The 119340-nt window shown below is 40.9% G+C and overlaps 11 protein-coding genes and 1 long non-coding RNA gene across 13 annotated transcripts; 5 read left to right on the top strand and 7 right to left on the bottom strand.

Annotated features, from left to right (window-relative positions):
* Positions 1-10429: 10429 nt before the first annotated feature.
* LOC5518093 (synembryn-A) lies at positions 10430-20418 on the bottom strand. Its single transcript, XM_032362554.2, has 5 exons — positions 19554-20418; positions 17905-18262; positions 17246-17497; positions 16538-16748; positions 10430-13288 (listed from the first exon to the last, which is right to left on the bottom strand). Exons 1-5 carry the CDS (start codon positions 20360-20362, stop codon positions 13095-13097), a joined length of 1824 nt encoding a protein of 607 aa, XP_032218445.1. The 5' UTR covers positions 20363-20418; the 3' UTR covers positions 10430-13094.
* Positions 20419-20645: 227 nt separating this feature from the next.
* LOC5518041 (N6-adenosine-methyltransferase subunit METTL3) lies at positions 20646-44440 on the top strand. 2 transcript variants are annotated; one of them, XM_048720714.1, is made up of 21 exons: positions 20646-20965; positions 21729-21910; positions 22321-22394; positions 23747-23813; positions 24880-24913; positions 25327-25363; positions 25690-25759; positions 25832-25867; positions 26367-26420; positions 27239-27395; positions 29313-29368; positions 29871-29951; positions 30300-30350; positions 31127-31219; positions 31397-31491; positions 32046-32084; positions 32425-32533; positions 35072-35137; positions 40058-40133; positions 43107-43143; positions 43403-44440. In XM_048720714.1, the coding sequence occupies exons 1-21, from the start codon at positions 20851-20853 to the stop codon at positions 43512-43514; spliced, it is 1641 nt and encodes a 546-aa protein (XP_048576671.1). In that variant the 5' UTR covers positions 20646-20850; the 3' UTR covers positions 43515-44440. The 2 variants fall into 2 exon arrangements, with proteins under 2 accessions (XP_048576671.1, XP_048576672.1); XM_048720715.1 differs by having other exon boundaries at positions 20646-20969.
* Positions 44441-50640: 6200 nt separating this feature from the next.
* LOC116601124 lies at positions 50641-52367 on the bottom strand. The gene is made up of 3 exons (XM_032368076.2): positions 52264-52367; positions 51938-51999; positions 50641-50881 (listed from the first exon to the last, which is right to left on the bottom strand). The coding sequence occupies exons 1-3, from the start codon at positions 52365-52367 to the stop codon at positions 50721-50723; spliced, it is 327 nt and encodes a 108-aa protein (XP_032223967.1). The 3' UTR covers positions 50641-50720.
* LOC5518042 lies at positions 52352-55852 on the bottom strand (the record flags this gene model as incomplete). The annotated part of the gene is made up of 2 exons (XM_032362619.2): positions 52352-52620; positions 53501-55852. Coding segments are annotated over 2 exons (2520 nt in total), but the record flags the coding sequence as incomplete, so codon positions are not given.
* An 8076-nt stretch (positions 55853-63928) lies between these two features.
* Positions 63929-68645, top strand: LOC5518094 (U6 snRNA phosphodiesterase 1). The gene is made up of 9 exons (XM_048720558.1): positions 63929-64346; positions 64442-64491; positions 65030-65119; positions 65589-65781; positions 65983-66036; positions 67292-67331; positions 67443-67508; positions 67731-67814; positions 68081-68645. Exons 1-9 carry the CDS (start codon positions 64129-64131, stop codon positions 68192-68194), a joined length of 909 nt encoding a protein of 302 aa, XP_048576515.1. The 5' UTR covers positions 63929-64128; the 3' UTR covers positions 68195-68645.
* On the bottom strand, positions 68637-73485 carry LOC5518043 (leukocyte receptor cluster member 1 homolog). Its single transcript, XM_001638026.3, has 8 exons — positions 73321-73485; positions 73060-73159; positions 71662-71805; positions 70794-70908; positions 70550-70619; positions 69291-69423; positions 68868-69028; positions 68637-68790 (listed from the first exon to the last, which is right to left on the bottom strand). Exons 1-8 carry the CDS (start codon positions 73341-73343, stop codon positions 68721-68723), a joined length of 816 nt encoding a protein of 271 aa, XP_001638076.1. The 5' UTR covers positions 73344-73485; the 3' UTR covers positions 68637-68720.
* A 78-nt stretch (positions 73486-73563) lies between these two features.
* Positions 73564-80327, top strand: LOC5518095. The gene is made up of 2 exons (XM_001637972.3): positions 73564-73801; positions 79366-80327. Exons 1-2 carry the CDS (start codon positions 73564-73566, stop codon positions 79710-79712), a joined length of 585 nt encoding a protein of 194 aa, XP_001638022.1. The 3' UTR covers positions 79713-80327.
* On the bottom strand, positions 77396-79369 carry LOC116601577. The gene is made up of 2 exons (XR_004290086.2): positions 78689-79369; positions 77396-77654 (listed from the first exon to the last, which is right to left on the bottom strand). It is a non-coding gene; the product is annotated as an uncharacterized LOC116601577 (long non-coding RNA).
* On the bottom strand, positions 80290-86302 carry LOC5518096 (cysteine and histidine-rich protein 1-A). Its single transcript, XM_001638027.3, has 4 exons — positions 85995-86302; positions 84708-84946; positions 81354-81565; positions 80290-80745 (listed from the first exon to the last, which is right to left on the bottom strand). The coding sequence occupies exons 1-4, from the start codon at positions 86175-86177 to the stop codon at positions 80372-80374; spliced, it is 1008 nt and encodes a 335-aa protein (XP_001638077.2). The 5' UTR covers positions 86178-86302; the 3' UTR covers positions 80290-80371.
* A 788-nt stretch (positions 86303-87090) lies between these two features.
* LOC5518044 (translocon-associated protein subunit alpha) lies at positions 87091-91957 on the bottom strand. Its single transcript, XM_032362579.2, has 10 exons — positions 91767-91957; positions 91234-91331; positions 90618-90762; positions 90081-90174; positions 89649-89682; positions 89363-89494; positions 89209-89288; positions 88992-89070; positions 88189-88291; positions 87091-87826 (listed from the first exon to the last, which is right to left on the bottom strand). The coding sequence occupies exons 1-10, from the start codon at positions 91840-91842 to the stop codon at positions 87759-87761; spliced, it is 909 nt and encodes a 302-aa protein (XP_032218470.1). The 5' UTR covers positions 91843-91957; the 3' UTR covers positions 87091-87758.
* A 408-nt stretch (positions 91958-92365) lies between these two features.
* Positions 92366-95421, top strand: LOC116601618 (NEDD8). The gene is made up of 6 exons (XM_048720591.1): positions 92366-92486; positions 92591-92608; positions 92705-92734; positions 94180-94238; positions 94449-94472; positions 94692-95421. The coding sequence occupies exons 1-6, from the start codon at positions 92469-92471 to the stop codon at positions 94777-94779; spliced, it is 237 nt and encodes a 78-aa protein (XP_048576548.1). The 5' UTR covers positions 92366-92468; the 3' UTR covers positions 94780-95421.
* Positions 95422-95727: 306 nt separating this feature from the next.
* Positions 95728-119038, top strand: LOC5518097 (peroxisomal sarcosine oxidase). The gene is made up of 10 exons (XM_032362576.2): positions 95728-96230; positions 103548-103660; positions 103794-103945; positions 104621-104834; positions 109344-109476; positions 109577-109629; positions 109723-109869; positions 114048-114224; positions 114587-114662; positions 118442-119038. Exons 2-10 carry the CDS (start codon positions 103550-103552, stop codon positions 118579-118581), a joined length of 1203 nt encoding a protein of 400 aa, XP_032218467.1. The 5' UTR covers positions 95728-96230; positions 103548-103549; the 3' UTR covers positions 118582-119038.
* Positions 119039-119340: the final 302 nt, after the last annotated feature.

Raw genomic sequence — 119340 nt, 5'->3', positions numbered from 1 at the left:
CCGGAATGTCCCAGTGGTGAAGGAGAGAGTATAAAACTAGAAGACTTCAGACAAGCTGTAGAAAAACCAGTTGGTTGGTGTTTATGCGTTGTGTTAACAGGAAAATTTATCAACCCAAGTTTAGAGTCGTATGATGTTTCATTGTTCCTCTCTGAAAATAGACTAGTTTTAGCGAAAAGCTTTTGTTCGAAATGTTAGCGAAACTACTTCGGCTCTTTCGTCTTCATACATAGTACCACCTCTACCATTCCAACGAAAACATGCATGTGAAGATAGATTTAATAAGACAAAGAGTGACCCAGCCTCTAAATAGATGGTTTTGAGTGGGTGGGAGAACAGAGACTGAGAAGTAACTCCCCCTCTCTAAAAGCCGCATTGTCACCAGTTTACTTCCGGAGGTCCGACGGAAACCTCAACCGTTAAAAGACAAAAGAATCACCACAGTGAAGCTGGCAGGCAACTCGGTGAAGTTAGCAGGCAACTCAAATGTGATGATTTGTGTAATATCTCGGCAGGTATTTGGCTGATTGTCACGAAATTTTGACACGATTGTACAAAAAGTACAACAAACATATTCATGTACGTATGATATCAAATATTATTAATCACGTGACTGTGTGACGTTGAACGTTCCAGCAGGCAAGTCGTTACATCACAATTATGGCAATATCTACGTCCCATTTTCACCGATAATCATCAAACTTTAACATAAGTGTACAAATGTAATAACGAAAACAACGCCGCATTAAATATTCACATGACGTCATCAATCACGTGACCGTGGGAAAAACATTTTCTCGAGTTCCTATTGAGAAAACATTACGAAACTTTCGAAATATGACAAATAGCACATGGGATTTTACAATTATGAACTTTTAAAATATGACATCATCAATCACGTGACCGTGGGAAAAATGTCGACATCTAGAGTTCTGAGTGAAATAACAGTGCGAAACTTTCGAAATATCACAAATAGCACATGGGATTTTACAATTATGAACTTTTAAAATATGACGTCATCAATCACGTAACCGTGGGAAAAAGTCGATATCTAGAGTTCTAAGTGAATTAACAGTACGAAACTTTCGAAATACGACAAATTATGTATGTCGTTATTAAAGCTTCACTTTTTTGGAATTTGTTCGTGATTTACTTTAATAAAAACATATAGCAGGCAACTCGACAGTACAGCAGTTAACTCGTTATGCGCTGGCAATATCGTATTCAACGTTGTTAAAGCTTTACTTTTTTGGCATTTGTAAGTGATTTACTCGAATAAAAACATATAGCAGGCAACTCGACAGTACCGCAGGTAACTCGTTATGCGCTGGAAATATCATATTCCACGTTGTCAAATGTTCACTTTTTGGCATTTGTACGTGTTTATCTTTATTAAAAACATATAGCAGGCAACTCACTAATCCTACAACCAGCGTTCCTTCCAACACCAGACCCTACATACAGCCCAACCCCCCCCCCCCCTCCCACCACATACACATCTACCCCTCCACACATAGCCTACTACATACACACCATAGCATCCTACGACTCTATCAACCAACCCACAACACACCAACCAGCCACACCCTACACTAGACACTTCCCCACAACCAACATCCCCTTCAAACACCCTACATACAGCCCCCTCCCCCATTATACAAACATTTACCCCACAGTACAAAACCCAACTACAAACGACCACACCCTATGACCCACCCTACCTACCCACAAACCAACACGACCTACAACACTCACACACACCTTCTCCCCCCCCCTCACCACCACAAACAGCACACAACACAACACAATCACAATACAATAACAATACCCCTACACAACACATAACAGCCCTCTACCAACCATCCCTCCCCCCCCAATACACACACAACTCGCCTACTTCATACGCGCCGCAACTTTCACTACGTCACGCCACCCCCTCCTCCCCCACCATACACATACATTTTATAATAACTACCCTACCTACCCACAAACCAACACGACCTACAACACTCACACACACCTTCTCCCCCCCCTCACCACCACAAACAGCACACAACACAATCACAATACAATAACAATACCCCTACACCACACATAACAGCCCTCTACCAACCATCCCTCCCCCCAATACACATACAACTCGCCTACTTCATACGCGCCGCAACTCTCACTACGTCACGCCACCCCCTCCTCCCCCACCATACATATACATTTTATAAAATAACACAATCTTGTAACATCGTAATCTGATCACATCCGATACATGCCATTATTACGTTAGTCGTACCCTTCTTATCACAAGCTCAAGCTATGAAAATGCGGACTTTAGTGAAGCAAAAATCCGACGTAAGGTAAGCCTCACACACAAACACATATTGCCGTAGAAAACCACTCCCAAGAAGCTCGCCGTTATTGCCTTGTGTATAAAGAATATTATTTTCAACTTCGAAATTATCAATGTTAATCTACGGCTATGCTTTCTCGATATTTACGGAGCTCTGCACTTGACGTGGACTAGCGAGAATGACGACTTGGACCAGGTCCGCGCCTTTTATACCGCGGGTCCTTGTTTAACATCCTTCTCTCCGAACTGAGAAAGCAGTACACACCTTTCTCTCGAGGGAGGCCAGGGAGAGACAGAGATCCACCCCCTCAAGAGGGCTCCTTAGAGGTAAGGGTTGGGAGACCAAGAACAGAGAGAAGTACATATCTTTCTCTGTAGCAATGGCAGGCAGAGGTGAACAAACCCCCACCCCATCCCCCACCAGTTAGAAGGCTACAGGGGATGGGGTGGGTGGAGAAAACACCAAGAGCAGACAGAAGGCAGAGAGGTGAACAAACCCCCACCCCCATCCCCCACCTGTTAGAAGGCTACAGGGGATGGGGTGGGTGGGGAAGACACTAAGAGCAGACAGAAGGCAGAGACAGGGGTGAACAAACCCCCACCCCCATTCCCCACCTGTTAGAAGGCTACAGGGGATGGGGTGGGTGGGGAAGACACTAAGAGCAGACAGAAGGCAGAGACAGGGGTGAACAAACCCCCACCCCCATCCCCCACCTGTTAGAAGGCTACAGGGGATGGGGTGGGTGGAGAAGACACCAAGAGTAGACAGGAGTAAACGCCCTATATTGTCCTAAGCCTGTCCAGCTATCTCTCTACTCTAGACAGTAGTAGAATAGAGCTCACAGTTGGGTATTTTTACTATGTGAACTGTAATTGTAGGACAGGTCACCTTGTCTGCAGCCGAAATGTCATCTTCACATGCGCTGTCTGAACCGCAAATGACGTTATCGTATGTGGGTTCTGAACCAGAAATGATATTACATTCTGCGAGTTCTCCACCGGAAACAATATGACATGTTTTTGTTCGATCTTTAACAATATGAAATGAGCAATCTGAAGCGGTACTAAAATCTTGACGTGCTCCAACTGGACCGGCACTAACGCCACGGGCTGTACATTTGGAAGTAGAAATGACGTCACAGCAGGCTTGACATTTGGGACTACAGTAAACATTCGCTATTCCAGTGGAGAGAGAAACATCTCTGTATAAGCGCCCCTCGTCTGCACAACAGGAAGTGCTGCTCACTGCGCTTATAAATAGACTCCTGGGTCTTTGGAAATAGGAAGAGTTTGTACAGGAACCGGAAGTTATAATGGGTTCAGTGCAAACGGCAAGCATTTTGAACTCGACGTCACCGCTTGACGAGTACTGGTTAATGTCGGGCCGAATGACCCACTGGGGTGTGCTACGCGCGCACGTGGTAAGCACGTGAACCAAAGCTTTCCTAAACTCCTTCATTCTCATGAAGTACACTACGGGATTGACAAAAGAATTCGCGAACCGGCCAGAGAACGCGATTTTGGCCAGGGTGGTGTTGTTTCCTGAGCCCGCAGTCCAGACAGCGTTGGGTAACCATGTGATGACTGACAGGATTGTAACTATGAGGAGGGTCTTGGCGAGGTCGCGTTCTCTTTGCTGGTACGACCGCGGTGCGTTGAACGAGACAGGTCTTTTTTGGTGTGACACTGCGCTAAGTGTCACCACAGAGAACACGCAGATCAAAAACAATGACAGAAAGGTCAGAACAGTCGAGGCAAAGAAGAAATAAAACCGAGAAATTAGATAGAAAGCCACTGCAGCGGTAGATACGCCCCAAGGGGTAGCCAGGGCGATGAAATACACGCGTGGGGTGAGCCCGCGATGCTTGAAGGGTGCCAGCGTTGCGTACATCCGCTCTACGGAGACTAGTACCAGTCCATTCAGAGAGGCTGAAGCGCATGAGATATCCAGGAGTTCAGCAGGCTTAAAGACGTCGCTTAGCAACGTATGTTGGTAGACTTCCTGTGATTGTAACATAGTGATGGCGTACGCTACTGCGCATGTCAGCTAATGAAAGGTTCAGTAGAAGATAGACACTGCGCCTGCGTACATGGGGGTTAACCGCGAAGGTTAGCAATGTCAGTGTGTTAAGAAGAATCGCTACCAGGCCTTCTAGTAGATAGAGTACTGACCACACTAGCGTAACTACGTGGTCATGTGACTCGTTTTCATGAGATACGTTGGTGGACATCTGTGAGAAATAATCTGTGAAATTAAGGGCAACAAATGATCAAACACAACAAACAACACTTAACAAGAATAATAAGAAAATACATTTTTATCCAATTTCAACGGATGTGCTCACAAGAAGCTTTTCTGGATTCGGTTCTTAAGAACAGCAACTGATTTTTTTTAAACCCTTTTTGCGTCACAACTGAAAAAAACTACCTTTTACACTCGCTTCCATTCACACGGGCACCCTGTGCCTTTCCTTTACGAGTCACCAATACTTCTGGTGTACGTCAATCATCACTTTTGAATTCTTCATGTATCTACAGCTTTAGATCGATCACAACTAAAACAACATCGCCTTCGTGGATCGCCTTCTTAGTTTCTGTTCCCGAAATATAGATCTTTGTGATCTTTGTAATATTTCTTTGTCGAGGGTAGCATATTTAACCGAATATACAGTGTTCTAATATATGGCCCTCGGTTAGTAAGCACTGTCACTGGGGGTGGTCACTGCCATATATGATAGTGCAGCTTGAAGAGACGGGACCTCCGGTTTAGTGTCCTTATCCGAGAAGACTGGAAACACGGAAGAATAACTTCAACTCACGTGTGGCACAAATTCGAATCAAGGCAGGAACCCGGAAAAATCCCCAGTTCAAGCCAGGATTTCGACCTGGGTTACAGCGGTGAGAGGCCGACACGCTAACACACTAGGCCACACGAAAACACGAAGTCAGCATTAGAATAAAGTTCGAATTGTTCATTAAATTTGTGTTGATTTTGATATTTATTGTGAGTACGTGCGCCTGGTATCTCTTGTGTGCCTTCTTCTTGACGCATTGGTGCTTTTCGGTGCTCTCTCATTGGTCCAACGGCCGCTGCAGCTGCGAAATGGCTTCTGTCACGAAAAAACAAGAAGCGACTCGGAAACGAAAAACACAAGGCGCACATGTGACTGAAAACGAGTTTATTAGTAAAAACTGCATTATTTTTCGACTCAAAATGAAGTCTATGGCTACCTCAGGGCCTGGATGGGGTGTCAAGGTATCAGTCACTAGCTAAAATTAAGCAATATTCTAAGCATTCTCAGCTTTTTCAGTATTTCACTGTCTAGAATATGTGCAAAAACCTTATAACTTATATTATTTCAAATTGATTTTTATTTCTATGCTACTCATAACCTTGAGCCCAGAATATCGGGTACAACAGTCAGCAACAAAATGAATGGGAAAAGCTGAGAAAAGCTTGCCCTTAATAAGGTGGGTAGGAATGGGCGTATGCAATTCACGTTTTTATAGGTGTCGTTGCCTATATGCACTTACCTTTCTATGTATGTCTTTCGAATGATACTTTTACGCAACAACACCTTTTCCTTCGTTTTTTTTTTTTTTTTATTTTAGTACAGCTTCAACTTAAATGTTTCCTTAGCCTTTATACCATTCTTTCATTTAAAACATAATTTTTTCCGGTGTTTGGAGAAAAGGGATCCGGTTCACCCACAACTAATGTTTTGTTCCACGAAAAATTTAAAGAGCTATAATGTAAGCAATTAAAAAACCCTTGGGCCTATTTATATAAAAATATAAAATAGTTTTTAATCACCCATTCTGACTTTAAGACTCTTTGTGGGAGTTAAACATTTACGTAAATTGCTGGAGCCACAAGGCGATTTTAAATGTGTAGTTCCAGAAGATATCCATACGCCCCCCTCCCCCTCTGGAATTTCCCCTGCCATCTGGAAATTCCTGGGCGTTTGCCCCCCTCCCCCCCCCCTACCTCTCCGGAATTTTTCAATCCCCTCAATCGGGGTATATAAATATTCTTGATCTACACGATGAATATGGAAGTAAAAAGACTCTTCCATTTAAATACAACCAAGAGGCTATTATTTTAGATATTCTCTTTCAATACAACATTAGAGAAAGAAGAAAGCATGTATTTAGGGACTGTATAGAGCACCTAGAGGTTGAGCTTCCTTGATGAGTAGCCGCTTAAACACGAGGATCCGCTATAAAAAGGGAAACCTCCCTTTTAAACACGAGGTTCCGCTATAAAAAGGGAAACCTCCCCTTTAAACACGAGGTTCCGCTATAAAAGGGAAACCTCCCCTTTAAACACGAGGTTCCGCTATAAAAAGGGAAACCTCCCCTTTAAACACGAGGTTCCGCTATAAAAAGGAAACCTCCCCTTTAAACACGAGGTTCCGCTATAAAAAGGGAAACCTCCCCTTTAAACACGAGGTTCCGCTATAAAAGGGAAACCTCCCCTTTAAACACGAGGTTCCGCTATAAAAGGGAAACCTCTCCTTTAAACACGAGGGTCCGCTATAAAAGGGAAACCTCCCCTTTAAACACGAGGTTCCGCTATAAAAAGGGAAACCTCCCCTTTAAACACGAGGTTCCGCTATAAAAGGGAAACCTCCCCTTTAAACACGAGGTTCCGCTATAAAAGGGGAAACCTCCCCTTTAAACACGAGGATCCGCTATAAAAAGGGAGACCTCCCCTTTAAACACGAGGTTCCGCTATAAAAGGGAAACCTCCCCTTTTAAACACGAGGTTCCGCTATAAAAAGGGAAACCTCCTCTTTAAACACGAGGTTCCGCTATAAAAAGGGAAACCTCCCCTTTAAACACGAGGTTTCGCTATAAAAGGGAAACCTCCCCTTTAAACACGAGGTTCCGCTATAAAAAGGGAAACCTCCCCTATAAACACGAGGTTCCGCTATAAAAAGGGAAACCTCCCCTTTAAACACGAGGTTCCGCTATAAAAGGGAAACATCCCCTTTAAACACGAGGTTCCGCTATAAAAAGGGAAACCTCCCCTTTAAACACGAGGTTCCGCTATAAAAGGGAAACCTCCCCTTTAAACACGAGGTTCCGCTATAAAAAGGGAAACCTCCCCTTTAAACACGAGGTTCCGCTATAAAAGGGAAACATCCCCTTTAAACACGAGGTACCGCTATAAAAAGGGAAACCTCCCCTTTAAACACGAGGTTCCGCTATAAAAAGGGAAACCTCCCCTTTAAACACGAGGATCCGCTATAAAAGGGAAACCTCCCCTTTAAACACGAGGTTCCGCTATAAAAAGGGAAACCTCCCCTTTAAACACGAGGTTCCGCTATAAAAGGGAAACATCCCCTTTAAACACGAGGTACCGCTATAAAAAGGGAAACCTCCCCTTTAAACACGAGGTTCCGCTATAAAAAGGGAAACCTCCCCTTTAAACACGAGGATCCGCTATAAAAGGGAAACCTCCCCTTTAAACACGAGGTTCCGCTATAAAAAGGGAAACCTCCTCTTTAAACACGAGGTTCCGCTATAAAAAGGGAAACCTCCCCTTTAAACACGAGGTTCCGCTATAAAAGGGAAACCTCCCCTTTAAACACGAGGTTCCGCTATAAAAAGGGAAACCTCCCCTTTAAACACGAAGTTCCGCTATAAAAAGGGAAACCTCCCCTTTAAACACGAGGATCCGCTATAAAAAGGGAGACCTCCCCTTTAAACACGAGGTTCCGCTATAAAAGGGAAACCTCCCCTTTAAACACGAGGTTCCGCTATAAAAGGGGAAACCTCCCCTTTAAACACGAGGATCCGCTATAAAAGGGAAACCTCCCCTTTAAACACGAGGTTCCGCTATAAAAGGGGAAACCTCTCCTTTAAACACGAGGTTCCGCTATAAAAGGGAAACCTCCCCTTTAAACACGAGGTTCCGCTATAAAAGGGAAACCTCCTCCCACCCCCGGGCTCAAGAACAATCAGTTATCAATGAGCCGTCAATAAGTGAACATGGCAGAACAGTCTGAGCGCTAAATTCAAATTGCATATTCTAAACCAAATCAAATAAAATTCCTAGACTTGTCCGCCTAAATGTCTCTATTTAATAAAAAAAATAATGTTCGCCAAGCTGTGTGCGCTCTAAAATATGAACATTTTCATCAAAGCTCGGGAATAATTTATACAGATGCGCAAAATTCACAATTTTGCACCGAAAACGGGCCATTTGTTAGAAAACCTCCACGGTTAAAATGTAACCCTCCAAAAATAAAGAATATTGTATTGTATTGTAAACGTGAATGCACAACAAATCACATATCAATCTTTTAACACAACTGAGGCTTCAGAGATAGCATTATTACATCAGACTTTGTGACTGTTGGTTCTCACAAGGACGTAAGCGCAAAGCACGTAATTTTCCGATCCGTAATTTTCCTGCTGTAACAATCCCCATCCTTATTGCCCCGGCGTATGGTACAATACTTTCAAGATTTCCTACCGCAACGACTTCTGCTAGTGCAACTCAAACCAAAATTGTTGAAATATCCTGCAACGCTTCAAGACTCAATGACAAAGACATCCCACGACGTATAAAACAAATCGTCAAAAATGTCGGAAACTGATGTAAGGTGTTACTGGCCCGGCTAAAAATTCCCGCGAATTTTACTGTAACCGCCCCCTCCCTGGAGACATGCAGCTGTACAAAAGCGTTCTTCCACGGCAATGCCCCGTTACTCCCCCTGTCCCGGTTGGGGGGAAGGGGGGGTTCACTTCACTAGTGCATTATAGTTTGACTCACGGAGTAGTCTCGCGGAATGAAAAAACGCGACGTTTCGATTCTTGTGAACTGCTGGAGATAAAGATTATTGTGGATATAGGGATTGCCCTTTGATTCAAATGAGTCAGCTCTTTTTTACGATTCCCGAAATGCTAAAATAGCTCCTCAATTCCGTCCATCAAGTTTTGATTTTTAACGCACCCCTTTTCGTACGTACCCTTTGATTGGACAACGCATTGCAGTCAGATGGCTTGGTTGGAAGCCATCGAAGTGTAGGCCAATAAATACAGGCTTTTGACTGAAGGAGGACGCTAAAACATTTTGTTTCAGCTTTCCAAAATCGAGCCACAATTTAGAAATATCGCCCCTATGACACCACTATAATGTACAATGAGGCCGTCTTAATCTTTTAGCTAGTGTGATTGTAATTTAGTCCTAATGATGCGAGCAGACTCCTTTATTGAGGAGACACCCTTCATCCGCGTGGGTATATCCTGCACGGCGGTGCTTTGAGCAAGTATTTGTTTCTGTTGCTGCTATATTTAATTGCTTTATTGCTGACAGACACTTGTTATTCAGTCTATTGGCTGCAATAAGTGCTAATAAACTATATTACTATAGACTATATTATTATTACTATTATCATTATTATTATTATTATTATTATTTTTATATTATCATCATCATTATTAATATTTTTATTATTATTATGCTGTAAAGACGACAGTGACAGAAAGAACAACCTAAAAAGCTGACCGGCTCAGTACAATAAAAAAACTAAAACAAGTGAAAATAAGCCTTTCTTTCTATTCGAACAAGAATAGTCCAGCCGCACAAACACACCCGTCCTCGGAAGACCGTTTTGGCACCGAAGTCAGGGGCGTAGCTAGCAAGGGGTGTTGCCCAGTACCCCCTTCTGGTCCAATAAAGCTGTTACGTCCTATTCGTTTCGTCTCAGCTGGAAAGGAATGTGCTTGAGAAATCACTTTCCCCCTCCTCCATCCTCGAGGAGAAATCCTTGCTACGCCCCTGGGAGCTCGGTGAGATGCAATCTATCTGCATCCGTCTAACGATTACTTTCCAATGTATAGAAAGAGAAGGGTTGAGGGGAGTGCTGTGGGAAAAACTCCTTTAAGCTCTTAAGTTCGCCCCACCTTCCAAAAAGTACACACGCCAAAGATACATTGAATTTCATGTCCCGTCTTTAACGTTATTTTAAATACTCCTCTTGGCCTATGAATGTTTTCAGTCCCCCCCACTTTTCTCACCTAGCCCTCCCTTGTTTTAAATAACCAATAAACGGTCCATTGGCGACCACTTTATACCAGTCTTTCCTCTTTTTTATTATTAGGTGAATAATATAACCTATATAATTTATACATATATATCACGACACCGCCCATGTGCCATGTGTATCCCGCAAGCCCCGCCAGCGCTAGTAGCTGTAAAATGTAGACCTCTTACATCTAGATCGATTGACAGCCCCAACCCCCACCACCCCCCTCTCCAACACTACCACCACGATCACACGTAACGCATGTCACATGTCATGTCGGTACAGGACCCTGCAGGGGGGGGGGGGGGGACGGGGAATCTGAACCCCTTTTTCGAAGTCTCACAAACCCCTTTCCGTCCTGAAATCTAAATCCCGTTCCCAATAACCCAGGTGGCGAATTCCCGTTTTACCCGTTCAGGACCATAATGTATCCATAAACACTTTTAAACCTCTCTATATATAGTATACGTCATACACAACTATGTTAAAAGGGTCATTAATTCGACCCAAAATGCATCGCTTCAGACGTGGTCACATATTATACCCAACAATTCATACCCGCATTAAAAGAGCAGAAAAATCGATAACGATGAGCGTTTTATGGCGTAAACAACTAGCACTGCAATGCATTGTGGGTAGTGTAATGTGGCCACTCTAATTTGGATAGCTTCACGTTCAAGTCCCCCCAGTCCTACTCCGCCTCCTGTGTTAGCTAGATAACACTGTCTTCCTGTGTCTAGACCCGGCACAGGTAGCCCAATCTCACAGTGCTTATTTCTATTCAACAAGTAGTAAAACGCAAAGGTTGACTTTTACAAAACTAAACAGAGGTATTTAAATTCACATAACATTCACCTGCCCTGCCGTTAATATTGATAACTTACGAATCGCAAAAACCACGAACTGTGAGCTTGGGCTCCCTGTGGATCCACATGTAAGCGCTTGACCTTAGGGGCCGTCCACACTAACACGGATTCGTTTGAATCCGTAGACTTTTTGATACGTTTAGGCCTCCCGTCCACACTAACACGGATTCAATTGGATCCGTATACTTTTTGATACGTTTAGGCGTTCCGTCCACACTAACACGGATTCGTTTGAGTATACTTTTTGATACGTTTAGGCCTTCCGTCCACACTAACACGCGCGCTGGATCCAGCGAATCCAGTGAATCAAAATGAATCCGTATACTTTAGGCCGTAGTGTGGACGGTCGAATCCGTATCAAAATGAAAACGATGGCGTAAAATCGCAGGCGCGCGATGCTTTAAGCATTCGCATAGTATAACAATGACGTCACCTTGTATCTTTCAAAGTTTTCAAAGGTTTGAATCCGTGTTAGTGTGGACGGCTGGATCCGGGCGAACACGATGCGAAAACGATAGTGTGGACGCGAATCAAGTGATGCGTTTTCGGCGAAACGAATCCGGATACTTTTGAATCCGTGTTAGTGTGGACGACCCCTTAGACAGTCGCTTCTGTTAACATTTCTGTGTTTGGGTGTATAACTAAGGCGAGCTTCTATGAAAACTGCCAAAAGTTAGCAAGGGCAGGAGGAACATAATTCGTTAGGCTATATGGTATCATCTATCTATATATGCTCTCTACATTGGCTGAAATTTGCCCTGTTTTTTTGACGCGCTCTAGAAAATCGGTCAAATTACGTTGCGTAATCTGATTGCTACCACGTAGCACGCGAACAGACTCCGATGCGTTAACCGAATCAGAGTGCCGAAACGAACCCTACAAATACAAGTATTTTTTTGCTGGCCTACCGGTTATCCCCAGTAACGCACTTGAAAAAACTCAAAAGCGCGCATTAGCTATAAGGCTACAACGATTTAAGTATCGCGAGGCACTGATAAAGATCGTTTTCACCACCTTAGCTGTTAGAAGGGCGGACGTTTGCAGTATTCATTACGCTCATGCATAGCTTAAATCCAAGCAACCCTCTTGTCATTATGCAGGGGGGATGATTTACTAGACAAGCAAAGCTTATAGTCTCAGACCACGCCCTTACAGAAAATACCAATGAATACCTTCAGAATTGGGATCTTTGTAACATATATGTATTTGGATTGTTTGTAGTTATGGTTTTTTTTTTGTTCTATATTGTGGTTATTTGTATTGCGCAAAGGTTCTGTTATCCAGCCTCTGCTTTAAATGACCTCCATAAACATTTGTTATTATCATTATCATCATTATTATTAAATGTTATTCTACTATTCTACAAATTCTCCTGCCCTTGCGTTAGTCCATAAGGTAAACTTGCATCAATAGGTCGGGTACATGAATACCAACATTTAAAAAGCTGCGACCGTTTCTTAGAGTACTAATACTTGTAATAAAATGAGGTTTGCGCCTCGCAAAAAAGGGCTATCATCGTCCAACATCGCCAGCGTTGACCTCACGTCAAAGAAAATGCTAGCGAACTACCTCGTAGCATCGTGTAACATTGTATACAAACAGCTCAACAATGCTGGCGATGTTAAACGAGGCTTTATCAAGACGGTGCATTGTACGCTAGGATAAAAACAAGGCCACTAGTTGGCTAAGAAGTGTAAGGTCCAACTACATGTAAACTTAAGAATACCCTGTCACATTTTTCGCATACTAATGCCTCCATATTTTGAAATTAAAGTGTGAAGATTTTTGTAGAAGAATTGCGGCCGGATATTCCGGGGTTGCTTCCTGACTTGTGCTAGCCGAACTCTAGTTGGTACCTCCATTCTGGCTTGTTGGCGGAGGGAATTCCCGCGGTCTGCCGTCAGGGCCGATCTCTGCGGTCTGGATTACACCCATCTTGTTGAGGTGTTCAATCATCTCGCCCAGCTTCATTGCTTCTTCTTCTTTCTCTTCGTCCGTCATGCCATCAAGTGGGTTGGGCCTATCCGGAGGGATGGCGCCTAGCGTGCAGATAAGCATCAGTTAAACGGACAATAAATAAATAAAATTAATAAATAAATAAAATTAATAAATAAATAAAATTTATTAGAAACAATAAGTAAACAATCACAAATCAGATGAAACAAAGAGCAGTGCGTGCGCAGATAATAAAAAATCGCGTATGAACAATCAGAATTGGGATGGAACAAAAAGCAGTGCGCGTAGATAATGAAGGGACGCGCGTGAACAATCAGAATTATGATAAAACAAAGACTAGTACGCGTAGATAATAAAGAAACGAGCGTGAACAATCAGAATTATAATGGAACAAAGAGCAGTAAGCGTAGATAATAAAGAGACGGGCGTGGAAAATCAAAATTATGAAAAAACAAAGAGCAGTACGCGTATATAATAAAGAAACGAGCGTGAACAATCAGAATATAATGGATAGGCTGGCTACCATGTACCATGCGTACCTATAATGGATAGGCTGGCTACCATGTACCATGCGCACCTATAATGGATAGGCTGGCTACCATGTACCATGCGTACCTATAATGGATAGGCTGGCTACCATGTACCATGCGCACCTATAATGGATAGGCTGGCTACCATGTACCATGCGTACCTATAATAGATAGGCTGGCTACCATGTACCATGCGTACCTATAATGGATAGGCTGGCTACCATGTACCATGCGTACCTATAATGGATAGGCTGGCTACCCTGTACCATGCGTACCTATAATGGATAGGCTGGCTACCATGTACCATATAATGGATAGGCTGGCTACCATGTACCATGCGCACCTATAATGGATAGGCTGGCTACCATGTACCATATAATGGATAGGCTGGCTACCATGTACCATGCGTACCTATAATGGATAGGCTGGCTACCATGTACCATGCGTACCTATAATGGATAGGCTGGCTACCATGTACCATGCGTACCTATAATGGATAGGCTGGCTATCATCTACCATGCGTACCTATAATGGATAGGCTGGCTACCATGTACCATGCGTACCTATAATGGATAGGCTGGCTACCATGTACCATGCGCACCTATAATGGATAGGCTGGCTACCATGTACCATGCGCACCTATAATGGATAGGCTGGCTACCATGTACCATGCGTACCTATAATGGATAGGCTGGCTACCATGTACCATGCGCACCTATAATGGATAGGCTGGCTACCATTTACTATGCGTACCTATAAAGGATAGGCTGGCTACCATGTACCATGCGCACCTATAATGGATAGGCTGGCTACCATGTACCATGCGCACCTATAATGGATAGGCTGGCTACCATGTACCATGCGCACCTATAATGGATAGGCTGGCTACCATGTACCATGCGTACCTATAATGGATAGGCTGGCTACCATGTACCATGCGTACCTATAAAGGATAGGCTGGCTATCATGTACCATGCGCACCTATAATGGATAGGCTGGCTACCATGTACCATGCGTACCTATAATGGATAGGCTGGCTACCATGAACCATGCGCACCTATAATGGATAGGCTGGCTACCATGTACCATGCGCACCTATAATGGATAGGCTGGCTACCATGTACCATGCGCACCTATAATGGATAGGCTGGCTACCATGTACCATGCGTACCTATAAAGGATAGGCTGGCTACCATGTACCATGCGTACCTATAATGGATAGGCTGGCTACCATGTACCATGCGTACCTATAATGGATAGGCTGGCTACCCTGTACCATGCGTACCTATAATGGATAGGCTGGCTACCATGTACCATATAATGGATAGGCTGGCTACCATGTACCATGCGCACCTATAATGGATAGGCTGGCTACCATGTACCATATAATGGATAGGCTGGCTACCATGTACCATGCGTACCTATAATGGATAGGCTGGCTACCATGTACCATGCGTACCTATAATGGATAGGCTGGCTACCATGTACCATGCGTACCTATAATGGATAGGCTGGCTACCATGTACCATGCGTACCTATAATGGATAGGCTGGCTACCATGTGTACCTATAATGGATAGGCTGGCTACCATGTACCATGTGTACCTATAATGGATAGGCTGGCTACCATGTACCATGCGTACCTATAATGGATAGGCTGGCTACCATGTGTACCTATAATGGATAGGCTGGCTACCATGCTCACCTATAATGGATAGGCTGGCTACCATGTACCATGCGTACCTATAATGGATAGGCTGGCTACCATGTACCATGCGCACCTATAATGGATAGGCTGGCTACCATGTACCATGCGCACCTATAATGGATAGGCTGGCTACCATGTACCATGCGTACCTATAATGGATAGGCTGGCTACCATGTACCATGCGCACCTATAATGGATAGGCTGGATACCATGTACCATGCGTACCTATAATGGATAGGCTGGATACCATGTACCATGCGCACCTATAATGGATAGGCTGGCTACCATGTACCATGCGTACCTATAATGGATAGGCTGGCTACCATGTACCATGCGCACCTATAATGGATAGGCTGGCTACCATGAACCATGCGTACCTATAATGGATAGGCTGGCTACCATGTACCATGCGTACCTATAATGGATAGGCTGGCTACCATGTACCATGCGTACCTATAATGGATAGGCTGGCTACCATCTGTACCTATAATGGATAGGCTGGCTACCATGTACCATGCGTACCTATAATGGATAGGCTGGCTACCATGTACCATGCGTACCTATAATGGATAGGCTGGCTACCATGTGTACCTATAATGGATAGGCTGGCTACCATGTACCATGCGCACCTATAATGGATAGGCTGGCTACCATGTACCATGCGTACCTATAATGGATAGGCTGGCTACCATGAACCATGCGCACCTATAATGGATAGGCTGGCTACCATGTACCATGCGTACCTATAATGGATAGGCTGGCTACCATGTACCATGCGCACCTATAATGGATAGGCTGGCTACCATGTGTACCTATAATGGATAGGCTGGCTACCATGTACCATGCGCACCTATAATGGATAGGCTGGCTACCATGTACCATGCGTACCTATAATGGATAGGCTGGCTACCATGTGTACCTATAATGGATAGGCTGGCTACCATGTGTACCTATAATGGATAGGCTGGCTACCATGTGTACCTATAATGGATAGGCTGGCTATCATCTACCATGCGTACCTATAATGGATAGGCTGGCTACCATGTACCATGCGTACCTATAATGGATAGACTGGCTACCATGTACCATGCGTACCTATAATGGGGTCGATCTGGTTCTTGACCTGTACATATTCATCAGTATCTGAGTTCTCTTCATCTGAGGAGTATTCACCACCATTCCCCTGCCCTCCCGCCATCAGCCCTTTGCGGGCGAGTAGCCCGGCCGCATTGCCATAACCCGTGTACTTGATGAGGCGATCTGTATTCTCTTTACACAAGATAAATAGGAAGTCAGCTACCATGTCCTACAAAACAGATAAAATGACAAGACATGAGTTTGTCTGTCTCTCTGTATTCTCTTTACACAAGATAAATAGGAAGTCAGCTACCATGTCCTACAAAACAGATAAAATGACAAGACATGAGTTTGTCTGTCTCTCTGTTCTGTTTGATCTGGTTATCTGTTGGCCATTATGTCTGTAGATGTGTTTGGCTGTTGATCTGTCTGCCTGTTACCTATTCTGATTTATCTGCCATCTGTGAAGCACATTGATTGAATGATTTATTTACTGATTGATTTATTGATTGATTGTCCATCAGCCTGGCCATCTGTTTGTTACTTTGTCATCATCCGTCTGTTTATCTTTTCATCTGTTGCCTATTTATCTGTTCATCTATCACCCTGCTTGTACTTCTGTTTGTTTTTCAACAGTCTGTTCATACGTCTATCCATTTATCTGCTAATTCATTTGTCTATTTGGTTTGTTCACTATCCGTCTGTGTGTCCATCGTTCTATCATACCCTTATATCCCCTGGCGCTGTCATCATCTTAATCAACTTGTTCTTAATAGCACTACCCTCCTCAGGTCTTGTATGGCTCACTGCTTGTAATGGTGGCAGAATCTCAAGTCTCAAGTACTTGCGGATTATGCTGTCTCCCTTGGCCAAGCAACAGAGAGCGCTTATCTCTGGGACAAGGCTGTCTGCATTGCTGGAATCTATCCTGCTTTCAATGTGTTTTAGCAGTGACATGATGGCAGCCATGTTGTTTGTCTAAGAAAGATAATAGAAAATGTATCACTCAGTTAAAAAGCCTACCAATTAAAGTTGATCAGAAATCAATGCTAACAAAAAGAACAAAACAAAAAAACAAGCTCATTACTTAGAAAGAATAATACAGACTATCTTTTGGTAAAGTACACAAACTGGGGGATTTTTTCTTCAAATTACTAAGGCAGAAGTTACTACATCTATTTCCCTAGAAAAAAGAAAGTAACTGCTCTTGTAAGTAACCAGCTCAAATAAGGAGTTCCCATAGATGATAAGCTCCATTAACAACCCTATTTTTTTAGGTTTCAAGTGGTCGCTTACAAGAGCTTCGACTGTATGTACCAAATAATACTATTATTTTATTAATTACTCTAGTACTGTATAACACAAATAATGGAGAGCATATTTACCAGGTAAAAGCTTCTGTATCTGAGCTCTTTTTTGTTTATCTCAAAGTCTGCTACAAAGGCCTTTCCCACTGACTTAGGGAATCCCCAGTAAAGAAAGTGCATGGCCTCTTTTGGCATACTGTTTATAGCATTCATGGCATGGTTATGGACATTTTCTGCCCCGTCTGGTAATGCTTTCACATGTGTGAACAGGGTGCTGGTGATCAAAGCTATCCTCTCGTAATGCTCTTGGGTTTCATGTGTGAGCTCTTTAGGCATTGCCATGGTTACATTGAATATGACTTTTAGGATTTCTGCTGACATTCGAGCCTGGTCTTTCGTCATCTGGTAAGTCTTTGGAAATTTCTCAAGTTTAAACCTTAAAAAGAAAAGGTTGATAGAAAAGTTAGGTGGAACCTCTAAAGATGACCTCTCTACTCTGCAATACATGGGCATACTCTTTTGCATAATAAGAGACACTTTAAATTTTAAGGTGGAATTAATATGTAACAGGTAACTGAATTATTAATAAGCAATATTTATTGCAGCTTAGAATTTGCATGCATTTGCACGCTATTTTTTAATTCTTAACTACATCGCCTTGAAGCAAAATCGAGTCCCTTTGAAATCGAACATCACCTTCCTCGAATGGAAATATCGCTCTGTTGTCTTCGTAGTGCTGTTAAAGTTCTGTGACAACGTCTTGGTTGCCTTTTGATGCCAAATTATTAGTCAAACTCAAGTAAAATGTAATTTAGCAGACACCTCTAACAGGTACTGTAACTCAGTTTAGTCCTGAGGGTCCATTATAGAGGTTCCAACATAATATAAACATGCCTTCACATCAAGATTTCATTCTCTATTTTACACCAATACAAAATTAATTAACAATTAAAATATACATTTTTTCTAATTCTTTGCATTTTCAAATGGATGAAACCTAAATCCTAGCAACTGGATGACAGAATTGTGAAAGGACCCATCAATCTCTATAATGGACATTTAATGAATCTCCACATGTCATGTTGTTATTCTGCATAAATATTCTACTAGATTTTAAAAGTCCCCATCTATAATCCACTGCAAAAATACACAAAACATTAAAATTAGATTTTCAAATCTTTGATAACTGATAATTGATAACAACAGATATCCGTTTTTTTTTTCAGAATATGTCATATCTCTCCAAAACTTGTGTTAAAGAACATGATTTGGACAAAATATAAACCTTAGATGTATTTGTACTCCCTTTGTCCGAGTACTGTAGCTTGGCAGGAATTTTAATTTGTAGATTAAAATCTACACTTGTTTACCATAATACCACTTATCAAGTGACAAAACTAATTAATTTGTAATATGTGACATATTTTCTTGCCACCTTATTTTCCATTTTTCTCTATCCATAAAAAAATGTCTCTCTATACTTCATTTAATACAAAGACAGTGCCCTTCATACACCTTTATATCTAACTCATTTGAGAAATTCATTAACAAATAAATTACTCAAATAAGTTATGAGCGTACAGGTTTGAGTAACTGAGAGATTGACCTCTAAAAGTGTTGATGGAGGGGGAGCCAAATCTGCCATGTTTTCTGATTACAGAATAACAGCTGAGTGGTATAAACCAAACGATTTCTTGATGAAGGAAAAACACATATGTTATCCTTACCTCTCTGCAACATTCAACTTGTGGAGTTCTTTAGATTCGATCTCACCACATCCATCTTTCCCATTTGAACTATGGGTTCGATCTCTGTCGTCCTTGCCCGGAACTTGCGAATCTAGGGCATGTGTAAGAATACACAATCCCTTATTCTCGAAAGCTGTTTTTCTAATCGCCCCCTCAAAAGCGGTTAGCAGGAACATCAGCCTCAAATCAAAATAGAATACATCTTGAGGGACGCTTTTATCGGCCCAGTTTTTGAGTCGGTGTAGAAGGGATAATGTCACGTCGAATTTTATGCAATGTTCCCTTGCAGGCGCACTGTGGTACATTATATTACACAAGCATTTCAATGATTCGATGATCGTCCCACTCGTTTTGACGCATCCATCGTAGTTCATCATTCTAAGATAAACGGTGTCCACCTCTGTTGGACCTATACAGGTCAAAGCTTTCGCTCCCTTTTTTCCTCCATTCTCTTCCGAACCCTTGCTCCCAGGGACTCTATCCTCTTCAGAGTATAATCCAGAGAGAATGAATAAAGTCTTACAGGATTTCTCTGATGTGAGAAGCCCCAAGCCATTTTTATCGCGACTTAGAATTCGCAGTGCATTTAATGCGCTCTTTTCGAATTCTTCGCCGCGTCGTCTTGATGCAAGCTCTTCCAAAATCGCATCGATAAAATCCCTTCGAAGGCCCATATCACCTTCCTCGAACGCAAATGTCTGGCTGTTATCTTCACAGAACTGTTTAAGTTCTGTGACAGCGTCTTGGTCGCCTTTTGACGCCTTGAGAATGTTTAGAACAGCCTCCATTTCTTTTTCTGGCCAAAACAGAACGAATGATCGGAACAAGTGAGCGAACGTCGATCAATAATCAGTCGGATCAGCTTCGGAACTCAGGCATCTCTTCGGAAGTCCCATTTTCTTGATTCGTAGAAAATCGGTGTAAATTGCAAAAAAGTGCTTTAAACAAAATAATAATAATATAATTATCTAAACCCACTCAGATACAGTACGTAGTTTTAACTTTACAAACTGAGTTGTTCACGTTTTAAGATTCAACTTTTTTTGGGTAGCCTGTGTGTTGCATAATAATCGATGATCATTCGGCTGGTTTGACGTGCATTGGTGAACATGTCACTTGCAAATATTCAGAAAATCATACAAAATGCAGCAAATATCTCACTGAAATAGGAGAAATATCTTACACAAATAGTCCAGCTTACTTACCAGGTGCACTTTCTTGTAGTAAAAAGCAAACGTCTTAGCGAAGTTTGTGGTTTTGCCCTCCTCAAGGCGCCATGTCTGACACATGGTCTGATATTCAAGAACACAAACGAAAACAGGAGAGTTTGCGCGAGAGATTACAGAAACGGCGAAGGGAAAGACAAGGGATAGGGCTTAGTGAAACAGATGGCAAGTAATGTGCAATAGGGATGTGCCTTGAGGTCTTATTAGATCAAGCAAAGTGTGTGTGTTTGGGAGGGGTGGGGGGGGGTAGTCTTTTTGTATATCTCTTGTCAGGAGCCGTAACACAGGGGCGGTAAGGGTTAGGGTTTTTGTGACCCGTGAACTGCCTTTTTTGTTTATTGTGAATCGTGAAAAGGACAAATTGAAAACCATGATCCGTGATTGCTACCTTCGCTGTGATTCGCGAATGGCGAAATTTGATTAGCGTAAATCGTGATCTATGCTCTTTAAAAATCGTGAATCATGATTTCCTAGTAAAGATTGTTTTTTTTTTCGTCAGTTAACTTGAAACATAATTTCCGATTTTTGAAACGCAAGAAATGTCAGGGACCCCATTGAATTCAGAGTATCCCTTATCTTCTTATGCATATTTGCTTGTGAGAAAAGACAAATGGTATTGTCCTGTCAGTCAAAGCATTTCCCATCCATCTCCTGTCAGGCTGTCTATCTGTTCGTCTGTCTTCTTGTTTGATGTCTATCTCTCTCACTATCCCTTAGTGAGTCCAAAGATCTTTGTTTCTATCAATTTTGAAGTTGTCTGTTCTATGCACAAAAGGGACAAAACAAATCCTAGACTCCTTTGTCCTTATTGCTAAGGTTCGTTGTTGATGCACTTTTTTGTTGCTCATCTAATAGCAGCTGTATCTGTTTTACTTTAAGGTGCCACAACACCCCAACTTTCACCTGAATCCATTTCTATTTTCTCAAGGTTCATCAACACCTCCACCTTCGTCACCTCAATCCATAGAAGACAGCAGCAGCGGGAAAAAACAACCAGAATTTGTGAAAGTTGACCCTCAGCTGGAAAATAGTCTCATCGCATGTTTATGGGACTCCACCTTTATTTTTCCTGTGGATTCAGTCGTTATCACCAACCACTTAAAAAATCAGGTATAACTTGAATAAAAAAGGCGCAAAAGGATACCCCAAAATTCAGATATCTGTGATAGATATGATAAGACTATGCCACATGCGACATAAAGCATAATATTGCATATGCTTGGGTTTAATGAGTCATGTTTGAAGGGATGTTTTAACATTATTTTGAAAGGTCAAATTCAGTGGAAATGCAGAAATAATGCATTCAATCTTTCAGCCACAAATGATATTGAAATGGATTGAGAATTATACTGTATGTTCAAATCTTGGAATTGCATATACTATAGATTAAACTAACTACATCTTTTGCTTTTTATGAAACATTTATTGGGAAATTCATTCCTCTCTGTTTATTATATTTGGGTGAAGGTAAGAGGACGATTTTACATTGCTTTGTTATACAATCCAATTTTTTTTTTCAGGAAAATGCTGTCAACCCTACCAGAGAAGCAATACAAAACTTACTAGAGAAGCTTGCTATCCAGGATTTTATCTGGTGATTAAATTTCTTTCTTTATTTTTTTTTGTGATGTAAAAGTTTATTAGTGGTGCAGGGTTCAATCCTGGGTCAGATCAGCTTGAGATTTTTTAGAGGTGTAAAAACCCAAATTTCTTCATCACTGTAAATTGCTCATTTTCTCGAAGAAGGATGTTAATTCAAGAGGTCTTTGACAGCTCATCATTACCCTGTACCCTGTGGTGTAAAAGAGCCATCTTACCATTTTTATTGACATTGCTTATACGCTAAAGAGTACTGTAACTCACACTTCTAATTCTTTGCATTTTCAAATGGATGAAACCTGAATCCTAGCAACTGGATGACAGAATTGTGAAAGTACCTATCAATTTCTATAATGGACATTTAATGAATCTCCACATGTCATGTTGTTATTCAGCATAAATATTCTACTAGATTTTAAGTCCCCATCTATAATCCACTGCAAAAATACACAAATCATAAAATAAAATATCCATTTTTTTCCAGAATATGTCATATCTCTCCAAAACTTGTGTTAAAGAACATGATTTGGACAAAATATAAACCTTAGATGTATTTGTACTCCCTTTGTCCGAGTACTGTAGCTTGGCAGGAATTAATCTACACCTGTTTACCATAATACCACTTATCAAGTGACAAAACTAATTAATTTGTAATATGTGACATATTTTCTTGCCACCTTATTTTCCATTTGAAGAATTCATTTGAAGAATTCATTAACAAATAAATTACTCAAGTTATGAGCGTACAGGTTTGAGTAACTGAGAGATTGACCTGTAAAAGTGTTGATGGAGGGGGAGCCAAATCTGCCATGTTTTCTGATTACAGAATAACAGCTGAGTGGTATAAACCAAACGATTTCTTGATGAAGGAAAAATACAGTTGTTGTCCTTACCTCTCTGCCACATTCAACTTGTGGAGTTCTTTAGATTTGATTTCACCACACCCATCTTTCCCATTTGAACTATGGGTTCGATCTCTGTCGTCCTTGCCCTGAACTTGCGAATCTAGGGCATGTGTAAGAATACACAATCCCTTATTCTCGAAAGCTGTTTTTCTAATCGCCCCCTCAAAAGCGGTTAGCAGGAACATCAGCCTCAAATCAAAATAAAATACATCTTGAGGGACGCTTTTATCGGCCCAGTTTTTTGAGTCTGTACTTTTATCGGCCTAGTACTGTAACTCACACTTATTGTGATTGTAAACCATGCGGAGCAGTCTGTTTACTAACAGTACAAATCAACAAGTAAAGCTAGTCACATGTGAAATTCATTTGATTATGTCTTGCAATGTTCGTTTGCTGTACAAATAACTATATTTTGTCTATGTTCATATCTTTCGCTTTTCAGTATAAAGCCAGGGACTGCTCAAGATGGTAGGCCCTGTGTGATTGTGACAGAAAAAGACCATTCTAAGGTATGAACTGCAGATATCTGTGCTCAGTCTACATGTGTCAAAGCTTTAAAGGAGATTGTTATTTGTCCTTTTGAATCTTTAAAAGGGAGAGTGTTACAGGTTTTGTATGCCATTCAAGTCTAACCAAAGGTGTGGTTGTTTGTTTTCTATTCAAGTCTGACTAAAGGTGGGGTTCTTTGTTTTCTATTCAAGTCTGACTAAAGGTGGGGTTCTTTGTTTTCTATTCAAGTCTTACTAAAGGTGGGGTTCTTTGTTTTTTATTCAAGTCTGACTAAGGGTGGGGTTCTTTGTTTTCTATTCAAGTCTGACTAAAGGTCGGGTTGTTTGTTTTCTATTCAAGTCTGACTAAGGGTCGGGTTGTTTGTTTTCTATTCAAGTCTGACTAAGGGTGGGGTTCTTTGTTTTCTATTCAAGTCTGACTAAAGGTGGGGTTCTTTGTTTTCTATTCAAGTCTGACTAAGGGTGGGGTTCTTTGTTTTCTATTCAAGTCTGACTAAGGGTGGGGTTCTTTGTTTTCTATTCAAGTCTGACTAAGGGTGGGGTTGTTTGTTTTCTATTCAAGTCTGACTAAAGGTGGGGTTCTTTGTTTTCTATTCAAGTCTGACTAAAGGTGGGGTTCTTTGTTTTCTATTCAAGTCTGACTAAAGGTGGGGTTCTTTGTTTTTCATTCAAGTCTGACTAAGGGTGGGGTTCTTTGTTTTCTATTCAAGTCTGACTAAAGGTCGGGTTGTTTGTTTTCTATTCAAGTCTGACTAAGGGTCGGGTTGTTTGTTTTCTATTCAAGTCTGACTAAGGGTGGGGTTCTTTGTTTTCTATTCAAGTCTGACTAAAGGTGGGGTTCTTTGTTTTCTATTCAAGTCTGACTAAGGGTGGGGTTCTTTGTTTTCTATTCAAGTCTGACTAAGGGTGGGAGGGTGGTGACAGGGTTTGTTTGCCAATCATGTCTGGCTTTAGATGAGGAATTATTTAAGAGGGTTTATCTCTTAACCTAATTTTGTGTCACTCCTTGCACTCCCTACCTGGCTACATATCTCAAAATTTTCAATCTTTCTTCTGATTTCCATAGTTAGATGCTGTGGCCCAGGAGCTAAACCTAGCAGGTATGGGTGTGGTCATGATCATGGGTGTAGACTTGTATGGGTCATGCGTATGGTGAAAAACATTAGAACATGAATTAATTCACATAAATTGGTGCATCTAAAAATTTTAACATACATCAGTACATACATTGGTACATAATACCAGAATGTGGGGAAGTTAATTACCCCTCTTATGAGCTCTGGTATGGGTGTGGTCATTTGTTTTGGTTTGGTCATGTGTATAGGCGTGGTGATGTATGCATGTAATGTACTGTACATTAAACCAGGTGTCATGGACTCCAACTTGTTACTTTATACAGACAGTTATCATGGAGAGTAAATATTTCTGCACGATGACTGTCCCATCTCAAATATTCTGAACTGAAGATTGTATTCAGTTTTTGAAATATGAAATGGTGATGTTTTTTACACAGACAAAACAGCTAATACGAGAAAGAGAAAGCGAGAAAGGTACAGTTGAAAAAACTTGTATTGTATTTTAACATTGCACTCATTTGCAGAGCTTTTATAACTAAGTATTAAACTTTTATTGCTTGAATCAATTGAAATCGTTGTGCTTGTTATTGTCTGGCTCTAGGTAATTGTTCTATCTTGACAAATTGTATACAGTGTTTTTTATTTTATAACTCATAGAGAATTTAGTTCCTAACTTTATCTTTACTATTTTTATGTTTTTTTAATGGATGCTGTTTAGCATGTACAGTATACATAGTTTTGATTTTATGCACATTATTGAGCTTTAGTTTTTATTTTATCTTTGCTGCTTGAATGGTTAGTGAGTCGTCTGATGCTGTTAAGGATGTTGTGCCGGCCAAAGTCAAGGAAGAAACCCAAGATGACCTACAGGTGAACATTCAGTGCATCACTATTTACTGCATTTCTGTAATTTATTAAGTGTTATTTTTTATTTATTACCAGAAACTTCTCTCCCAGCCTACAATGAAGGAACAAGAGGTAAAATTCTGTTAATTTTTTGTTGACTTCCATGATCTTTCTTGAATATCTGACCCAAAGCTAGTGGGGGTGGGAAGGTTCACTCAAATGAACAAATATCAAGTAGCACTACATTGAGCTGAATATGTAGAGACAACAGTACAGAATTGTTAGAGATTCCCTCAATCTTTCACTCTTTTTTGCTTGTATTCTTTCCTGTTATTATTTACAGAACATAATCCTCTCATTCTAGGGTACTGGGTAAGCATTTAGGCTTACATTAGCATCAATCCCTAAGTTCTACATAGTTCTTTGCTGATTTTAACACAGAAAAAAATACTTGGCAATATATTATAAGTTTTGTATTCTTTTTTTTTTCGAAAAAGTACAGTATGATATGTAGAGCAATAAATATTGGATATTTTATGAGAAAGTATTCTCTGTTAACTGTTGTTTGACAATTGGGGCAGTGCTTCATATACTTATAATTATAATCAGGAGTTTTTTCCTTTGATTGCAGAGCAAAAAAGTTGGCCTAGACATCTTGGATCTGTTGAATGTGCCATCTCACAAGGTGAGTTAACACAGACAGGAGGAGTAAAGAGGGGTAATTATAATTATTTTTTCTTATTCTTTTGAAGATGTCTTCAAATCAAGAATTTATGTTTTGTATTGAAAATTAAAATATCTTGCCATTTTGGCAAATTTTCCGGGTATTATTTTATGCTTTATTTCCCTACTGTAATATGCATCTAACTTGCATAGATTTTTTATGTACTGTACTGTTTTATAAAACAGCTATAATTAGGTTTTCTTGGGTTTTAAGGTCACTGTGGTATGGGGATGAAAGTTCATGACAGAAAAAACATGACTTAACATTTCCAAATAAGCTCATTTCACATCAAACAAGGCAGTAAAATTTTCTTTTTCTTTTTGAGTAATATCCAGCAAAATATAAAATGCAAGAATTTATTTTAAATTTATGCAACGTTTTGTAAAGTGTAATTGAAATTAGAGCTTTTCTATCCTGAGCTCATACATAGCGAAGGATGACCAAGGAAATATTCTATTAAAAACCCAAAATCTGGGTATGTGCATTTCAGTCTCACATTATTTGTGTTTTGAAAAGGGAAAACCAGTCCGAAATACAAGGGACTAATGGCCATTGTAAGAATTTGTACCCCCTTTCTCCATCTCTTCAAAGTGTGCATGTTCAGGGTTTTTCTGTCATGTCTATAGAAGCCCATCCTCATGTTATATTCATCTGATTGGTGAAATGGCTATTGAATAATTTATTGATTGTTTTTAATGTTCCACTAAAACATATGTCACCAAAGTCGAATACATGTTGTTTTAGTAAATCACACTTTCCCACTTTCCATTGTATTTAAGGAGCAAGGCATAGCCCAAAAGTTCAAGTCGCAGGGCGGGGCTTTTGTCCATGAGTTCTGTGAACATGGGACACATGAAGACTGCCGTAAGAATAAAAAACATGGGCAGCCATGTAAGAAAGTCCACTTCAGGAAGATCCTACAGAAACACACTGATGGTAAGTCCACTTCAGGAAGATCCTACAGAAACACACTGATGGTAAGTCCTCTTCAGGAAGATCATACAGAAACACACTTATGGTAAGTCCACTTCAGGAAGATAATAAAGAAACACACTGATGGTAAGTCCACTTCAGGAAGATCATACTGAAACACACTGATGGTAAGTCTTCTTCAGGAAGATCCTACAGTAACACACTGATGGTGAGTCTACTTCAGGAAGATCCTACAGAAACACACTGATGGTAAGTCCACTTCAGGAAGATCATACAGAAACACACTTATGTTAAGTTCACTTCAGGAAGATAATAAAGAAACACACTGGTAAGTCCACTTCAGTAAGATCCTACAGAAACACACTGATGGTAAGTCTTCTTCAGGAAGATCCTACAGAAAGACACTAATGGTGAGTCCACTTCAGGAAGATCATACAGAAACACACTTATGGTAAGTCCACTTCAGGAAGATCCTACAGAAACACACTGATGGTAAGTCCACTTCAGGGAGATCATACAGAAACACACTTATGGTAAGTCCACTTCAGGAAGATAATAAAGAAACACACTGATGGTAAGTCCACTTCAGGAAGATCATACTGAAACACACTGATGGTAAGTCTTCTTCAGGAAGATCCTACAGAAACACACTGATGGAAAGTCCACTTCAGGAAGATCCTACAGAAACACACTGATGGTAAGTCCACTTCAGGAAGATCCTACAGAAACACACTGATGGTAAGTCCGCTTCAGGAAGATCCTTCAGAAACACACTGATGGTAAGTCCACTTCAGGAAGATCATACAGAAACACACTTATGGTAAGTCCACTTCAGGAAGATAATAAAGAAACACACTGATGGTAAGTCCACTTCAGTAAGATCCTACAGAAACACACTGATGGTAAGTCTTCTTCAGGAAGATCCTACAGAAAGACACTAATGGTGAGTCCACTTCAGGAAGATCCTACAGAAACACACTGATGGTAAGTCCACTTCAGGGAGATCATACAGAAACACACTTATGGTAAGTCCACTTCAGGAAGATAATAAAGAAACACACTGATGGTAAGTCCACTTCAGGAAGATCATACTGAAACACACTGATGGTAAGTCTTCTTCAGGAAGATCCTACAGAAACACACTGTGGAAAGTCCACTTCAGGAAGATCCTACAGAAACACACTGATGGTAAGTCCACTTCAGGAAGATCCTACAGAAACACACTGATGGTAAGTCCGCTTCAGGAAGATCCTTCAGAAACACACTGATGGTAAGTCCACTTCAGGAAGATCATACAGAAACACACTTATGGTAAGTCCACTTCAGGAAGATAATAAAGAAACACACTGATGGTAAGTCCACTTCAGTAAGATCCTACAGAAACACACTGATGGTAAGTCTTCTTCAGGAAGATCCTACAGAAAGACACTAATGGTGAGTCCACTTCAGGAAGATCATACAGAAACACACTTATGGTAAGTCCACTTCAGGGAAATCCTACAGAAACACACTGATGGTAAGTCCACTTCAGGAAGATCATACAGAAACACACTTATGGTAAGTCCACTTCAGGAAGATAATAAAGAAACACACTGATGGTAAGTCCACTTCAGGAAGATCATATAGAAACACACTGATGGCAAGTCCACTTCCGGAAGATCTCACAGAAACACACTGATGGTAAGTCCACTTCAGGAAGATCATATAGAAACACTGATGGTAAGTCCACTTCAGGAAGATCATATAGAAACACACTGATGGTAAGTCCACTTAAGGAAGATCATATAGAAACACACTGATGGTAAGACCACTTCAGGGAGATCCTACAGAAACACACTGACGGTAAGAAGGCAGGTCAGATGACCTGTGTTAAGTGTTGTCTACTGTATACTGAGATGTGTTTCTGTTGTTTTGTATCAGAGACTCTTGGAGACTGCTCATTTCTTAACACATGCTTTCATATGGACACATGCAAGGTATGTAAATTACTTGCACAAATATACAGAAGAAACCTTTAGTTGCCATGCAGAGTTGAGGGGGGTACAGGGTGTTACCCAAGGGCTGGGGGTGGGGGGCTCAAAGAGTTTTCCAGGGGGTACACAAAGAGTTTTTCAGGAGAGAAGGGTACAGAGAGTTTTTAGGAGGGACACAGCAACCCTCCCAAGGGGACTTAGCTATAAACATTTTGGGGGAGGTCAGACAAAGCGCAAAATTACATCCCTCAACATGCCCACACCCAGGTATCCCCCCAAAAGGATTATTTGGTGAGTTTTTTTTAAAGCTTTAATCAAGAAATATTTTCATTTTTAGTTTTGTGTATGGTTAGGTGGCAGTTCATGGCTGATAGTTTTTATTCTGACTTGGATGAGAGATCTTCTTTCTTTTTCTTTAGTAAATTTTAAAGGAAAACAAATTGCATGTCATTCTAACAAAAATTAGCTAAACCTGTAATAACCATTATTTTACCTGTTTTTATAGTATGTACATTATGAGGTAGATTATAATGACATGGCAATGAAGAGGAAAGAAGAAATGGAGAAAGACAAGCTAAAAGATGAGGTAATTGGTAGGCTTTTTTGCAAATAATCTTTTAAGATCTCTTTTAAAATCACCAATAGACTTATTTATTTTGTAAAAAAATCACAATGTCAAATTAAATGCAAGTTTAATTATGCTCTTGAAATTTCACATTTGGGTCACAACATTTCAATTGACCATAACATGTAAAAAACACAATTGTTTTCCTTCTGTATCAGGAACTTGGCGGTACATTATATGTTTTTTGTCAATCATAAAAGATTTACAAATGCAACCCACTTCATTATAAACTCTAATTCTTTAGCTATAAAATTGTATTTGGCACAGCATTTTATCATGAACTGAGACCTTTTAATTGTCTTTTTATAGGTCTCATCATCAAAGGAAGATTCTGGGAAAATTATTCTCTATCCTCCACAGGTAGGTGGTTGATATAATTATTATAATTATTGATATAATAATTAATTATCTTCATAGGTTGAATACTGTAAAAATCTAACTTATTACCCTCCATAAATTGTGGGTCACATGTCAATTGCAAAATCTATGTCTTTTAAATCTACATATAGCTGTTTAGTGGCGTAAACAACATTGTGTATATCTGTTCTAAAACCTGAGAACTGAATCTTATTATATATGTTCATCATTCACTTCAGATGCTCATTTTTGCACCCAGCTTCCAATAAGACCCCTTTGAATGAATTATGTTTATTTCACTCAATATGTTTCTGATTCAACCCTTGATTTGTGGGCGAAGCGACTCCTATAGACATGTGCAAGACAGCCTTGTAGGCGAAATAACCGGAGTACCTTTGATAGCCCACCACCAAGGCTAAAATTATGTTTACGGTATTTGCAACCATGAAGTAATGCAATGAGACATGATTGAATAGGTTTATTCATATATAATCTCAAAAACACAGTTAGTAACAGTTAAATTATTTAATCAGGGGAAAATCTCTTGATGGGAAAGGGGGGGCGGGGTTGCACTAACACATAAAACATACAGTATGCCAGGAGGTAAATCTGGGGAATTTTGTACACCCCACACATTTCTTTTAAAATTTTTATCTGAGCAGGTGCTAATCCCACATGGATCCACCACGGTCAATTCCAGGTGCTAAAAATTCAGATACAAAAAGGATAAGAATATCAGTTCCTCAGCAGCTTGCCACACCCTTTCATTACTGTTTTAGTGGATATCTTGCGATGTGCGCTCACTTCAGATGGACGTTCTTGGGAAGTTTTCCGTTATCATGGCCGACCCTCCTTGGGACATCCACATGGAGGTAACTGAGAAATTTCACATTTGTCTTTTTTTTATGATATTTCATCCGACAAACATAGAAATATACATTCTTGGCTTAGGTCTGAAGTCCTGCGATTACTCAGTCCAGCCCTTGCCATAGGTTTAAAGATGTCCTCTTTTTTATCATATTCTTATTGCCTCGTAATCTTGTTGGTAGCTGCCTTATGGGACAATGTCTGATGATGAGATGAGGAACCTTAGCGTCCCCTCTCTTCAGGACAATGGCTATATCTTTCTGTGGGTTACTGGCAGGTATGAATCATCCCACTTTAATGTGATATGTTTATATCAATTTCAAATAAGGTTGCTCTTAAAGATCCATGTATTGCAACCCGCATTGGTACATGGGTACAAATAAATGGCTATATACTGGTCTTTGAAGTCAATTTGAAAATGTTAATTTTAAAATATACTTCCCACATGCAAACACAATAAAGATTTGAAAAAATAATAATAATGAGCTCTATAACGCACCCATCTTCCCACCTTCTTGCTTTTTCTTTACATCTTGCACTCTAACAGGGCCAGAGTTTATCAAATGTTTTTTTTTTCTTCTATCCACATAGCACCAAAGGGAATCCTGTAGGTACTCTGTTTCGGCCATCCTTTTAGCGTTTGCGTGTGGGGTGACAACCCATGGGTATGTGATCTAAATCCCAACATTTCATTCAATAAATATTGCATGAATATTGCAAAAATAAACAAGGAATACCTTTCATATACAGTAAAGAAATGCTCGGAACTATGGCAGAGACACTGGTGTTGCTTAATTACAATCATGAATAATTTTTTAATTTGTTTAACAGAGCTATGGAGCTTGGTCGAGAATGCCTTGAAATTTGGGGGTAAGTTTATTGTTTCACTTACAAAGCAACTCATAAAGTATTGGACATAATTGTTCATTGTAGCCTACATTTGATGATCGATTAAAGTGTATATAATAGGAAAATATTAATAATTATTTGCCTATCACTTAATAACATCATGATGTTTCGGCAATGCTGGCTTTATCAGGAATAACTTTATAAATCTGTTTTTCCGGATGAAGGTAGCATTACCAAAACGTTGTGAAATTATGCTTAGTGATATAAAATAGTTACTGATTTATCCCTAGCATCTAATAATCACTGTGCAGCAAGTTATCTAAGTTGCTATTGATGATTGCATTTGGTGTTTGAATCACAGCTATGAACGGTGTGATGAGTTGATCTGGGTGAAGACCAACCAATTACAACGACTAATTAGGACAGGACGGACCGGACACTGGATCAACCATGGAAAAGAGCATTGCTTGGTAAGCCATCAGGAGAATTGCATGATGGGATATCAGGACAGATGCATGATGGGATAACAGGAGATGTATGATAGTATATCAGGAGAAAAGAATAATGGGATATCAGGGGACATGCATGATGGGATATCAAAAGAGATGTATATTGGGATATAAGGACAGATGTATGATGGGATATATGGACAGATGTATGATGGGATATCAGGACAGATGCATGATGGGATATCAGGACAGATGTTTGATGGAATATCAGGACAGATGTTTGATGGAATATCAGGACAGATGTTTGATGGAATATCAGGACAGATGTATAATGGGATATCAGGACAGATGCATGATGGGATATCAGGACAGATGTTTGATGGAATATCAGGACAGATGTTTGATGGAATATCAGGACAGATGTATAATGGGATATCAGGACAAATGTACAGTTGTGTAATATTGCCAACAGCCACACCCGCCGCAATTGTGAATAAATCTGCTTTGATGCCTAGTCCTTTGTGGGAGATTGTGGCTCTGACTTAAAAGTCTATAAGCGGTTTTCTTCTTTCTATAAGACTATAGGTTCATTAAAGATTCTAGCCGTATGAGGCTGAGATCCGTGATAAGGTGCCAGTTTTATAAGAATCTTTAGAAGATTCTGTTTAGCCTGGTGGAACCTCTTGACAATTTTTAAGATTCGTTTATTAGATGCCACGTTTGCCTTTAAGCACATTTTGCCTGTCTGTGAATTCAACACTCGCTGTTATGTGTGTTATGAAATTGCGTTACCGTATCTAGAATGAGTTGCGGATTTCGGCTTAGAAGGTGGCAAGTGAGGAATTTGTTCTCAACGGGCGAAGGCCATCTCTCTAGATACAAACCCTTCTTAACTGGTGGCAAGAGGAGAGAATGCGTGTACTGAAAAGTTTCAGTAAGCTATGGACATCAAGGATATTTAAATCCATGAATCTTTCGCCCTTATAGACTTCTGATGAAGTACCTAAAGTGCGTAGTGTCTTAGAGATAACACCTTTGCTTGAGCGTTATATGCCGCAGAAATGGATCTACAGAGGACGATATACGCTAGACGTGGTTTATGAGGTGACAAAAACCTTAGGTGACATATATGTCTTTGTGGTGGAATTTGTCTTTCTTTAATGTTTCACGTCTATGGGAGGGGGGGGGGTGAATAGGGGTATGTAAATCCACCGATCTGCTACATTTTCGGGGCAAATCCGTGGATCCGCAGATATTTTTAGATCCGCATGGTTTGACAGATAAACAATAGCATAGATTGAAATTCATTTAAAATCCGAAATTCGACCATCAAAGCAGTCAAAATCCGAAATCTGTGCCCAAATTGTCAGCAGATCCGTGATCCGCCGTATTTCCAAAATCTGCCAATCCGCTGAAATAATCATCAAAATCCGTAATCCGTGAGCATTTCAGGGCTGAATCCGCTGATCCGCGAACCTATTCACCCCCCTCCCCCCTGGGAGCGTTGCTCGACCTGACATAAGCGCTTTCTTTGTGCATGTAAAGTTTCTAAGAGTTATTTAGGACAAATCTGCAGTACAGCTCACTCCTGTTTTAATAGATTTCTTAAAATCAAACAGGAAGATTTGAGGCTGCCAAGAATCGCCACTGTAACTCGTAAAATATAAAGTGCACTTTGGCTAAATCTGGCTAAATCTTGGCTAAAAGAGGGCTCGCTCATCTCGTCTAAGGTGCCTGCCGATGTCATCGTTTGATGGAAAATCGGCGGGCAGTTATAGCGTTTACAAGACCGGTTTCGGACTCTTAATGAAGAGACCTTCGTCAGTTGTTTTTCACTAGCTTGCTAATGAGGACTTCGTAAAGTATGCACGATTACCGGATTGTAACAGGAAGTCACGGGCCCGGTCAAATTAGCATTTTACACTATTTCGATCCGTGTCAGTTTAAGGTAGGCTATGTTTTCGAAAACAAAATGCCCATTGTCAGTGACACGGTCGCGTGGTAGCGCTATTGTTAAGCCGTAGGAAGCAAAAAAGACAGATATTTCTATCAGGAAGATTGAAGAATTGTCAACAGGTTCCACCCGGCTAAACAGAATCTTCTAAAGATTATCACCTTATCACGGATCTCAGCCTGACGTATGGCTAGAATCTTTAATGAACCTATAGTCTCTTATAGAAAAGAGAAACCGCTTATAGACTTTTAAGTCAGAGCCACAATCTCCCACAAAGGACTAGGCATAAAAGCAGATTTATTCACAATTGTGGCGGGTGTGGCTGTTGGCAATATTACACAACTGTACATTTGTCCTGATATCCCATCATGCATCTGTCCTGATATCCCATTATACATCTGTCCTGATATCCCATCATGCATCTGTCCTGATATCCTATCATACATCTGTCCTTATATCCCATCATACATCTGTCCTTATATCCCATTATACATCTCTTTTGATATCCCATCATGCATGTCCCCTGTATGATGGGGTTAGAGGACAGATGTATGTTGGGGTATATAATTTTAATGGTGTAATGGACAATGTATGATTATGATTAGATTGGAGTTAAAGGCGATACCACTGGGTTCAATCGGGGCATGGACTGTGATGTTCTCGTTGCTGAGGTAGGTGATCTCTCTTGTCTGCTTCTTCTTTTCTTAATGTTTCCTATGTACCTTTAAAGATGAAAAACAAAATAAACCGAGCATGCATGAACATGTTTGTTTGAACCATTTTATCATCTAAGTGAAATAAAAAAATTCAAATAAATTAATGATCGATTGAGTATCGTAAAATAAGGTGTTCATGGTTTAGGTGGCTTCATTATAACAGGTCATGTAAAATGACATGTTCAGCACTAGACTCCCCCACAGACAGCTTTAGCACAGAAAGCACTAGAAAAGAAACAAGCTGCTTGGGGACCCTGTGGTTTGCATCTGGCATTGTGGCATCCCCTACGGGAATTTGTTAACCACAGAAAGCCCAGGCACTATATTCGAATGGATTCCTATTTATTAATAGTTTTCTGACATTTTGAGATGCCTGTGCAGGACTCTTGTACCATTTGGTATTTCTTAGTAAATGAGTATTTTACTAGCGAGTATTGGTATTTCCTAGTGAATGAGTATTTTACTAGCGAGTATTGGTATTTCTTAGTAAATGAGTATTTTACTAGCGAGTATTGGTATTTCCTAGTGAATGAGTGTGTTACTAGCGAGTATTGGTATTTCCTAGTGAATGAGTATGTTACTAGCGAGTATTGGTATTTCCTAGTGAATGAGTATGTTACAAGCGAGTATTGGTATTTCCTAGTGAATGAGTGTGTTACTAGCGAGTATTGGTATTTCTTAGTGAATGAGTATGTTACTAGCGAGTATTGGTATTTCCTAGTGAATGAGTATGTTACTAGCGAGTATTGGTATTTCCTAGTGAATGAGTGTGTTACTAGCGAGTATTGGTATTTCTTAGTGAATGAGTATGTTACTAGCGAGTATTGGTATTTCCTAGTGAATGAGTATGTTACTAGCGAGTATTGGTATTTCCTAGTGAATGAGTATGTTACTAGCAAGTATTGGTATTTCCTAGTGAATGAGTATGTTACTAGCGAGTATTGGTATTTCCTAGTGAATGAGTATGTTACTAGCGAGTATTGGTATTTCATAGTGAATGAGTGTGTTACTAGCGAGTATTGGTATTTCCTAGTGTATGAGTATGTTACTAGCGAGTATTGGTATTTCCTAGTGAATGAGTATGTTACTAGCGGGTATTGGTATTTCCTAGTGAATGAGTGTGTTACCAGCGAGTATTGGTATTTCCTAGTGAATGAGTATGTTACTAGCGAGTATTGGTATTTCCTAGTGAATGAGTATGTTACTAGCGAGTTTTGGTATTTCCTAGTGAATAAGTATGTTACTAGCGAGTATTGGTATTTCCTAGTGAATGAGTATGTTACTAGCGAGTATTGGTATTTCCTAGTGAATGAGTGTGTTACTAGCGAGTATTGGTATTTCCTAGTGAATGAGTGTGTTACTAGCGAGTATTGGTATTTCCTAGTGTATGAGTATGTTACTAGCGAGTATTGGTATTTCCTAGTGAATGAGTGTGTTACTAGCGAGTATTGGTATTTCCTAGTGAATGAGTATGTTACTAGCGAGTATTGGTATTTCCTAGTGAATGAGTGTGTTACTAGCGAGTATTGGTATTTCCTAGTGAATGAGTATGTTACTAGCGAGTATTGGTATTTCCTAGTGAATGAGTATGTTACTAGCGAGTATTAGTATTTCCTAGTGAAGGAGTATGTTAATGGCGAGTATTGGTATTTCCTAGTGAATGAGTATGTTACTAGCGAGTATCGGTATTTCCTAGTGAATGAGTATGTTACTAGCGAGTATTTGTATTTCCTAGTGAATGAGTGTGTTACTAGCGAGTATTGGTATTTCCTAGTGAATGAGTATGTTACTAGCGAGTATTGGTATTTCCTAGTGAATGAGTATGTTACTAGCGAGTATTGGTATTTCCTAGTGAATGAGTATGTTACTAGCGAGTATTGGTATTTCCTAGTGAATGAGTATGTTACTAGCGAGTATTGGTATTTCCTAGTGAATGAGTATGTTACTAGCGAGTATTTGTATTTCCTAGTGAATGAGTGTGTTACTAGCGAGTATTGGTATTTCCTAGTGAATGAGTATGTTACTAGCGAGTATTGGTATTTCCTAGTGAATGAGTATGTTACTAGCGAGTATTGGTATTTCCTAGTGAATGAGTATGTTACTAGCGAGTATTTGTATTTCCTAGTGAATGAGTGTGTTACTAGCGAGTATTGGTATTTCCTAGTGAATGAGTATGTTACTAGCGAGTATTGGTATTTCCTAGTGAATGAGTATGTTACTAGCGAGTATTGGTATTTCCTAGTGAATGAGTATGTTACTAGCGAGTATTGGTATTTCCTAGTGAATGAGTATGTTACTAGCGAGTATTGGTATTTCCTAGTGAATGAGTATGTTACTAGCGAGTATTTGTATTTCCTAGTGAATGAGTGTGTTACTAGCGAGTATTGGTATTTCCTAGTGAATGAGTATGTTACTAGCGAGTATTGGTATTTCCTAGTGAATGAGTATGTTACTAGCGAGTATTGGTTTTTCCTAGTGAATGAGTATGTTACTAGCGAGTATTGGTATTTCCTAGTGAATGAGTATGTTACTAGCGAGTATTGGTATTTCCTAGTGAATGAGTATGTTACTAGCGAGTATTGGTATTTCCTAGTGAATGAGTATGTTACTAGCGAGTATTGGTATTTCCTAGTGAATGAGTATGTTACTAGCGAGTATTGGTATTTTCTAGTGAATGAGTATGTTACTAGCGAGTATTGGTATTTCCTAGTGAATGAGTATGTTACTAGCGAGTATTGGTATTTCCTAGTGAATGAGTGTGTTACTAGCGAGTATTGGTATTTCCTAGTGAATGAGTATGTTACTAGCGAGTATTAGTATTTCCTAGTGAATGAGTATGTTACTAGCGAGTATTGGTATTTCTTAGTGAATGAGTATGTTACTAGCGAGTATTGGTATTTCCTAGTGAATAAGTGTGTTACTAGCGAGTATTAGTATTTCCTAGTGAATGAGTGTGTTACTAGTGAGTATTGGTATTTCCTAGTGAATGAGTATGTTACTAGCGAGTATTGGGATTTCCTAGTGAATGAGTATGTTACTAGGGAGTATTGGTATTTCCTAGTAAATGAGTGTGTTACTAGCGAGTATTGGTATTTCCTAGTGAATGAGTATGTTACTAGCGGGTATTGGTATTTCCTAGTGAATGAGTATGTTACTAGCGAGTATTGGTATTTCCTAGTGAATGAGTATGTTACTAGCGAGTATTGGTATTTCCTAGTGAATGAGTATTTTACTAGCGAGTATTGGTATTTCCTAGTGTATGAGTATGTTACTAGCGAGTATTGGTATTTCCTAGTGAATGAGTGTGTTACTAGCGAGTATTGGTATTTCCTAGTGAATGAGTATGTTACTAGCGAGTATTGGTATTTCCTTGTGAATGAGTATGTTACTAGGGAGTATTGGTATTTCCTAGTAAATGAGTGTGTTACTAGCGAGTATTGGTATTTCCTAGTGAATGAGTATGTTACTAGCGGGTATTGGTATTTCCTAGTGAATGAGTATGTTACTAGCGAGTATTGGTATTTCCTAGTGAATGAGTATGTTACTAGCGAGTATTGGTATTTCCTAGTGAATGAGTATTTTACTAGCGAGTATTGGTATTTCCTAGTGTATGAGTATGTTACTAGCGAGTATTGGTATTTCCTAGTGAATGAGTGTGTTACTAGCGAGTATTGGTATTTCCTAGTGAATGAGTATGTTACTAGCGAGTATTGGTATTTCCTAGTGAATGAGTATGTTACTAGCGAGTATTAGTATTTCCTAGTGAAGGAGTATGTTAATGGCGAGTATTGGTATTTCCTAGTGAATGAGTATGTTACTAGCGAGTATTGGTATTTCCTAGTGAATGAGTATGTTACTAGCGAGTATTGGTATTTCTTAGTGAATGAGTATGTTACTAGCGAGTATTGGTATTTCTTAGTGAATGAGTATGTTACTAGCGAGTATTGGTATTTCCTAGTGAATGAGTGTGTTACTAGCGAGTATTGGTATTTCCTAGTGAATGAGTATGTTACTAGCGAGTATTGGTATTTCCTTGTGAATGAGTATGTTACTAGGGAGTATTGGTATTTCCTAGTAAATGAGTGTGTTACTAGCGAGTATTGGTATTTCCTAGTGAATGAGTATGTTACTAGCGGGTATTGGTATTTCCTAGTGAATGAGTATGTTACTAGCGAGTATTGGTATTTCCTAGTGAATGAGTATGTTACTAGCGAGTATTGGTATTTCCTAGTGAATGAGTATTTTACTAGCGAGTATTGGTATTTCCTAGTGTATGAGTATGTTACTAGCGAGTATTGGTATTTCCTAGTGAATGAGTGTGTTACTAGCGAGTATTGGTATTTCCTAGTGAATGAGTATGTTACTAGCGAGTATTGGTATTTCCTAGTGAATGAGTATGTTACTAGCGAGTATTAGTATTTCCTAGTGAAGGAGTATGTTAATGGCGAGTATTGGTATTTCCTAGTGAATGAGTATGTTACTAGCGAGTATCGGTATTTCCTAGTGAATGAGTATGTTACTAGCGAGTATTGGTATTTCTTAGTGAATGAGTATGTTACTAGCGAGTATTGGTATTTCTTAGTGAATGAGTATGTTACTAGCGAGTATTGGTATTTCTTAGTGAATGAGTGTGTTACTAGCGAGTATTGGTATTTCTTAGTGAATGAGTATGTTACTAGCGAGTATTGGTATTTCTTAGTGAATGAGTATGTTGCTAACGAGTATTGGTATTTCCTAGTAAATGAGTATGTTACTAGCGAGTATTGGTATTTCCTAGTGAATGAGTATGTTACTAGCGAGCATTGGTATTTCTTAGTGAATGAGTCTGTTACTAGCGAGTATTGGTGTTTTTTGGTAAATGAGTATCTTCTTCAGGTCCGTGAGACAAGTCACAAGCCTGACGAGATTTATGGACTGATAGAACGTCTTTCACCAGGAACAAGGAAGATAGGTTTGTATGGAGTTCTGTTACATAGTTCTGTGTTGAGTGATGTGGTCTGTGTTGAGCGATGTGGTCTGTGTTGAGCGATGTGGTCTGTCTGGAGTGATGTGAGATATGTCTCTATCAGGTGCGTACCCAGTATGGGGGGTTTCCATTGAGGAGGAAGGGGGGTGTGCAGTCATAGTTATTTAATGATTTATTTAAAGATTCCTTAATAAGAAATGATGCACTGCCTGTGCACCCCCCTGTGTACGGGCCTGTGTATGGAGTGACGTGAGAGGTCTGTATGGAGTGATGTAAGAGGTCTGTATGGAGTGATGTGAGAGGTCTGTATGGAGTGATGTGAGAGGTCTGTATGGAGTGATGTGAGAGGTCTGTATGGAGTGATGTGATAGGTCTGTATGGAGTGATGTGAGAGGTCTGTATGGAGTGATGTGAGAGGTCTGTATGGAGTGATGTGAGAGGTCTGTATGGAGTGATGTGAGAGGTCTGTATGGGGTGATGTGAGAGGTCTGTATGGAGTGATGTGAGAGGTCTGTATGGAGTGATGTGATAGGTCTGTATGGAGTGATGTGAGAGGTCTGTGTTGAGTGATGTGGTCTGTTTGGAGTGATGTGAGAGGTCTGTATGGAGTGATGTGGTCTGTATGGAGTGATGTGAGAGGTCTGTTTGGAGTGATGTGAGAGGTCTGTATGGAGGGATGTGGTCTGTATGGAGTGATGTGAGAGGTCTGTTTGGAGTGATGTGAGAGGTCTGTATGGACTTATGTGAGAAGTCTGTATGGAGTGATGTGAGAGGTCTGTATGGAGTGATGTGAGAGGTCTGTATGGAGTGATGTGAGAGGTCTGTATGGAGTGATGTGAGAGGTCTGTATGGAGTGATGTGAGAGGTCTGTATGGAGTGATGTGAGAGGTCTGTATGGGGTGATGTGAGAGGTCTGTATGGAGTGATGTGAGAGGTCTGTATGGAGTGATGTGAGAGGTCTGTATGGGGTGATGTGAGAGGTCTGTATGGAGTAATATTAGATAGGTCTGTCTGGAGTGATGTGAGAGGTCGGTATGGAGTAATGTGATAGGTCTGTATGGAGTAATATTAGATAGGTCTGTATTGAGTGATGTGAAAGGTCTGTCTGGAGTGATGTGAGATATGTCTCTATCAGGTGCGTACCCAGTATGGGGGGTTTCCATTGAGGAGGAAGGGGGGTGTGCAGTCATAGTTATTTAATGATTTATTTAAAGATTCCTTAATAAGAAATGACGCACTGCCTGTGCACCCCCCTGTGTACGGGCCTGTGTATGGAGTGACGTGAGAGGTCTGTATGGAGTGATGTAAGAGGTCTGTATGGAGTGACGTGAGAGGTCTGTATGGAGTGATGTAAGAGGTCTGTATGGAGTGATGTGAGAGGTCTGTATGGAGTGATGTGAGAGGTCTGTATGGAGTGATGTGAGAGGTCTGTATGGAGTGATGTGATAGGTCTGTATGGAGTGATGTGAGAGGTCTGTATGGAGTGATGTGAGAGGTCTGTATGGAGTGATGTGAGAGGTCTGTATGGAGTGATGTGAGAGGTCTGTATGGGGTGATGTGAGAGGTCTGTATGGAGTGATGTGAGAGGTCTGTATGGAGTGATGTGATAGGTCTGTATGGAGTGATGTGAGAGGTCTGTGTTGAGTGATGTGGTCTGTTTGGAGTGATGTGAGAGGTCTGTATGGAGTGATGTGAGAGGTCTGTATGGGGTGATGTGAGAGGTCTGTATGGAGTGATGTGAGAGGTCTGTATGGAGTGATGTGGTCTGTATGGAGTGATGTGAGAGGTCTGTTTGGAGTGATGTGAGAGGTCTGTATGGAGGGATGTGGTCTGTATGGAGTGATGTGAGAGGTCTGTTTGGAGTGATGTGAGAGGTCTGTTTGGAGTGATGTGGTCTGTTTGGAGTGATGTGAGAGGTCTGTATGGAGTGATGTGAGAGGTCTGTATGGAGTGATGTGGTCTGTTTGGAGTGATGTGAGAGGTCTGTATGGAGTGACGTGAGAGGTCTGTATGGAGTGATGTGGTCTGTATGGAGTGATGTGAGAGGTATGTATGGAGTGATATGAGAGGTCTGTATGGAGTGATGTGAGAGGTCTGTATGGAGTGATGTGATAGGTCTGTATGGAGTGATGTGAGAGGTCTGTTTGGAGTGATGTGAGAGGTGTGTATGGAGTGATGTGAGAGGTCTGTATGGAGTGATGTGAGAGGTCTGTATGGAGTGATGTAAGAGGTCTGTATGGAGTGATGTGAGAGGTCTGTATGGATTGACGTGAGAGGTCTGTATGGAGTGATGTGAGAGGTCTGTATGGAGTGATGTGAGAGGTCTGCATGGAGTGATGTGAGAGGTCTGTATGGAGTGATGTGAGAGGTCTGTATTGAGTGATGTGAGAGGTATGTATGGAGTGATGTGATAGGTCTGTATGGAGTGATGTGAGAGGTCTGTATGGAGTGATGTGATAGGTCTGTATGGAGTGATGTGAGAGGTCTGTGTTGAGTGATGTGGTCTGTTTGGAGTGATGTGAGAGGTCTGTATGGAGTGATGTGAGAGGTCTGTATGGAGTGATGTGGTCTGTATGGAGTGATGGGAGAGGTCTGTTTGGAGTGATGTGAGAGGTCTGTATGGAGTGATGTGAGAGGTCTGTATGGAGTGATGTGAGAGGTCTGTATGGAGTGATGTGAAAGGTCTGTATGGAGTGATGTGAAAGGTCTGTATGGAGTGATGTGAGAGGTCTGTATGGATTGATGTGAAAGGTCTGTATGGAGTGATGTGAAAGGTCTGTATGGGGTGATGTGAGAGGTCTGTATGGAGTGATGTGAGAGGTCTGTATGGAGTGATGTGAGAGGTATGTATGGGGTGATGTGAGAGGTCTGTATGGAGTGATGTGAGATAGGTCTGTGAGGTGATGCAGACTATTTGCACACAGTCTCTTTATAATTCCAATCTTTTCTTTCTTACAGAACTGTTTGGTCGCCAGCATAATGTCCAGCCCAATTGGTGAGTTCCAATGGAATGAGAGGTCGTTTTATAAGACTCCCATTACCGTCCAAATATATACTGTAGTCAGTAGAAGCCTCGTTTCCGCTTAGTCCGCACCCCTCCCCCGCCAGCCTACGGGCCCAAGTATTCGTGATTGAGTTCCTATTTGTTTTTTACTTGCTTGTTTGACCTTGTTTGCGTAACATTGTTTGCGTGACCGTACTTCAGTTTCTTTACCTGTTTGCGTGACCCTACTTTTTAAACTGCTTTGCTTCAGGATTACCCTGGGGAACCAACTGGACGGAGTGCGGTTGCTTGATCCGGAGGTTGTCGCTCGCTTCAAAAAACGCTACCCCGACGGCAACCCCATGACAAAGAAGCCAAGCTGATGTCGAGAGAAGCCATGTGACTGATTTTAACAGAAAGCCATGTCAGTGCTGATGTCACAGTTTTATCGGAACTGGTACTGATGACGAGAAAGACATTGACTGATTAGGGAAAGGTCTAACAGGAAGATATACCAGTTGATGTTAGTCGTATATATCGGAACCCATGTCAGTGCTGATTTCAACGGGGAGCCATGTGACTGCTACTGCCGAAATCAATTTATACCGAAAACTAAGTCACTACTAATGGTACAGTTATGCTATATAACTGCTATTAAATGTGGGAGCTATCAAGCGTCGTATTATCCATGAGCCGTATCCAATGCAAATGCAAGCATTTAAAATTTATTTTATTTTTATTTTATTAGCTTTGCCACAATAGGCGGGGTAGTCGCAACAGCATGGCCATTTACTGCGGACTCTTTAAAAACTACATAATTACAACAGATAATAGAAGATGTAAAAAGACTATTTACAACAAGTTACAGGACGAGCTAGACTACGGCATGAATTACAATTAATACAGACAGTTTTGTACGTACGCGGATCTTCTGCGTCGTAGAAATCTAAGGCGGCAAAGAAGTAGTCTAGAATGGCTGATTTGAAAGAGCTTAAAGAAGAGTAGTTAATCAAGTTTAGTTCACTGGAGAGTTCCATATCCTAGTTGTACGGACAAAAAAAGATTTCTGATATGTTGTAGTTTCACACTTAGGTTCAGTGTACTTTACACAGTTTAGGGAGGATCTTGTTTGCCTTGTGCGACGTATAGTAGGGAGAAGTGACGGATTTAGGTTTAGAAGTTCATTGGTCATTTTAAAAAAGAATACTAAGTCCAGGTACTCGTGCCAGTAGGTTAAAGGGAAAAGATGCAGAAATCTGAGCCTAGAGCTGTATGATATTTATGTAAAAAATGAAAGTTCCAGTATGTACTTAGTGGCACGACTCTGAATTCTCTCCATATTTTGTATAAGGCCTATTGCCTGAGGGGCCCACACCTGGGTGGAGTACCCCAAGAGCGGTCTTACTAAGGTAATGTATAGGAGGCGCCTAACATTTGTGTTTTTTAAGAATCTAGTTATCCTTCTTATGTAGCCCATCAGTCTATTTTCGCGAGATGTTTGGTTTAGGACGTGATTGTTCCATGTTGAGTCGTCTGACACGAGCACCCCCAGATCACGCTCTGTCTTCACTTCCTCGACTACTGTGGTCTTTATAGTATAGTTCGTCACGACCGGCTTCATCTTCCTTGTAAACCTTTGAGCTTTACACTTGGTCTCGTTGAAGACAAGTCCAGCGTCGGTTGCCCAGGCGTCCATACGGTCTAGGTCTGACTGAATACATGCAGCGTCAGCAGGTGTCTTGATCTGCTTGTAGATCTTTGCGTCGTCCGCAAACATGGCTATGTGGCTACTCTTGACTACGTCTGGTAGGTCATTCACGTAGATTAGGAAGAGAGCCGGCCCTAAGATGGAACTCTGTGGGACGCCGGAGCAGATGGGCAGAGGTTTGGATATATCACCTGGAACAGTTACGTGCTGTTGGCGACCTGTCAGATAAGAAGCGAACCACTGGAGCAGGTTGCCACCGAATCCAAAGTCACGCAACTTTTGCAATAGACTTGTGTGACAAACTTTGTCAAATGCCTTTGACATGTCCATATATACCATGTCAACCTGCCCCCCATTGTCCAACTGAGACCCTAAGAAGTCTAGGACTTCCAGGAGGAGTCACATGGTCACTACCCTTGGTAGTGACTTGCAAAGCACTAATTGTGTGAGTTATTGCGGCATGTTTGATACATTGGATAGGAGATCCATTGGCCTCCCTTAGCATGAGGTAAATGTATTTATTTGTATATGGAAAGATACCTTTGTAAAACTTTTTTTGTGTAGAAATAAAAGATGTTGTGGGTAAAGTCCCCTAAGGAATAGAAGAACCTTTGACCACTCCCACCAGTTGGTAATAAATATATACCCCCAACACCGCTATCTCGCGAACTGTGCCATACAAAGTTACCCGAGACACACACGCAGAGGCAATAAGCAGGTTCCTAGCCACGTACAGGTTGAGATGTCGTGTGAAAATAAGAGGTCTACTTTAGGACGCCTTGGGTCTCTTGGAACGTGAGATCCTAGCTGCAGAATTAAGCAAAAATCCCCTGACCCTTACTCTACGCCCTTGCAGTGGCTGGCGGGAAAAAAATCTCAGGGATTCTGCGATATTTAACCAGCGGTAACACACTCAAATCAAGGGTAAGTACTTTAAGTACGCATCCTGAAGTGTATCATACACAGCTATCAACACGATACACAGCTATCTACACCATACACAGCTATCCACACCATACACAGCTATCTACACCATACACAGTTATCCACGCCATACACAGCTATCCACACCATACACAGCTATCCACGCCATACACAGCTATCCACACCATACACAACCATCCACACCATACACAGCCATACACAGCTATCCACACCATCCACAACCATCCACATCTATCCACACTATACACAGCTATCCACACCATACACAGCTATCCACACCATACACAGCCATCCACAGCTATCCACACCATCCACAGCTATCCACACCATACACAGCCATCCACACCATACACAGCCATACACAGCTATCCACACCATCCACAGCCATACACAGCTAGCTACACCATACACAGCTATCCACACCATACACAGCTATCCACACCATACACAGCCATACACACCATACACAGCCATACACAGCTATCCACACCATCCACAACCATCCACATCTATCCACACTATACACAGCCATACACACCATACACAGCTATCCACACCATCCACAGCTATCCACACCATACACAGCTATCCACGCCATACACAGCTATCCACACCATACACAACCATCCACACCATACACAGCCATACACAGCTATCCACACCATCCACAACCATCCACATCTATCCACACTATACACAGCCATACACACCATACACAGCTATCCACACCATCCACAGCTATCCACATTACCCACAGCTATCCACACCATCCACAGCTATCCACACTATACACGGCCATACACAGCTATCCACACTATCCACAACCATCCACACCATGCACGGCCATACTCAGCTATCCACACCATCCACAGCTATCCACACCATACACAGCTATCCACACCATACACAGCTATCCACACCATCCACAACCATCCACATCTATCCACACTATACACAGCCATACACACCATACACAGCTATCCACACCATCCACAGCTATCCACACCATACACAGCTATCCACGCCATACACAGCTATCCACACCATACACAACCATCCACACCATACACAGCCATACACAGCTATCCACACCATCCACAACCATCCACATCTATCCACACTATACACAGCCATACACACCATACACAGCTATCCACACCATCCACAGCTATCCACATTACCCACAGCTATCCACACCATCCACAGCTATCCACACTATACACGGCCATACACAGCTATCCACACTATCCACAACCATCCACACCATGCACGGCCATACTCAGCTATCCACACCATCCACAGCTATCCACACCATACACAGCTATCCACACCATACACAGCTATCCACACCATACACAGCCATACACAGCTATCTACACCATACACAGCCATCCACAGCTATCCACACCATCCACACCATCCACAGCTATCCACACCATCCACAGCTATCCACACCATCCACAGCTATCCACACCATTCACAGCTATCCACACCATACACAGCTATCCACACCATACACAGCCATACACACCATACACAGCTATCTACACCATACACAGCCATCCACAGCTATCCACACCATACACAGCTATCTACACCATACACAACTATCCACACCATACACAGCTATCCACACCATACACAGCTATCCACGCCATACACAGCTATCCACACCATACACAGCTATCCACACCATACACAGCTATCCACACCATCCACAGCTATCCACACCATCCACAGCTATCCACACCATCCACAGCTATCCACACCATCCACAGCTATCCACACCATACACAGCCATACACACCATACACAGCCATACACACCATACACAGCTATCTACACCATACACAGCTATCCACACCATACACAGCTATCTACACCATACACAACTATCCACACCATACACAGCTATCCACACCATACACAGCTATCCACGCCATACACAGCTATCCACACCATCCACAGCCATCCACAGCTATCCACACCATCCACACCATCCACAGCTATCCACACCATCCACAGCTATCCACACCATACACAGCTATCCACACCATACACAGCCATACACACCATACACAGCTATCCACACCATCCACAGCTATCCACACCATACACAGCTATCCACACCATACACAGCCATACACACCATACACAGCTATCTACACCATACACAGCCATCCACAGCTATCCACACCATACACAGCTATGCACACCATCCACAACAATCTACACCATCCACAATTATCTACACCGTACACACCTATCCACACCATCCACAGCTATCCACACCATCCATAGCTATCCACACCTATCTACACCATCCACAGCTATCCACACCATACATAACTATCTTCACCATACACAGCTATCCACACCATACACAGCTATCCACACCATACACAACCATCCACAACCATCCACATCTATCCACACTATACACAGCTATCCACACCATACACAGCTATCCACACCATACACAGCTATCCACACCATACACAACCATCCACACCATACACAGCCATACACAGCTATCCACACCATCCACACCATCCACAGCTATCCACACCATACACAGCCATACACAGCTATCCACAGCTATCCACACCATACACATCTATCCACACCATACACAACCATCCACACCATACACAGCCATACACACCATCCACAGCCATCCACAGCTATCCACACCATCCACAGCTATCCACACCATCCACAGCTATCCACACCATCCACAGCTATCCACACCATACACAGCTATCTACACCATACACAGCCATCCACAGCTATCCACACCATCCACAGCTATCTACACCATACACAGCTATCCACACCATACACAGCTATCTACACCGTACACAGCTATCCACGCCATACACAGCTATCCACACCATACACAGCTATCCACACCATACACAGCTATCCACACCATACACAGCTATCCACACTATACACAGCCATACACACCATACACAGCTATCCACACCATACACAGCTATCCACACCATCCACAGCTATCCACACCATCCACAGCTATCCACACCATCCACAGCTATCCACACCATCCACAGCTATCCACACCATACACAGCCATACACACCATACACAGCCATACACACCATACACAGCTATCTACACCATACACAGCTATCCACACCATCCACACCATCCACAGCTATCCACACCATCCACAGCTATCTCCACCATCCACAGCTATGCACACCATCCACAACAATCTACACCATCCACAATTATCTACACCGTGAACACCTATCCACACCATCAACAGCTATCCACACCATCCATAGCTATCCACACCTATCTACACCATCCACAGCTATCCACACCATACATAACTATCTACACCATACACAGCTATCCACACTATACACAGCAATCCAAAGCTTTAACCGAACTGATAGGGATGCTCGTCGTATTTTTCATCTCTGAAAATTCACTGATCTCAAAATGGCCTCGGTCAGCACCTATTCAGAACCTCGGTCACAATTTAACTATACGGACCTTCAAGCCGGTAAATAACCAACTTTAGGTATTCCCCAAACCAGTAGATAGCTTTGATTTGCTCCTTTATCTTGGGATATCCGAGTAACTCGAAATTCGCGTCGCGCGCAAGATTCAATGCCAATCTAAGACATTTTTCGGTAATATTAAAAACAAATTCTTATTTAATCTAACTGAGTTGGGGAATACTAAAACAATTATTCCCCTCAGGCTAAGTTTAAACGTCGTATTATGAGTGAGCCGTATTAAATGCAAATGCATGTAAATGAATCGAATCGATTGTTTCATCTTCATGCATTTGCATTTAATACGGCTCATGGATAATACGACGTTTGAACTTAGCCTCAGGGTAGATGAACAGCGGCAGGATATATCCACCATTAGTTTCCCCCAAACCAGTGGATAGCGATTTTTGCGCGCTCTGATTGGCTCTTGTATCTCGGAATTTTCGTGGATATTCATCTTCCCTTTGGGGAATAATTGTTCAATATTCATCTCCCCTTTTGGGAATGATTGTTCGATATTTCTAACCTTTCTCAAAACTACTCCTGGACCCAGTTTAATAATATTGTTGCAGGGCGAGAATATTTATTATATAAATTTCATAAGGCTTTTCCGTGCAAGATTTTTTTTAGATAGTTTGTTGTTTACAGTAGTTTTCCGGTCAATATTTAGAGAAACCTTTTTCAATTAGTGGTAGGTCAAACCAATGAATGGCGTCAATGACTGACCTAAAAAAAAAACAATGTAAAAAAGAACCCAGGATAATGCAGTGTCAGCTTGCTCGATTTTTTTCGCCACCAACCTTGCCCTCGTCCCGAATGGTGAACAAAATGGCCCTGCAGATTGGTATCCGTGAAAGAGATGTGCAGGGACGAGAAGGACCATTTTATGTTTCATGGGGAGTGTGAATATTTTGGGGGCGCGATAGTTTGTTTTCACTGGGATCTAGGTGGCTGTGTCGTTTTTTTTCCCGACATCTTTTTCACATTTCAACTCCACAGTCTGGGTAGCCTGAATTTCAGGCGCCTTTTCCCCGACTACTACTCAGACTACTGTCTGAGTTGATATGAGGGAAATTTTCGATGAGCCGTTAGCATCAATCAGTTGTTTTCAAAACCTTTTCTTTCCACAAAAAATCAGGAACCGGTAGCACTGTTTAAAAATCATATCCCTTTCCTTAAACAAGGTTTATCCCGACCAAGGGAATCCCGACCTTCCCCTAAAACTGCGTTGAAAAAAATTACGAACCACCCCCAAAACATAGCAGCCCACGACGTGGCAACAAAATATGTGAACTGAAATATGTAACAAAATAGGGATAAGAATGGTGTCATCTGGAAAATTTTTTATTTCATTTTCTAGAGCAAGTATTTTTCTATCTGTAACTCAAGAAGACAGTGTATAAGAATCAGTTGTTACAAAAGACGCAGCGCCAGTTGGATGTGTAGTCAGAGAGACTTATTTTCGCGCAGCCTCTATGCTGCCATTGCTGGCACGATGGACACAAAACCATGTTGGATTGTGTTCTCCTATTACACAGGTTGCACAGATTCTTGGATGTTTTGATTCCTGAAAGGAAATACGAAGAGTATTTAGTGATAATTCACAAAAAATAAAAGAATATTTATTCAACCTGTAGAGGATAAATGATATCAAGTTGCCAAAAAACGGAATGACATTTCAGTTTCATTTTAGAATTTGCGAAAAAGGCGAGGGAATATTTACAAACACCGTCATTTATGGGCCGGGTGTACTTCTTTTTCAATTACGACCCATCAATATCGACCCGTAATTTGCTGGGAAAGTGTTTTTCGAGCTATCTGCTGGAAAAAGGAACAGATAAATCTTTCCCAGCAACTTTTGGCATCAGAACACATAGAAACGACGGAATATGACGTTCCAGCGGAGGAGAGTGTCGTTTTGTGCTCGTGAATATGAGGATATTAATTGGGGCATCACACACACACAAAAAAAAATTGTGCTTATCACAGCTTACGCAAAAGGCTGATTTCCATATAATCGCAAGGATAAACTAATTTAAGCTAGCTAAAAAAAGGTAAACTGTAAGAAGTGAAATAATTTCAAACAATGGTTTTCGCATTAACCGTAACCGTAAAAACGTCTATATTTTTCATTGAAAACGCCCCGGGGTAATGACTCGAGAGATTTGTTACACGACCGACCGCCATCTTGTTTTTTTTGTTTATAAATAGAATAGAAACGAGGCCAAGCAGAAACCTGGAAATGAGAATATGTCGGATGACGAAGAGGTTTGTCGCAAAAGTTTTACATATGATTATAAATTACGAGCTCCAGTGGCGGATCCAGAATTTCAAAATGGGGGGTGGATAAAGGCAGAAGTCGGCTGATAACTGATCCAGTGTTTTTTGGTAAGTCACATAGATCTAAAGATACTTCAAGCTGAATTGGATTTGTCGCGTCAGCAAAGTCAAGCATGGCGAAGGCACATGGACAGTACCTCCCGTCCCTCAAACAAAGTGACTTTTCTTAATTTTTCTTATAAAGAGGGGTGGATATCCACCCAATCCACCCCCCTGTATCCGCCCCTGAGCTCTATTAACGTTTTAAACACGCCATGCTTCTTGCGAAGATAAGAAAGCTTACCTGTAACTTGAGAAAATGACTTAAATCCAATGGGCAGAGCCAGCTCCCTGGTTACTTTTGAGCTAGCAATAAAGTTGTAAAGGTCAGCGATGCTGTTAGGGTTTAATGGCTTGCTTGACTCGAGCAACTCTAATACTAACAATAAAACTACACTCTCTAGTTGAGTCCAAGGGCCGGACTTTATCTCAAAACCCTTTTCTGCTAGGAATTCAGCGCCCTTCTTTCTTTTGTATTCCTCGGGCTTGATTCTCGACCTATTTCCGCCTTGACGAGAAAATCGGGACTCGCAGAGGAATTGTCAGAATTCCCACAATTGAGACACTTACAGCCAACTGAGCAGTATGCATTTTTTCCCAAACAGGGGCACCTGGACTTTCGTGCCGCGTCTACGCATGATGAACCTTTTCCTTCTCCTTTTCCACACGTGCATGTAGTTGAATAAAGTGTTGTTCTGACCTGTACTGTCTGATTCTCACAATTTCTACAACGGCATGCCCGCGTGCATGTCTTCCCTTCTACAACACAAGAACATTTTGACACAGTGCTTGGAATGCAACAAGCACCGGTACAGGTCTTCCTCCTATGCTTTGACATGACCCCACAGTTGCATCCCTGTTTCCCAGTCTGGGATGACAAATTGTCATACCGCTCAGGGTCTTCGTCTTCATCTGCTTGTGCGCACTCTGGAATGTAAAAAATGATCCACACATTGAAATTTTATTTTTGCACTCCGAATCAAAAACTACACGTAAAATGTTACTATGGCAAGTCCAACCGAGTTCATTTTCTTTGCGCTTACGTGTTCAAATCTTACCCGATTCGTACGTATACGCTTCAAATTCTGTAATCGCATCCAAACATTCTCGTTTAAAAGGATCAATCAAAGGATAAATAGGCATCGCTTTACTTTAGGCTGGTTTCCATATAATCAACAAATTCGCTGAAAAACAGTCACCAGCGATCGTAACTATCATATGAAAATAGTGATCGTAGCGACTGTAGCGATCGTGATCGCTGGGTTAGAAAACAGAGAACGTGCGGGGTGGTTTCATTTAGTCGCCAGGATCGTAACGATCGCAAGGATTACTGATGGAAGTGTAATGGTATATATAAATCGCTCATCTTGTCGCGCAAAATGTTGCGCGACAAGATGAGCGATTTTGTACCTCTATTTCCCCGCCTTTAGGTGCAACAGTGCGGTACAAATGTAGAATTCATCTAAAATTTAGCTCATGATTAATTTTTTCCCTATTGCTTACTCGCGTGGTTGCTCTTGGTCGAGAAAGAAAGCATAAAGGCTGTACTGGGCTTAACAAGGACACATGTAGCACGCAACATTTAGTTTGTGTCCTGCATGTTTCCTCGAGTAGCTAAACTAGGATAAACAATTTTTTGTGATCAAACCACAAACATTTGCTGTGCGCAACAATGTTTCCTGGGTGGCTAAACCAGGACGAAGGAAACATGTATCCGGCTACAATGTTGCGCGCTACATGTGTCCTAGTTAAGCCCCCCACCAAAGGATTAAATGGTCGAACCCCTTAGGTAACATCTAATACTCACCACGAGTAGAATCATAATGACCAAGGATGGACCAACGTATAAAACTCGGGTACTTCGGATTTCTGTCGGTATAAAGGGTAAGTACGGGCATCGCGGCTGTGCTGTTATGATAAAAATCGGTGCTTTCAATAGATTGCTACATGCGAGCACGCACAAATCACCCATGCTACCTCTAAACCAACCCGATGTGGAAAACTTCAACACTCCTGTGTCTATATCGAAGTCAACACAAGGTGCATACTTTGCACTGTTTCCTCTGATCTCGTTGCAGAATAAATATCGCAGCTGCATGACATCCTTCTTTATATCACCCACAAATCCTAGTGACCTCAAAAAGTCACAATATTCCTCGTCATTAGATTCGAAGCATCTGTAGATCTGTTTCATGATGCTGGTAAAGCAGCAATCGCCATCGCCGGGTACTGCGTCAATTTCTAAACCGAAAGAGGCCAAATGCCTGTTCAGACATTCCCTGTTCATGTCAATTTGGATGTTGGGCGTTTTATCGTCCGGCTGAATAGACGCGATCATTGTTTTCAGGTCCGAAAATGGAAAATCAAATACATCGAAGTCTCTTGAAATACACTGCGTATCGACTGAGGACAGGATCTCAACCAGGTGTAGAGCTCTGCTAATTACATAATTTATCACGGTCTCGTTTTTTAGAGCGGAAACTTGACCAGGAGGAATGCCGCGATACCCATTTGGCACATCACATTCAGATCCAACTGTGGCAGTTGAAACGTTCATTTGTTCCGCTGATACTGCGGCAGGAATCTCCTTCGGAATATTATCACATTTAAATTTCGGGTGGTCTCGCAGAGAAGAAACTGTACTAAATAAATTTTGGATATTGCTCTCCACAGGAACTATTGGTACCACTCTGCTATTTGAAACATGCTTTTTGGCGCTTGGGGACCTTTTTTGGCTCCAAACATAAAACACCATCGTAAAGATAGCCACTGCAAGCTCTGGAGAAATAGTATTAGCTCCTCCAAGAAGTGATCGCTTAAGGTACTTATGAAGTCGCTCATTTTTTTGCGTGCCAACTCCGGGAGGAATTCCAGAACAACAACCTTTTTTTATATGCTTGCGTATATTTTTACACGCATCGGCGCTTGCAAGGGCTAAACGAGATTCCCATTTACTAATAAACATTTGCATGTTACTTTCAATGATGTCCGGTTCAGGCGTCACTTGTTTTCTTTGGTCGCCAGTATCTCCATCCGACCGAAAAATAAGCCCGAACTCCTTAGCCATTTTTTGTGAAAAAGGGGAGCCTTTTGGGAGCGTTTTGATAAACCGCTGACAAGCGTGGTATAGATCTAAATAGACTGGCACATTTTGGAAAATTCTGTGATACGATTGTCTGACTGAACAACAGTCATCAACAATTATCATTTTCAAATCTTGTCCTTTTGCGTCAAGTTGATCTTTGAAATTTCTTAACAGGTCTTCAATTTCTTTAAAAGCAGTACTCCGTGTCAATCTCCAAGTAACAACTTGCCCATTATCATTGAGCCATATAAAAATGTTTTCGAATTGGTTGACAAACATTTGATCCGTTATCCGTATCACTCCGATGTGTTTGCTGACCTTGAACGTGTGGTCACACGACAGAATAGAGCATGGAAGATGGTTCATTTCTACTTGAAACAAATTTTCCTTACTTGCAAAGTACGCCAGGAACATGTACATTAAATGATCATTACTTGGGAATGAATAAACCTCGCTGTTGTGAAATGATCCTACACTGCCGTTCGCGCCATCCTTCAACTGTGTATAAGATCGAAAGTTCATCGAAGAAATGTCCTCGGTTAGCTCCAAGAATGTTTGCCCTCGACCAATGTGCACGATTATGTAATCAAGCAAGGCTTGGGAACATGCAGATCGGTAAAATAGTTTAATTGGGAATTTTACTGTAACATCCCTTGGTAGACATTTTAAAATCGTTTCTGAGGCAGACAAATACCTGTGTCCGGATGATTTTCTGTTCTCGAGACTGTGAGGGCACTTGTAAATGGCCTGGACAAGTATGATATTACCGAACAAGTCATAAACCAGCCTTGGTTCTTCGAAGTTTCTTGTCTTGGTTTTCGATGTCCAAGCATGGAATCTCATCCTACACTTGTGATCGGGGCACAATATAACAGCCCCGAAATGATGCATTGGGCACCAAATAAACATCTTGGGTACCAATATGGCGTCTTCAAAGGACGGTTGGATACAAAAGTAGTATCTTGGATGTCTTGGATTCTTCTCGAATTCGTCCAAACCTTTCTCGATAATTTCATTTTCCGCATCTCCAAGAACTACGAAATTCGCTCTTGTAATTACGATCAGCAAAACAGCTCAGAAATCAGTCGTTATATCGGCCATCCACACGATACAAAAAATACTAAAGCTATCCACACCATCCACAGCTCTAATTAACGTTCTAATTAATTAAGAAAATATGGCTAGAATAAGCATTTTTGTATAGGATAGTATAGCTATCAACTTCATCCACATCTATCCACACCATACACATCTATCTACACGATACGCAGCTATCCACATAATACACAGCATCCACACCATACACAGCTATCCACACCATACACAGCTATCCACACCATCCACAGCTATCCACACCATCCACAGCTATCCACACCATCCACAGCTATACACACCATACACAGCTATACACACCATACACAGCTATCTACACCATACACAGCTATCCACACCATACACAGCCAAACACAGCTATCCACACCATACACAGCTATCCACATAATACACAGCATCCACACCATACACAGCTGTCCACAGCTATCCACGTCTATCTACACCATACACAGCTATCTACACCACACACACAGCTATCCACACCATACGCAGCTATCCACATAATACACAGCATCCACACCATACACAGCCATACACACCATACACAGCTATCCACACCATACACAGCTATCCACACCATACACAGCCATCCACATAATACACAGCATCCACACCATACACAGCTATCCACACCATACACAACCATCCACATAATACACAGCATCCACACCATACACAGCTATCCACAGCTATCCACGTCTATCTACACCATACACAGCTATCCACACCATACAGCTGTCATTGGAATATTGCTCTCAGATAAAGGTTTAATATTTTTGGTGCCCCATTCAATGTCAAATATGCCGGGATTATTAATTAAAATAAAATTTACTTGAGACTACGTTACTACGTTTTTTGCCAACAACAAAGAATCCTGGGCAAAAGTTAGAAAGATGAACGCTAAATGATTTTTTGGTTGATAGGAAATATTCTCAAAGTACATTAAATTTGAATCTGACCGCTAACCTAGTTCTCTTGTATTCTTAATCTGACCGCTAATCTAATTTTCGTGAATTCTGATTATCAAAGTATATGTAAAATGATTGAGGTTAGGTTAAGCGAATAAATAAAAATGTGGGCGAAAATGGCACATAGAAAGACTAATTGCAATCGTACAATAGCTTCAATTTAGTTTTCATATGTTTGCCATGTCCTGTCAAGTTAGGCCTTGGCCCACCAACGCCGTATATATACTATATTGCTTACCATTTTGAGTTGAAGTCATTCAACAAGAAAGTCTAACGACAAGACTGTCCACGTGGTGATGATCGGACTATGCGCGTGCGCAAATTTACTCTCGTTCCCAAGTCATTCTGTGTATGGTGTGGATAGCTGTGGATAGCTGTGTATAGCGTGGATAGTTGTGTATGGTGTGGATAGCTGTGGATGGTGTGGATAGCTGTGGATGGTGTGTATGGCTGTGTATGGTGTGCATGGCTGTGTATGGTGTGGATAGCTGTGTATGGTGTGGATAGCTGTGTATGGTGTGGATAGCTGTGTATAGTGTGGATAGCTGTGTATGGCTGTGTATGGTGTGGATAGCTGTGGATGGTGTGGATAGCTGTGTATAGCTGTGGATAGCTGTGTATGGCTGTGTATGGTGTGGATGGTTGTGGATGGTGTGGATAGCTGTGGATGGTGTGAATAGCTGTGTATGGTGTGAATAGCTGTGTATGGCGTGGATAGCTGTGGATGGTGTGGATAGCTGTGGATGGCTGTGTATGGCGTGGATAGCTGTGGATGGTGTGGATAGCTGTGGATGGCTGTGTATGGTGTGGATAGCTGTGTATAGTGTGGATGGCTGTGTATAGCTGTGTATGGTGTGTATAGCTGTGTATGGCTGTGTATGGTGTGGATGGTTGTGGATGGTGTGGATAGCTGTGGATGGTGTGAATAGCTGTGTATGGTGTGAATAGCTGTGTATGGCGTGGATAGCTGTGGATGGTGTGGATAGCTGTGGATGGCTGTGTATGGCGTGGATAGCTGTGTATGGCGTGGATAGCTGTGTATAGCTGTGTATGGTGTGTATAGCTGTGGATAGCTGTGTATGGCTGTGTATGGTGTGGATAGCTGTGGATGGTGTGGATAGCTGTGTATGGTGTGGATAGCTGTGTATGGTGTAGATAGCTGTGTATGGTGTGGATAGCTGTGTATGGTGTGTATTGTTGTGTATAGTGTGGATAGATGTGGATGGTGTGGATAGCTGTGTATGGTGTGGATAGCTGTGGATGGCTGTGGATGGTGTGGATGGTTGTGGATGGTGTGGATAGCTGTGTATGGCCGTGTATGGCCGTGTATAGTGTGGATAGCTGTGGATGGTGTGGATAGCTGTGGATGGTGTGGATAGCTGTGTATGGTGTGGATAGCTGTGTATGGTGTGGATAGCTGTGTATGGTGTGGATAGCTGTGGATGGTGTGGATAGCTGTGGATGGTGTGGATAGCTGTGGATGGTGTGGATAGCTGTGTATGGTGTAGATAGCTGTGTATGGCTGTGGATGGTCTGGATAGCTGTGTATGGTGTGGATAGCTGTGTATGGTGTAGATAGCTGTGTATGGTGCGGATAGCTGTGTATGGTGTGGATGGTTGTGTATGGTGTGGATAGCTGTGTATGGTGTGGATAGCTGTGGATGGCTGTGTATGGTGTAGATAGCTGTGTATGGTGTGGATAGCTGTGTATGGTGTGGATAGCTGTGGATGGTGTGGATAGCTGTTGATGGTGTGGATAGCTGTGGATGGTGTGGATGGTGTGGATAGCTGTGGATGGTGTGGATGGTGTGGATAGCTGTGGATGGCTGTGGATGGTGTGGATAGCTGTGTATGGTGTGGATAGCTGTGGATGGTGTGGATAGCTGTGTATGGTGTGGATAGCTGTGTATGGTGTGGATAGTTGTGTATGGCGTGGATAGCTGTGTATGGTGTGGATAGCTGTGTATGGTGTGGATAGCTGTGTATGGTGTGGATAGCTGTGTATGGTGTAGATAGCTGTGTATGGTGTGGATAGCTGTGGATGGCTGTGTATGGTGTAGATAGCTGTGTATGGTGTGTATGGCTGTGTATGGTGTGGATAGCTGTGGATGGTGTGGATAGCTGTGGATGGTGTGGATAGCTGTGGATGGTGTGGATGGTGTGGATAGCTGTGGATGGCTGTGTATGGTGTAGATAGCTGTGTATGGTGTGTATGGCTGTGTATGGTGTGGATAGCTGTGTATGGTGTGGATAGCTGTGTATGGTGTGGATAGCTGTGGATGGTGTGGATAGCTGTGTATGGTGTAGATAGCTGTGTATGGTGTGGATAGCTGTGTATGGTGTGGATGGTTGTGTATGGAGTGGATAGCTGTGTATGGTGTGGATAGCTGTGGATGGTGTGGATAGCTGTGGATGGTGTGGATAGCTGTGGATGGTGTGGATAGCTGTGGATGGTGTGGATAGCTGTGTATGGTGTGGATAGCTGTGTATGGTGTAGATAGCTGTGTATGGTGTGGATAGCTGTGTATGGTGTGTATGGTTGTGTATAGTGTGGATAGATGTGGATGGTGTGGATAGCTGTGTATGGTGTGTATGGTTGTGTATAGTGTGGATAGATGTGGATGGTGTGGATAGCTGTGGATGGTGTGGATGGTGTGGATAGCTGTGGATGGCTGTGTATGGTGTAGATAGCTGTGTATGGTGTGTATGGCTGTGTATGGTGTGGATAGCTGTGTATGGTGTGGATAGCTGTGTATGGTGTGGATAGCTGTGGATGGTGTGGATAGCTGTGTATGGTGTAGATAGCTGTGTATGGTGTGGATAGCTGTGTATGGTGTGGATGGTTGTGTATGGAGTGGATAGCTGTGTATGGTGTGGATAGCTGTGGATGGTGTGGATAGCTGTGGATGGTGTGGATAGCTGTGGATGGTGTGGATAGCTGTGGATGGTGTGGATAGCTGTGTATGGTGTGGATAGCTGTGTATGGTGTAGATAGCTGTGTATGGTGTGGATAGCTGTGTATGGTGTGTATGGTTGTGTATAGTGTGGATAGATGTGGATGGTGTGGATAGCTGTGTATGGTGTGTATGGTTGTGTATAGTGTGGATAGATGTGGATGGTGTGGATAGCTGTGGATGGCTGTGTATGGTGTGGATAGCTGTGTATGGTGTGGATAGCTGTGGATGGTGTGGATGGTGTGGATAGCTGTGTATGGTGTGGATAGCTGTGGATGGTGTGGATAGCTGTGGATGGTGTGGATAGCTGTGGATGGTGTGGATGGTGTGGATAGCTGTGGATGGCTGTGTATGGTGTAGATAGCTGTGTATGGTGTGGATGGCTGTGTATGGTGTAGATAGCTGTGGATAGCTGTGTATAGCATGGATAGCTGTGTATGGCGTGGATAGCTGTGTATGGTGTGGATAGCTGTGTATGGTGTGTATGGTTGTGTATAGTGTGGATAGATGTGGATGATGTGGATAGCTGTGTATGGTGTGGATAGCTGTGGATGGCTGTGTATGGTGTAGATAGCTGTGTATGGTGTAGATAGGTGTGTATGGTGTGGATAGCTGTGTATAGTGTGGATAGCTGTGTATGGCTGTGTATGGTGTGGATAGCTGTGGATGGTGTGGATAGCTGTGTATAGCTGTGGATAGCTGTGTATGGCTGTGTATGGTGTGGATGGTTGTGGATGGTGTGGATAGCTGTGGATGGTGTGAATAGCTGTGTATGGTGTGAATAGCTGTGTATGGCGTGGATAGCTGTGGATGGTGTGGATAGCTGTGGATGGCTGTGTATGGCGTGGATAGCTGTGGATGGTGTGGATAGCTGTGGATGGCTGTGTATGGTGTGGATAGCTGTGTATAGTGTGGATGGCTGTGTATAGCTGTGTATGGTGTGTATAGCTGTGTATGGCTGTGTATGGTGTGGATGGTTGTGGATGGTGTGGATAGCTGTGGATGGTGTGAATAGCTGTGTATGGTGTGAATAGCTGTGTATGGCGTGGATAGCTGTGGATGGTGTGGATAGCTGTGGATGGCTGTGTATGGCGTGGATAGCTGTGTATGGCGTGGATAGCTGTGTATAGCTGTGTATGGTGTGTATAGCTGTGGATAGCTGTGTATGGCTGTGTATGGTGTGGATAGCTGTGGATGGTGTGGATAGCTGTGTATGGTGTGGATAGCTGTGTATGGTGTAGATAGCTGTGTATGGTGTGGATAGCTGTGTATGGTGTGTATTGTTGTGTATAGTGTGGATAGATGTGGATGGTGTGGATAGCTGTGTATGGTGTGGATAGCTGTGGATGGCTGTGGATGGTGTGGATGGTTGTGGATGGTGTGGATAGCTGTGTATGGCCGTGTATGGCCGTGTATAGTGTGGATAGCTGTGGATGGTGTGGATAGCTGTGGATGGTGTGGATAGCTGTGTATGGTGTGGATAGCTGTGTATGGTGTGGATAGCTGTGTATGGTGTGGATAGCTGTGGATGGTGTGGATAGCTGTGGATGGTGTGGATAGCTGTGGATGGTGTGGATAGCTGTGTATGGTGTAGATAGCTGTGTATGGCTGTGGATGGTCTGGATAGCTGTGTATGGTGTGGATAGCTGTGTATGGTGTAGATAGCTGTGTATGGTGCGGATAGCTGTGTATGGTGTGGATGGTTGTGTATGGTGTGGATAGCTGTGTATGGTGTGGATAGCTGTGGATGGCTGTGTATGGTGTAGATAGCTGTGTATGGTGTGGATAGCTGTGTATGGTGTGGATAGCTGTGGATGGTGTGGATAGCTGTTGATGGTGTGGATAGCTGTGGATGGTGTGGATGGTGTGGATAGCTGTGGATGGTGTGGATGGTGTGGATAGCTGTGGATGGCTGTGGATGGTGTGGATAGCTGTGTATGGTGTGGATAGCTGTGGATGGTGTGGATAGCTGTGTATGGTGTGGATAGCTGTGTATGGTGTGGATAGTTGTGTATGGCGTGGATAGCTGTGTATGGTGTGGATAGCTGTGTATGGTGTGGATAGCTGTGTATGGTGTGGATAGCTGTGTATGGTGTAGATAGCTGTGTATGGTGTGGATAGCTGTGGATGGCTGTGTATGGTGTAGATAGCTGTGTATGGTGTGTATGGCTGTGTATGGTGTGGATAGCTGTGGATGCTGTGGATAGCTGTGGATGGTGTGGATAGCTGTGGATGGTGTGGATGGTGTGGATAGCTGTGGATGGCTGTGTATGGTGTAGATAGCTGTGTATGGTGTGTATGGCTGTGTATGGTGTGGATAGCTGTGTATGGTGTGGATAGCTGTGTATGGTGTGGATAGCTGTGGATGGTGTGGATAGCTGTGTATGGTGTAGATAGCTGTGTATGGTGTGGATAGCTGTGTATGGTGTGGATGGTTGTGTATGGAGTGGATAGCTGTGTATGGTGTGGATAGCTGTGGATGGTGTGGATAGCTGTGGATGGTGTGGATAGCTGTGGATGGTGTGGATAGCTGTGGATGGTGTGGATAGCTGTGTATGGTGTGGATAGCTGTGTATGGTGTAGATAGCTGTGTATGGTGTGGATAGCTGTGTATGGTGTGTATGGTTGTGTATAGTGTGGATAGATGTGGATGGTGTGGATAGCTGTGTATGGTGTGTATGGTTGTGTATAGTGTGGATAGATGTGGATGGTGTGGATAGCTGTGGATGGTGTGGATGGTGTGGATAGCTGTGGATGGCTGTGTATGGTGTAGATAGCTGTGTATGGTGTGTATGGCTGTGTATGGTGTGGATAGCTGTGTATGGTGTGGATAGCTGTGTATGGTGTGGATAGCTGTGGATGGTGTGGATAGCTGTGTATGGTGTAGATAGCTGTGTATGGTGTGGATAGCTGTGTATGGTGTGGATGGTTGTGTATGGAGTGGATAGCTGTGTATGGTGTGGATAGCTGTGGATGGTGTGGATAGCTGTGGATGGTGTGGATAGCTGTGGATGGTGTGGATAGCTGTGGATGGTGTGGATAGCTGTGTATGGTGTGGATAGCTGTGTATGGTGTAGATAGCTGTGTATGGTGTGGATAGCTGTGTATGGTGTGTATGGTTGTGTATAGTGTGGATAGATGTGGATGGTGTGGATAGCTGTGTATGGTGTGTATGGTTGTGTATAGTGTGGATAGATGTGGATGGTGTGGATAGCTGTGGATGGCTGTGTATGGTGTGGATAGCTGTGTATGGTGTGGATAGCTGTGGATGGTGTGGATGGTGTGGATAGCTGTGTATGGTGTGGATAGCTGTGGATGGTGTGGATAGCTGTGGATGGTGTGGATAGCTGTGGATGGTGTGGATGGTGTGGATAGCTGTGGATGGCTGTGTATGGTGTAGATAGCTGTGTGTGGTGTGGATGGCTGTGTATGGTGTAGATAGCTGTGGATAGCTGTGTATAGCATGGATAGCTGTGTATGGCGTGGATAGCTGTGGATGGTGTGGATGGTGTGGATAGCTGTGGATGGCTGTGTATGGTGTAGATAGCTGTGTGTGGTGTGGATGGCTGTGTATGGTGTAGATAGCTGTGGATAGCTGTGTATAGCATGGATAGCTGTGTATGGCGTGGATAGCTGTGTATGGTGTGGATAGCTGTGTATGGTGTGTATGGTTGTGTATAGTGTGGATAGATGTGGATGATGTGGATAGCTGTGTATAGCATGGATAGCTGTGGATGGTGTGGATGGTGTGGATAGCTGTGTATGGTGTGGATAGCTGTGGATGGTGTGGATAGCTGTGGATGGTGTGGATAGCTGTGGATGGTGTGGATGGTGTGGATAGCTGTGGATGGCTGTGTATGGTGTAGATAGCTGTGTGTGGTGTAGATAGCTGTGGATAGCTGTGTATAGCATGGATAGCTGTGTATGGCGTGGATAGCTGTGTATGGTGTGGATAGCTGTGTATGGTGTGTATGGTTGTGTATAGTGTGGATAGATGTGGATGATGTGGATAGCTGTGTATGGTGTGGATAGCTGTGGATGGCTGTGTATGGTGTAGATAGCTGTGTATGGTGTAGATAGGTGTGTATGGTTTGGATGGCTGTGTATGGTGTAGATAGCTGTGGATGGTGTGTATCGTGTGTACGTATGGTGTGGTATACACTATCTGATGATACACTTCAGGATGCGTACTTAAAGTAGTTACCAAATCAAGATGGCGGCGCGCGTTATTCGAATCCGTACGTGAGTTGCTCTGGCTTTCACCCTTATTTCTGCATGCAGCTAAACAGTATGATAATATAATGACCTCAAAGTAATGTCAGACCAAGGAAGCAGCGGTCTGTCGCTTTTAATGAGCTCTTACGATGAAGATGAGGGCTCAGAGTGTAGCGAAGATGACCCATTCGAGAAAGTGTCTAAGAGTGGAGAGTGTTTACATGGAAACAAGCGAACTTTCATAGACGAGCAAACCTCGTACGGAGCAACCAAAAAGGCGAGGAAAGTGGGATCTGTTGAGAAAGAGCAACAACAACAGTACGTAACTAAAGAGTAGTCATTTTGCGTAGTTATAAATAATAAGTACTTAAAACTAGTAACATGTTCGTAATCATCGTTTGTTGATTTTCAAGAACCCCGCTTCCGATACCTGAAGGAATCTTAGACATGTTCAGGAAGAAAGGTACTCAAATCGTTTATAAATTTGGTGATTGAATAAGAAAATGTTTTATAGTTGAGCACAGAGTCTCATACCTGTCAACCTCCGAAAATCTCAAGGCTTGAAAAAAATTCATTTTTGGGGGGGGAGGGGTGGGTTGCAGGTGTTTGCCGCATAGAAAGCTCTCCCTAACAAATCCACTTATAGATCTCACAAGGGTGTAAGATAAATTGTGCTACACAAGGGAATTACTGTTTCAAATAGAAAAATAGAAAATAGGCAAAATGACAATTTTCTTTATAATATTTTTTTGGAAGCGATAAAAATCGCTAAAAAGTGGGAGATTTTGTGCTCAATGCAGGAGATTGGGGGAAGGGCTCCAAAATCTTGAGACTCCTGGCTTATGCGGGAGAGTTGACAGGTATGGAGTCTATGGATAGGACAGGGATTTCTCACAATAACGGGGCTAACATTTTCAAGTCACCCCTGGTTTTTGCTAACATCAGTGAGAACAGTAGAAAAATACCATTTTATAATGATTGTTTCTGTTTGTGTGTTTCAGACTCCCAGGAGTCCTTAGAAGACCATCAAGGAAGAGTTCGGACATTTGAGCATTTTCCAGGAAACTGGGCTCTTCATGTCTATATCCCAAGTATGTCTTAGACCTCCTTCCTGGAGGGTGAGCTTTGACATGACAGTATGAACCACTTGCATACTGATCTATGCATAACACACTGCCCCACACAAGCTGTACCTAGGGACCACCTGCACAGTGAGCCATGCACTAACACACTGCGCCACACAAGCTGTATCTAGGGACCACCTGCACAATGAGCCATGCACTAACACACTGCACCACACAAGCTGTACCTAGGGACCACCTGCACAGTGAGCCATGCACTAACACTGCACCACACAAGCTGTACCTAGGGACCACCTGCACAGTGAGCCATGCACTAACACACTGCACCCCACAAGCTGTACCTAGGGACCACCTGCACAATGAGCCATGCACTAACACACTGCACCCCACAAGCTGTACCAAGGACCACTTACGGGAAGTTATGTGTCAGTACACTCATAATACAAAACTTGTCTTAAATATTTGTTTCTATGTGCAGTGTTTGGTCCCAGTGACCTTGCATCCCTGATTGAATCTTTCGTTATGTCACTGCCGTCTGACCTGGTACCCAAAATGCATCTCTTCCCCTGCAATGAGCTTCACTTGAGTCTATCTCGCACTGTTCCTATTCGTCATTACTGGATCAACAGCATTGTGGATCAGTTAAAATCTGCATTTGCTTTAAAACACAGGTACAAAATCTTCTGTCAATTTTTTTATTCTCATAAAAAATATTATTAATTGTTATGTGGTCTGTGTTTGTTGACAAGAACAGCTGGTGGAAGTCTTGATAAACCCAGTGTAGCCGTGTCACATGTCTAGACAGTAGACAGACAGAAGTTGCCATTGAAGCCATTGTGTCCCATTTAAACTATCTTTTAATTACCTTTCAGTTTTCACTGTATTTTAGGATCTCCAGAATTTTACACAAATGATGACAAAACAAGGTATATCCACCACCAGGCAACCTACATCACCTGACACCTGTAGCCTTCACCATGGGCATCTTCTACTATTAATTTCTTTTAAGACGTTGGGCTACTTGTGTTGACACACCCTACGGCCAGACACACCCAACAGACATACCCTACAGCCAGACACACCCCACAGACATACCCTATAGCCAGACACACCAAACAGACACACCCTACAGCCAGACACACCCCACAGACATACCCTATAGCCAGACACACCCAACAGACATACCCTATAGCCAGACACACCCCACAGACATACCCTACAGCCAGACACACCCAACAGACATACCCTACAGCCAGATACACCCAACAGACATACCCTACAGCCAGACACACCCAACAGACATACCTTATAGCCAGACACACCCCACAGACACACCCAACAGACATACCCGATAGCCAGACACACCCAACAGACATACCCTACAGCCAGCCAGACACACCCAACAGACATACCCTATAGCCAGACACACCCAACAGACATACCCTACAGCCAGCCAGACACACCCAACAGACATACCCGATAGCCAGACACACCCAAAAGACATACCCTACAGCCAGACACACCCCACAGACATACCCTATAGCCAGACACACCCCACAGACACACCCAACAGACATACCCTATAGCCAGACACACCCAACAGACATACCCTATAGCCAGACACACCCCACAGACATACCCTATAGCCAGACACACCCCACAGACACACCCAACAGACATACCCTATAGCCAGACACACCCAACAGACATACCCTATAGCCAGACACACCTAACAGACATACCCAGACACACCCCACAGACATACCCTATAGCCAGACACACCCAATAGACATACCCTATAGCCAGACACACCCCACAGACATACCCAGTAGCCAGACACACCCAACAGACATACCCTATAGCCAGACACACCCAACAGTTCACCCAATCCCAATAGACATACCCTATAGCCAGACACACCCCACAGACATACCCAATAGCCATACACACCCCACAGACATACCCTATAGCCAGACACACCCCACAGATACACCCAACAGACATACCCTTTATCCAGACACACCCTATAGCCAGACACACCCCACAGATACACCCTACAGCCAGACACACCCCACAGACATACACTATAGCCAGACATACCCCACAGACATAAGCCAAACACACCCCACCAACTTTCTCTTAACTTGTTTTGATTGAGCTTTCTTTCTTTTTCTTTTATAGGTCATTTATTGGACTCAAAATTCTATCAGGGCATAAAAAGGTATAGTTGGAGACTTGTTTCAATGATTACTTAATAATTATTATTATTCCGAATAATTATTGGAAAATATTATTCTGAATAATCATTACCAATTTCTGCTAAATCTTCTAGTTGTCATCACTTGTTTGTAATGTGGATGAGGTACTAGAAGAGTTTGCACTGCCTACATTCTACCAGGTAAAGTACCTATTACTTATGTCCAGAATCATTTGTCAAATACTATTGAAAAACTAGTCATCATGTACTGTACAAGCTAACCAAATAAATTGATTACAGTAAATCTTAAGGATTTGTTCAGGCTTTGTAAAGTTTGAGTACATTATCCATTAAGGGACCTCTTCTTTGTACTTGAAATTATTTATAAAACTCTGTGTACAAGTTGTGATGTATTATTTCTAGGATCCATCATTTCATGTGAGCATCGCATGGTGTCTTGGGGATATTCACGAACATTTGATGGAAAAACACATCAAACAGATCCAGGTGATTACAGTTTATTTGTCTGTTGTCTGAAATGTATATACACCAGAATATGTTGAGATTGAAGGGACTCTTGCCTTTTGAAGATTTCTCTCAGCTTGTCACCACCTTCATGGAGTCCAAGAAAAATCAGACTTTTTGAGACTTTTTTTTTTCCTTTCAAGGCCTTAGAAATGTAAAAAAAGGTTTTAGAGTCTGCAAAACCATGATAATTTTACAGTGGTGATATATACAGTGTATGTTTCCTATAGCCCTTTTGTCTCTCCTAGGATGCATTTGATAGTTTAGTGATGGAGATGTCTGCAGCAGACTGTCTGGCTTTTACTCCAAACCAAGTGCATTGCCGCATTGGCAACAAGCTCTTTAACTTTCCATTCAGCTAGTGGCATAAGTAATAAACTTAGATCAGGTATTAATAAATAACTCTTTCTATTCTGCCAAAACAATCACAAAGCCTTCCAGTGTAGTAATAATGAGTCCAAGTGAATATTTATTGAGCAGTACAGTAGAACCCAACTTTAGACACCTTGTAGGACAATTGTAAAATTCATGATAAAAGATAGCTCCATTAATTTTCTATAAATGTGTACCTTGCAAATAGGTTTCCACTATATATTGTACACAATATCAAAAGGTATAATTTGGAGCAAGGGAAATATGGGTATAGAGCTGGAAATATTGATATCAGTATACAGACATGTATATAAATGTTAGTGAATGAAATTGTTTTTTAGCTAAAACTATTTCAACATTTTCTATAATCCATTGTGCATATATACTTTACCACCACCATATAATACATAGTTAAAAAAAGAAATAAATTACTGTGATGAAGTTTTTGTATTTAATTCTTTCCACCTATGTGTACATTATATACAACTATTCAAGATGCTAAATAACATGTATTTTCTAATATGGGCTGTATCTAGGGTGGTTTCTTGGCTTGCGAACTAAGTCTGGATTGAACTGTGAGTTGTACCTAAGAACACAAGTTAAAGTCAGTAAATTCTAATCAAAAAGTACTCTAGCAGCAACACTACTTGGTCGGTGACTCGCCTGTATGGATTATCTTCTATAGCTGGCTCTGCCTTCTTTGACTCTCCCCTTGACGAGGAGAGTAGCTCCAGTCCCCTTGCGCGCTCAGCTCTCTCACGCTTTAGTCTCTCAGCTCTCAGCTGTTCTAGGCTCTTTTTGGATTTTTCTGTGCTTGACTTGTCCTGTGGGACATAGCTTTTGAAATAAATCATTGGCTTGTTTTGGGATCTAATAATTTCCAGCTAACAAAAACTGCTCTGCTTGGAATTACCCCCCTAAGGTGCAAAATATTTGTCAAATGGCACCCTCCCCCACCCCACCCCCCCAAAATGCAGTTATTATAGTATACTTGAAATAAAGACATGGCAGTTATATGGTGCTTTTCCTGTCTTTCTTTGCCCCCCTCAAACTATTCTTAATTTTCCTGCTAGATCATGACACAACCTTTTTGCTGTGTTTGTGATGGTGCTTTTCCTGTCTTTCTTTGCCCTCCTTGCCCTTCTCCTTCCTGGCCTCCAGGTATTTGGTCATGCTTTTCAAAGGGTCCATTGCATCTTTACGTTTGGCATCTCTCAGACTAATAATAAGGGAGAAAATCATTACAGGGTATTAAGGGACATCTATTCACAAATGCCTTAATTTCTTGAATAAACTGCCACTACATTTTATCATTAAAACCTGTTTAATTATGGTTCTTGTAGGTTATTTTGCTCCTTTGGGTTGTCCTTAAAATAAGTGCCTCCCCTTGTGCCACCAACAATTACATAAAAACCAATCAACACTCGTGTGAGCGTTGCCCTAAGGCGCTGAGCGTGGACCTGAGCTTTGACCTGCTGAGTGTTGCCCTAGGGGCGTTGACCTGAGCTTTTCCTTTGCTCCCTCTCTAGACTCCAGAAGTCATTCTTTCCCAGATTTTGACATCGCATTTATCTGCCGAGGCAATAAATGGCGCACGCTAGGACAACACTCAAGGCAACCCTCAGAAGGTCAACGCTCAGAGCAACGCTCAGCAGGTCAAAGCCCAGAGCAACCTTCAGCAGGTCAACGCTCAGGTCAACCCTCAGGGCAATGCTCAGGTCAACGCTAAGGGCAACGTTAGGGTGAAAATGAGAATAGCATGTTGACATTTCAGTTTATTGCTCAATTTTTTTTAACCTTATACAATTACAAGTCGCCTTCGAGCTATTCGTATAGGGATATCAAAGTACACCTCATGTGCACTCTATCTGCTAAGTATAAAGGCTTATAAGGTTTTACTTTGTTGGCTTCTTTGCAGTTTACTTTCAGGTACTTTTTTCTTGGGTGAAAAATGGACATTTAGTCATCATCACATAATTGTATTTTTTTTAAATCATTCTTGAATAGGCGCGAGCCACAACAAGAAACTATGATCCTTGTGCATTGAGGCAGTATGGATTTTGGTACATAATATAGCTTATTTTGGAAGATAAAAGATTAAATTGTTTACTAACTTGGAAAATGTTACGCGGAAATTTTCTATTTTCTCACGTTGTATGTTTGGCAACTCGGAAACAAGTATTGCAAAACTGAAGTTACACTAATTTCTTCGTCAAAGGCCTATCTACATGCCAAATTTTAGCCAAAAAGAATGTCTTGTTATTTTATAACAGACAAAATAGTTGTTTTTCCGTGCACATAGCCAGTTGTCTTTCCAAAATAAAAAAATATAATTTGAAACTTACTCATGATCTTCATCACTTTTGGGTTGACTGGTGGATTTGGAGCCAGATTTAAGGTACCATGGTCTCTCTGCTGAAACACAGAACCATATAATGTTGTGCTTTTTACAAAAAAATGTAAAGAAATCTCCTGTTCGGCCTATCTTGTTAAGTTCATGCAAAACTTCCCTTTACACGTATGTGTAGTGGGCGTGAGTAGAGATGGTTGAAAGCAAAAAATGAACTGAAGAGGGATTCACCAGCTTACAATGCTTTTCAGAGGCACTTTGTCCAAGATATGTCAAGAGGCCAATGGCTTTCTCCTGCTTTTCCTGCTCGGCCTCACGCTCAGCCTCATACTCAGCATTAGAACCCTGCTTCAGCTGCCGAGAGAGCAAAACACATGGTAAGCCATGTGTATCAACTTCAAGTACATAAAACAAAAAATGACTAAGTACAACCAACAAGGAATGAGTACAAGAAGTTATCATTTCAGTGTCTTTAAGAAGTTTAAAATGTGGGTTTTCGTGTACAGTACTGTCATTGTCAAAAGTAATTTGTTTACTTCATAATCAGCGTCAAAAAGAGTTTGTGTTTTAATAGATTTGTCATTGTAAGAAGCTCAGGTTTCTGTAGATGTGTGTCTGGGTCTACATGATCTTATCATTTCATGGGAAGATCCAGGGGAGGTGGATTGGGTGGCTATCCATCCACCATTTGGATGATTTTTTGTACATTTTCTGTATTATCTACCCCATTTCACAATAACTTTCAAGTCTGTATGGGGTTTGCAAACCCCCATTAATAGAGTCTGGATCCTTGACGATGCATTTAAAAAAAAAAACTCATAACCCATCCTCATTGCCCTGGAGAAAGTTAATGTGTCTGGTTGATCATATGGGTGTTCTACCCCATCCTTGATGCCGGTCTATCATGTGGGTGTTCTACCCCATCCTTGATGCCGGTCTATCATGTGGGTGTTCTACCCCATCCTTGATGCCGGTCTATCATGTGGGTGTTTTACCTCATTCTCCATGCCTTGGAAAAGTTAAAGTATATAATCATGTGAGTGTTTTACCTAATCCTCAATGTCCACAAAAAGTTTAAGTGTCTTGTCTATCACGTTAGTGTTTTACCCCATCCTCGATGTCCTGAAAAAAGTTCAAATGCCTGGGCTTTTCACTGCTAGCTTTCACAAGTGCTGTGGAACCATCTTCTTTTTGGTTGCCAGCACCACTGCGAGATTTAGCACGTAAGGATGCAGTTCTTGCTTCTTGTTCCTAGTAGGAGAAAAGTAGTAGACTTCAAAATGGGGGGTGAATGATGGCCAGATAGACGGCTTACAACTGATCCAGTGATCCTTTGTAGGTCACTACATAGATCTTAAAATACTTCATGCTAAATTGGATTTGTCGCGTCAGCAAAGTCGAGCAGGCAAAGGTATTTATTCCCCTGTATCCGCCCCTGATATCATAGATATGCAAATCTAAGAAAGTTTGTAAAAGCTATTTTTTTGTGCCGTTGTCTTCCTAGAGCTGTCAGACAATTTCCCTGCTAGCAGAGGCCTCTTTTCGCTATATTTCACTTGGCTGGCATTCACGAGGAAAAGAGACCTCTGCCATGGGTTAAAACTGTTTTCGTTGCACATGCGTGAGCGTTCCTAAGCGACCGCATGACATGCCTAAACCCGTACCATCGCGGGAAAGCTTTCAAAATGCTTTGCATAGGTTTTGTGGCAAATCACGAATCAAACTCAGGTTGGTTCTCCTCTTCGAAAAAAGAAAACAACTACTCAATTTCAATCACCTAAAACGTCACTAAACAGATTGAACGCAAATGCAGCAAAGACGAGTTTTGTCTTGTTTGTGGGATAAATTTCAAGACATCTAAGCAGGCAAGTCTCTTCAATGTAAATATTGTTGGACTCGAAGAAAACGTTACCAAACTTTTTGGTAAACTTAGATCAGCTTATTCCAGGAGAATATGCAAAAGCTGTAAATGGAAGATTGACTCTGTAGTCAAAAAATTCTGAGTGAAGATAAGGCATTAAATGGCTTCTTTTATAATTCGTTGTGTGATATTACGGAGGACACCGTTTAGAATGCGAGCTTATTATCCCGCTGCGGATATATGCTTCACGCATGTGCTAGTCATTGTGGGCTCAAATAGTGGCCAGTAAATAATGAACGGAGCATGTGCCCCGATCAACCATCATGGACGGCAATTTGATCAAACAAAGTTTCGACCCATGGCAGAAGTCGCTTTTCCTTGCGAACGCCAGTCCAGCGAAATACAGAGAAAAGAGGCCTCTGCTAGCAGGGAGTCAAACAATAAAATTATGCTTACTCGGTTTTGAAGGGTTAAATTCTTAACCTGGCAAAACTTATGAATAGAAATATCATTTATTTATAAATACTTATTTTTAATAAAGAAAATACCGATTACAGTCAAATCCAATCTCCAAATCTATTTGATGGCGTTTTTCAAACCTTCTGAGTGGCTCCCCAGAACTAAAGGAAACTCCTAACACTTACAGCAAGAGCGGCCCTTTTTGCTTTCTTTTCCTCTTCTAATCTTGCATTTTCTTCATCCCTTCTAACACGTTCAACGTTATCCTTGTTACGAACATGCCAGCTACATAAGATTAAAAGAAAAAAGGTAGATAAGGATTACGGTAAAAGACATGTGTAACAAAAATACATTATGATAACAAGACATTGCAAAAAGGTGTTCTAATTTCAACACATCAACTGAATAGCATATGTATAATTCCGAGAAGAATTACAACTCGGTACCTTTTCTTTGGTAAGATATTCATCGTTTTTCTTCAGCCATCTTCAAAACAGTCTTCATCTTCAAGCCTGGGAACTAGTTATCAGGCGCAGAGCGCATGCGCGTTTATATATTGGTGCTGACCAGACTGAAGTACCGAGGGCGTTTATGTCTTTCTGCACTTGTCCTTAGCTTTTGTTTTGATCCTCGGAAAAATATACGATAGAGCTTCGAAAGGTTCAGTCTACTGCGTTTACTCAAAGAACATGACTATGCAAGGTGCCAGGCAATACTCAATCGCATTTTCAGACTTGGTTCTCGCCATATCGGCGTTCTATAGTGCGTCGAAGTTGCAGTTCGCATCCCCCTACTCCGCCCTGGGGTTTTGTCTAGTGGGTTCTGCCGCCCTGCTAGGCGTCCTAAGGTTTGGTGTGGCGATTCCTCGGTACCATTATAACGTCTGTCAGTGGCACAGCTTCATGTCCCAATTTGCCACCATTGTTGGTAAGTCTCAAATAGTTTCAAATAGTCAAGTTCTATTTTAAATTCGATAAGTTAATAGAGACCAGGCTGGATTTGTGTTAGTGGGGTGCGTTAAATTAAAGGGGCAGTATGACGAGGTTCTTAAAATACGTCCTCTCGCGCGGAAATGTAAAGATCAAGCGTTCAACTATCAGGTTCCAAACGCTCCAAGTGAAATATCGAGTTGAAGTATGTTTTGTTTAAACCTGAAATACAGCAATTTTTGGCCGCCATTATTCAGTTGGAATCGAACGCTGTAATGTCCCCAAAATCAAGCTATGGGATGGAATGCCTCGCTCTGAGTCGCAAAAAAATCACAGCACGCACAGAGAGTGGGGTGAGGATTTAGCCAGAGAATTCAGCGCATTACGATTTACTCAATAAAAGTACCCCCAGGTTAGATAGGCTAGAGGTCTGTCGTGCTGAAACGTTAAATAAGCAAGCTAAAAAGTGGAAGGAGAAAGCCCTGAAACAGAAAGACTAAAGCCAAGTAACAACCGTCTCGACTTTGTGAATTACCCAAAACAAGCTGCATGATGGAGAGTTAAGATGGGAGCCCAAATAATGTATATCTCAGTTGTGTGACACCATATGAAGAAAAGTGCAATGTCCGGTAAAAAAATAATAAAAACTTTACGGGAAAAAGTTAGTTGTTTCCTTCATGTTTGTACAGCGCCTTTTACGAGCCCGTGCCATTTTGGTTTTTAAAAGGCACCCCTTTTAACCCATTGACTCCTGGCTATTTTTGAGCTGAATTTACAAAAAACAGACTGAAAACAGATACCTCCCCCCATATTCTGAGTTTTATACAGCCCGTCAAAGTCAAACACAGCTGCACCTAGTCAGCGGTATCCAAGCTTTCCAACAGTGCTTTGCGGTCCCCACTTTTAATCCCTCGTCGTTGTGCTGAAGCCAGCACAAGTTGATGATTGCTTGTATTTTCCATCAAAAATACAGCTATGAGCATATTAGGAGGGTGTCTCAGGACATCATGAAGTCTTTTGGGGCATAATTGAGGGCTTTGCTTATGGATATTTGCAAGCAAAGGTGGATTCATGATGATTTTTTCTTGTTTGGCTTTGCCTGGATGAGAAAATAATTTTCTAATGAATCACCACAGCTCTCCTAAATGCTGTCTTTTCTGAAACCAAATTGATTGCAAAATTGTTTACACTGCTATTCTGGGTCTGTATGAGCTGGAATTGATTTGTTTGGCTTCGGGGCGAAAAGACTGTCTAAAAAACCATCTGACTTTGGGGAGAGGAGTGTTGACTGGCCCTCCCCTCGTGAATTTTCCCCTGGATCTCCCAGAATGCTTTGCAATACGTAAAGACATCTTCGTCGTTGTACAAGCCTTCAAGGAGTGGACATTGTGTTTTGAGGCCATGGAAATGTACCTGGAGGATCAAAATAAAGGCATCTATTTGTGTCTTGAGCTGTGTTTGCTGATCTGTCTCCCTTGTGTGGTATTTTGAGCGTTTTATTGAGAGGGGTGATTCTGCTTTTCTCTCCTTGTTCGATTTGAGATTTGTCAAAGAACCTGTGCTATTATTTGGCTTAAGAGTAGATGCCAACACCTTGGTTGGATGCATACCTGCAAGACCATTTATCCCTTAGACTGATGCCTGAGTATCTTCATCTTGTTGTGTTTATTTTGCATTTATGAATTTTTTGGGTTGTGGGTACTTTCCAAAGCCGGTACAGGCCGGTTGAAGGGTCAATGTGATTAATGAAAGCCCGAAAATGAAAGTACAGCTCCGCAAGGCATAGCGGAAAAAACGTATTGCGCATGCGCGAGTTATCAGAACCATTGGAATCCAAGATGGCGGACGAGAACGGGGAAATTTGCAGCAACTTTTGCTGCTTCGTACACCTAAATGGAGAGAGCGATTGCCCATGCAATTCATGGGCAGTTGTATAGTGTACATCTGAAGATACTGACATGGATCTGCTGTTAGTAATTCACCTTATATTGGTACAAATTGAAGATATTGTCAACGATCGCCGGAGTGTATGGTATTTTCAAGTTTTCCCGTATGGTTTTAGAAAATATTGAAAAATAAGGACGTTGGACGAACTTGAACAACTTGCGGAGTCGTTCAATAGTGGCTTGCTAAGGAGCACAGACGATGAATGTGATGACGAGGACGACGGGGAGGGCGACGATGATGACGGCCAGGACGAGACGGTCCCCGAAACGAGGGAGTACCACGATGTAACCAGGTTTCGAGCTGAGCTCGAAAATCGTTTTCGCGAGAGAATATCGGAGCAGTAAGGTCCGTTTTAAGCTCTGAATTGACTATTACGATGGAAACAGAAATAAATGCAAACATCCTGCCTGACAGAATGGTATTTTTCACGGCAAACTTGTCTGTTTTCTTTTCGGATCTGTGTCAAATCTTGAATGAAAACCGATAATTTTAACGCAAATCTCTCGTAAAATCAGCTTGAATCTCGAAATGCACATAAAAAGTAGACCATGAATGCTGTACTATCTTCTCCTACGAGGATAAATCTGTTTTAAGTCTTAACCCGATGATTTACAAGCGAAAAGCGTTTTGAAAGACTAAAGCACATGGCGGTTTCGCTCCTCTCCGGCCGCCATCTTGAATGAAATGCCCCAAAAGTCACGCGCATGCGCAATACGTTTTTCCGCTATGCCGCTCCGCAATACTTTTACGGACTATAATTGACAAATTGGTTGTTTTTGATTTCTTGCACTTATGTCCTAAAACTAGCCTTGCCACACCTAAATTTAGAACAAAAGAAATAGCTGGACTTGAAAGAATTCATTCATAACAAAGCAGCTTTGTGGATTCAAATATTCAGGAAGTTATATTACTTATTCACCATGTGTGATTATATAACATTTAAACTAATGACATCACATACTCTCCATATTTGTGAGTGTGGAAATAGTTTTGACTCAAAATCAACCACGATCAAAACTTTACAACAATTTATTGTCAATTCACAATTGAATTAAGTTAAGTTAGTCTATGTTACTTGACTAAAAAAATCCAAGGTAATAGCTATTAATTACAGCATCACTATTTGCTCACTTACCCGGTACGTAGAATCTGGAGAAACTTCCATTCATATTAGTTCAGACATATTTGTATATGAGCATATTTTCATGAAATTGACATTAATCAAAAAATAGTTCAAGACATCCTCCCAAAATAGCAATCACAGGGATTCTTCATAAGTTCAACTACTCCTCCAGAGATTGGTAAATAATGATAGTAGGAGTTAATAGAATCTAAAACCAATAACCAACAACAAAGTTTGAAATAATAACAGCAGTATAAGTCTTTGTTTTGGTGTTGATCAAATACTGGATGCTGGACCATCACCAGACTGTAAGGAAACTGATCTTGGGTACAGTAGTGGTGCAAGCCAAAGCCACACTGAAAAGCTTGAATATCATTTTGTTCCCCAGCAGAATTTTCATTATCATGCATTTGGCCATTATATTTGGCGATTCTTTGAGTGGGATCCCTGTACTATTTTATTATAGCCTATCTAACACACTTCACAAAAAGCCACGAATAATAACAAAATCATCAGAACAAATAGATTAGTTCCATATTTTATTTTATTTCCCATGCATTAGAATATTTTGTGACAGTCTTCAAGCTAACTATTTTTAGATAGTTTAAAAGGGAGCTTATTCCAAAATAAAAAAATTAAAAAAGACCAAACTTTTGCTGCAAACTGTAAACTGTATTAGGCAGTGAGGGATTAGAGGGAATGAGCATAGTTGTGCCAACACACTTTTGACACTACAGTAACTCAAGAACAATCTGAAAGATATCTTGTTAGGAGTCGTACCCTGAAATAGAACAAACAAAATAATTAGAATCTTCTAAGGTAGTGGCTAAATCATAATCTATTGAAGAAATTCAAAGACTTTCAAGAAAATACATCAGGACAGCAGAGGTTCAATTTTTAAACAAAGACTTCAAACTTCATATTCATGCTAATGAAATGAAACTAGAAAGTAACTTATAATTTAAACCTGTTGCCAGTTTCTTCAACTTTAACATTTCTAATTCTTTGGGAGATGCAATTTTGTTTGTTTGTAATAACAAAATGAGTATTTAACATCCCTGTTGGGCTGTCCCTGTTACTCAAATGTATCATTAAGTCATTTTCTTCTTTGCATACTTATAGTTTTCAGTCTTGGTAAATAACAAAATAAACAACATAGACAACAAGACGTCTGGTAGACTATTTGCTAGGATATCCACCAGAAATAGAGAAATAACTTAAATAAAAATTGTAAGTGCGGATATTAGTACAAATGCAGTGAGCTGTTTAGTAAGTTACTTATAAGTTTTACTTTTATGGTGTATAACTCATACCTAACCTAGTAGAATCTTAACCAAAAACTTCATATAGAGGCATATAAAGGCTTAAATAGCAGTGTTGATGAACAAATAATAAATAGAAGAAATTTATCAATAAAGCGTGCGGTACAAAACCATTTGTAATTCACAATAAGAAAACACTTCTTACTCGATCAAAATTCAAGCATATCCAAGCCATCCTAGCTATCGTCTATTCCATAATAATCAATCGTCCTCTCAATCATGGAGCTTTATTAATTCCAATTATTCTTGATTCTAAGTTTTTTGGATTAAAATGATAGAATATTTTTGGAAAGTTTGTCATGGCTGGTGTAGAGGAGTCTGCCGCCATTTTGTTTATCGAGTCATCTCTTCTTGTTGTGTGTTGTACGGTTACTTATCTTTGTTTTGTGACGCTCATTCGATAATTGAACAAAGAGCAAGAACTAGAATTGAGTTCTATGTTTGAAATAGCATCATTGATTCAAATGCAGCATGGACCCGGTCGAAAACTCACCTTGTAGAGGTGGATTTGTGATTCCTTTCGTGTTGAAATTACGCACGTGGTCGACAGATGATCGCTTTTTATAGCAGACGCTCGTAATTCAAGGCAGTTTTCTTCGGCTACCAGGGGTTTAGAATGCGAAAGGTTTCTTCTGGATCTCGGTCAGATAATCAAATTTAAAAACAGGCCCGTCTTTCTTCCCATAACCGCTTCATATTGATGTTTGGAGACCAGACACCAAGTATACCCTTCTATTTGGCAATGGTTCTGAATGTAATGAGCCGACTTGTTGGGGACAAGTGACGTCATAAGTGCCCTCCAAATCAAGCTAGCTCAAGCAATGGCCGCCGATTTTCGAACGTTTTATACGGGCTTTATTTTCACTTTTTACAACTTTGCTGTTGGAGTTTTGGGCTACTTTTTTCACCAAGAGTATTTCAAACGATGCTCTTTCTAATGAATGTAGCGAGGTGTAATATTGATGTGAATTTACGTCATACGGCCCCTTTAAGGTTCCCCATACCTGATCCCTAGACACACCTCGGCAGGAGCATCGATTATCGGAAACCCACTTCATTATTCGATATCAATCGATTTAATTATCTAATTGGTATCGATTGTCATCGGTCAGTCGGTGGTGTAGTCTGAATTTTAGCTATCTTTTAACTCTCTATGTATATTCCCTACAGGAATCCCCCTTATAACAGCAGGCATGTGTGTTCACCATCACCACCATGACTACGCCCAGATCTGCCTGGTAGGTTGTGCTGCAGGATTCATAGTCTCAATTGTCTTGCCCAACCTACAGGAGACCATGGCCCAAGCCTGTAGCACATTTGCAGTACTTGGGCTGATCTACATTACCTTTGTGAACAAGAATGCTTTTGCGTTGGGTGGTGGAGCTGCTTATGCTGTCTCAGGACTGTTAAAGGGGCAGTATAGTGTGTTGGGCATTAGAGGTATCAACATGTTTCACTACATGCTAGCTGCAGGCAGTCTGTTAATTATGTATGGTCTGCTGCACTCGAGAAATTAGAGGTGCTTTCATTAGTTAGTGGCTACTCGAGTAGTTGGACATTTTTAATAGTGTACCACACAGCATTGCTTTATATACACAGTGAAAAAAATGAGATTGATAAGTAATAAAATTTAAACCTTAACACAGAAAAACATTTCCAGTGCTATGTTACTGGAAGCTTTCATAATTTGGAGATGTACAAAGAATAATTTTAGATAAATATAGGTTATATTATCTTGTAGCTATGTTTTTATATATAATTTTTATCATAATTGAGTGGCTAAAAGGCTTATATTGTAAAGTAATGTAAAACAGAGTGATAAAAGATAGAAATACCAAGGAAATAAGATTGGTGAAGAAAGAGACAATTAATAGATTAGACACTTTTTCCCAGGTCCACTTCCATTATCATATCATACTATCCTTGAAGAAGCAGCATCTTAACCTTTAAAATGTTATTAAATAATTACTACACCAAATGGTGAGGGTGACAACTTAATTCAAATTAATCAACAACAAAAAATGTTAATACTTATCAAAAAGTTTAGAACGGACAAAGAGTTAGACTACTGAATTTAAATTTATCGACACCATCTTTTTATGTTGGTATTTAATTAAAATGTTCCGACCAAACAATTAGTGTGACTAATCAATTTAAATTTATCAACACTATCTTTTTATGTTGGCATTTGGAACATCATGAGTCTGAGGTGGATCATCTTGGATGCTAGCATCTTATTACACTCAACACTGTCTAGGAGCTGGACCTCATGGAAATCACTCTCCTGCTTGTCTGTCATGAACTCATGGTGGTGTAGTGACGGCTTGATTGTCAGATCCCCAAATGGACTCTGTAACATCATAAACTTGATGTTTATTGGACCTTTGGTTTTCTGTGCCAGCTGAAACATCAAGCCTCTCTTTAAGCTTTTCTCGTTCCCGTTCACTTTTGTCTTTACCACCCACTGCTGTCCAAGAGCATTGAACCTGCTTGTTTCATAGTAAAGCTGCGGGATGAAGTCATCTGTACGATATGGTCGCAGTTGCAAGTCTGTTTAAGTATCAGAACAACAAAATTACATTTAAAAACTCAATCCCAGTGCCCTGGCCCTTTGAGACAGCAGGCCACAAAGATTGCAGGCTCTGGGAAGCATGAGTATCATGATAATAGATTGATAATCAACGCCCCTCTTGTTCTGTATTCTGGCAACACATTTAAGAAATCCACTTAGTTTCCTAAATTCTTATCAAATTTAACAGCATTCCAAATTAAAGTGTCTTTGTTTAACTTGTCATGTTAGAAGTCACTTTAAAAATCAATAAATTATTATATTCATTAAATTGTTAATAATGTTATCAATCCCTTGTTGTGAAAAAAGGTTACTACCATCAGGTTCATCATCCTGTCTTGCTAGAAAACAGAAACAAAAGGATGAAAACTTTTAAGTTGAAAAAATAGAATTTGTACTTACCAGAGCTCACATAACAAACCCTAAAACAAACTAAGAGTAAAATATGTGTAAAAGAGTTAATTAAACTAATCTTAATTTAATCCTCAGATTATTTTAACCCAGAGAGAAGCAATAGGTCATACAATAGGTGAGTAGCACATTATACACCAGTATGAATTAAATGTCTAATAATCAAATATATATTAACCATTTATGGCTATCTTTTCAAATGATAGCAGGCCCACAATGGTTCCCAGCGTCTGCAATTCCATTTCATTTTTCTCATCAATGGCATTTAAAGCCTCCATCAGCTCAAGCCCTGTTTTACCGGGATGTGGACACGCCCCTTCATGCAGTGCTAACTCATGATGGGGGCCCTGCCACGGACAGCCCAGGCGCTTGTACTTGCAGCGAACCAACCTGTTTTAGATGCAAGATTGGAAATATATGCATAAGGCTTAATAAAAATGCCACAACTATACTGTATTTATCAATCACAGAGTAAAAGCATATGCAAAATAATGCTTGTGAAAAATGATCATCACAATTGGGCTGGGATATAAACCATTAGAAATAAACCATTGATAGATAAAAAGCAAAGAATGAATTAGGAAACAATGCTGTGAAAACAGAGAAAAAATGAAAAGTTAGTAAATATCAAGAAAGCAGTGTGCTCATCACCTGGCAAAAACAGAAGTAAGCTATTAGTAAGGTCCTTACTCCTTCTCTGCCCTCCCCCACTAAAAAAGACCATAATCTAGATGCATAATTCACCCTATTGCCAGAGCAATTAGTTGAGATCCTAGCTGCCCCCCTCTACTCTTAGAATGCTAATGATAAGGGCCCTAGTCCCCTCCCTTACACTCATACACTCGGATGGAAATTTAATCCCTCCTATTACCAGAATTTAAAAATGGTATGTTGCTTCCCAAACCCCTAGCCCTACACCAAGAGGAAAGTACAATTCCTTTTGCTAGAGTAGTTATTAGAAAAATCCCTATCCCCTGTTCTCCTCTCCCCCTCACAAATCCTAGGTCTGACATCGACCCTGTTAGTTTTATTTATCTTCACAAATCAAGTATGGATTATTAATCTAGTCCGGTGATTACATGCATTTGTGATGTAGCTGTTATATTGCCCTACGGCTGATATTAACCAGTTAATTTACTTTATGCATACATCCCCCTAACAATTTACATTACATTCTAAAGTGCCCACCCTGAAACATGCCTGTTAGATTTATCTTAGTTATTACATTATCTTAGTTATTAGGTGGTTTTATAGGTTTTTTATTAATTGTGTTTTAGTTTAGCAGTTTAGTGGTAAAAATAAATGCCATGCACCATTAACATGATAATAGCCTGCAATGCAGGTGTTTGCGTTTTTATAGCCGCCATCTTGGCTCAAAATCCAAGATGGCAGCTTCGAATCACTCGAGGCTGGTTTTACGCTATAAAAACACTGGGTACACGCCTGCATTGCAGGCTAACATTATAACTAAATTGTCCAATTTCTGAACATGGATGTAAATTCTAAGGTGTAACAAATGCTTTTTGTGCTATTGGAAAATTAGGTAAACCTTGAAAGCACAAAATTAAATATCGTTTGAAAATTACTTGTTTACAGTATAAATTTACTTGTTTACAGTATATACAAATACCTGAAGTCATCACATGAAGCAAAAGTCAGACCCATTAAAATCTAATAAAACCGGCCATTGCAACTTTCTTTGTTTAATAAGATGTCTCGAAATATTGCAAATTAAGTGCCCTAAAACAAGCAAATCGCAAGGGGGGATGGGATTATTTGTTGTCTTTTTTCAAAATTCAGACATCACCTCTTATAGAATAACTGTCATTTGTTTATTTCAAGAATAACTGCTGTTGTCTTCATTCTGCAACCACACACCAACAAATTCAGATAGCTAAAATGCCTTCTTCTCCATCATTCAAAATATTTTGAACATTTTTTATTGGCCATCACTGAAATCATGCCACCTCTCCGCAAGGTGCTAACCAATATGAAAGCACCAAATGTAATTTCACTAGAGATTGACTAATGCAAGACAGACAGCAGTTCAGCAGCTGGAAATTACAGTATTACCAAGAGTTTGCAGAATATTGACTATTGCAGCAATTTTAACAAATTTCAGCACAGGTGGCCCATAAGCTCTGTCAATGAGAAATTTGAACCGACAGGCTCATTGACCATTAATAGATGGAAACATATGGAGTTGTTACTATATGCTAGTATTCTTCTATAAAAATGTAAAAAAAATTTGATCCAACGTGATGTAGTACTTGTAGCCGTCTATTATTTCCATGTTTAAGAGATTTAGAGCGCATTTGGGGCCGTTTAGCGATGTTTGGTGAAATTTTGAATAGTGGTAGTGATAGAGGGAATTCTAAATTTCACCAAACATCACAAAAATGGCTACATTTTTTATGGAAGAATACTTGCACATAGTAACAACTCCATATGTTTCCATCTATTAATGGCCAATGAGCCGATTGGTCCAAATTACTCACTGACAGAGCCTGGGCTACCTGTGATTTCAGCTGAATATTTGAATAAGAAATTGAAATTGATCCTAACTCCATCCAAAAGTATGGTATGCACTTATCTTGTTGTTTTATAAAAAGATGAATGTGTGTGGGGGGAGGGGGGCGTGTGTGGGGGGTAAAACACTTTCATTTGGTTAAACTTATATCTTTTTTTTTTGTTGGGGAGAGACTTATTCAAAGACAGCGCTTATTTAGGTGCCTTATGTGAAGAGCTTTTTGGAAGCTGGACACTTAAACAAGCATTTACAGTATGATGTACATCTGCCAACAGGTTTTTCTTGTACTCTTTTGGCAGGCGAAAATGTGGCATAAAAGTGAAGGTCTTTTTCCTTTTTTTTTATTTTTGATTCCAACAAAACAAGAAACACCAGCGATTTGAGTCATTCAACTTGTTTCCAGTTCTGCTATGTTGGGATACCCTTAACAAGGATGTATAATCCTATCAAAACACGAACAAATTCAGTAAACACAAAAACATGACAAGATAATATCCACTGGTATTTGTTTTATTAAATCCTCATAACTGTTAGAGTTTTACTGGTTTACACTAGATACAAGTGTATTTTTAGAGGGATTTTCATCAGGTGGAAGACTTGAAAGTTAGATACCCTGATTAAAATTCTTCTACTACCCATAAAATGTGAACATGATATCTTGAAAACAAACTGTTCTTTATTATCAATTTCATTACAGTACATATAATATAGTTTAAATTAATATTTAGAGTTCAGGTGCTTTTTGCAATACAAGCACTTCTTAACTGCTAGATGGCTTTCTATATTAACTATATACTAACCTCACTCAATACTTTCACTAGCACTACTATAACGGGGATGGGATGGGATGGTATTCAACAAACCCCAATTCCTTTTTTTTTTTTCAAATCAACCACAAAGACACCACTTTAATAAATGATATTTTATTATCTGCACAACACAGCAATGATCATAAAAACAGAAATGAAACAAACACAATAACACAACAACAACAAGACTTACCTGTCGGAACATTCTTCACGCTCGTGAATAGAGGCTATGCTTCGCGGGAACTCGTTATCACAAAACTGACATGCTGTTGGGAGTTCTGACACTGCCTTCTCCACAGCAAGATTACGAGAGCAGTTGTTGCGACTGATGTCTATACGACAGCTTGGACAAGTCGCCTGCTCGTCTTTTAACCTTGCATCTGCAAGAAGGTGTGTGAAGCACCCTGAGCACATGAGGTGGCCGTTTGGACACTAGAAATAGAGAGAAAGGTCCAAAATTAGTAATATTTAAAAATAATAAAACAAAATGTTCATGTGTCGCCCCAAAACCCTTGGAGGGAAACTTGTAGGCAAAAAGACTCTACACCCCCTCCCCTTTGCCAAACAATCCTGCCCCTCATGTCACACCAAAACCAGTGTGAAACATATAATGTGAAAGTTCTCGGTAAAATATGTTGAGAAAAAAATGTTCCCAAAAATAAATTTAGAGGACCTCCCCCACCCCCAAAGCAACCCGCCCCCACCTTAATCGACACCCAAATCATGGGTGTGACGTGTTATGAATAAGGTCTAGGCACATTAGTTCAGGATACAATACACCTGGCTGATTGACCCAATGATTGGTCCAGATGGACGATTAATTCAGCAATCCCCACATGTTTGGGTATACCAAATAGAGCCAAGGTTTCACCACGAGCCATTAAAATAGATGTGTTCACTCACGCTTGTAACAGCAAGACTTTTATGTCCATTTTCGCAGACAGTTTTGATTGCAGATATCAATTCGCGAGAAAGTATACATATAATAAATAAGTAAGGTACGTTTACTTAGAATAAAATCGAACCAAAACAGACGCGACCATTTACAAGTATAAAAAAGGTCGGCAGAAAACGAAGTTCTACATAAAAACAGTTAAATAACCAGGAAAGTTCTTATTCGCGTCAAGTGATAAACCAGAGAAATACTAGAGAAGATAATCCTAGAAATTCGAACGGCATTTGTTGATAATAATATACAATTCTATTGTGTTAAATTTTTGAATTCTTGAATTTCTGATAGGGAAAATACAAGATGTCACAAAAGATTAGACTAGGGTTTACAAGGAAAATGTAAAATACATTGGAAAATACAGGATAATGGATATGGGAAAGTCGAGTTTCGGTAACAGGTAGCAAGACCCGACAGTGTTGGATTTATCCCTTATTTCCGTTATTGTTAATTATAAAAAAAAGTACAGCGCTCCCAACCTTGCAAAAAACAGTGTAAGGTCAAGACTACAAAACAGCAAGGTTTACTTGCCTGGAATACAGCTTTACATGGTAGAGAAAGACAGACGTTGCAACTCAAAATATCGTTCAGTCGCGTCTCCAAATTCTCCACTTTCTTCGCTTCCGTGCGGAGCTTTTTCGCTGGCGGCTCTAGATTTTCCTTCTCTGAAGTATCCTCCACTTGTATCGTGCCCTCTTCGCCTCCAGTAGTCATGTTTACGCGGTGATCAGCTGTTATCAAAGTATTTTCTGGGCATACAGGGACAGCGCTCCATATGACCCCGATGAGTTCGAGTTGTTGTTTATGTGATGTAATGTTTACGTTTTTTAGAAGACGAAAATCGCTTCACAACGCATGCGCATACGACGTCACAATGCGATTCTACCTTATTTGGAGATTAACCCAATATGCTTTGCGAGAGAATGGATTGGGTTTCCTTTGGTAAGAAAACGTACTTTGGACTTTGCGCCACGACACAACCAAAGAAGGAGACGGAGTGACTTTTTAAAGGGGGGGGGGGGGGGGTAGGAGGGGGAGGGCAGCCAGCAATATGATCATTTTCAGTCGGAGTGGATTATGTTCTTGGAATTGTATATCCTCAGTGGAAATACTTTTTTTTAATTTTGGAACCTGCTGACGGAAACCAAGCAATATCGGCGATGTAAGGCTAGCCTGATTTATCAGACGGCACGTGATCGTTCGTTTCACTTCCTCTGCGAACGATCACGTGCCGTCTGATAAGTCAGGCTAATGTAAGCGGTGCAATAAATGAGCATCGTAGTTTATGCGTACCCTCCTATGCAGTGCTTTCGGTGAAACTCGTTTCCTTTGCTTGTTGAGCAAAATGCATGGGCATTATTTTTTAAATAATGCCTAGTGCACACTAGCAACATGTCGTTATGTCACTAGTGTGCACTAGGAATGAGCACTGTCACTGAGGGCGGCCACTACCAGAGGGAATATTACATTTCCAGTAGTTCTTTTGTCCCTTTGATCTAGGTGAGTGAAGTGCAGATTGAAGAGACAGAACATCTGTCCTTATCCGATCCAAGGACACCCAGGAGAAATAACTCCAACTCACTTGTGACAAATCCGAATCAATGCATGATTCTTGAACAGGCATGTATTCATATGAAGAAGTTTTTAATAATTTACAGTAGTATTTTTTTAAGTAGCAACATTGATTTGTGTTTAGTACAACAAAAGCTCCAAGGTGCATGGGAAAACAATGGCTTTACATTAAATTCCTTTGACTGTTCTAATATAATTGATTTTAAATTCAGAACATTGTTGACCTACCATGTACGGCTTACAGCATCTTGGCTCCTGGCATTATACAATATGATAAAATGAACCTTGAGATGATTCACTATGTATGCATTCCAATTTACGCCAAAAAACATCACTCTTATAAACATACCGTAACATATAGATCAATGAAGCTTCTCTCGAAGCCTTTCAAAAACAAATTGCACCATGCTCTGAGACCGAGCAGTCTTTGCAACTGTCTAAAATTTTCCAGCGATGGATATTGGTTTAAAGCACTATCATTGATCACAGATTGCACCATTCAATGCCAACATGTTTTCTTTGAATGTATGTTGACACTGTGAAGTTGGGAGAGGGCTGTTTTAAGAAAGCATTGATGAAATCAAAGAAAAATCTGTTGGAATATTGACCGGATTTCTCCTCTGCCCAGCAGATGACCTGGACTGATCCAGTCCTTAGATTTTCTATTTTTCTATGCTTGTAACACATTTATTAATAAAAGATTCACTAATGCTGATAGTGCCACTATTCGTCGCCTGTATTGCGCTTCTGTCTTCTGTTTCGTGGTGAACGCCTGGGTGAGTTCTTGGAAGCTGCAGAAGGCAAATAAGAGTGTAAGTGACTACAAAAGTGCAGAAATACATGATTAAAAACAATGGACTTCAAGTAGCAACAAAATGACACTAGTATTTTTTACACTATTATAACAAATTTTTGACAATCTTTACAAAACTTTAAGACTCCATTCCTTCCTATAGCGCAACTATTAAAACATTCAACATCCAGAAATGTGTGGAATGTTGGCTGTCCTCTGATTAAGGAGAATCAACAATGATTGACTGTTTGAATCTTGCATAGCATTCACAGAACAATTATTCCATACATATTTGCACTACTACTACTACACAAATTAAAATTTATTTAGCATCATAGTGTAGATGTGTTGATCCCTTACCAAATTCAGTAGTTGTCTCTTTAGGTAGCCATTCGTAATCAATGTCACCATCTTGCTGAGTGCCCATCTCAATAGGGGCCTTGGAAGAGGATTTCTTGAAAGCCTACAGACACAGAAAGCTTGTCAGTAAAGGGAGGTCAAACCTACAGACACAGCAAGCTTGTCAGTACAGGGAGGTCAAACCTACATACACAGAAAGCTTGTCAGTAAAGGGAGATCAAACCTACAGAGACAGCAAGCTTGTCAGTACAGGGAGGTCTAGCTTACAGACACAGCAAGCTTGTCAGTACAGGGAGGTCAAGCTTACAGACACAGCAAGCTTGTCAGTACAGGGAGGTCTAGCCTACATACACAGCAAGCTTGTCAGTACAGGGAGGTCTAGCTTACAGACACAGCAAGCTTGTCAGTACAGGGAGGTCTAGCTTACAGACACAGCAAGCTTGTCAGTACAGGGAGGTCAAGCCTTCAGACACAGCAAGCTTGTCAGTACAGGGAGGTCAAGCCTTCAGACACAGCAAGCTTGTCAGTACAGGGAGGTCAAGCCTACATACACAGCAAGTTTGTCAGTACAGGGAGGTCTAGCTTACAGACACAGCAAGCCCATCAGTACAGGGAGGTCAAGCCTACATACACAGCAAGCTTGTCAGTACAGGGAGGTCTAGCTTACAGACACAGCAAGCCCGTCAATAAAGGTAGGTTCACACAGGATAGTGCCTATGTAGTATACATATGGTAACACAATGAATTCTACACATGATGGTACAGTATGTACTATACATAACAGAGCTTCAATTGAACAATACCTTTATAGAGGTGAGACCATAATGTGCAGCCATAACAAGGAGAAGAGCAATTGCGGCAATGAACAGGTACAGGAAAAACCTAAAATATAAATCAGGGTTATTGAATGTAGTTACATTCTATTTTCATTACTTCATTATTTGATTTTGAAAAAAGAAAACATGTAATAAACTATGATCTCTCGTCTCCACAATGCTATCTTCTTCTCCTGTTACTTACGTTTCTCCATCCATTCCTTCGTCACTTTCCACCAGCTGAACGGTTTCATTGAACACAGCATCACGATACATCTTGCCATCCTAAACACCAAAAACAGTCATTACAATCTCACCTTATAACCTTAATTTCCAGTTTTGTATTTGTTTCTACTTACAGTATCCTTGTAGAGAAGGTTGATTGACAGGCCAAAGGGACGTCCTCCAAAGGATTCGTGTGGTCTAAAAGCATATTCAAAGCTGGCTTGATGACCAGGTTTCACCACTGTGTTGTACTGGAATGCCGTAAACTGGAAATGGAGAATTAAAATTCCATTTCAGCAAACATTAACAGCATAATAATTTGGCTTTTGTAATAACGTGAAAGATATTCTTCAACTAGGCATAAAATCAACAGAAGGTAAATAATGATTATTTTACTACTAGAACAGAGGGGGTTCTTACATTTTGAATGTAGTAACTATAATCTTGAGGATATCTGAAAAGAAGAAAGAAAAAAATTATACACACATTGTGGGGGTCAGTATACAAAACAAATACAGGTCTCGGAAACTCCTACATGTCATAAGGAAAAACTTTAATTAAAATGTATTTTATTTTATTTCTATCATGTGCAGCTATGAACTTGGTAATTGAAATGTTGGGTGATTTAGTAGGTTTACATAGAATTGCGGTTCTGATATTTCATAGGGGTGTTAATGTTTTTTTATTGGTGGGGGAGGAGGGGGTGAAATTATAAACAATCTCTTGTGATCTTGCCCCTGTCATATCTAGCCTGTTTTGTATCCCTATCTCAATCCCTATGGTCAAATCAACAATCAACAAACCGCTATTTACTTGCAGTGTATATAAAGGGCAAATTTTTGTTTAAATTACCTGAGAGAGGCTTCCATCATATCAACCATAAAGTCATTCCTGCCATTATTGCTGAAGCTCACAAGACACTTGGACACAAGGCCAGCAGAGAATTCTACAGGGAAAACAAATATTATAAGTCATACCCGGACAGGGAGTAATCATTTCAGGCTTAAGTTTAAAGTTGTATTATCCAGGAGCTATATTAAATACACTTTTTTGTAAATGAAGACAAAATCTTTGGCTCAGATTTTTAGAATTCATTTGCAATAAAAACAATTAATTGATAATATAATGTTGGCACTTCAAAATCTCAAGTCTTTGCTCTAGTTGCAAACCACAACATATGTAAAAAGAGTTTCAATTCAGGTTTTTGGCAATAACATCCCTGACAAAACAATAACCGATAAAAACTTCGACCATTAAAATTATTTGAACCATTAAAATTAAATAACTTCCACCCCCTACTTATCAACTCCCACCACCTACTCTGAAACTAAATAAAACCCCTGAGCGACCATTAGAAACATATGGTGATGCTTGAAAGAGTAAACTTACGTTGCTCAGTGTTTTTGGTAAAAAGGATGACTGTGTCAGCGTCAGGCGATGGTTTCAAGGCATCCTCTTTCTCCTCTTCCTCTTCCACCTCACTTTTCTGGGACTCTTTGGCAGCTGTATCAGCTGTAGCCTCTTCCTCTTCACCCTAAAGAAGGGACATCAATCAATTGAGAATTGATATGCAATATTGTATAAATAAAGAACTATTGAAATATTGATCAATACAATGATCAAGTATAAGCTGATCTACTTTTATCACCATGACAAGTCTTAATTGTGACAACAGTTTATTTCCAGTTTGGTTTAGTACAAAAAAAAGAATAATTTTTGTGAAAGAATGTAACCAGGCAACAAACAAAAAGTTTAGTTGAAAGGAGTATAATTTATTTACACATGTTGGAATTTTTAACAGAAATAAACCATATTAAGAAAATCAATAAAACTAGTGAAAAAATACCGATTGACCAAAAAATAGCGACAAAACATACATGATTCTTATGGCTAATGTTAACATTGTTCGTCACGCTTCAAAGTAACGCAACATAGACAAAGATATAAAAAAATCAGTTTGCAATTACGGAAAGTTCTACCAAATCGATAACGCCGTTATCTATACCTTACTGTCCTCCTCTTCTGGTCCAGAATCAGCATCATCTGAGGTGGCCTGTGTGTTTTCGGATTCTTCATCCACGGGATCTTCTTGACCGTATGCAACTGTACGCCGAATGGTGGAACGCCACGTACACAAAGACAAAACAGAACGAAAATAAGACTAGAGCGGAAATGGCGAGATATAACATATCAAATAAGAGTTGTGTTTGCTACGTTAATAGTAACCCTGCTAATGTGTCCTCAGATTATTTTAAAATTGTAATCAACGGACCGGGTCAAGCTACAAACAATGTGTTCCGATTCCAAAGAATTTAGAACGTTGAAATACTAGCTAGGAAAGTACTCTAACTTCACGAAGCAAAACGCTTCCTTCAGAGAGAGATATTGAAGCAAGATATTCCAGCATTGCCGTAGCAAGACCTGAAGCATCAGTCCAAATGCCTGAGACATCATAGGACAACGAAAAGAACAAATTCTAATAGCAACTGTTTGATACAACTATTGACTAAAAACAGTCACGCAAAAATAAACGCCTACCGTTCCCACATAGCAGCAAGGTCGCCGGTAAAACCAATAGGGATAACAAGATAAACTTATCTAGAAGCCGAAACATCTTGGTTAGATCAAATAAGCCTTTATCCGACCACGATGGAAACGGATTTCTGATTGCGCTCTACCGGCAATCAGAACAAAATGGCTTCAAGAACAAAGAGGGAAAGGAGAATGGAGACTGCGAGCAACACGTAGTGTTGGCCAGCGGTTTGATGTATTAGTTACCAGGCTTTTCGCATTTTCAATAATAATCGGAAAAAATATGGAAGAATGCAAATAGATCGTCGCTTGATTTCCTCATAAAGTTAATGCACTTTGGGCTGTTCGATCAGCTGTAATACTTAAAGTTATATTGATGTCTGTCTTTATTAATGAAAATGTAATTCACTGTCTTTCTCCGTTATTCATTCAAGAATGGATTATTCATTAAAACGATGATACTACAGTTACTATGCAAACAAATAAATAAGCCAAATGTACATATTCTTCTTCTTCCTTATTGTTCCTCGATGGACTATCTCCTTGGCTTCTTTTTCGAATTCTTATCTGAGCCTGCTGTAAATATGAAAGAAGGACAGCGGACATAAATGCTAGTTACCAGTCTCTTATCGCCGGCCGAGCACCTAATCTAACAAATTCAATCGAGATCTCTCTCTTTTTTTGAGTCGGGAATTATACTTTTACACTATGTTAATCAAAGTAAAGGTAAGTGTGTGCTTTCGTGACATCGAAAGAGTCTACTAATTTACAGTTTTCTTTAGGTTTTGTGATATTGACTCGTTATTTTCCATATCCCTCATCGCTTCAAGACTTTGACAGGAAAGGAGGTAAGATCTCATTTGACCAACATGGCATTCAAGTAGCGAACAATTGTACTACGAGCCAATTAATCCTTATTCTTAATTCCTTTTTTTCTTTTACAGATAGAGATAGATATCGAACCAACAGACAAGGTATGTTACATACAATCAGCATCATTTTTATGAGTATGATGATAAACGTATAATAAGTAAGTAAGCTTGTTAAGTTAATATATATATATATATATATATAGTGTTGGTTTGAGAAAAATACAAACTACATAGGTTTCCCTACAGGTCTGTTTCGTGGTTGCCCACTCATCAGGGGATTGATCCCCTGATGAGTGGGCAACCACGAAACAGACCTGTAGGGAAACCTATGTAGTTTGTATTTTTCTCAAACCAACACTATACACCGCTCTACTTTCGAGTATTGAGCACTTTCTATGAAAGCCTTCAACCATCATTATATATATATATATATATATATATATATATATATATATATATATATATATATATACAGTGCAGGAGTGCAGGCATTCATATAACATTGCTCAATACATAGGTGTAGAGCGGGATATATCTTGGTTTGTAGGAAAAAAACACGCGAACTACCGTTTCATCTCTACAAGCCTGTTTCATGGTTGCCCACTCATCAGGAGATTTATTAAGAATATATTACTACCACCACTTATATACTATCTATGTATAAAATTAACATAAAAATAGGGCGCGAAATTTGAATGGCTGTTATGATAAAATTGAATAGTTCAGCTGTTGCATAACAAGGCTTTGTTCCTGTGGCGGCACGAAGGCACTAGCTTGTTACGCTTGTTTAAAGTTGATGGCTTGGGTTGGCAGATAATGATAAGTTTTTCTTTGAGGCAGAGATTACATCTTTTGCTAGAGCTGTTGTAGGTGGAGTGAGATGACAGGATTTTCCATGAAATAAAGTGTTCTATGTCGTTGTCTTTAAGGCTCCATATGTACTTGCTTAGTTCGGTTGAGTTTCTGTGTTTAGCGTGTCGGAATGAGGCGGTGTAGTTTCTATATCTTGTCTTGAATTCGTTCTCGGTTAGTCCTACGTAGCTTTAGGAGGTGTTGTTGTCCTTTCTTGTTACAGTAGCTTGGTAGATACCAGATGATTTGAGACAGTTTCCGTCAAGGGGGCACGCGTTCTTTTGTCTGCAGTTGCATGTTTTGTTATTGGAGGTGGCAAGGGAGGTAGGGGCGTCTTCGGTTGTTATTGATGAGGCGATTATGCGTTTGTTGTGGCTGTCAATTATCTCTAAGTGATGGTAGTATTATTAAATGACTGCTACTCATATTCTAGATTTATATTTACATATCATCACTGCACATTTTCTTTTGCTGTCCAAGACAATTGTTTTCGCTATCATAATCAAAATGATTTTTTGTGATTGCATTGTTATATCCCTCTCCCCTCATGTCTTCAATCAAAAAATCTGAAATTCTTAAGAATGCACATGTGTATACTTATTTGGTTATGCATATTTACAAAGCAAAATTATAGGCGGTATCATGTGATATGCATCTTTACACTCATAACTTGACTCAAGATAATTGTTTTCTAGGTTGAACGCATAAAAGAAAGAGTAGAAGAAAAAGAAGGTATTCCTCCCCAGCAACAAAGGTAACTAAATACTTATAAAACTTGAAGAATGTCAATCAGACCTCTTTTTATTGGTTACATTTAAAAGTTCAACATTTTTCACACAAAACAAAAAATAAAAAATAACAATACACAAGTAAAGGCCAAATACCATCATTGTTTTATATTGTTGTTGGTGGTTTGATATGTCGTTTAGTTGTGTTCAGAATTCTAAGTATTTGTATCTTTCAGGTTAATCTTCAGTGGGAAACAGATGTAAGTCATTTCTGTATCTATACAAAAAATCTCAATATCTTTAAAATGCATGACAGTACCCCTGTTAAAATGGACCTTTTTTATTTTAGGAGTCTTATAAATTTCTGATGGTTTTACCTGTCAATAACATGTGCAAATGGCCAAGCAAAGGCCTTACCTTTTATTCTCTATGGATTTGAAAATCTCATTGATTTTTATTTATTATTTTTGTTATTGTAGGAATGATGATAAGACAGCATCTGATTACAAAATCCAAGGGGGATCTGTACTTCATCTTGTACTGGCGCTTAGAGGAGGGATGTGCTGATATTTGCTATGCCATGCCGAGGATAACAAGTATTGTTATCATCAACAGCAACTTGAACCAATGTTACAAACTACTTAAAGCTATAATTTTTATGTCAGACCCATATAAAGGTTATGGAAATCTCCTAAATATCTTTCTAAAAATAGATAAGTAATGGTTAGATTTAGATGCAGTTTCATATGCTGTATTTTCCCTCTATTTGTAATTAGTTTACATAATGCTAGAAAGATTTCCTGAGATGTTTGATGAGTTTATTAGTTTCTGGAAGACACTGCATTACATAACAGATAATGTCAGTTGTCAAGAGACCCCATCTAGTCAGAAATGAGTCCATTCAACTTAACCGGAAACTAGACCAGAAACTCAATTCCTCTAAAATGTCATGTTATTTTTGTATGTTTTTTCTCGGTTTGTATTATTGTATAAACTACAAAAGCTAGTTAAAAAACATTGTAATCATACCAGTGATTTCTGTGGAATTTTAGAAATCAGTTATTTCTAAGTAGACTTTAGAAAGACTGTGTTTTGCGGAGTACATTCTTATGTGATGGCATAGCTTTGTTCATTGAAACATGGTTATTAGGTTGCCATCATAGTTACTGCTAACTACGACAAGACAAACATAACTGATTGATGAGCCAATCCAAGTGTCTGTAGTATGGTTTCTTAAAAAAATCTTTGTTTGCGACATCCATCATGCTCAACCATACAAACGCATTTATTATCGTTGATGTTTAAGTAAATTACTCTGCTGAATGACTTGGCCTATAAAGTCACATGATTTTTTTTAGAAAATTCAAGATAAAAGTGATAGATGCACCTATCATTTAACATATTTTTTTTCAACTGCGCCACCCCCCCCCTCCTTGGATAATGCTTTTCATGAGAGAAAGGGGCAGTAATTTTAAGAACAAAACAAAACTAAAATAAAGACTGCCAATGATTCTCTGACATGCATGTCAGAGAGAAAAAAAATGAAATGTTAAAAGTGAAAAAAAGAAATGTTTCTCACGCTAATACATGATGGTGTGAAGAATCATTGGCAGTCTTTTTTTAGTTTTGTTTTGTTCTTAAAATTACTGCCCCTTTCTCTCATAGAAAGCATTATCCGAGGGGGGGGGGGGGGGGGTGGCGAAATTGAAAAAAAAAAAACGTTAAACACCCTTTGGGTATAGCAATTGGTTGGCTTTTATACCCTAAGAGATAACAGAATCGGAAAAAAACGTTAAAAAACCCCTTAGGATTTGCAGTCGGTCGAATTTTATACCCTAGAGAGAGCGAAATCGAAAAAAAAAAAAAACATTCAACATCCGCCTTGGCAGTTGATCGAAATATTGCATACCCCAAAAAGATGTGGTAACCCTGTGTAAAGCTTCCACTTCGGAGATTGCGTGACACTAAGAACGTCGCCTATCAGACCGGCAAAATCCAGGCAAACACAACCAGTTGAGGTAGGGATACGTGGTTTATACAACTTTAACAAGCATATTAGACATTACTTGCAGTAAAATTGTCACTTTCCCCGCCTTACTTTAAAATAGTCGCTTTACAGCGCAGCGCATTACCATTCATACAAAGATATCCCACTGTGTAGAGTAGGTCTCGATCGTAACCCGCGTTACTAAAGTTGCACAAGTGCTGTTGTTGCAAAGACTGTTATCTATAAATTTCAGGGATCGATTTGGTTGGGTTTCGTTGGGATTCTTAATGCTTATGGGACATTAAGTAATGCGAAATTTTGTTTTGAATTCGTGTCGCTTTATTCTCAAGTGGAGCATACCAACCAGAGTGAAGTTAGTTCCTTATTCGCAGTTCCTTTTTCGTCTGTTTCCCTATTCGCTCAGTTCCTTATTCAAATCCGGGGGAGTACTTACATGATACCTTTTAATTCGAGTTGAAACAGTATTTAGGCATAACAGTTTATTCAGAACAAGTCCAACAGCATTTTCGTCGGGTAATTTTGGTTGCTTTAACGTGCTTTGCTGCTAACAAAGCTGTGAACACGAGACTCTATCTGCTACAAAAGGTCAAATTACGCAATGCGTGCAATCGCTATCACAAATGAATCTAGCAAAAGAGAGGAAATCTACCTCTCATCTAATAAATGTATTTATATCTTGGGCTTTCTTTCCAAACGCATTAAAATATTTAGAGGAGAAATATTCACGCTTTACTTGACTACGTACGCGTCTAGAAGGAATTTGACCTTGCTAACAAAACCACAATTTGACAGATAGTGCTTGTTGTCAATTAACACCTTGGCTACTACATAAGGCTCTGACAAAACAAATAGACTAGTGCAGAGACACGAATAGGGAATTGTTCCTTATTCAAGTTAGTTTTCGCGAATAAGGAAATGGAATCTCCCAACGTCCGATTTCGTTTTACGACTTATCCGTATAAGGAATAGACTATGAAGAGGATTGTCAGTGTTTGCTTATCATTTCTCAATAAAGGAAATGAAATTTCATAACGCCCGATTTCGCTTTAACGACTCCTTTCGAAAAGAGTTCTCGAAAAAGGAAATGGTATTTCATAACTCCCGATCTCGTTTTAACTACTTATCCGAAGAAGGAATAGACTAAAAAGAGGGTTTTTTATATTTTCTAAACATTTCTCGAATAAGTAAATGGAATCTCCCAACGTCCGATTTCGTTTTACTACTTATCCGAATAAGGAATAGACTAAAGAGAGTGTTCTTTAGTACTTTCTAAACATTTCTCGAATAAGGAAATGGTATTTCATAACGCCTGATTTCTTTTTAACTACTTATCCGAATAAGGAATAGACTAAAAAGAGGGTCGTTTGTGTTTTCTAAACATCTCTCGAATAAGGAAATGGTATTTCATAACGCCTGATTTCGTTTTAACTACTTATCCGAATAAGGAATAGACTAAAAAGATGATTGTTAGTGTTTTCTTAACATTTCTCGAATAAGGCAATTGTATCTCATAATGCCCGATTTCTTTTTTACCACTTATCCGAATAAGGATTAGACTATAAAGATGATTGTTAGTGTTTTCTTAACATTTCTCGAATAAGGCAATTGTATCTCATAATGCCCGATTTCTTTTTTACCACTTATCCGAATAAGGATTAGACTATAAAGATGATTGTTAGTGTTTTCTACATTTCTCGAATAAGGCAATTGTATCTCATAACGCCCGATTTCTTTTTTACCACTTATCCGAATAAGGATTAGACTATAAAGATGATTGTTAGTGTTTCCACACCGTTTTTTCCGTAAAAAGAAATGTAATTTCGTTATTACGATATATTTGAATACAGATTTGCGATATTTTCGAATAAAAGAATATAACGTTTGTTAAATGCGTGAATTTATTGAAATATACGAGTGACACCAGCCTCCATAACTATTCCGATCTCGTGTGTAATACATCAATAAGAATTGTCTATAAGGAGCTTGTACTTTCTCATTTCCGTATACCAAGGATATTATGCAAATAGTTTGTGGTTATTTGAAAAATTGTTTATTAAATTTGAAAATCTATTACTTACATATTTGGTTGAAATTATTACACAATTAATAAATTTATTTGAAATAATTTTAATTACATTTATAATTGACTCTACACAGGATTGTTTCGTTTGAGCGTGATACACTATGGAAAAGGAAAGCGGTATCATATCACTTGGATTATGTTTGTCCCATTTATTGTTCTGAAAAAGATATTGGATTTCATGAAGGACGATTTTGCACGATATGTTATGATATAAACATCTGCGCAGGAGTTGATTGATTGGAGTCGTAAAAGGTTTTCTTCCACAAGTCTAACAGACAGAGTACAGGTTGCCTGTCTTGTCCTAGGACATGAAACAGTGGTCTCGGTCAAACAAGGGGGGCACCCCCTGCTACGGCCCTGTGAGCTCACTATTTTCAACAAGATAAATTCTCTTAAACTAATTCCCCATTTAATGCAATACCATATTATAGTTTTTAAAAGACAAACATTTTAAGAGTATCGTAAAATGAGCACGAAAGCATTATAGCATTATTTCCTTATTTAAATAATTCGTAAAAACGAAAACGGAGTTTTTACATTCCATTTCCTTTTTCAAGAAATGTTAAGGAAACCCAAACAAGCCGTAGCATGAGTAGATTATTTTGAAGGGGACACGGTTAAAGGGACATTATTGGGGGGACAACCACGCCCTTCTAGTCATTCGGTCTTATAATTCGCGTCGTTAAAGCTAATTCCATTTCCTTATTCGAGAAATTAGTTCGGTTTCTTATTTAAATAATTCATAAAAACGAAATCGGTCGTTATAAAATACCATCTCCTTATTCAAAAGACGTTGAAAAAAAAAACATGCTAACAATCTTCTTTTTACTCCATTCCTTTTTCGGTAAAAAAGTAGTAAAAACGAAATCAGGCGTTATGAAATGCCATTTCCTTTTTCAAGAGATGTTGAAAAAACACTGACAATCTTCTTTTTAGTCTATTCCTTATTCGGATAAGTAAGTTAAAACGAGATCGGGAGTTATGAAATACCATTTCCTTTTTCGAGAACTCTTTCGAAAGGCGTCGTTTAAGCGAAATCAGGCGTTATGAAATTCCATTTCCTTTATTGAGAAATGATGAGCAAACACTGACAATCCAGTGTTTAGTCTATTCCTTATTGGGATAAGTAGTTAAAACGAAATCAGGCGTTATAAAATACCATAACGATGAGCAAACACTGACAATCCAGTGTTTAGTCTATTCCTTATTGGGATAAGTAGTTAAAACGAAATCAGGCGTTATGAAATACCATTTCCTTATTCGAGAAATGTTTAGAAAGTACTAAAGAACACTCTCTTTAGTCTATTCCTTATTCGGATAAGTAGTAAAACGAAATCGGACGTTGGGAGATTCCATTTAGTTATTCGAGAAATGTTTAGAAAATATAAAAAACCCTCTTTTTAGTCTATTCCTTATTCGGATAAGTAGTTAAAACGAGATCGGGAGTTATAAAATACCATTTCCTTTTTCGAGAACTCTTTCGAAAGGAGTCGTTAAAGCGAAATAGGGCGTTAAGAAATTTCATTTCCTTTATTGAGAAATGATGAGCAAACACTGACAATCCTCTTCATAGTCTATTCCTTATTCGGACAAGTCGTAAAACGAAATCGGACGTTGGGAGATCCCATTTCCTTATTCGCGAAAACTAACTTGAATAAGGAACAGTTCCCTATTCGTGTCACTGCACTAATCTATTTGTTCTGACAGCCTTATCTGATAGCCAAGGTGTTAATTGACAACAAGCACTACCTGTCAAATTGTGGTTTTGTTAGCAAGGTAAAATACCTTCTACACGCGTACGTAGTCGAGTAAAGCGTGAATATTTCTCCTCTAAATACATTAATGCGTTTGGAAAGAAAGCCAAAGATATAAATACATTTATTAGATGAGAGGTAGATTTACTCTCTTTTGCTAGATTCATTTGTGAAAGCGATTGCACGCATTGCGTAATTTGACCTTTTGTAGCAGATAGAGTCTCATGTTCACAGCTTTGTTAGCAGCAAAGCACGTTAAAGCAACCAAAATTACCCGACGAAAATGCTGTTGGACTTGTTCTGAATAAACTGTTATGCCTAAATACTGTTTCAACTCGAATTAAAAGGTATTATGTAAGTACCCCCCCCCCCCCCCGGATTTGAATAAGGAACTGAGCGAATAAGGAAACAGACGAAAAAGGAACTGCGAATAAGGAACCAACTTCACTCTGGTAGCATACCATATAACGCACGTCTCGGTTGGGTTGCGTCACTGATCGCTAGAAGCTTGGGGGCAAATCTCAGACATAGAGGATTCTTTTTCGTGTGGTCTGTTTGATGCGAGATTTTAATTTGCTTTCAAGATCATAGCGATTTGGTGTGCAGAGCTAACCTTGGTTTATACTTCGTTTATTTATTGCTGTCGCAGCAAGATCGCCTGAAGCGAGCGAACGGAGAAAGATGTTGTAATCATAGCCTTCTAGCCGGCTCTCATTTGTGACTATTCGGAAATGTTTTATTTTTGAATAGGATTGCGTAAAAGGCAGACTAGTCCCAGGCGTTATTATTGGGATTCCTGTGGATGGTAAGAGTTGTGACGTCACAGGAAACTGAGCTCGTCCCAGCCCTCAGGCTACCTCACGGTTCATCGGACTTTATACAAACTCGCAAAAGCAAAACACAAACTCGCAAAAAAAAATAAAAACTCAAAAGCAAAATACAAACTAGCAAAAGCAAAGTACAAACTTGTAATATGTTGTTTGCAATACATGGAAATCCATCCCAGCCTTCAGACTACTTCCGGTTCATCTCCGAGCACAGTAAAAACGGCTGGGACTAGGCTGCGTAAAATAAGGCCGAGGGGCGCTGGGCAAGGGTGCGAAGAAATGACCCTCACCCTCATTGACAAATGGAGGAGGGGGTATTTCTTTGTAACATATGGCTTTTTTGCAGCACAAAGGGGGGGGGAGGGTTAAACCCCCTAAACCCTCCCCCTAGATTCACTACTGGCCCTAGCGCAGCACTGCCTTTGCACTTGTCACAGAATTCCCAATATTCGAAACCAAAGTATTTGCGAATAACCCCGAATGAGACTAGCTGGCTTTTCTAATGAATGAAAAGTGGGCTACTAAGGACAAACTAGGCGTGCAAGTGATTCTGTTCTCACTGCCTGCTTTGTGCGCATTGCATGGTAATTTTTTTAATAACTAAAATTTAATTCAATAATTTTTAATAACATTGACAAAACTTGAGAAGGGTAAGGGGGACCTGTGGAAAATGCTGTATATTTTGATACACACACATGCATAGCCTGCGTAGCGGCTCAAGGGAGAGGGATGGGGGGAGAGGCGGCAACAGTTACAAAGCGCTTCGTTTAAAAGTGGTACAAGGTAACAGCCAGTTTAGGTAGGAATACATGCCTTATTCAACACTAAACAAGACATTAGACATGATTTTGGAGTGAAGTTATACGATAGCCTGTGTGTAAACACATTATTTCACAATTAAAACCTCTATGGTATACCCATTTCCTGTTTGTTTCTATCTGTTAACTTATCCATGTCGCGTCTCTGTTCTTTCGCGTTCAGAACAGAGGCGCGACACGGATAAGTAAACTGATAGAAACAAACAGGAAAAAGCTTTGCTAGCAGGGTACCTCTATGGAGGCTTGGCAGCTTCCATATTCCATCTTATGGGCAAGGCTAGACAAGTGTATTGTTTTCAATGATTTTCCCCCCTAGGCAAGACCACTGAATCCTTTGTTCCTCCCAATCTCTCCAGCCAATTGGCTCTAATCCCCTCCCATTCCTTTGTACCCCTAGGGTTGCCATGGTGACTAAGATGCCATGTTATATCCATGATCCACCAGTTATAGAACCCAACACTTACTTATTTTCTGTTGTTATTAGTCTAATGTTCTTACTCCTCCTAGTCTATTTTTCTTACTCCTCCGAGTCTATTGTTCTTACTCCTCCGAGTCTATTGTTCTTACTCCTCCGAGTCTATTGTTCTTACTCCTCCTAGTCTATTGTTCTTACTCCTCCGAGTCTATTGTTCTTACTCCTCCGAGTCTATTGTTCTTACTCCTCCGAGTCTATTGTTCTTACTCCTCATATTGTTCTTACTCCTCCTAGTCTATTGTTCTTACTCCTCCGAGGAGTGACTCCGAGTCTATTGTTCTTACTCCTCCGAGTCTGTTCTTACTTCTCCGAGTCTATTGTTCCTACTCCTCCGAGTTTATTGTTCCTGCTCCTCCGATTCTATTGTTCTTACTTCTCCGAGTCTATTGTTCCTACTCCTCCGAGTCTATTGTTCCTACTCCTCTGAGTCTATTGTTTCTACTCCTCTGAGTCTGTTGTTCCTAATCCTCTGAGTCTATTGTTCTTACTCCTCTGAGTCTATTGTTCCTACTCCTCTGAGTCTACTGTTCTTACTCCTTACTCATCCGAGTCTATTGTTTCTACTCCTCCGGGGTTGCCATGGAGACCGGACGTTATCTTGGATCCACGATTCAACAATCGCATAACCCTCGTTTCCTAATACTACTTTCAAGGCACCCTAGACAAAAAAAACAACAGCAACGCAATATCTAAATTTCTATGCAGGTTACGAGATGTTCGTGTTAAGCAGATAAATTTTTAATGCTTATATATGATTTTAAAACAGCATCTATGCAGTAATATGTTTCTGACTGAAGTTCTACAATTCGCTCCGCGATTAAATCAACAAATTTGTTTGTACTTGTCTCAGCAAGGCTACCCGTTAAAGATCATCTAATTTCCTGGCCGTCTTGGGTCACTCAGAAGCCAAAGAATTTCGCATATACCAGGGAAGATCTGGTTAATCAAGCGTTTCCCGAATCCTGTACGCAAAGACGTCTCTCCTCTTACAGAGTTTCGTTACTATAAGCAGCTGGAACTGATAATATGTCGAACTTCTCTAAAGCATAGGATACGGCATGATAAAAAAGTAACAACAAGACTGTTTTGTGTAACACATCACGAGATTTCAATGTGACAGTTCAGAAACAGGGCCCGTTACTTCACAACCCTTTTGGAACTGGATTTTTACAGAACAGACTCCCGGGGCGTCTTCTCTCCTTTATCTTCTCGTTTCGCTGTCGTCCAGCAATGCAATGATGTATGTTCCCGTTGAGATTCGCTGGGTTCCTGATTATCTGTGTTTTCTATAGAAATGTCTAGCCAGGCAATGTCGCAATGTCGTCCAATGTTGTATAACCCTTGATTATAGATACCTGTGTTTCCTTTAGAAATGTCATCAAGCAAGGTGTATGATGTCTGTGTAGTAGGTGCTGGAGTAATGGGAAGTGCCACAGCCAGGCAATTGGCTCAGAATGGCCAGGAAGTTCTCCTGTTAGAACAGGTACATAATAGGAAAATTATCCATAATAGAATTGGGGTCAGTTTCTTGAATGGTGTCGGATTGGCGTAAATTTTGGGAAGCTCTAAATGGTGGTCTAACAACGCTTTGATACATTAATCATTTGCTTTATTAGTTTCCCCTCCCTCATTCGAGAGGGAGTTCCCATGGACAGAGCAGGATATTCCGGACACTGTACTCTAACCCAGTGTTCGTCAGAATGGCCAGAGATTCATTGGCCATTTGGAAGGACATTGAACTTCACGCAAACGAAGAAATCTACATCAGGTTGGTGATTTGGCATTTTTTTTATTATGAACTATACAATTCTAATTGGGAGGTGGAGGGAGGGCATCTGTCCCTACATACTTGTACTTGTACTACATACCCCCCCTAACTACCTCAAGGGTCAAATGGTTAAAAATATTACTTAGTCCTCCATGCCAAGGACGACTCAGGATTCCCAAAAGCTTGAGACAGGATTTTAAGATGGAGGAGGTGGTGTGCTGGTGCGTTCCCAGGATTGGCTCAGGGGGCGGGGGACGCGTATGAATGCGTAATACGAATGCATAGGTATCATATGGCCAAGCATAGTATTTGAAGATTCCCTAAGAAATGACCCACTTTTTGGCCGCTAGGGGGGGGGGGGGGTGCGCACCCTGCGCATCCTCCTGTGTACGTGCCTGGTTTGTCCTTTTCTATTCATTATCATGATGAATATCCGGACGTATCTTTCCTAAAAAAAACTTGGATTAAAAGCTGATTAAATTTCCAGATTTGTTGGGGTGTTTATCTTTCAGAGCATTTAACAAGCTGCGATATATCTGACTCCTGTTCATAGCTTGCGAAAACAATGCTAAGATAAAAAATGTTACTGTTGGACTATGTAATTTGAAGCAACACAGAATGATTGGCCCGGTAAATCTCCACACCCTTTCTAATTTTTGCCCTTTTTGTTCACAGAAATGTGGGCTTGTTGTCAGTGGAAGAGGCCCCTGGTCTTACTCTAAAAAAAGATGCACAAAACCTTAAAGATTTGGGGATTGGGCATGAGGTATTGTCACCAAGTGAGCTAAGAAAGAGATTTCCCAGCCTTCAATTTGACCCTGGGTACAGTGCTGTTCTTGAAAGGTCTGCAGGAGTGATGAGGGCTGATAAATGCTTAAGAGCATTGCAGGTTAGTGAAGTTTTAGCATACTATTCCCAGGGTGGGGAAGGAGGGGAACATCAATAACGTTTAAAGAATGTCGATCACTCACTCCTTTGTTATTGCTTATCATACAGCGGTTAATTCGCAAGGAACCTTCAAAATAACAATCCACGAATGAAGTCTGATATTTTATTGGGGATATTTAATTAAAAATATCTTGGTTACTTGCTTGAATTAGCCGATGGAAATAGATGCTTTGTGTAGTAACCATAGTAAGGCATTACTCGACATAAAACAGTGTTTACAATAAAGCAAGCTAAAACAAAATTGCTGCTAGTCTAATTAACAATCTGCTGACCAAACTCAGGCTCAGGCCACAGGAGCCCAACAATAATAAATGTCATATCATTTTCCCCTCCTATAAAATGTAACAATAAAAGTTCACCATACTAGGTGTTAACAGTCAAAGCGTGATGGTCGCCGGATCTCCCTGGTGGAGCGACAAAGTAGGTTAGCGGGGACTGACTTGACTTCGGTCACGAAACCAGGATCAGGGGGGATAAGGGCTGGTGTCCCCAGACCAAAATCAGCAGGTGTAGTCCGAGGAGTAGGAGCTGCTTGCCCTTGAAATGTACTCTCTTGACTCATCTGTGTGGAGCTATACTGGGTTGGGCATGGAGCTAGGTCCCTGAGAGAGACAGTTGATTCCTTTCCATCTGTATACTGGATGTGCGTATATGTAGGGTTTACATCTTTCAGCTCATCCATGGTCGACAAGGGGTTCATTCTTGTTAGCACGCATAAATCGGCTAAGGAGTACTGGACCAGGTATGTAGGTGGTGACGTGCCGTGCGTAGAGCAGCGTTGGAAGCTGAAGAACTTCTTATGTGGTGTTTCTTGTGTGGTGTGTTGGTTGAAGTGCAAAGGGGAGAACGGATGGAGTGGAGTGCATCTGGAATCTGGAATTTGTTCCCATTTAGCAACTGGTAGATTCGACGATTTGAACTGCCTTCCAGATAAGACCATTGTATCGCTCTACTTGACCATTTTTGATGGGGGGATAGGGTGTGGTTCTACTCGATGCAACCCCTCGTGCTGATAGTTACTTTTTTAACTCTTGTGAGATGAGTGAGGTACCCCGGTCCGAGTGGATATGGCTCGGAGTGCCGCAAAGAGTAAGTATCTGTTCTAAGAACTTGATAACAGTGAAGGATTGCATGTTCGGGCACGGGAAAGCAAATGGAAAGCACGAGTACTGTGAGGATATATGGGTTATAAGTTGAAGTAGGCAGAGGCCCTTTGAATTCGATGCTGAGCCTCTCCATGGTCTGTGTTGGCTTGATATGGACGCTGGCCTGGGTCGGTAGAACTGTGGCTTGAGCTCTGCGCAGGTCCTACAGGCTGCACATGTTTTGTTTACCTCATCCATAGAGTAGGGTAAGTTATTGGACCTGACAAAGTGCAACATCCGGGGTACGCCAGAGTGGCACAGTACTGCATGGATCTCAGCAAGGCTGCTTGTTAGCATCGAGGCAGTGAAATCCTTGGAGTGAGTCAGTAGCGATGTTATCCTTCCCAGACCTACATTTCATTGTGTAGCAGAATGATGCTAATTCTAGTCGCCAGTCTTGGATCTTATTATTCTTTTCTTATTTTCTTTACGTGCGTTTCCTGTTGTCAAACATGAATGCCACAGAACGCTGATCAGTCTCCAGGCTGATGTGACGACCTGCTAGAAAATGACGCCACTTGCGGACTTCCTCAATGATTGACATTGCTTCCTTCTCGACTGGAGGGTAATGTAACTCACTTCCTTGGAGTGTCCTTGACATGAAGGCCACGGGTCGCCCACCCTGGTTTAAACTCTGGAAAACTGCAAGACCATTGGTAACTCCGAACGGGATGCGCCGAAACTGGTAAAGCCTATCGTTGGTTTCAAAACCAGTGTACTTGCGGTCGTTTGTTTTTCTGGGAACCTGGTGGTATGCAATCTAAAGATCGACTGTTGAGTAGAACATCTCATTATTGGCTAGTTCCGTATACAAATTGATAGTCTGTGAGAAATCGATGCAGAGGCGCTTCTTGTGACGCTGTAGTGGGTCTTTCACGACAACGACCTGGGCCCTCCAGGGGGGCGCACTGGGCTCAATAATGCCCTCAGCTAGCAAGCCGTGACTTCCTTCTCTAGATAAAGGTACATTTGTTCTGCCAGGCCTATAGTGCTCAATAGTGATTAAAAGTCAAAAGAGCATGATTATACAATAATATATATGGTTCCTGGCGCACCGGCGACTCAGAGTTTCATGCTATTAAGAAATCGTCAGGCTCTGGTGTTACCTAACAGTTCAACTCCCTTTATAGTTCGTTGCATATAATTTATTCTCATGCCGGCTTTTTGTAACTAACTCGGTTCGTTTATTTATACATTATATATTTATATATATCTTAAGCTTCTCGGCTAGACAAAGATTGCAGCGTGACGGGCTGCCGTTGTACGCTTTAGCGCGCTGAACCATTTAATACTATACTTCACGCTTTTGATTTTTTACTTCCCAGACGAACTTTGAAAGTACCGTGTAATTAGTTTTGCTCTCGGCCATAAGTGATGCTTTATGGCTATTAAACCTAGTCTTAAAGCGTGCTCGGTCATTCCTATATAAGATTTTGTTTCTCCCGACACGGATGTCGCAATCGCCTTATAAAGAACAGTGTCCGTGAGGCAAGCACCTTCAAACGGGCAGAGGTTTTTGTTTCTGCAATTGCCTGTTTTCGTACTTAGGGCTTTACGCGGTTGGCTGATGTTCTTATTGTTTGCCTTAATTTTACTGACCATATTGGGCATGCAGCTGTAACTAACCTTGGCGTTGTTGCGTTTGAAAAGCCTATGTACTGTAATTCGTTGTGTTTAGGAAAATGCTTATCTATGAGACGGAGAAATGAACTAGTGACATTAGTTTGCACGTTTTTACTAAAAGGAGGGTTAAGCCAGATGATGTTCCGTTGCCTATTGCATCTCCTGTTGTTATTTGGAGTCTGCTTTTCTCTGCCTTGTTTCTCTGCCCGTTTCACCTGTAGACCTAGGCGATGGACTACCCCTTCATTGATATAGCTCCCTGAGCTGCCAGTGTCCACAAGAGCTGTCAGTGAGTAGCCTTCAATGCTTGCTTCCACAAAAGCCTTGGCTAGGCTCTCAGGACACGCGGCAGAAATCGAGCAGATGGAGGCGACTGTTACTTTTGCAGCCCTTCTTGGCTGGCAAACTTTAGCATAGTGGCCTTCCTTGCCACAGTTATTGCAAGAGCAGTTCTTGGCAGGTTCAGGTAGCAAGGAAGTGGCGAATATTTTGTTTGTTGTCTTTACGAATAGCTGTTTTAGGACTTGAATGGCCGATTCGTACGTTGTGCAGTCTTCGATGTACTCGTAGACATTATGTGAGACATAATTTAAGGGTTCAGTAACGATCAGGGGCCCTGGATCCACATTCAACGATAAAGTTTTCGAATGTCTTCTGGCAATGCTTCCACTCTTTTGCCGCCGTGGGTGAGTTTGGATCCAAGTCGAGACGACGAGGCTTCATAATAGTGTCCATGTCGAAGTGTTATTACGTTAAGTAAATTGTAGTAACCATAGCAAGGCTTTACTCAACATAAAACAGTGCTTACAATAAAGCGATCTGAAAAAAAAATGGCTGCCAGTCTAATTAACGCTGACCAAACTAAGGCTCAGGAAGCCCAACAATATAATAACAAATGCCATATCGTTTTGTGTGACTCGCCATTGAACGGGAGCATAAAATGGCGGCATGATAGCATATGTCCTTCTTTAACAGTGACATATAAGAAATACAGTTTCGTGTCAAACAAATGAAGCGTTTTTGAAAAAAAATAAAATATCGTTTTACAAAACAGCAGGGCCCTAGCAAGCATGAGGCATGTGAGGCGCTCGCCTCGGTAAAACTTGACTTTAGTGTTTCACAATTGAAACCTATGAGATAAAACACTTGCCTTTTTTGGATTTATCATCCAGTGACTAGCTTTGCTTTGGTAAAATTTTGATTCTGGCTACAGGCCTGAATAGCATCTTAATTTCCCTTGTATTCTCAAGAAGACCGTCCTCTGGGCTCATACGATGTATTTTTGGATATAAACTCTGGGTTTAAATGGGTAAATGATGACGATGACGGAAACACCTGGAAAACGCGCAATTCGAGATAGAAAAAGAAGACACCATTTCCTACAATGGCTATAGGTTCCTTGAATTACGGACTGATTTTCAAAACACAAATAACGTGAGGCCGAAGTACACATAACCAGATTTTTACTGATCATCTTTGCCCTGTGTATCAGCTCAGGGACGAAAAGCTCAAATTTCAATGACACTTTACAAAAAGTCGCATCAATTTAAAAAAAGTCGCACTTATTCGATGTGAAATGGGCTTATTTGAAGCGTCATGTCATGTTTTTCCGTCATGTCGTAAATGATAAGTCACATGGAAACTCAATAGTCTTGCTAACATTTTATAATGTGCCTCTCTAGGAACAGTTTATTCGCTTTGGAGGGTCTTTGAAAGACGGACAGAAAGTCTTGTCAATACAACCAGACGGAACTGGTGTTACAATCAAAACCTCAATTGAAAACCACAGAGCTAGAAAACTAATATTGACTGTAGGTATGTTTACCACACAAAAAACATGTCCGGTATCACAAAAAGAGTAATAACTTTTTACCATTCCAACTTTTCTAATAACAATTGTATATATTGATTTTAGGCCCTTGGACAAATAACCTGTTGAAACCCCTTGGACTCTTGCTACCGATAAGGGTAAAATCTCTCGATTTTTTATTTATTTTTATTTTTGCTTATATGAGTAAAATGAAATCATGATTGTCTTTTTTTTTTTTTACTTCATCACAGGTATATCGGGCCCCTGTTCTCTATTGGTCCATTACCAAACCAGACGAGTACTCATGGAAAAATGGATTTCCTTCCTTCTATGATGCATCTCCAACTGGAAAACACATATATTGCCTTTCTTATCTAGAGTATCCAGACATGCTTAAGGTAAGGGTGTATTCAAAAACAGGGTTCTACAGACATGCTTAAGGTAAGGGTGTATTCAAAAACAGGGTTCTGGTATAACTTGCTTTGTATTCTTTCGTACCTTTTTTAAACAGCGCCTAGTGTTTTTTTTTTTTTTTTGGTGTTGTTGTTCATTCGTTTGCTTGCTCGCTTGTTGTAGTGTCTAACTTCCGGACGGAAAAGGATTACACCAGATTACACAACACTGCCTTTACCCGGTCTCCGTACAATTCAACATGACGATCCACTTCGCTCTTTCTCAGGCCTCGCCGCGCTACACAGGCTACCCCTACACACTACATCCTTCAAAAATAAAACACAGAGGAGCGCGGACATTTCAGTGCCGTTATTGGCTCAGGGTCAACTTCCCTTTCAGACTGCGCAGCCTCTCTTGATCTCTGTTGAGACCACACTCCCAGAGTCTCCCGTTATCAATTCGTGGTTTGTTATATTATATTGGGTCATCACTGATTGTTGTGCAGCAGCATCATTGTCTGTCAACAGCTCAGAAACATTGATATTCTGGGGAGGTGCATTTCTCAGGTACTTTGCATTCCTAACATAGCATTTGACTGAGTTAACATTGACAACATCAAAAGCTCTCCCCCCTTCTGTCTTATTATCACATGTCGATCTCCCAGATACCTTGGATCAAGTTTTGATCTGATCATATTTGCAACAAACACGATGCCACCTACTGATAAGTCATGTGGTATCGCACCCCTTCTATTGTCAGCAAAATCACGCATTCTTTTCTGATATTGTTCATACCGTTCCTCAAGATTCCCCGTCTGTGGGTCCTGTACACAAGGGAGATTTTGCTGGCGTGACACGAGGCGTGACATGAGGAGTCGCTCGATAAACCTGTAAAATGCCTTGCAGTGCATCCATCCATGGTATTCCATCTATTTCTGCTGCTCTCAGTCCATGTCCCAGGTATTATGAAATCGCTCAACCTGGCCATTTGCCTTAGGATATTAGGGAGATAAGCGTGAGTGTGCAATGCCCTTCGATTTCAGAAACTCTTCAAATTCACCCGAAATGTATTAACTCCCATTATCAGTCACAACTTTCTTTGGATTTCCAAATCGAGAGATAATATCAACCAGAGCTTTGAAAATACTCTTTGATGACACACTGTGTAGGATCACAGCCTCCGGCCACTTACTCTTATAATCCACAAGTGTCAAAATGTAAATCTGACCTGGAAATGGACCAACCAGATCCAAGACACATCCAGCAATGTTGTGGAAAAGGAGTTGATTGTACAGGTGTGCCCTTCCGCAATGGTTGCAGGCGAACGCAAGTTTCGCAGTTCAGGCAAAATTTCTCAACATCTCCATCCATATTATGCCAAAGCAGACTTGCCCGTAATATCTGTTTCGACCTGACAATTCCTTGAGGTGCGGCATGAGCCACATGAAGGGCCTTTCTGCGCAATTTCCGAGGTGTGTAAGCTCGGCGCCCACGCCACATCAATCGCTGGGCATACGACAATTCATCCTTCTTGTGAGCCCATTCCTTTGACAGTACCGTGGAGGTCTTCCATTCAGCATTTATGGACTCCACCACATCCTGCAGTTCACTGTCCTCCTTTCCAGCTTCCTCAATTTCCTCAAGTGTCAGCACATCCAGATCACATGCAACATGACAGATATGTTTTTCTTTAAAGTCACATGGCCCACAACTGGAGCTTGCGGGCAGTCGTGACCATCCATCTGCAATATTACTTGCCCTTGGTTCATACGATAACACAAAGTCATAGTTCTGAGCTCTCAATGCAATGCGCTCAAGCCTGGCGGATTGTGATGCCTTAGTAAACACAGACAGCAATGGCTTATGATCCGTCACCGCCGTAACGTGACGTCCATAAAAATACGTATGCATCTTTTGCAATCCAAACAGCACTCCTAAGGCCTCCCGTTCAATGTGCGTATCTCTCTACAACATCAGTCAGTCCGCGCGAAGCATATGCAACTGGCTTGAATTCCTTCCTTAGTGTTCTGCTGCAACATTCTTGAGTGTTGGGGCACCGACGATAGCCTTTACCTTTTCAGGGTCTGGCTTTACCCCCACCTCCAAGATGACGTGACCCAAGAACTTCAAATCTGGTACTCCAATGATACACTTCGATGCACCGAGTTTGAGACCGGCCTCCTAAAAGACCATCAACACCCGCCTTAGATTGTCCCAGTGTTTGCCTCAGTCTTCCCGTAAATCACAACATCATCGAAATATGTCAGCACACCTGGTAACCCTCCGCAGATGATGCTCATCATCTTCTGATACGCATCAGGCGCTGAGGCTAACCCGAATGGCAGTCTCTTACACCGATAAACCTTGCCTGCAGCCATCACGTGACTCCTCCGCTAACTTCATTTGCCAATATGCCTTGCAGAAGTCCAATGTGGTGAACATTTGAGCTCCATTGAGCTGCCTCAATATATCCGGTATCCGCGGAATTGGAAATCTTTCCCTGATCACAGCCTCATTCACTTCACGCAAATCCACACACACCCTGAGTTCATCATTGTCCTTGTAGACGACATGTATGAGAGACTCCCAAGATGCACCAGATGCCTCTTCTATTACACCGTCCTGAAACATCCGCTTCATTTCTCTCTAAAGCTTTGTTTCCAGCATTGCCGGTATTGCTCTCTGTCGCTGCGCCACTGGTGGGACTTCTTCATTCACTAGCACGTTATATTCATAGCCCTTAAAAACTCCTAGTTTTTCACTGAACACATCACTGAATTCGTCCATAAGTTTATCAGCTTTCGAGCTCTCTCCGGTTGTCACTGTGTAATCAAATTAAGTCCAGTTATCGCACTCATTCCGTGAAGTGGTGGTCCTTGAACATCCACCACAAAGATTTCTTGTACCTATGAATGTCCCAATGCAACGTATTTCTCCTCCTTCAAATGCGAGTACCTCACTTTAGAACGTTTAAGCTTTCCATTAGCCTTCGCTTGATCCAGTATCAATCATCATCCCATCCAGTATCAATTACAATCTCTTTGGGAATACCATTAATTTTAGTTGTAACACTAAAGTTCTGAGCATCTTTTTCCATTGTGGAATGCACCAACTCATGGTCAATGTCCTCTTGTACACAATTCGTAGCTACGTCAGGCTCAACCGAGTTAACTTTCATGTCTTGCTTCGCATCCTTGACTTATTGTTTACAGCACCTTTGAAAATGTCCTACTCTCTTGCAACGATGGCACTGAGCTGCCCTTGGTCTGCACCTTAGGTCATTTGCTATGTGATCCGTATTTCCACATCTGTAACATCTCTTAGTATCCCTTTTCTGTATCGAGGTTGATTTAAATCAAATGTTGACTTTTCCTGTCATCCTAGTAATCCAGCGTCTTTCTTGGCCTGTTCTATTGCCCTTCCTAGTGCCTGAGCCTTGTGCAATGTCAAATCGTTACCTTGTTGTAGAAGTTTTTCTCGTAGATAGCTGTCTGCGCATTCCTCAATCACCTGTCACCGCTCCCCCAAAGTCACAAGTGTTCGCTAACCGCAGTTCCGCGACAAATAAGTCCAGGCTTTCCCCACGTTCCTGAGCCCGCTTCCGAAACGTGTATCTCTCAGCCCGTTTATTCTTCTTAGGACTGCAGTATTCCGTTATCACCTTGACCACGACTTCACACTTGGTTTTAACCCCTTGTACCCCCGTAAGCAATCTTGTACTCCCACACAAGTTTAGTAACGTCGCTTTTTGCATGATATCCTCTTCTTTGTACAGTTTTGTAGAGATGCTGTAATTCTGAAACGATTCTAGCCACTGCTTCCACTCATCGCCGAGATTTGATGCCTCTAAATTCACCGGAGAAAGCGGGGCCCGCGTGAAACCATCCAAATTCATCTTTTTACCCTCGTCGCCAATTTGTAGTGTCTAACTTTCGGATGGAAAAGGATAACACCAGATTACACAACACTTTACTCTCCTTTACTCGGTTTACCCGTACAATTTAAGATGGCGATCCACTTCGCTCTTTCTCAGGCCTCGCCGGGCTACACAGACTACCCCTACACACTACACTTGTTTCTTTCTTTTTTTTCCCTTTGTTAGTTAATTTGTTTGTTTTTCTTTTCTTTTTTTTTCTGTCTTTAGGGGAGGGAGTGTAATGAAGTTGACCTCTTTTATTCTTCAGTTGGGTCCAACAGGTGAAGCAACTTCTTCTTTGGGCCTAAAGGGAAACGCTGAGCGTCGTGACATGGATCGGCAGGATATAGACCAATTTATTAAATCTGCAGGTGCTTATGTAAAAAAGCACTTCCCATATTTGGATCACAAAGGACCAGCTATAGTGGAAATGTGTTTGTATTCAGTAAGTAAATATTACACGTTTTAAAAGGGTCCTAGTTACAGCGTAGAGGATTGCGCCATGCCCTTCATGTTTGATTAGACAACCCATTCCAATTACGTTGTGTAATTTGGGCTACTACACCATGGAGGGCGAACTGTCCCCAGCACGCTAGCTGAAACGTGAATTTCGTGGTTTATTATCAGAATGTAGCAAAACAAATTCTGTTCTCACCGCCCTTTCTTGCCCTCACACTACTTTAAATTTAAAGGGATGCGTTTATCTGTTTTATTATTCCAAAAATAATTACCAATCAAATTCTTTCTCAGCCAGTCCTTGCATATTTCGTTCATGGTTGCAAACATTACTAACTGATGTTTCTTTAGATGACCCCGGATTCATCATTTATTCTTGACAAGCATCCTACCTTTGACAACATCATCATTGGTGCTGGGTTCTCCGGTAAGTAGACCATCCTAGTATCTCCCCTGATGCAATATTTATACTTGATCTGTAACAATCCTTACCTGGGTAAGTAGATCATCCTAGTATCTGCCTGGATGCATTATTTATACTTGATAAGTATCCTTACCTGGGTAAGTAGACCATCCTAGTATTTCCCCTGATGCATTATTTATACTTGATCTGTAAGAATCCTTGGGTAAGTAGATCATCCTAGTGTTACGTGTTGTGTTCAATAGTTTATTCACAAAGAGAAAGATCAGATTTACATGAGAGTAGGTAATATAATACAGCATCATTGAGTTGTCAATCATCTAAATATAGCGCTAAGAACAATCAGTAAAGTAATCACGTAACATCCCCCCTCCTCTACAGAAGGTGTCTAAAGTTCAATTCGAATATGATGGAAGATGACAAAACAAAATGAAAGAATAATGCTCGAATAATCTAGAACAAGTCTCTTGTTATACACAGATATACAAAGTCAGCGTCGGACATAGTCCTTTAAGTAGACTGGTTCCCTGGTGATCCGCTTTGGTCTTGCAGGGGTCTCTGGTCTTTTGTCGCTTGGTGGGGGTTTCTCAGTGGCAGACGTAGCTGCTGGTGACGATACTGATGGAGGGTCTGGACCAGGCACTGTGGCTGCCGGTACGGGGCTCTGGTCTTCAGGGGATGGTGTCTGCTGCATTCGGATATCGGCACGGTTTCTTCTGAGTGTTGTACCATCGTCGGTCTCAATTTCATATGATCTCTCGTCAAGCCGTTTGCGGACAGTCGCTCTGTCCCATTCCTTATTCCCAAGCCTAAACGGCCTCATTCTCACTACGTCCCCTTCATCCAATGGCTCCAGGTCGCGAGCTCCCCTGTCGTAGTATTTCGCCTGTCGTTGTTGCTGCTCTTTCGTCTGCTTCCTTATTAGCATAGTCGACACTGTCTGGGGACGCAACAGCTCCCTCGTTGTTGGTAGCCTGGTTGTTCTCTCTTCGCGCACCTTGCCTTTGGTGACGCACACCTTTTCAAAGTTCTCTTCCTGCACTTTGATCAGCTTCATTTTTTGAATTGTGTGTACTCCCAGGCTTTGCAATGCTCTCTTCCTTGCTTGTGCTTGTAACCACAGAATCTACATGACTTTTGGTTTGTCTGCTGTCTGGTCTTCGTATTCCGATCATATTTCTGTCTGGACGGCTCCTTTGTCTTATGTCTCGTTCCCGAATCAACCGAATGGACTTCCTCCGCTTTGTCACTACCAAGGGATTTCATTTGACTCGCTGATACTTCCTCGCTTCTGACGATCTCTATCGACTTTGCCAGCGTAAGCTTCGTTTGTCTTAATAAACGCTTGCGTGTGTTTGTGTCCCGAATTCCTAACACGATCCGGTCTCTTAATTAACGAGTCATGTAAACATCTACAAAACCCGCATGTCTGCGCCAAGGTTCTCAACTCGGCAACATACCTGTCAATGTTCTCTCCCTCTTTTTGGTCACGCCTGTTTAACTGAAATCGCTCGTACGTCTCATTTGTCTCGCCGATTGCGTAGCGGTCGAATTCCTATTATCTCAGACAACTTTTTGCGATCCTCTTCTGTCATATCGAAACTGTTGTAGGTCTTTACGGCTTCCGACCCGATTGAGTACAAGAACAGAGCAACGCGGTACTCCTCGCTCTGCTTTTCTAGCTGGGTAACAATGGCGTAATTGTGCAATTGCTGTTTGTATACCTTCCAGTTCGCGGCTTTGTCGGCCTCGCTGAGATTTAGCCCGCTCGGTTGCGCTATCCCTTGTATCACGTATGGCGACGGGGCTGCCGTAGTTGCTACAGTCGCCGGGGAATCTCCTGCTGGTTAACCCATCTAATTCGAGATCGCCCTCTAGAGGTATTCGTCTAAAAGTAAGATTTACCGCCTGCCACCATGTTACGTGTTGTGTTCAATAGTTTATTCACAAAGAGAGAGAGAGAGCAGATCTACATGGGAGTAGGTAATATAATACAGTATCATTGAGTTGTCAATCATCTAAATATAGCGTTAAGAACAATCAGTAAAGTAATCACGTAACACCTAGTATCTCCCTGGATGCATTATTTATACTTGATAAGTATCCTTACCTGGGTAAGTAGACCATCCCAGTTTCTCCCTCCGAAGCATTATTTATACTTGGTAAGTATCCTTACCTGGGTAAGTAGACCATCCTAGTTTCACACCGGATGCATTATTTATACTTGGTAAGTATCCTTACCTGGGTAAGTACCCCATCCTAGTTTCTCCCCAGATGCATTATAATATTTGGTAAGTATCCTTACCTGGGGATGTAGACCATCCTAGTTTCTCCCCGGATGCATTATTTATACTTGATAAGTATCCTTGCCTGGGAAAGTAGACCACCCTAGTTTCTCCCCGGATGCATTATTTATACTTGATAAGTATCCTTACCTGGGTAAGTAGACCATCCTAGTTTCTCCCCGGAAGCATTATTTATACTTGATCTGTAAGTATCCTTACCTGGGTAAGTACCCCATCCTAGTTTCTCCCCGGAAGTATTATTTATACTTGATAAGTACCCTTACCTGGGTAAGTAGACAATCCTTGTTTCACCCCAGATGCATTATAATATTTGGTAAGTAGATCATCCTAGTTTCTCCCTGGATGCATTATTTATACTTGATAAGTATCCTTACCTGAGTAAGTAGACCATCCTAGTTTCTCCCCGGATGCATCATAATATTTGGTAAGTAGACCATCCTAGTTTCTCCCCCGATGCATTATTTATACTTGATAAGTATCCTTACCTGGGTAAGTAGACCATCCTAGTTTCACCCCAGATGCATTATTTATACTTCATCAGTATCCTTACCTGGGTAAGTAGACCATCCTAGTTTCTCCCCGGATGCATTATTTATACTTGATAAGTATCCTCACCTGGGTAAGTAGACCATCCTAGTTTCACCCCAGATGCATTATTTATACTTCATCAGTATCCTTACCTGGGTAAGTAGACCATCCTAGTTTCTCCCCGGATGCATTATTTATACTCGATAAGAATCCTTACCTGGGTAAGTAGACCATCCTAGTTTCTCCCCGGATGCATTATAATATTTGGTAAGTATCCTTACCTGGGTAAGTAGACCATCCCAGTTTCTCCCCGGATGCATTATTTATACTTGATAAGTATCCTTACCTGGGTAAGTTGACTGGGATACCAGACAATACGGCCGTTTGAGATCGCGACTCATTTAAACCCCCACAAGACATAACGGTCGGGGTCAGTACGCAGCTCTTACAAGCTGCAATTTGATTGGGCAAATGAACAATATCCGCACCTCGACATAAAGAACGAGAAGAATAGAGACAAAAGAACTCCTTTGTAGAACAAAGATAATAGGAGACAAAGCAGCTGCGTACTTACTCCAACGGCCGTGATAAACACACTCTGTAACTTCCAAGACTTCGTCCTCAGATATCCACCCTGATCGCAAATACCTTCATTTTCTTGATACCAAGCAAAGCAAAAAAATAATGATAATAATAACTAAATTCATATATTTTATACTACTTAGGAAGTGAGTATCCGGGACGAGGTGACGAGGGTACTTAGTAGTTTTTTTTTTTTTTTGTCACGGCCATGTCCTGGCTGACGGTTGTTCGGAAAACGAGACCTGAAAAACGAAAACCAAATACCTAACAAGATATTTAAAAAATAACAGGTATCTAAGAGGAAAAAATAGCTATGTATATTTCATTTTTTGTTTCTCAAGAAAAGCCCTTTTTATATTTGTTTTACAGCACATGGATTTAAACATGCTCCTGTGGTGGGACAAATTCTAAGTGACTTGGCAAGGGACCAGACACCGGCCTATGATATCACCCCATTTAGAATTTCAAGGTTCAAAGAAACTCATACAGACACCAAGTCCAACCTGTAGCTTGGCAAGGGACCAGACACCGGCCTATGATATCACCCCATTTAGAATCTCAAGGTTCAAAGAAACTCATACAGACACCAAGTCCCACCTGTAGCTTGGCAAGGGACCAGACACCAGCCTATGATATCACCCCCATTTAATCCTGAATATCCGGAGAGCCGGCTAGCAGGCTAATCACGAAAATAACCCTTACTGCCCCTGTCATTCATGGACAACGTGTTATATCATTTATTGGCGTTTTTATCATATCTATGTTTTTTTATATTTCATTTATGGGCGTTATTACAAACAAGAAAAGCAAGGATGGTCCAACTTAATGCTTTTACACACACGCTATATTATTTTTTATCATTGATCAACATGTCCCTTCATGTTGATCAATAATCTATTAGTTTGAGTTGATTTTCAAGTTATTTTTTTCTAATTCAATACTTGAAATAAATGAATAACAGTTAAACATGTGAGGCTTGATGTCTGAATTTTAGAATAAGCACCTCCTTCAAATAGGCATTCCCTACTGAAAAAAAAATATCGATATATTCTAATTCCCCCACCCAACCGTGATTCAAGGTATAGATTCTACTTCAGTCAGTCTCCCAGAACCGGAGTTCGGATAAAAGTTCAAATCGTGAATCTTGAAAAAGGCACTTTAATACGGTCAAAAAACACGCAAAATTAAACATAAACCAGGGTCTGGATGGGGTTAACCGACTAGCGACAAACAGCTTAAAAAGTAACCAACTACCTAAAAAACATGAA

This window comes from Nematostella vectensis, chromosome 13 (genome assembly GCF_932526225.1).
Source record: "Nematostella vectensis chromosome 13, jaNemVect1.1, whole genome shotgun sequence".
NCBI classification, from domain to species: Eukaryota; Metazoa; Cnidaria; class Anthozoa; order Actiniaria; family Edwardsiidae; genus Nematostella; species Nematostella vectensis.
Note: the sequence above shows the minus strand (reverse complement) of the source record. Positions and strands in the feature narration are given on the sequence as shown.

Bases quoted from the DNA above. Each gene is read 5' to 3' on its own strand.
- LOC5518093 (XM_032362554.2), bottom strand. From the start codon at position 20,362: ATGGAGGCTGTTCTAAACATTCTCAAGGCGTCAAAAGGCGACCAAGAC. The intron at 17,498-17,904 runs GTAAATATGCTC...TATCTTTCTTAG, and splicing joins GATACAGAAGCTTTTACCTG to ACAAACAACATGGCTGCCAT. The intron at 13,289-16,537 runs GTACGCATGGTA...TCTGCACGCTAG, and splicing joins CCAGATCGACCCCATTATAG to GCGCCATCCCTCCGGATAGG.
- LOC5518041 (XM_048720714.1), top strand. From the start codon at position 20,851: ATGTCTGACACATGGTCTGATATTCAAGAACACAAACGAAAACAGGAG. The intron at 21,911-22,320 runs GTATAACTTGAA...TTTTTTTTTCAG, and splicing joins CCAACCACTTAAAAAATCAG to GAAAATGCTGTCAACCCTAC. The intron at 29,952-30,299 runs GTAATTGGTAGG...GTCTTTTTATAG, and splicing joins AAGACAAGCTAAAAGATGAG to GTCTCATCATCAAAGGAAGA.
- LOC116601124 (XM_032368076.2), bottom strand. From the start codon at position 52,367: ATGCACGTGTGGAAAAGGAGAAGGAAAAGGTTCATCATGCGTAGACGC. The intron at 52,000-52,263 runs GTAAGTGTCTCA...CTTTATTGCTAG, and splicing joins TGCATACTGCTCAGTTGGCT to CTCAAAAGTAACCAGGGAGC. The intron at 50,882-51,937 runs GTAAGCTTTCTT...ATTTCCTTTCAG, and splicing joins GTCATTTTCTCAAGTTACAG to GAATCAAAACATCCAAGAAT.
- LOC5518094 (XM_048720558.1), top strand. From the start codon at position 64,129: ATGTCAGACCAAGGAAGCAGCGGTCTGTCGCTTTTAATGAGCTCTTAC. The intron at 66,037-67,291 runs GTATATCCACCA...TTTCTTTTATAG, and splicing joins ACAAATGATGACAAAACAAG to GTCATTTATTGGACTCAAAA. The intron at 67,509-67,730 runs GTAAAGTACCTA...TATTATTTCTAG, and splicing joins CACTGCCTACATTCTACCAG to GATCCATCATTTCATGTGAG.
- LOC5518043 (XM_001638026.3), bottom strand. From the start codon at position 73,343: ATGAATATCTTACCAAAGAAAAG. The intron at 70,909-71,661 runs GTAAAACACTAA...CTCTCTCGGCAG, and splicing joins TTCAGGACATCGAGGATGGG to CTGAAGCAGGGTTCTAATGC. The intron at 70,620-70,793 runs GTAAGCTGGTGA...TCTGTGTTTCAG, and splicing joins AAGTGCCTCTGAAAAGCATT to CAGAGAGACCATGGTACCTT.
- LOC5518095 (XM_001637972.3), top strand. From the start codon at position 73,564: ATGACTATGCAAGGTGCCAGGCAATACTCAATCGCATTTTCAGACTTG. The intron at 73,802-79,365 runs GTAAGTCTCAAA...TATTCCCTACAG, and splicing joins CCAATTTGCCACCATTGTTG to GAATCCCCCTTATAACAGCA.
- LOC5518096 (XM_001638027.3), bottom strand. From the start codon at position 86,177: ATGACTACTGGAGGCGAAGAGGGCACGATACAAGTGGAGGATACTTCA. The intron at 84,947-85,994 runs GCAAGTAAACCT...CTCTATTTCTAG, and splicing joins CATGTAAAGCTGTATTCCAG to TGTCCAAACGGCCACCTCAT. The intron at 80,746-81,353 runs GTTAATATATAT...ATACTTAAACAG, and splicing joins TGAAAAGATAGCCATAAATG to ACTTGCAACTGCGACCATAT.
- LOC5518044 (XM_032362579.2), bottom strand. From the start codon at position 91,842: ATGTTTCGGCTTCTAGATAAGTTTATCTTGTTATCCCTATTGGTTTTA. The intron at 91,332-91,766 runs GTAGGCGTTTAT...TTCGGCGTACAG, and splicing joins CTTGCTGCTATGTGGGAACG to TTGCATACGGTCAAGAAGAT. The intron at 89,071-89,208 runs GTAAGTAACAGG...TTTATATTTTAG, and splicing joins GAAGGAATGGATGGAGAAAC to GTTTTTCCTGTACCTGTTCA.
- LOC116601618 (XM_048720591.1), top strand. The intron at 92,735-94,179 runs GTATGTTACATA...ATTGTTTTCTAG, and splicing joins ATATCGAACCAACAGACAAG to GTTGAACGCATAAAAGAAAG. The intron at 94,473-94,691 runs GTAAGTCATTTC...TTGTTATTGTAG, and splicing joins ATCTTCAGTGGGAAACAGAT to GAATGATGATAAGACAGCAT.
- LOC5518097 (XM_032362576.2), top strand. From the start codon at position 103,550: ATGTCATCAAGCAAGGTGTATGATGTCTGTGTAGTAGGTGCTGGAGTA. The intron at 104,835-109,343 runs GTTAGTGAAGTT...GTGCCTCTCTAG, and splicing joins AATGCTTAAGAGCATTGCAG to GAACAGTTTATTCGCTTTGG. The intron at 114,225-114,586 runs GTAAGTAAATAT...ATGTTTCTTTAG, and splicing joins TGGAAATGTGTTTGTATTCA to ATGACCCCGGATTCATCATT.